Raw genomic sequence first — 144,179 nt, 5'->3', positions numbered from 1 at the left:
CAGTCTTACTATAGCGGGATTCCGCTGTAACGAGAGGATCCTGCTGTAGCGAGATTATAAAGAAATCAGGATACAATTCTCTCTGATATTTTTACTACAGTAAGAAAAGGCCTCGCTGTAACGAGAGTGTTGCAAATTCTAGGGTATTTGAGGAGTTTAGAGTTTAGAAAATTTATTTCTCACTTTTTTTCTCATTCTTTCTTCGATTCTCCAAACTAGGAGTGTTCATGGATTGGATTTTCAAAAATCCAATCTAAATCCATTTATAATCCAATTATATAGATTGGATTATAAACCAATCCATTTTAATTTTTCTAAAATCGGTTTAAATTTGGTTTTAAAATTTGGATTTGGTTTAAAATTAGTTTTAAACCATTTTTGCTATATAGTAAAAATATACTATAATTTTTTTATATTATTATTAAATTATTATATTAAAACATATTTAAATTTTATAATAAATAAAATAACATTATGTTTGCATATATATATATATATATATATATATATTACTTTAACCCATTAAATCTCTAAAAAGAGTTAATAATACATGTCAAAAAAATATTCGCGTATATTTTAATTTATTAATAATATTTTTAATATTTTATTAAAGTAATAAATATTTAAATACATTTTAATTTTTATCATCTATTCATCATATAAATTAATTATATGAGTTAAATTTTAAACTATTTTATTTTATTTTATTTTTTAATCAGTTCAAAAATAGTTTTAAAATTTAAATTAATTTTAAATTTAATTTTTGTTGAAACTAGTTTTAAATTTAATTTTTAACGTAAAATTAATTTTCAATACATTTATAAATTTTGTTTTTAAGGTAAAACTAATTTATTATATAAAACGTTGTATTAAATCAGTGCATTTCAAAAAGATTTGAATAATATTTATTAATATATTATATTTTATAGAAGTGTATAAAATATTTATTATTATTTTAAACTTATTTTTAATGAATAAAGTTTATAGTGAAAGTTAAAATTAAAACTTATAAAAATAAAAATTAATAATGTAAATAATAATAAAATTATTATAATATTTTAAAAGTTAAAAAGTAAACATAAATATAAAAAAATAGTAGTCATTAATTTAAAAATATTTTTTATATTTTAATATCTTTAATTATTTTGAATATTTTAATTTTAATTATAAGAATTAATAAAAAAATATTAGTGGTAAAATATAGTTATAATATAACACAAAAATTTAATAAGTAAATATATAAGATAATGGCTTCATACATATACATATAGATTTGGATAACTAAAAAAAAATCTAGTTTTAGAAAATGAATTTGGACACTAAACCGGTTTAATATAAATCTAGATTTTTAAAACTAGTTTAATATTAGTTATGGATTAGATTTGTAAAATCAGATTTTTTGAACACCCATATTCCAAACCCTTAACCCTATTTCACCGATTAAACTACCTTTAAAGCTATTTAGGTGCAAGATTGAAGGTTGTGGTTGTGTTTTAGACGTTTGAAGGTAAGTTTATTTCCCACTTATTTTTTTGCTGATGATATAATTTTAATAGCCAAATATGATATGCATCAGGCTAGGATTATTAAAGAAACACTTGCCACTTTCTACTTTGCCTCTGGACTAAAGATTAAATTTAGCAAATCCTCTATCCTCATTTTTAAAAATATCGATCTAGCCCTCTCTTAGGATATTCGCAGTTTTTTGGATATTAACATTTCCACCCAATTTGGTAGTTATTTGTGTATTCCTATTAGTAGCCAAAAACCAAACAATATTGATAAACTGGGAAGAAATTAGAACTTTGGAAAATGAACTCATTTTCCATGGCTGGTAGGATTACCTTGACCCAGTCTTGCCTCATAAGTATTCCTGCTTATACAATGCAGTCCCTACTTCTCCCTGTTTCAATTTGTGATGAAATTAATAAAATTTGTAGAGACTTTATTTAGGGATCTCTAGGGAGGAAAATATGTCATTTGATAGGGCGGAATAAAACCTGCAAACCTAAAAAAGAAGGAGATCTAGGATTCAGGTATATCACAATCTTAAATAAGGCTTATCTTTTGAAACTCTGATGGAGACTTGTTAGTTCTTCCAATAGTCTCTGGGCCCATATTGTTAGGAATAAATATAAAATTGTGCTTGGGAGAAACTCCTGTATAAAAAGCTTTTAAAAGGCTTCCCATCTTTGGAAAGACATTATTTCAGTTTGGCCCTTTTTTTCCTAGGGTTTAAGGTGGGTGGTAGGGGATGGCTCAACCATTAAATTTTGGACTGGCAAATGAATCCCTCAGCACCATCCCCTTGTAAATTGTTGTAAGGTTCCCATTTTTGAGGTTGATCTAGACACCCTTGTGGCCCTATTCTCTACACAAGGATCTTGGAATTTGAATAAAATTTATACTTTCCTGCTTGCTCATTTCCATAATATAATCGGTAAGATTTTTTGTTTTGGAACCTGTTCAGTAATGGTTGTTTTTCCCTTAAGTCTACTTATTCTCTCTTAAATAAACATTTAGCTCAACCTAACCCCTATTCTAAAAATTTCTATGTTCCTTTAAAAATTAGGGCATGACAAATTTCTTACTAACCACGAAAGATATGGGAGAAGTATGACAGACTCTCCTTCTTGTCCTAGGTGTGGGAATGTCTCAGAATCCATCATTCATGTTCTTCGTGACTATTGCTATGCTAAACAAGTTTGGGAGCACTTCATTTTGCCTGACCAATAGCCTCGCTTTTTTAGTAGTGATTTGCATAATTGGATTAATAAAAATTTATCTAATTATTGTCATAATGACTTTCCTAATTGGGATAGACTGTTTGGATATGCAGTCTGGTATTTATGACTAGATAGAAACAATTTCATATTCCAGCAATCCTTTGTAATGCCCAGTTCTCTGGTCCATAAAATTTTATATGATCTGAATTATTTTCATTGTGTTTTCAGGGCCAATAGAAAGTTTGTTTCTAGCCTGCTGCATCAACAAAGTCGAGTCAAGTGAATTCCTCCTAGCCTTGGTCATCTCAAGCTCAATGTTGATGGCTCAGTCCCCTTTCATCATCAAATTGCTGGTTATGATGGCCTTACTAGGGATGATAAGGGGAATTTTGTTGTTGGTTTTCATGGCTGCACTAGTACTTGCTCCCTTTTAGTTTCTGTGCTTTGGACTTTTTTTTGGGGCTTTAATTTAGTTGTCCAAAAGCAGATTCAATGTATTTAGATAGAAGGGGATTCAAAGGAGGCTATCTCTCTCATTTTGAGTCTCCAGCCAAGCTCTCATCTTTGTGCATCTATTTGCATGATATTGGAGCTTTGTTAAAACATATTAATTTTATTAGATTTAGCTACATTTGTAGAGAAGCTAATTAATGTGCTGATTAGCTGACTAAGCTTACGATTGATAGTTGTATTGTTATGCTCTATTTTGATGATTCCCTTCCTCCTTGTATCCCTTTCTTCGTCTAAATACCAGTGATATTTGATCTTTTATGTGTGAATCTTAGTTCTATTTGTTTGAGCTTTTAAACCCTTCTTATTAGCAAAAATAAAATAAAATGTAACACTACTTGAAGATTAATAAGCATTAAAAATTTAAATTATAAAATATAATAAATTGAAATACATATTTACTCTTTATAATTAACATTTATTTATAATATATTTTAATATTTTAAAAAAAATTACGTTTGAATTCTTATAGGATTGTTTTGCTATATTTTAATTAACTTCTACCGTTATAATAATATTTTGAAAAAAAGACAAACTAAGAATAAACAATAACTTTTACTAATAACGTTAAAATATTAGAAATTAAAATATAATAAAAATATTTATATATAAATTCAAATATAATTTTTTCAAATATAAAAAATAATATATAAATAAATATAAATTATAGAAACTATATATATATATATATATATTTTAACCAATATAATACAACAAAAAGATACTATTTTACGTTAACATTTATATATCTCGACGTACTATTGTTAGTTTTTATTTAAATTAATCTTGATTTAATTACGAAATACTTAGGGGAAAATGTGATATTTTAAAAAATAAAAAACAAAAATAAACTGAAGAAGTTATTTAATAATAAAAACTATTTTAAAGTAATTCATCATAAAAATATATTAAAAAAATCAAAATGCTAACTAAACTTTGAGAATCTTATAGAATTTCCCTTTTACAGCGGTCTATATTTTGCAGGCAAAAGTAACTATTATCTTTTTAAAAGCACGAGGAGATGAGAAGGTCAGATCTTTACCCCATATTTTTTATCTTCTTGTTTTCGTAATTATAATAAGAAATTTTAACTTTTAAGGAGAGAAAAAAAAAATGAAAGCCAATCAGACTGAGGATAAAGTAACAAGGGTATGGTGTCTTAACAGAGTTGCAAACATTTTACAATTGTGATTGTTACAGTGTAGCTCATATCGTATAATAGTACAACTCCATGAAAACCACTACCTTTATATATTTATATTTACAATGACAATGTCACTTGCAATACAGAATGTTCATGAGATTGTAGAGCAATCCAAGCCGACATGCTGTGCTTGCAAGGTAAGACTAAAATATAACTTATCAAATGACATCAAGCATTCAAGTCTGTGCTGTAAAGGGGTTCAGAAAGAGGGAACAATGATACTTAATGATACGTGATTGTATAAATTTTATATATGAAATTTCTATATTTTATAAATTGGTTTACAGTTTTAGCACCAACACTACATATACTTCTACATGCTTGGCAGTGAAGCGAGCTAAACGGATAGACAACTGATTATACAGTATATGGAACTCTACTCAAGGGGAGATGTTAAAATTACAAAATTGACCCTGTTGCAGCATAAGTGAAAAGAAACTCAAACCGACTTACTTTATTATCTGTATTGATTATTCGTAACTTTATTTGAATGCTTTATTTGGATGATAAATAAAAATATAAATAATTAAAGAACATATAAATGATATAGATACATAATTTTTTAAAAAAAAAATTAGATTAGATATAGTATTATTTAAGTTTGTTTGTACAATTTACTTGTATTTTAGTGATAAGAAATTTTTCTGGTATCTAAGTCTCTTGTATGTCTTAATTAAGTAGTCATTTTTCATATTATAATTGTTTTTACTAATATTATTTTTTTATTAAAGATATGTTTCGTTGAGACCAGTTTTATTCAAACTTGAAGATAGTAACAGACAAAGATCTTCAAAATAGATACTTTTGAAGTCACATTAGAGTACTTAAAAGGACAACAAATCTGTTACATCACATAATTTGGATATTCAAAGTCTACCATGGATGTTAAACTCATTATTATGCAATTACTTACTCAATAATTTACATTATGATAATGAAAAAAATTTCTCGCAAAAAATAACGTAATGTCTATATAAGAGAAAAGAAACTCCAAACCTCAAGTATATTATTGATTATTCTTGTTTTATATACTAAACTTGAATATAAACCCTTTTTCACTTGAGTGTTTGAATGTTTCTTTACAAGAACTCTCCTAGTTCACCAAAAATCCACCAATCGCACCTATTGTATTGGAACAGTGATAGCTCTCTCATGTTGAATAAGTTCAAAATTAAGAGATTTGCTTGTTAATCATAGTTCTAAAGTTAAAAAATGTTAGTTTAAGTCACTTGACACCTTAGAGCATTTCCTTGCGTCATGGAGAAGAGGGGTGCTTTAGAGTAGGAGGAAAATCTTATGTGAAGGAGTACACAAGGCCTACAATTTGAAAAAGTGACCACAGTAAAAGAAGATTACCACAAGAATACTCTTATCCTGTATGTGTAGGGAAGATAATTGGATTCATATTGTGTAGATAAACAAAAAATTATCCGCGGTAACAGAACTTTTCTCTGAATATTTAACTTGTATCACATTTTAAGTTAAAACAATTCTTGTCAACAAAAATAGAAAAAATATATATAAAATTTGATTGATGTTATAACTTTAAGAAACAAAAAAAGTTATAATTTTTTAAAATTTAAGAAAATATTTAAACTATAATAAAAAATAGTTTATAAAAGTAAAATCATCTCAAGTAATTGCAGAGAGCAAAGTCCCTTTCATATACGTCAGCTTGTCTACTGTTTTTAGGTTCCAAATCCATGTTCTCAAGTCAATAACAGTAATAAAAAAGAAGACTGACGTAGAAATGAAAGCACAACGTTTTCGAGAGTAAACCCCCCCCCCACAAATGATTATGGTTATAGAATTACGGGACACACATGAAATAATAATAAGTTTGACTATTTCTATCCCCTTCTTCCCAGACGCAATCAAAGGAAGGCTACTTTACTGGGGTTCAACGATATATGGAAGCAAAGCAATAATGAGTCCAGTGTCAAACTCCGAAAGTGAAGAAGCCTTTGTAGCTGTTTCTGCGGATAATGATCACGAGTACTTTCAGTTTCAGAAAAGCACTTTAGCATAACTCCATCTTTTATTAGACGCAATTATGAGTGTGATTGAGTACTGTAACCAACAATAATAATCACACAAACTTCGAAGAAATTTCCATTACCTATTCGCTGTCTCCACCATGCCACCCACCATCATTCGTCCCCTATAATTTCATGTCTTGTGCTTCTCGGCATATCACCATCACCTCAAAAGTCGCTCACCTCAAAAATTTAAACCCGATACTCCCTCAATAATTGGCGCACAGGAGCGAGAAAGCATTGAGAAAAATGAAACATCTTAAAAAGGAATTGTCTGTAAAGTAATGTTATTTTGAAAATAATAAGGTTAAAATAAAATGTATTCACTTTTAAATTTTAATAAATTGAATAATATTTTCTAAAAATAAAATCATCTCAATTTCATATCCCAAGAAAAATTGAAGTATATGATAAAGAAAAATTATTATATTAATCAATTAAAATTAAAGAAAAAATGAACAATTACAAGTGGGACCCGTATCAAATTTACTCCAATAATGACTCTCACGTGACTGGAGGAAGAATAGCATGGTGGCTATTCATGATGAGGATGATGCTGCGGCTGTTGCTGATGGCGTCCCTTGCGGGTATCAACAGCCGTTGACTCATGCGAATCACAAACCTGAGTTTTAAACTTGCAACCGAACTTCCGCCCCAGTGACGCCCTCCAACCGCCGCCCCCGCTGCCGTGGGAGCCAGCCTTGTCAAACTTCGAGATCACTCTCTTCATCGATGAACACTCGCGTTCCAGTTGATGCACGCGCGTCCTCATGCTATCCATGTCCAAGCGCAGCACCTGATTCTCCCTCACCGCCACACGCCACGTGCTACTCCCTTCCTGCACGTGCTCTAACGCTAAGCCCTCTCCGCCCTCTTCCGCCTCTCGTTCCAGCGTCGCCGATTGACGCGCCGGTTCCGCGGCCGCCTCCGCCGCCATCAGCGTTCCGGCGATTGCGTGTCGCAGCTGAAGCTGCTCGAAGAAAAGTACTTGCACCACCGCGCGCAGCGGAAGCCTCTCGTTTTGCGCCGCGTGTGTGCACGCCTCTAGCGTCAGCTTCTGACAGTCCAACAATCCGCAAATCTTGTCTCTTTCCGCTTCCGAAACCCATGGATGTGCCTGTAAATGAAATGAATAGTCAATTTCACTATCAAATGAGAAAACAGAGATTCGTAACGGAATCGGTACCTTGAGATACACGTCGACGGCGCGGTAGAGACCGTCGTCGAAGAGTCTGGCCTCATCGGGAAGGGAGATAGCGAAACTGTAGAATTTCTCCGGCTTAAGATTCGCGTCGGAAGCTATCTCGGAGAGGTACCCGTCGATGAGTTTCCCGACGAGCATCAACGCTGGCGACCTCGCTGAGGCGTCACCTCCTTCCGTGGCCACGGCGTTTCTCGCTTCTAAACCATCCAGAAAGTGACTCAAAATCCTCTCCACGCAATCCACGTCGTATAGTGTTTCGTTCAAGTACGAATAACTCGGCACGAGAAGGTCGTCGAGCGTGGCTTCTTCGAGTTGCAACCCTATCTTCTTCTCCAACGCGTCTCTGCAGGCTTCGGAAGCATTCAGTATGTTCGCTGTTCGCAACAGTCCGAAAAGAAACCTCGTCGCCGTCGCTGATTTCGAACTCTTCTCCAATGGAAGGTTCGAAACCACGGTCTCCAGAAGCTCCTTCTGCTCCGCCTCCAACGCAACGGATGACGACGGCAACGGCTTCCGATTCGATCTCGAAACTCCAGGAATGTACTTTTTAGCATAATACATCACGCAAGTCTCGATAATCTCAGGACTGAGCTCCGCGCCTCTCATCGCAAGAATCAATCGCTTGAACAGAGGCAAACGCAGAAGCGCTAGATCTTCAAACCAGGAGTCTCCGGAGCCGGCACCGGCCTTTCTTCTTCCAGTGGCGTCAATCCCGTTCCAGAGGACCTGTTTGGACGCCGAAGTAGCGTCGCTGACCGGCCAGCCAAACAATGCGGGATCCGCGGAGGAAGCTCTGGCAACTACAGAATCGATGCACCTCTGCGTGATTCCGAGAGTCTCCGCCATAGGCATCAAATGGTCGCAGGATTTTAGCGTTTTGATGGAGTCCTTGAGGCTCTTGAGCACGTGCTGTGAGAGGAACCTCTCCGTCTTGGAGACGAGGTTGTCTTCGGAGTAGTCTTCGGTCATCTCGAGAAACTCCCCGGCGCAGCGGAGAGCCGCCACATTGGAAGGAGACAGGTCGATCTTGACGCCATAACAGAATTTGGCCGCCATCTCAAACGCCTCGGAGCCTCCGGGGAATCCCGTGAACGTCACGTGACAGTGCACCTCCACGATTTCGTCTTCGTCTTCGATTTGTTCTTGTTGCTGTGGCTGCTGTGGGACAGTGGAATGAGATGCTGCCTCTTGCTGGGTTATCAGGTGGTGGAGCTTTTGGCTTTTTGACATCAGAGGAAACTGAAACGGGTATCAGAGACAGGTTTCAGAGAAGGGGTACGGAGTGTTGTCGCTACTGGAAGTGGAAATAGAACCAAGTTTGGCTCTGTGTGTGTGTGTGCGCGCGCGTGAGAAATTTGTTACTTCTTGTTGTGAGGCTTACCTTGTGGAGATGGAAGGTCATGTCATCCACTTCCACCACAATGTCACTTGGCAATCCAGTTGTGCAGAACCTGCAGAGTGCAATTGTGAGAAAATAAAAAACAAAAAAATGGAAGAAAAAGGGATGTGTAAGAAGCATGAACTTCAAAGAGAGGAAGCTATTATTATAACCATGCTTGCCCTTTCGAGCTGGGCTTTTCTGCTGATGACATTTTTCTCTGTAAATTAAATGTATGAAATGATTCTTTCTCCAGAAACTTCAGTCTAGGTTAATGGGCAGTCAGATCCATGAATATTAGAAGGATGCAAATTATTTCGGGAGGTTGGAGACACTGAAAATTTTGTGAGTGTGAAAGATTGGACGGATACAAAATGTGAGGAGATAATACCCAGAATTGTGGTAGTGTTGCAGAGTGAAATGGACTTGACTCGCAGTGCCAATTGGAAAAAAGAAATACAAGACGAGAATGAAAGGAATTGTTTGTTTGTGCTTTCTTTTGAGGTTTTATTGACAGAAAACAACAAATGAAACTTTAACAAAAGAAAATAAAAATAAAATAAAAAGAAGTGAACAGAATGGAATCCACAAACTCAAAGCGGACAAATGGACCTTGAGCAAATTCCTAAAAAGGGGATCATATTGGATCGTTTTTCCTTCCTTTACCAAACCTTCATTTCTTTTTCTTTTTTATGAATCAGATCAGAATCTCATTCCCACCTACTGTTCTCTCTCTCATGACTTAAGAGGGCAAATAGACTCAACAAAAAGGAAATCCCGTTGATGAGTTTTCTTCTTAAAACCCTTGAAAAGGCAATAATCACCTATTTGCCCACATCTCACTGCTTGCCAACTAGGTTTGCGCATTTGCGCAAATGATGGAATATTATATAAATGAAATTCTCACTTCGTGACCTGTTGACTTGGTTCGCCTAGTTTAATAAATCAATTAGCGTTATATTTCACTGAACGGATGAGATACTCTCTGTTCCAATGCAGTTATTAATGCTTAAGAAGAGCATGAAATTCATCATGTCTTTCTATTATAATAGTACTAACCCCGAAAAATAAAATCAATTTAAACCACTGTGAATAGCAATTTACGTTACTTTTTTTTCTGTCATTGTCATTAGCAACGAACAAATCACAGGAGCATTGTTCAAAAATCAAATATTAGAGGCGAGCTGCAACTAAGAGCACACATCTATTTCAATTGTTAAATGTAGTAATTGTGTATTAATGGAATAGAGATTTGTGACCACCACCAGGCACCAGCTCATAAATCTCACACCGCCTTAATTGGTCCAAGATTTTGCTACTTTATCAAGTGGTTGGGATACATATAAATAGTCTTATGTAGCACATGGTATATAAAAAGGAAGTTGCTTGATATGAATCTCTAAATCATTACTGTTAAGATTTTCTAGCTTCGAAACTTTTGAAGTTTTCTGCTCTGGTCCCCTTAGTCTATCTTCTTGACATGCTCCTCCCCCTTCCCTTGGAACAAAAGAGATTTTTCTTAGGGAAAAAAAAAGGAAGGAAAGGAGCTATCCCTTCATTAATGTTAGTATATCTACCCTTTGATCCCTCCTTCCTTAGAATTTATGACTGCCTTTAATAAATAGACAGTGTCATTGTAAGGTACATTATTCGAATCACAAGTCCAAAGTGAATGGAAGGTAATTTCAAATTTTCAAATTGAGACAGTCGAAAATGTGGACAAAATATCAAAATGTTGGGAGGATAGTACAAGAAGAACGACGATGGGTGCAATATCTTCAACAAGGGTGAAGAAAAAAACTTGAGGAAAAGGTCAAATAAGCCCCACTTACCCTACTAGGGTTTCAAGTGCCTTTGAATGAACGAAATTACTGAAAGATAGAGCAATGATTTGAGAATGGGGATTAATAATAGGTAATAGGCAAGTCTTTGTTACTGTTTTTCACGTGTTTGGTGGCTCATCACCATACGATTTTCACAAAAGAACTCGTGTCACACTGAATAATATAGCCTACTAGTCTGGCCATGTATTTGGGCGTTCTTAAAAGGACAATATAAAGACAAACCACCAAAACCAAAATAACAAAGAGATAGTTGCAAGATTGTCCGGGCACATAGCTCTTTGATTAGGCAACGTGAGTTTCCTTTCTCCCATGTCCTAAACAATGCTAACTAACTGCTAGTTATTTCAATTTCACTAACCCCATTGTTATTTTTTCACATTCTTATTGAAATATATATTGTAAGATTTAATTACTATTTCTTATTAATCTTTTTTTGTATTGAATTCAAATCAAACTATTTTATCATGTCTAAAATTTCAAATGTCCCTCTCTCTCTCTCTCTCTCTCTCTCTCTCCCAATTCCCGCCCCTCCCTCTTTCTTTCGCTCGAGGACATACACAGACTACAAAGAATAGGTTAAAAAAGGGAGCACAAAACCATGGTAAATGATAAAATAATAATAACTAAATCCAGAACTTAGTTGCCAAGCTGAATCATTTTACACTCGGCACAAGGACAGAGGAAACTATTCTTTATCCATTGAACCATAAACATAGAAAAGCATGCATGTTAATGTGAGTTAACTAGTTTAACTTGACCATCCTTACCTTACTAATAATAAAATAATAATATGCTAAAAGAAAAAACTAGTTGCTGTCTTGTTTTTATTAGTATATATCAGATCTAATAGTATAAATATAATAATTTAATATAAAATTAAATTTTATTTTGTATATATTATATTCTTATATCAAAAAGATTATTCGTTAGTATAAAATACTACTCGTCCTTTTATAAGGTATTTTATAGTTTTTATGAATTTTTTTTTCTCATTTTCTTTTAATAAATGAAGTTGGTGAGAAGTTAAATTAAAACTAAGAAAAATAAAAGTTAACAGTAATTAAGTGAATGCAATTAACTATGTCTTATAAAAGAATCTGATAGAGTATATCGCTAGTTATTGGTCCCAAGGATCACCCTTCTATTTGACTTGGGTAATATTCCTACAAGTGAATGCAACAAACTAGCTCCTACGCTACTCTGTAGCTCAAAACCTGAGGGCTTGTGATCAATCTGAGTATTATCCTTCTAATTAATACCCTTCCCACCAGCGAATGCTTGGAGTTTTCACCCCACCGACCTTTGTTGAGTTTTGAACACTTAAAAGTAGCATAGATTGGGAGACGTATTGTATAGCGAAATATCAATGTACTTGGACAAAATAGCTTGAAACATCTCACGTGTTTGGTTCTTTAGTATTGCAAATTGCAATTAAGTGATGTCTTTTTGCAAACCTCGTCCAATCCGTCTCGTTAATCCAAAAGACAAACTATCCGCAATAGAACCGAGTAATTCACAAAAAGATCTCCGCTCCTAGGACATCAACTTGGCATAATGCACCTACTCTAAGTTGTTTCCCAATGTTTCGCTAATATAACAACAGATAAACAGGAAAGCAAATAGAAGAATAAGCATTTAACAAATGGACAAAAAAAAGGTACAATTCCTTCGGTATTATTGTTACTGTTGTTTATTAAAATAAAATTTTAATTTTAATTGGTAAAAAACATTAACAACACATATCAAACACCATATAAGTTTTGTCTTTAACAGTATAGTTTGCATTTACCCAAAATGAAGACGTTTAATTTGCAGAGAAATTAAATTAAAATAATTTCCGTAAAAAAATTGAGAGAGTATTGTATATCAATTCCATATCAAGACAATTTGGTAGCCAAATTCAAGAAATGTCGACCATAACTTTGTCAAAGAAAAAAATTATAATATTATATTTATGTAAGACTACCACGGAAATTCCCACCAAAGCCCAGCAACACTTTCATCCATATTTCTACAGATGGAAAAAGTTGCGGAGTTTTAGCGTGTTTCATACTGTATCAGTTGCTAAAGGTAAAGAAAATAAGGCATCAGCTAATAAACAGCTGGAAAATAAACATTAAAAGAATCAGCTTGTATGACTAAGATTAAATTGGGGTAAAGTTTCAAATAAGTACTTAGTAGGAAAAACAATTAAAACTTCTTTTATAAATTAAAAAATATTATGGCAATTCATGAGCAATTATAAAAGTAATTTAATGATTTTAAAAATATCATTGTAGCATAATATGATTATAGAAATTATTATAAGAAGATGGTATTTAAAATTTAGGAAAATTATTTTACCTTTATTTATTATAAAATATGACAAGGAAAGAATGCAAATTTATTTTTACCATCAAACACAAATTAAAAAAATGCTATAGTAATTCATGATAAATTATTAAAGATGATTTAATAATTTTAAATAATATCATTATAATTTAATAGAGTTACAAAATTATATGAGAATGGTGTTGGAGCTCCATTCATTATGAAATATTATAAGAAGAATTGTGAATTAATTTTCAAATGTAAAATTTCTTCATTTAAGAAAGCAGTGATAGTCTCTTCTTCATTTTTATTCCTTCATCTAATAAGTTAAATTTTATAATTAAATTTATTCATACTTCTAACTACAATTATAGTGAATTACTTATTTTATAAATAAAACTTAAATATAGTCCTTTTAAGTGTTGGACTAATTAAAAGTAAAAGTTTACCTCGATCACCAACATAATAAATGTCATTATTAAAGGATAATACTAATTTCAAAGATAAATCTCTAATTTTAGTGGGAGACAATTATAAAAAAAAAATTAAGATACTGCATGTAAGTTTCATCCTTAAACAATCTCTTGGATAATATCTCAAATGTACTAAGGTATAATACTAAAATATTTTTTTCCTAACTCAAGCATAAACTTTTCATAACAATTTCCATAACCACATTAATCTATAGTTATATTATTTTAAGTTAAGAAATTATCTTTTGTAACCATTTATGGATGATTGTAACATCTTTCAACTTTTTTTGACGATGAGTTTCAATTTTACTTCTTTACATTAATATTTATTTTATGTTAGTTCGAATACATACACTTTTTTTTATTTGATTCATGTAGTTTTCTTTTATAAAAACTAAAATTAAAAATGTATTATGTATGAAGATCAAAATATAAAATATTGAAATACGAGATAACATCGTTATATGAAAGCTAATAGCAAAGACTATTTTAAAAATAAATTTTTTAATTTGTTCATGAACTTGTTTATAACTTTTTTGTTTAGGGACTAAATTTTTTTAAAAAAAGGTTTCTTATAACGACCAAAATATTATTTAAATCTAAAATATATTTATTAAAAAATAGAAAATAAAAATAAATTTTTAATATTTACTTTCTTAAATAGTTAACTATAATATTTAATAATGTATATTAAGAGTCTGATTGAAAGAGTTTATACCTTATTAAAGTAAGTTATTTGCAATTTATTTTAATAAATTTCATCGTTAAATTATATTAATTCATTGTTTAAAAAGATCACATTGAATACATACTTAAATAAACAATGTATTTAAATGCACCATAAATGTGTTTTAACCAATATCATTATTACATTTATTAGTAAGATACATAAAAGTTATATATTCGAACCAACTTTGTTAGGTTATACTGTTTGTATGTTTTTAAGAGGATGAGAAGGAGATAAAATAAAGGTGAGTATTTATCTATTTTAAATATATAAAAAGTAAGTTTTATTTATCTATTTATTTTAAGGTAGGTTGATAAGTTAATAAGCTAACTTGTTTAAAATTAAGAATTCAATTTGACTTACCTCATGAACAATCAATTAAATAAATTAAATAGGTTAACAAATTTTAAAACCTAATCCAACATGCTAACATAGGTGAGTCAAGCGATTAAATTGAACTTAATTTACCATAAAAAAATAGAAAAGATCTTGAAATTGATTTTAAATTTTTTTATATAGGTATCAAAATAATAACTTTAGACAAATGAATATTTTAAAAATATATTTATTCTATCTTCCTTTCAACTGGTTAGAGGCATTAACGAGTGATTTAATTTTACTTGTTTATTTGTGTTATGACCCAAAATAAGGATAAGGGTTTGACTTAGAAGACTGCAATGATGATAGTCCAATTTCTTAAACCAGGCTCAAGCATAAGAGAATTAAGCCTAAATACCTCAAGGACTATGTGGTTTCTTAGTTGAGAAAAGGGTGTGCTCTAAGCTAGTGTAAACCTAGATGCAAGGAACATTGTCTAGAGTTAGTTAGGATTTTTAGATAAATTTGTTAGCTGTGCTGTGTTGTTAATATGATTGACTAGTCTATGTAAATATTCTCAATTCAATAAAAAAGAATGTGAGAAATCTATTTTTCTCTCTTTTAGGTTGTGAAGGAAGCCTTCCCTCGAAGAAATGCCTTAACATTTTACTGCTTTCATTGCGAGAGTACTGGAAAAATTATGTCTGGAACAAAAAAAAATGGGAATAAATTTAAATTGGTCATTAAATAATTGTTGGAAAATCAACCTACCTTTCAGGAAAAGATGAACAATCAAATAGCTACCTAAGAGACACGAGTAATTTCTCAGTAAGATAATGGATCAAGATTGCCTCATGGCTTGAACCATGTTGCCCAACCATTCTTGTGAACCACCATGAAGCTTGTTGTTCCACATTTTGACATATCTGACCCTTAGGTTGGATTTTCAAAATTAATTAGTTTTTCAATTTCCATAATACACTAGAGGATTAATGACTTAATCACTTCTTTTTTCATGGAGAGTGAAGCTTTTAGCTGGTTCCAATGGATGCATGCCAACAATCAAATCACTGCTTGGACAATCTCCATCCATGCTCTAGAAATTAGGTTCGCCCTGTCATATTATGAGGATCCCAAGGGTACTCTATTCAAGCTGTGCCAAACCACCATAGTTAGGAATTATCAAGCACAGTTCGAAAGCATTGTGAATCACATCATACGTATATCCCACCCATTCTTTTTGAGTTGCTTCGTCTATGGACTGAAACCAGAGATTAGACGATAGGTGCAAGCTTTTCAACCTATCTTGTTGTCTTATGCTATCATTCTTGCTACTTTGTAAGAGAAGAAATTTGTAGAAATCTTGTTGGATCACAAACGGACACTCTTATAGAAACACATGAAATTATGAGAAGGAGAAGAAGAAAAACTGCATAGACTAAAAATTTTATATTCTGAATTATGTACTTGTATTTATAGTTCATTAGACACATTTGAATTAACCACCATCTAACAGAATTAACGAAATTGAATTAGTCCCTTAACACACCCCTTTAATTCAAAGTATCTAAGGACACCATATTCAGCATGCTTCTCAGATCTTTGAATCTCTCAATCTTCATGGATTTTGTCATGATATCTACTATCTGCAATTCTGATTCACAGTATACTAACTCAAGTCTCCCTTTATTCACTTGATCGTGCAAAAAATGGTACTTAGTCTCAATATGCTTGCTCATTCCATGTGCCATCGGATTCTGTGCTAAATTGATGACTGACTTGTTATCAATCAAGTGTTGCATTGGACTCTACAATTTCACTTGTAGTTCCTTGAGTAGGGATATCAACCAAAGTGCTTGACAGGATGCATGTGATGCAGCAATGTACTTTGCCTCATAGCTAGATAAAGCCACCACTATTTGCTTCTTGGAACATCAGGAAATATGTGCTCCATGGAGCTTAAATACATATCCCATAGTGCTCTTTCTATCCACTTTGTCACCACATCAATTTGAATTAAAAAATCCAATTAAGCCATCAAACAGTTGTTCAGACAACTTATTAGGAAACAACACACCATAGCAGGGACTCCCCTTTAAGTATCTTAGTATTCTCTTTTTGCTGCCACTAGATTAGATTGCCTAGGATCCTCCATAAATCTACTTATAAGGCCAACTACGTATGAAATGTTTGGTCTGCTGTTGCAAATGTACCTCAGTGAGCCAACAATCTGTTTATATAGAGTGTTGTCCACTAGTTTCTCCCTTTCATCTTTCAACAGTTTGATGTTTGCATCAGCTAAAGTTAATGCCTCATTGCACTGTGACATATTAAACCTCTTCAATATTTCATATATGTACTTCTTCTGATGCAGAAGGATTCCCTGATCAGTTCTTGTAAAGTCCATGCCCAGAAAATAGGTGAGGACTCCTAGGTTTGTCATTTCAAACTCAGTCTTCATATTCAGCTTGAAGGACTCAATATTCTCTTGGTTGCTGTCTATAATCAATAGATCATCCACATACAGACATACTATAAGTATATCAGTTTCAGATTGACATTCACATATATGCCATGTTTCACTGAACATTTAGAAGGCCCAGTTGTATGAGGAAGGAATCAATTCTCTCATTCCAGACTCTGGGGGCTTGTTTTAACCCATAAAGAGCCTTTCTGAGCATGTACACTCTTTCTTCTACCTCTTATGCTTCAAATCCAATAGGTTGAGACACATAAACCTCTTCTCCCAGTGGACCATTTAAGAAGGCAAACTTCACATCTAATTGAAATAACTGTTAGCCTCTAAAGTTGGTCAGAGTCACCACTAATCTAATTGTCTCAAGTCTGGCCACAAGTGTAAAAACTTCAGAATAGTCCAAGTCAGATTTTTGTAGAAAACCTTTAGCCACCAATCTTGCTTTGTGTTTGGCAATTGATCCATCAGGTTTCTGCTTTACTTTAAACACCCATTTGAGAGGTATGGGTCGTTTGTTTAATGGCAACTCCACCAATTTTCAGGTCTATTTTCTCTGAATAGCTCTCAATTCTTCTTCCATAGCCTCCTTCCACTCACTTCTTTTGATTGCTTCTTCAAAGGTGATAGGCTTAGAATCAGCTAGAAAAGCCTTATAGACCAAATCTCCATCTGTTGTAATCACATCATCAGAGAACACCTCACAATCATTAAACTGAGTTGGTAGGTGCTTAGACCTTTGGGATCTGATGTTATGTGTCTGTATAGCCTCATTCTTCTTACCATGATCTTCTCCGCAGTCAAACTCTTCAAGTGCTAAAGGCACTTCTGAAGTTGCAGTGATGAGCCTGGACCATTCCCATACTTCTGCTTCATCGATGTGAACATCCCTGCTCAACATAATCTTCTTGGTAGCTGGATCATACAGTTTGTAGGCACTTACAGAGTGGTATCCAACAAGAATTGTTAGTTAACAATTGTCATCTAACTTCCTTCTTCTCTCATCAGGAATGTGTCTGAAACATAGAGAGCCAAATATTCTCAAGTGTTTGACACTTGGTTTCTTCCCTGACCACACTTCCTCAGGTACAAGGGAACCAAGCCTCTTACTGGGTCACTTGTTCAGCACATACACAACTGTAGTGATAGCCTTTCCCCAGAATCTGTGAGGTAAACCTTTTGTCTTCATTATATTCCTTGCCATATCAAGAACAATTCTATTTCTCCTTTTTGTCAGGTCATTATGCTGAGGAGTATATGGGACAGTTACCTCATGCTGGATGCCATGTTCTTCACAGAAAGATTCAAACTCTCTAGATGTATACTCACCCCCTCCATCTATTCTGAGCACCTTAATGCTTTTTTTAACCTCCCTTTCAATTTTAGTTTTAAACTTTTGGAAGATGGAAAACACTTCAAACTTAGACTTTACCAAATAAATCTGCATCATTCTATTGAATTCATCCACGAAGGAGACAAAATATATGTTTCCTCCCAAAGATGAAACTTCAAAAGGTCCACAAACATTAGAATGAACTACTCCCAGTACACCAGTGGCTCTTATTGGAATATGGGATGTGAATGAATTCATTGATTGTTTTCCAAGCAGGCAATCTTTGCACATCTTGTCTTGTACACTGATCACAGGAAATTTAGTTATCATGTCTTTAGAACTTAGCATACTCAGGCTTTTAAAATTTAAATGTCCAAGTCAAAAATGCCATAGCCAAGACTGATCTTCAATGGTTGCAGCTATAAAACACTGGGCTTCTGTAGTATGAAGGTCAACCTGAAAGGTTCTATTCTTGGAGATAGGAACCTTCAGGATTCTCTTCTTTTGGGGATCAAACAGCTCCATACACTGTTACTGCATGTGCATTGTGAATCCTTTCTTCGGCAATTGTCCTAGGCTCAGCAAATTGTTCTTCATCTCAAGCACATGCAGTACATTAGAGATAAAGGCACTCTTTCCACTTCTTCCTTTGATTGTTACATTCCCCACACCTTCTGCTAACAGTGTTCTATTATCAACAAATCTAACCTTTCCTTTCTTGCTTTCATCAAGATCAGCAAGCCACTCTTTATGGTTGGTCATATGATTGGAACAACCTATATCAAGATACCAGATTTCAGTGTTGCCTGACTCAATAGCAGTTGTTACCATAAGGAATACTCGATCAGAATCTGAATCACCATCTTGAGCCATGTAAGCTTCATCATCATCCCTTTTCTGGTGCGATTTATTGAATCTGCAGTTATCAGCAAAGTGACCATACTTCTAACAGTTATAGCATTGTACCCTCCTCTTGTCAAAAGTCTTCTTGCTTCCCCTACCGCAATTATGACCACCTCTACCTCTTCTATTTGAGATTTCACCCTGATAATAATCAACACCATTCTGATCACTACTTCTGTAACTTCCATTTCTAGATCCTCTCCCTCTTTTACTTCTTCCTCTGTTAGCTCTATTTTTCTTGGTGACTTGGACTTGTAACGCCTGATCTAGTGCTTTTTCATTACTTCTCTCATTCATGTGTTGTTCATGAGCTTTCAGGAAACTTGTAATTCTGTAATCTTCATTATTTCAAGATTTTTGGACTCCTCAATAGCAATCACTATGTAATCAAATTGTGGGGACATTGTACGCATCACTTTCTCTATGACCATCAAGTCTATTATCTTTTCACCATAAGTCTTCATCTGATTAACAAGACTTATCACCCTTAAGAAGTAATCAAACATCTTGTCAAGATTCTTGATAAGTCTATAATTAGGCCCTCTTTTACAGCCCATATATTCATATTTGACTTTTATTTTATTTAGGTTTTACACTAATTTATATATTAATTGTGCAGTTTGGTATAAAGAGGCCGCAAGTGGATTTTAAGTGCATTATGAGCTCAAATTGATGGAAGATTAAAGTTTCACAGCAGTCAGCACGCCCAGACCCATTCAATAAGCACGAGGGTGCTTCGAGCCCATGCACGGTTGTGCTTAAGGCCTTGCACGACTGTGCTCATCTGCAGGAAGCCCAATTATGAAGAGTTTTAAGGGTTTTCAAATCATATAAAAGGGAAGATCTCAGGCATCGTAAAGAGACTGTTTATACATCTAGTCTTTGGCTTTCGAATACACTTCTGATCTCGTCTCTCTTGCATGGGATCCTTGGCACATACTTGGCAAGACTTGGAGTTTCAAGTGATCGTACTTGAAGATCGGGAACACATCTCACACTCTAGTTTGCTATTTCTTTTGATTATGGCTTTGTTTATGATTGTTTTAGTTCTTTTCTTTAGCATAAGTAACTAAGTCCATAACTAGGGCTATGAAAACTATTGTTCATGAATTTATGAAATTTTGATATTTGAATTTAAATTTGATATCCGTTTTGTGATTAGATTTTATCCTATTACGCTTCTTTCTTAATCCTAATTAATTATATCGTCAGGCGACTGTCCCTTGGTTAATTAATAGATCTATAGGGTAAAACGAGACAAAGGTTTAGATGGATAAAACCAATCTCTCTTTTAATCGTTATTAAATTAACAAATTCGTAAGCTCCTAAAGCTTTCTTAAATTAATGTTTTGCATGACCATTAGGGATGTTAATTTAGAGAAAAAAAATATTAATATTGCATGACCATTGAGTATTAATAATATTCGTATGAATGATTGCTAATCACAAGGAAATCAAATTTAGAATTAAACAGAAGAATAAAATAAAGGATTGAATGAGAAAACACAAATACGCTAGGTTCCTCTCCGATAAGTTTAACCAACACATGCATTGTATTCCTTGCTTGTAGTTTTATAATTGATTTTATAAATTCTTATTTTTAATTAATCTCGTATCTTTGAAGCTTAAACAATTGAATTAGAAAATTCTTAGTAATTGAAAATCAATCCTTGTGGGACGATATTTCGGGAACTTAATTTAAGAACCCTTTATTACTTCTCGATGGGTACACTTGTCCTCCGAACAAGTTTTTGGTGCCGTTGCCGGGGATTTCTTTTTCAATATTAAGAAAATCTCAAATTTAATTGATTTAAGCAATTTGTGTTTTATTTTATTTTATTTTTTTGTTTATTGTTAAAAAAAATTTTAATAATTTTCGTATTTATTTTATTTTAATTTTTTTATTTCACAATTTCTTTTAATGTATGCTCACTCGTTCTAAGTGCTCTACAACTTGTTTATTTGATCTGGAGATTGAGAGAACAACGCGTAAACAAAGAAAAGAAGTGAGAGAGCAAAGAATGGCAGAGGGAAAGAGATCAATTCAAAATTATATGACACCCACTGCTAGAGGCACCCCTAGAAGCATTGCAGCACCAAATGTGGAGGCCAACAATTTTGAATTGAAACCAGCACTTATAACAATGGTCCAGAACTTGATACAGTTTGGAGGCATGCCTAACGAAAACTCCAATCTTCATCTGACAAAGTTCCTTCGATTGACGGACACCATAAAGTACAATGAAGTCTCCAACGAAGCTATTCGACTCCGACTTTTCCCCTTCTCAGTACCTGAAAGGGTGAATGCATGGTTTTCTCACTCTCAGCCAACTCCATCAGAACTTGGGAGGATCTTAGTCAACAATTCTTGGGAAAGTACTTTCCCACATCAAGGCCCTCTAAGCTTATGACGAAGATATGTTGTTTCCAACAATATGAAGCAGAATCTTTATTCGAAGCATGAGAGCGATTTGGAGAACTTTTGAGGAGATGTCCTCATCATGATTTTTCGACGTGGAGACAGGTACAAATTTTTTACAGTATCCTATAAATCACTACTAGGGCTACAATTGATGTCGTAGTAGGAGGGTCCCTCATAAGAAAAGATCCAGATGATGCATACAAGCTGATAGATAAGATGACATCTTCTAGCTTTGAGTGACACACTGTTGACTCTTATGACATCAAGGGAAAAAAGACTGCCCTAGTTTACCAAACAGAGAGCAGCAACTCACTAATGAACCAAATGGCAGCCCTTACAAAGCAACTAGAATCTTTAATGAAGGCTCAAGTCCAACCTATAAGAGCTCCTGCAAGCCCAGAATCTAAGCAAGAGGAGGAAAATTTCATGGGCAATCACAGTTCAGGGTGGAGGAGTAATCCTCCTAACTCTCGGGGGAATGGCTTTGGAAGTCAAAATTCAAGTGTTTATCGCCTTCCTCATATGCAAAGTCAGGGAGCAAGACCTGAAGGAAAAGAAGCTCCTAGATCTCAGTCTAACTTTCAAGAACAGATGATGCAGTATGTGCATTACTTTGATAAGAGGATGATGAGCTTGAATCCAAGTTGGACCAACATATTGAGAGAACAGATAACAGGTTCGCAAAGGTTAAATATGAAATACAAGCCAATTCTTCTAAGATGAGTGTACAATTAGAGCAAATTACGAACCTTCTAAGTCAAAGAGTGATGGGAACACTGCCATCTCAGCCTGAACCTAATCCAAGGGAGCAATGCAATGCCATCACCCTTAGAAGTGGGAAGAAAATACAAGAATCGCAGAACAGAGGCACATACACGTCCATGCTTGTTGAGAAGCACGCCTATGCTGATTCTACATGCACGCTCGTGCTTACTGATGAGCACGCCCTTCCTACAATAGAAGCACGACCGTGCTTATACAAGCACGCCCATGACAGTAATCAAAGCACGGCTGTGCATCACTATGAGTAAGACTGTGCTTCAAGTGAGGAGCCTGAAAAAGAAAAGAAGGAAGAGTCTCTTGTTCAACCAAGGCCCTATGAGTTTAAGATACCTTTCGCACAGCGGCTGCAAGGTCACCTTCCTTATGATGAAGAGTTCCACAAGTTCTTAGACTTATTGGGTAAAGTGCATATCAATATGCCATTCATTGATGCTATCTCCAAAATGCCCAAATGTGCTAAATTTTTAAAGGAGATTTTGACCAATAAAAGAAAGCTGAAAACACATGAAACTGTGAAGCTCACCCAGGAGTGCTCAGCTATAGTCCTTAAAAAGCTTCGACTTAAGCTTAAGGACCCAGAGAGTTTTACTATTCCTTGCACAATTGAAAAAACTCATATTGATAAGGCTTTATGTAATTTATGAGCAAGTATTAATCTTATGCCTTATTCTGTTTTCAGGAAGCTTGGAATACATAAACCTAAGTTGACCTCCATGTCACTTCAGCTGACAGATAGGTCGATCACATACTCCAAAGGCATAATAGATAACGTACTTGTAAAAGTTTGGGAGTTTATATTTCCTGCTGACTTTGTGGTACTTGACATGGAGGAAGATGATGATATCCCCATCATACTAGAGAGATCGTTCTTGGCCACTGCTAGGGCCGTCATAGATGTACAAGAAAGGAAGCTCACACTGAGGCTAGATGATAAGGAAGTTGTATTTCAAGTTTTCAGTTCTTTCAAGTACCCTTCTAGCCAAGAGTCTTGTCACTTTGTGAGCATTGTAGATGTTGCTTCTCCTCCTCCAATTTATGTGAAGCATGGAACCACAAGAAGAAGGCTAAGGAGGAAGCAATATAAGAAGAAGAAAAGACAAAAACTTAAACTATCCATGAATAAGCCTCTTAATTCGAAGCTTAAGTTTTCTTCTCTTTATTCTAATCCCCATTTTATGAATAATTTTTCTGATTTAATAGGTGTTGGGGAGGCAAAGCTGCTAGGGAGACAATTTCATATCAAGGGAGTCACCTCTGAGACTCATACTTTCTTCACACCATGATTTAATAGGAACGTCAGGCTCATAACGTTAAATAAGCGCTCCCAAGAGACAACCTGTGTCTTTTATTTTATTTAAATTTTATTTCTTTTTGTTTATTTTAATTTTGCTATTGTTATTTTATTTTTAGAATAAAGAATAAGCATATTGAAAGATTGCAAGAATGAAGTTGATTGTTCTTGCACACACTTTTGAGCTCTGAGCTGAAAGCACGCCCATGCTCATCCTATACACGGCCGTGCATTTAGTCGCAGCTATGAGAGAAAGTTTTACAGCATAAGCATGGGCGTGTTCAAGATTTCAGCATGGACGTACTCTTTTACCCGAAGTCGTCGCGCCAAGAATTATCACGGAACCTCTTTCCTTTTTATTCAATTGCCCTCTTTGCATGCTTTTAATTTGATTGCTTTTAAACATTGAGGATAATGTTTCGCTTTAAGTATGGGGGAGTAGTTCCTAATTATATGATTGTTATTGCATGTTATTGAGTAAAGTGCTTATGCTATTTTTTATGATAATTTAAAATTTTTTCCCTCATGGAACCCAATTTTTCCAGATAGAAGAGCATGTTGAGTGATTATTATTGGCATTATACTTTCATTTGGAAACTAATAATTAGCTATGTTCCTTACTTTTATGCTCTACATTAAACTTTAACCCACAGATGTGAGTTTTGAGCCTTAAAGGAGATTTCTATTTTAATTTAATTAATTGTACCCTTTTCCTCATTGTTTTATGTGACTCTCCTTAGGATTTGTGCTCTAGAACTTTACTTGAAACCAACTTAAGACTTATCTTTTTAATTGCATGTTTTTAATGTGATTGAGGCATAATATGATTTTTATTCTTGGCCATCAGCATGTTTGAGATACAACTAGTTGCCCACTTTGAGCTTTATTAATTTTCTTGATTCCTTACATTAAATTTATAAAATAGTTTGATAACCTTGAGTTTATGAATGGAGCAATTGAGTTGTTGAATTATTTGATTAATTCTCCTCTATATCTCTCATGTGCAAAAAGAAAGAAAGAAAGTATGAAAAAGAAAATGAAAAATAGAAAAAAAAAAGGTTATATATGTTTGAAAGGAGAGAGGAGTAAAGATACTATTCATATACAAAAATATAAAAATTACTCCAAGAGCTTCATTTGTAAACTTAGGGGATGTTTATAATTTTTATAATTTATTACCCCTTTGTATATCCCCTTTCTTTCATTTATCTCACCTCAAATTATTATAACCCCTTGGCCACATTATAACCTGAGAAAAAACCTCATAATTTTTACTTGCATTTAATTTATTTAGTGGAGAGTCGGTTCATAATCAAACCTATGGTAGTACACTCTTCTTTAGGAGAACTGAGTGATATCTTGTTTTGTCCCTTAGTGAGAGAAGAAAGTAGAGTACCTCAGTTTGATGTTTGAGTGAAAAGTATGGAAATATAAGATTCTAATTAGGAATCCTTTTGATTGCTTATGCTCAGTAATATTACTCTTGTTGCTCTCTTTATCTCCCCATCTCGGGTTCCTTGTATGATATTATGTTTTAAGTTATCATGTTACTCTTAACCAGTACTTTGCTTAGGGACAAGCAAACAGATAAGTATTGGGAAGTTGATAAGTTTGTAATTAGCCCTCTTTTACAACCCATATATTCATATTTGACCTTTATTTTATTTGAGTTTTACACTAATTTATATATTAATTGTACAGTTTGGTATAAAGAGGTCGCAAGTAGATTTTGAGTGTATTCTGGACCCAAATTGATGGAAGATTAGAGCTTCGCAGCAGTCAGCAAGCCCAGACCCATTTAATAAGCACGGGGTGCTTTAAGCCCATGCACGGTCGTGCTTAAGGCCTTGCACGACTATGCTCATCTACGGGAGGCCTAATTATGAAGTGTTTTAAGGGTTTTCAAATCTTATAAAAGGGAAGATCTCATGCATCATAAAGGGACCGTTTTTACATCTAGTCTTTGGCTTTTCGATACACTTCTGATCTCGTCTCTCTTGCATGAGATCCTTGGCACATGCTTGGCGAGACTTAGAGCTTCAAGCGATCGTACTTGAAGACCGAGAACACATATCACACTCTAGTTTGTTATTTCTTTTGATTATGGCTTTGTTTATGATTGTTTTAGTTCTTTTCTTTAGCATGAGTAACTAAGTCCATAGCTAGGGCTATGGGAATTATCGTTCATGAATTTATGAAATTTTGATATTTGAATTTAAATTTGATTTCCGTTTTGTGATTAGATTTTATCCTATTGTGCTTCTTTCTTAATCCTAATTAATTATATCGTCAGGCGACCATACCTTGGTTAATTAATAGATCTATAAGGTAAAATGAGACAAAAGATTACATGGACAAAACCAATCTTTCTCTTCTAATTGTTATTAAATTAACAAATTCGTAGGCTCCTAAAGCTTTCTTAAATTAATGTCTTGCATGACCATTAGGGATGTTAATTTAGAGAAAAGAATATTAATATTACATGACCATTGGGTATTAATAGTATTCGTATAAATGATTAGTAATCACAAGGAAATCAAATTTAGATTTAAACAGAAGAATAACATAAATGATTGAATGAGAAAATTCATATGACTTAGGTTCCTCTCCGATAAGTTTAACCAAGACGTGTATTATATTCCTTGTTCGTAGTTTTATAATTGATTTTATAAATTCTTGTTTTTAATTAATCTCGTATCTTTAAAGCTTAAACAATTGAATTAGGAAATTCTTAGTAATTAAAAATCAATCCTTGTGGGACGATATTTAAGAAACTTAATTTAAGAACCCTTTATTACTTCTCGATGGGTACACTTGCCCTTAACTTAATTTAAGTCTTCTTCTAATTAACAAGACTCATTACCCTTATGAAGTAATCAAACATCTTGTCAAGATTCTCCATCTGCAGCAACTCAAACTGTCTTCTAAGAGAATGGGGTTTCACTTTCTTGATCTTGTCATCACCTTCGCATGATTTGACAAGAATCTTCCATGCTTCTTTTGCTGACACTGCTGAGGTTATCTTGTCAAAGTGCATAGGATCCACGCAGTGATGTAGGAAGAATAGAGCTTTGCAGTCTTTCTTCTTGTTCTCCCTATATGCGGCTTGTTGGATATCAGTTGGGTTTTCACTCAACTCCACGTACCCAAGTTGCACAATTTCCAGAACTTCTTGAAATCCAAAGATCACGTTCATCTTTACACACCATTGATCCCAATTCATCCCATCAAGAATTGGGAGGTTACCAGCAAAGTTTCCGTTTGACATTGCCATGATACACTAGCACTGTTACGCAAAAGTTCAATCACCACAGGTCCAAGATCATTGAGGCTCTCGATATCAATTTGTTGGATCACAAACACACACTCTTAGAGAAGAAGAAAAACTGCATAGACTAAAAAATTTATATTCTAAATCATGTACTTGTATTTATAGTACATTAGACACATTTGAATTAACCACCATTTAACAAAATTAACGAAATTGAATTAATCTCTTAACAAATCTTAGCTTCAACGTACTTGCAACGAATCGGTACTATGGGTCCTTAATCGACTGTTTCCGCAGCTATTGCACTACTACTTCAACAATCCTTGCCTTTCTTTCCACCTCAACCAATCTTTCACTTTACAAGCCCAAAATGAATTCTAACCCACCACCCTTCAAACGCATCACCGCTGAAGAGTTACCAGCAAAAAGGTGAAGAATTGTGTTACTATTGTAACGAGCGTTATAGGCTAGTGTATTTTAGGCTAATATAAACTTGGATGTAAGAAAACATTGTCTAGAGTAAGTTAGGATCTTTGGGTAAATTTGTTAGCTATGTTGTGTTATAAATATTGTTGGTTAGTCTTACTGTATATATGTAAATTTTCTCAATTCAATAAAAATAATAATAAATATATTTTTCTCTCTTTTAAGTTGTAGAGGAAACCTTCCTTCAAAGAGCCTTAATAGTTTGCAACTAAATTATCAAATTTAAAGTATAAATTTTTGTAGTTTGTACATCCTAATTTGACACAAAAGTAAAAAATTTGAATATAAAAGCTCATTAATTCATTTGTAAAATAACATAGTTGAGAAATACACGTAGCCTTCTAGCAATTGCTGCCAATAAGCTAGTTGTTACTTCTTAGCCTTCAAACATGCACGTAAGAAAATTTCTTTATTCACGTATTAAGGTTGATTAATAATGAAAATGGATATAATTGGTAATCCAAAATTTAAATAGAGTTTAATGACTGATTAATTCAGTAGTATTTACCATAACTTGATTATTTTCACTGCTTTTCAATTTGGTAGTCTCAACATTTGTAGTATCGTTAGGATCAATAATATAGCCTAAAAAATGTCCAAATTTTATAAATGATCAGTTAGGATCAATAATCAACTAAGTTAATGAAGTTTTACAGTGCACCACCTACTGAGCATGTATTTGGAATCACGTCCAAAAGGCAAGCAACACAAGTTTATGTGTATCTCACAAATTGTAGCTTTTACTTCTGTGCTACACTAACTGTAATTTTGAGCACATGTTAACTCAATTATCAACTTGGACATGAGGATCCTAAATAGCATAGTGTTAAATTCCTTCACTTTCCTGTCCAAATTCTTAACCCTAGACGATTTACTATGCAATCCAACATTTTTTTAATTCCACTTTCAATTCTTTAATCGGTACCTCATGGCAAGACCCCTTACATAAATATGATTTTAACACCACCGTCGTGTATACCCGAACAGATTAGAGACACGTATATGTAAGAGGAATGCAGGGGAAGGAGGAAATAGACGCTGATACAAAAAGGCCAATAGAAAGACAACACGTGGAAGGTGGCACGGGAAGTATTTTCAAAAGAAGAAGCATGCGAAGCAAAATGAAAAATGTTCGTTTTAACGACTTTGTAAGGGATTAGCGGGAAATATAAATAGAAAAAGGAAAGAAGAAAAAAAGGGTCTGGAAGTTTTGTTTCTTTCTCTCTCTGCTTGCATCTTCTATCCAAATTGTTGTTGAATTTGTTTCTGTATTCATTGTTGATATTCTTCAGATTCTTTTTGCTATTTAGGATCGTAATTGGATTGATTCCCTTCTCCAATTGTTATAATAAACCTTAAGCTGTGTTTCGGTGTACCATTGGTTATAACTCTTTCATTGGTGCTTTCATCACTTCTCATGGCGGAGAATACTCGTATGAAGGAAATACAAGCCGAACTTTCACGTATGAAGGAATCTACCTCCGACGTCAAGCAATTGGCCAATTCGATTGCTGCTACGGATCGCGACTTGAAGAATTTGATTGCAGCGCTTAATGATAAACAGAGAGATGATTCTACTCGATTTGAAACAATAGAGACATCCATGGACGCTATGCTCACATCACTTCACAATTTGGAAACAGGTTCACGTAACCCGCAACATCCTGCATCATTTCAGGTCCGTAATGTCAAGCTTGATTTCCCTAAGTTCGATGGCTCCGATGTGTTACAATGGATTTTTAAAGCGGAGCAGTTTTTTGATTATTACAATACTCCTGATGCACAACGTTTATTGATTGCTTCCATGCATTTAGAAAAGGATGTAGTTCCATGGTTCCAAATGCAGTCCAGAAACAATGCTTTTTCGTCGTGGTTAGCATTCACTCGCGCTTTGGAATTGGAATTTGGACCCTCACCCTATGAATGCCCTCGCTCGGAATTGTTTAAACTCACAGGTTGATTCTGTTCAAGACTATTACGTCAAATTTGTTGGGGAAAACCAAACACAAGAACACAATTATCTAAAGTAAGCAGCGGAAACAATTCCTCAAACTTGCAAGAACCTGTGAGGAGGAACAACAATAACAAATGGCAGCAACAAATACAAGGACACAGAGAATTATTTACGTGAGAAAACCCTCTCAATGTGAGAAGTAAAAACCCACGGGCTCAAGCCAGTCAATCAAGCTCCACTATAATCAAATAAGGAGTACAGGAGTGTTCAATCAAGTGCACAAATTCGTGCAAACAGCCAGCCAAAATCAACAGAGCAATAAAGCCTACAATGAAGGATCAAAGAGAGAATATCTCACAAAATAAGACTACTGTTCAGATACAATTTCTCTCATCCAAAACTTCCAATCGACGATCCCAGCGGTCAGAATGAAGAAATATACGTCTGGGAACTACTGTCAAAGTTTCAGCTCAATCCAACGGTTAACTAAGGAGAAATAATGATTTCTCAGCAGCTGGTCTGTGCAGAGTCACCAAAAACAGGGCTTCTGTGCGAAGACAATATCTCCAACTTCAGACCTCCAATCGACCATCCGAACGGTTATAACGAAAAGCACCGTGTTATAAACCTGCTGTAAAATTTCCCGATCCAACGGTGAACGAATCGGATATCAAAGAAATGGAGTAACTGGTCTGGAGCTTCTTTTCTTCCCTCACTTCCCTTCTCTCTTTTTGATGCCTCTCACCGAATATACTTACACTAGGCTGCGAAAAAATGGACTTCCCTCACCCACTCCACTGACTTCTCACTTCCCTCAATTAAGTGTAGAAAATGAGCTTGAAAATTTGGACTTTTTCGACACATCGTTGGGAGTCCAACCCAACAAAATTTACGGCTCTGGCCAATCGTGTACAGGGAGTTACCACTGAGGCACTATTGGATTGCTTCGTAGGAAGATTGCAGCATGACATTTGTCGGGATGTATTGGTTCAAGCGCCGACGACATTGATGAGATGTGTATCATTGGCAAAACTATTTGAGGAGAAATATCATATGAAAGGCAAACCAAATGCGTTCAATTACTCTACCAAAACGCAATCATCGGTTACAAATGGCCCCGCGCAATCACTTAAGTCCACTGCGTTGCCACCATTATTACCTAAACCCAATCCAAATGCATTACAAAGATCTGTTGCTATAAAGAAAATGTCTCCGGCAGAGGTTCAATTGAGGCAGGAGAAAGGTTTATGTTTCACCTGTGATGATAAGTACACCCTTTCCCACAAGTGTCCAAATAAACAATATCTCTGGTTGCATCTAGACGAGGAAGGCAATGATCCACCACCTGCTCCAGATTCAGGGACAGACAATGAGCATACAAAACAACAATTCCCAGCTGAATCACATCTATCCTTTAACGCCCTTAAAGGCTCAGCGGGCTTGGGCACCATGAGGTTTACAGGGGCTATAAATGGGTTACCAATCCAAATTCTCTTGGACAGTGGGAGTTCTGACAATTTCTTACAACCAAGGATTGCTACTTGCCTTAAATTGCCAATAGAACCAATTGACAATTTCAATGTCATGGTGGGTAACAGCAGTGCCTTGGTAGTGGAAGGATTCATCAAGAAACTAGAGGTCACAGTCCAGGACCATATAATTCAGCTGCCAGTGTATCTTCTTCCTATCTCCGGGGCGGATTTGGTGTTGGGAGCTTCCTGGTTAGCCACTTTAGGAGCTCACATTGCTGACTACAGCACCTTAACTCTGAAATTCATGTTGAAAGATGACTTTGTTACATTGACGGGTGCACAATCTAAGCTTCTGGCTCAGGCACAATTTCATCACATACGCAGAATGTTTCATACCAAAGCCATTGATGAACTGTATTCCCTCCATTTTCAACCCTCTCAGAATGTCCAGGATCAATTTCTTAAATTACCTGTAGATACTGAACTTGAGATTTCTCTACTGCTGCACACATACAAATTCGTTTTTGACATGCTTTGTGGGTTACCTCCACCCCGGTCTCACAATCATGCCATTCCTTTCAAGCATGGTTTGGATCCAGTGAAGGTGAAACCGTACAGATATCCTTTTAGCCAAAAGCAACAGATTGAAAAAATGGTGCAAGAGATGCTGCAAGATGGAATCATTGTCCCTAGCAATAGCCCTTTTTCATTCCCAATTATCTTGGTGAAAAAGAAGGATGGTACTTAGAGATTTTGCACGAATTATAGAGCTTTGAATGCAATTACAGTGCAAGATAGTTTTCCAATCCCCACTGTTGATGAACTCATTGATGAGTTACATGGAGCCCAATTTTTTTCCAAACTGGATCTCAGATCAGGCTATCACCAGATTCTTGTTAAGGAAGAGGACAGACATAAAACAGTCTTTAGGACACACCAAGGCCTGTATGAATGGCTGGTTATGCCTTTTGGGCTAACCAATGCTCCAGCCACCTTCCAAGGCCTAATGAATGAAGTTTTCCAGAAATTGTTGAGGAAATGTGTCCTTGTGTTTTTTGATGATATCTTGGTGTATAGTTCCTCTTGGGTCAATCATCTTCAACACTTAGAAAGGGTGTTACAATTGCTACAAGAACATAAGCTCTTTGCCAAACTTTCTAAATGTTCCTTTGCTAAGCAGCAGATAGAATATTAGGGGCACAAGGTTTCAGGCAGTGGAATTGCTATGGAGGACAGCAAAGTCCAAGCTATTTTGGCTTGGCCTTTACCTGCTAATCTCAAACAGTTAAGAGGCTTTCTTGGTATTACAGGTTATTATAGACGCTTCATCCAGGGGTACGCTACACTGGCTGGCCCACTCACTGACTTACTCAAAAAAGACAAGTATCAATGGTCTAATGCAGCCACCTTGGCATTCAATACACTGAAAACTGCACTCACTGAGGCGCCTGTCCTGACATTGCCCAATTTTTCCCTACCTTTTCAATTGGAAACAAATGCTGAGCAGTATTAAGCCAGAATAAGCATCCTATTGCTTATTTCTCCAAGAAAATGTCTCCTTCTATGCAGAAACAGTCGGCATATGTGAGGGAGCTATATGCTGTAACTGAAGCAGTAGCTAAATTCCGTCATTATTTGTTAGGCCACCAATTTGTGACAATGAAATTCCTCCTCTCATTCAGCCCTTGACAGTGCTGCAGAAGCGAGTTATCATTAGGGGCGATCAACAAATTCCACAAGTGTTAATGCAATGGGAAAAAGGGTCAGAAGATGAAGCAACATGGGAAGACGTGGAAATAATAGAGAGGGTTTATCCACAGTTCAACCTTGAGGACAAGGTTGGTTTCGTTGAGGGGAGTATTGTAAGAGGAATGCAGAGGAAGGAGGAAATAGACGCTGATACAAAAAAGGCCAATAGAAAGACAACACGTGGAAGGTGGCACGGGAAGCATTTTCAAAAGAAGAAGCATGCGAAGCAAAACGGAAAATGTTCGTTTTAACAACTTTGTAAGGGATTAGCGGGAAATATAAATAGAATAAGAAAAGAAGAAAAAAAGAGTCTGGAAGTTTTGTTTCTTTCTCTCTCTGCTTGCATCTTCTGTCCAAATTGTTGTTGAATTTGTTTCTGTATTCATTGTTGATATTTTTCATATTCTTTTTGTTATTCAGGATCGTAATTGGATTGATTCCCTTCTCCAATTGTTATAATAAACCTTAAGCTGTGTTTCGGTGTACCATTGGTTATAACTCTTTCAGTATATGAGATAGTGAACACTCAAATGCTTATGTTGTTAATGCAGGAAAAATCAAGTTAATAATTTATAATTATTGTTCAACTGCGTTCCCCTCCAAAATGAAAGGGATAGAAGGGAAAGGATCTAACTAGCAGTTGCAATCAAATTCACCGTACAAGTTACTACCAGCAGTTCCGTGCTGGTTGCTACTACTCGGTACTCTCAACAAAAACGTAAGCAGAGGAATATTTATTTCGTTCTTGCATTCTCTCTCAATGGCTTGCTTGTCTTTAAACACCCTTGGCCTCCACAGATTCCCACCATGCTTACAAATCCCTCAACCTCTTCAATTCATTGCAAATCCATTGCAGCGTCACAAGACTCACAAAATCAAGACCTTCGCTTGCCAAACAAATCCCAACCTTGATGAGTCCTCAACAAGGGTATTTTTGTAATTTATAGTGCATTCATATATGTATATTCAGCATTTAATTATAATATTCAATTAAAATGAAATGGAATTATTTTTCACTTATATATTAAGACTGATCCTGTTAGGCACTTCTACGATTAATTTCGATAATTCATATTGATGTATCAAACTTGTTAACATTACTTTCTCAAATACATATACAATTTTTAAGCCTCCACTAATTCATTGGTCATCAGGTACAATTGCATCTATTATTTAAATTAAACAATATTATGCTCTTCTGGTCCTAGTCATAAAAAAGAAGTGTGACTATTTTTTTTTTATCTAAAATATACAAAATAAAGAGTCATTTTTAGATGCATTAATTACTAATTTTTTTATATTTTAATTTATTATAAGATTTATGTTAATAAAACACTTGTTTATTACCACAATTGAGACGTTCATTTAACGTACTAGTCATCAATTATTACTTAGATAATTTTAAAATACAGTATAAATTTATAGCATATAATTATTTTTTATTAATATTGATAAATTAGTTAATTATTTCTTCTAAAAAAATTGAATGTATTTAGCATTTTGTTTAGTACAAACTCAAGTCTAATTATTTAAGTATTATTAATATTGTTTATTAATCAAAATTAAAATTTCATCTTAACAGTACACAATAATGTTAAATACTAACTTTTTATTAACATAAAGCTTTAATTTTAATTCATAAACAGTACTTTTATCTTCTAACATTGACTAGTATAATTGAAATTGGATGCCTAATCTGCTCTAATATTTAAAACCCAGCGTCAGGAAAAATCCGTTGCTGAACCTAGCAGCATCAGGGGAACGAGTCCTCCAAAATTCCCAAGCAAAGACATCAAGAAGAAAATCGCCGTTGTTTCCATTTTAGCAGCTCTGGGACTTTTCTTTTCTACAAGGTTGAACTTTGATGTTTCTATGAAGGATCACTGTGTCCTTGCATTACCGTTCGAAGAGGTTTGTTTTCATGGACTCCCCATTTCTAAATTTCTCATTCTGTCTTGTATGTCACACTCAGAAACATAATTTGTTCTATGCCCAACTCCAATTTCATCAGCATACAAATAGTTCTGTTCCCAATTAGGAACCTTGTTTTGTTTTTCCGTGTGGCATGCGAATAAGGAAAAACTATTTCGTTGAAGTCCAGATTGACTTGAACCTTTTTTAAGACGTTTGGTAAAGAATATGGTAAAAATACTTCTTATAATGGACAACTTTTTTCTTTGACTTAATTAAAAGTAAATTATGTTCAAATTTGTAATATAATATTAAAGTCTATTCATTTTGATGGTTGAGCCATTAACAAATCTATGGTCCTACAAAAAGTTAGTGTTGGATATAAAGGAGCGTGTCAAGATGTGAGCAAGAGTATAATCAAAATACTTTTTATCAAGTTTAGATAATTCTTCTCTTATGAATTACCAAGCTTTTGATAATGAATTAAACTCAATTTCCTAATAAATTTAAAAAAAATTTAAGTCATTTGAATGACTTAATACTGTTTTATGTAATATTCTATATAGTTTTTTATTTTCATTTATTTTTTTATTTTCTACTATACACGTCTCAAAAATATATTTACAAAATCAAGGTTGTCTGGATCCAAAAACATTTTCGTTTAATTTTGGTCTTCATTCAGCGTTCAGTCAAACTTTTCTTTCCATATGCATTTGTTACATCATATCTGCTATTGATTCATTGGATTTGTACTTTGTTGTTGAGTGTTCCAGGCTCTGTCCAGTGGTAAGCCCATTGTAGTGGAGTTTTATGCAGATTGGTCTGAAGTATGTGGGGAATCAGCTCCTGATGTGTACAAAGTAGAGCAGCAGTACAAGTGATGGCTACTATTGCTGTTGATGCCTTCTGCAAAACTTAAAATTATTGTTCTTCTTGTGCCTTTTCATGTTCACTAATTTACTATCTTGACATTGCTGACATCTGAAAACAGGGACTGGGTGAAAACTTTGTGATGTTATTTGTCAATTCACATCAATAATGTTAGAAAACTCTGATAGTAGTACAAGAAGTTTTATTCAAATGGGTATCAAAATTAGTTGAAAATAGTGAATTTCTGAATTACAAGTGGATAGAATGGAAGATGTGCGGTACTTCATTTTCCAACTTCCAATTTTTTTTTTGTATTACTTTTCTATAACCTGACTGAGGACTTATCTCAGTGAACGCTTTTGTCAGCAAAAGATCAAGCAGTTTTTGTTAAAAAAGGGTAAAGTAAAAGTAGTGTGCTGCAGGTAGGACCTTCAGGAACTAAAAATTGAAATCGACATATATCCTAGTTTCCCTGGCTGATTGCTCGAACTGATACTATTTATTGTATAGCGGCACCTCAGCGATGTTTTTTATTGGACAAGATAACCTCTTGATGGAACTCTAATAATATAAATTTTAGTTTTCCTACAACTGAATGCTAGACATCAATGTGCCTCATGTCATACCAAATTTCGCTGAGTCAACTCTATTCGTTTCCCTCGCCCCCTCTTAACATAATTTTCAACCTTTTATTCTTTCTTTCAGTATTTGCCACAAAAATTGGCAGTTATGGGACTACGACAAACAATAAGAAAAACCATGAAGGTTACTTCTGCATTCTAATGGCGAGCCTTAATTTGAACGAAAGAACCGTAAAGCATTTCTGTCAATTTTTATTAATTCCTTGCACAACCGGTAAATGTAAAGTTAGGCCTACTGATAACATCAAGACTTTGGGAAGGGAGAGTTGTTGGATTCTTATTGACAAAAGTCCTCTCATGTATTCAATTTGCGTCAATATAGTCCCTTATAAGTTGAATTTGAAGTAAATCTTTATTACAAAAGAACTGGATTGGTGTATATTTATTGATTTGTATTTTGATTGGTGATGGGATAGACTGCCAAAATTGATAAATGAGAGACCAATTAATGATTGTAGTTTTTTTTATTTTTTTATCGTAGTTGCAATTGCTAATTAACTTTGAGCCTTTCCCTTAGACTAAAACTTTTATGGCTTACACGGAAACGGGGATAGGGAAGGAAAAGGAACATGGTAAGAATTTTAGCCATGACATAAAACAGAAAAGAAAAATGATTGGTGTAGTGTCACTTATTAGCTCATTGGGCTGGTTAACTTCTATATTTGAAACACATACAGCAAATAGCATTGTGATAGTTATAGATGCGTTCTTGCAGTCAATTCACCTAGCAACCTTCCCTAACTAACTTTACAGCCATAATTTTACACAGTATCTCTGCACGGTTCATTTCCTGTATGAATAGGGAATAGTGAAGTCTGTATATTGATTACTTAGGATTGATCGAACATATTGCCTTGGGCATTGTTTGTACGATTCAGAGAGGAGAATGAAACAAGAATCCTGATGCAAATCATACATCAAAATAGCTATTGACAACAACTGCAAAAGATAAAAAGAAAAATGCTAAATGCCTTGCCATTCAAATAACAGGTTTTCCACCCAAACTAAGTATACATGTCACTGAACTACATTTTCCAACAAGCTATTTGTTGAATGTGAGCTAGTTCCACTTAGCCAAGTATCATGCACGGATACAGGGGAGCTATCCTTCACCTCCTCTATTGATTGCAAAAATTTATCAGTCTTCCGAGAAATAATCAACGTGGGGTTCTCTTGTCCTGCAACTCTCTCAAAACTAACACAACTTAGTGAATTCTCACTTCCATTACGAGGCGATGAACACGCGGACCCAACAGATGAAGCCATGCATATAGTTTCCTCCATAGTTGCCCATCCACTGCGTCTTATGTGTTCTAGCTCCTCAGCTACTTCAGTCATAGTAGGCCTCATGTCACTATGAAAAGCAAGGCATCTAAATGCAAGCTCAGCCACCTTGTGAACAGAATAGAGGGTCCAAGCATCCCTATGTGGTTCAAGGAAGGGATCTATGATGTCATCTACACAACCCCTCCTAATCCTATCAACAGCAAGTGCAGCCAAATTAATCTCACTTTGAGGCCGACCGAAATCAACCACTTTCATTGCTGTTATTATCTCTATCAAAACCACCCCAAAACTGTAGACATCACTTTTATCAGAAAGGTGGAAGTTTTGGTGGTATTGGGGATCAACATAGCCTGGGGTCCCTTGTGGAGCAGTTGAGATATGTGATGTTTCTGTCATGCCAAGCCTAGAAAGTCCAAAATCAGCTACTTTTGATTGAAAACTATAGTCCAAGAGTATGTTACTGGATTTTATGTCTCTGTGATAAATTGGAGGGTCAATTGCAGAATGGAGATATGCTATAGCATTAGCAGTCTCGGTAGCAATGGTGAGTCTTATTGTCCACGGAAGCACTCCACCTCTCTCTCTTTGCAAATGTTGAGATAGGGTTCCATTTGGCATGTACTCATAAACAAGTATCTGCTCTCCCCCTTCTATGCAGCACCCTAAGAGGCGCACTAAATTTGGATGACTCACTGAAGATAGGAGTTTGATCTCGTTCATGACTTGGTCAACACTGTTGGTGTCTCTATACTTGATCTTTTTTATAGCAACACACTCATTATTGTGAAGGTTTCCAGCATAGACTGTGCCAAAAGCACCAGTTCCCAGCCTATGTTTTTCAGAGAAAAAATTTGTGGCTTTTTCTATTTCTCTGTAGGGATATAGAGGAACACTAGAGTTTCCTGCAGCTTCTTGTAATAGGCGCTTTACTGTCACTTGTTTTCTAAGCAAAGAGGAACGACGCTTGGCAAAGTAACATGGAAGAGATAGAATAGCAACCACGATAGCTGCAACAATGATCCCTGAAAACAATCATGCAGCTTTTGTTAAGATGAGTACAACTAAATCAATGATGTATGCAGATAATGGGAATAGAGAAATGATTAAATAAAGAAAACCCAAAAACTAGTTAGTGCCATGTCCTTCTTATAATTTGAAATTAGTGACATACATTTTATTCAATTTTCTCCAATTGTTGTTTATTTTGATATTTTTATTAAAGGTATGTATGCATTCAATTTTACACTATCTAATGATTTGCGTATGAAATGCATTTATCAGGTAATGATTGAATAAGAAATATTGAAACTATACTAGAAGTTGGTGAGGTTCTACCTCCAACAAGGACGCCAATTTTGATCGCTTTTCGGCATCCGTGAGACCATAGTTTTGAGGCAGTGCATTGAGAAACTGACAAGACAAAAACAGAAGGGATTAGAAAAGTGACTACAATAAAAAATAAAAGCTCACTTCTCCATTTTTTTACACCGCCTATAATTTTAATCCAGGCACCAAAATAATATATATTAACATCATTACATTATTCATATCTGAACCACAAAGTCGGTGAATACACATCCTATATCTGCTAACCCATTTGCAACAGCATCTGCCGTGTCTTCAATAATTTTCCTTGTTGATTGCTTCAAAGCAGATGTTTACTTGATTTAGTTTTCCAAGAACTCTCATCACACTCAATTTCTAGTGTCAGCAAAACGTAAAATGAGAAGCAACATGTGTCGGTGATATCCTGATCTCAGAAGTTACCGGTTAATGTTAGGTTCATTTCCTAATTCCTCACATGATAAATGTATTTGTCACTAATATAACCCTTTGACCACCAATAAATAAAATAGATTGAATAAATTCAAATACATCCGACCAGACATGTGCTTTACCTAATTTTGATCTATAAAAAAAATCCAAAGGGACTACCAGAACATGTTGACTTTTGAAGGACCCTCCAAAACAAGAACATACCAAGCAATGAACAGTTCTCATGCTTCCACATTCTCTTCAAAATCATGGGGTACCCAATCCCCCGTTAAGTTCAAAACTTTCTCAATAACCAATTACCAGAGAGAGAGAGAGAGAGATAGAAAAGAGAATCAATGCCACATGCATGATCTATATTGGTCCACAAGAATAAAAATAATGAACCTTAAGCTTAAATCGACGTACCATCCATGCCCCTAACAAATCAAATCTCGCCATTATGGACCTTGATAAAGCACACACCGATCTTCGAAAGATTCGCCAACTTAAAAAACACAACCCCAAAATTCCTCATACATACCCCTCCTACACCAGTATTACACTCAACCTGGTTGGCCAGAGCATAAAGCCGCACCCAGATGTCAAACACCACTCGGTCATCATTCAACAACTATAATTACCATCTACTGTTACTGTCATTATTATCATTAGGGAATTGCTAACGATTGATCTCAAGACTCAGTAAGGAGCATTACATGTACTCTTTTAAATACTTCTAATTATTTAAACGGGTAGGAATTAAATAATTTTTATATTTATAACATAATAAATACCTTTCTATCGATACAAGATTTATAATTGTTTCCTTAAATAATATCCTTAAAACATGGATTATAATTAACTTTTATCATTATTATTCCGCGAACAGTATGATAGTGCAATTAAGCAAATATAATAAAAATAAACGATGAGCTTTGTGGACTTTCTTTACATATCGGACAAAATTATAAGTACCTAGTGTTTGATTAATATTGAAATTTTATCCTATTGAACTTTATTATATGGATTACTCCAGTATTAATTGGGGAACAATACTCAATAACTCTAGTTTAGTACACAGGTATTGTTTTAATATATTGTTTTTACTAATTTATAAAATAAATTTTAAATTAAAAAAGTGCGTAGATAATGTTGAACTTTAATATATTTTACTAATTTAATAATCAAGAGTTTCTTTTTCAAGAATAAGAGGAGGTAGAATTAGAATTATTCTTGTTCTGTAGATTATACGGAGAGCAGAACTCACCTCTCCGGCAACCGTTGCCCTTGACGAATCCATCTCCAACGAAACCATCATCGCACCGGCACCGGAAACCTTGTTTTCCGCTACCAAGATGAACCTTTGCACAATTTGCATTATGGGAGCATTGACACGGCCCTTGAAGCCACCACCCCAACTCAACCACCTGAAACTGAAGCAAAATCTCTTTCACTTTACTCTCATGACGTGCAATAGCAGAGAACAAGAACTTGCACCCAATCTTCTCCCAGTCTAGGCGCGTGATAACATCTTCCCGCCATCTTCGACGCTGCAACACCGAGAAGCAACTAATATTCTCACTTCTTCTGTCACACCCCTCCAACTGATTGTTGCTGCCAACGAAACTCGACGTGGGAATAACGCACCCACCCAGCGTGGACCCACAACTCTGCACCAGAAAGGTATTGTTCCACGTGGGAGCAAAGTTGTGGCCGAAAAGAGGCTCTATGAAACTCACACTACGGTTACATTTTGCTGGAACACTAACGAATATGCTATCAGAGGTTACGTTCTCTACCTCTAACTCGCCAATTTTGACTTGGTTGTTGTTGATGCAGTCTAGTTTGACTTCACAACCAGAAGAGAACCCAAAAGGGTACTGCAGAGAACGTTCACCGCAACTGCGCTGGCAGTTAAGGCTGCTTTTGGCTTTTGTTGAATAGAAAATGAAGATTGTGAGGGCAATAGCAAACTTTGTATGGTATTGAAACATTTCTTGTTAATTGAAACGGGGATTTGACGGAACAGTGTAATCATCACCCTTCTGCAAATTATTAAAATAAGAATTAGTTTTTCTTATCCATTTTTAAGGAATTGGAAAAGGTGTAATATAAATAAGACGTTGACCATATGGTGTTGGATTGAATGAGAAATTAAGAGTTGTGATCGATGCCGTTGAGGAGCCATCTATCTCAATAAATGCTTATAGAGGCAGGAAACAGTAAAAGATTCAATTTTGTAGCAGTGAACAAAAAATAAAATATAAGGAAAAATATGGGATTCAGTATGCATACAATTAACTTGGAGGCTCTGCAAGCGTTGGAGTTATTAACCAAACAAGCGGAAGATGGAGCTTGAGATATTAATGGAAGTGTCATGTAAGAAAGAGAAGGGAGGGGTCTAAGTTAACTTTGTTTGCACTCCATACTTTAGAGAAGGATGGAATGAGAATAGGGAGCATCCCTTTGAGGGACATTTCTGAGAAGTTTCTTACACACGCTTGGACTCTGGCGTCTGAGACCTGTTCTGGGACTCCAACGTAAAGTACCTGCCTTCATTTCACAAATTTTTCCTCAATGACCAATATAGCCTTTGTTGAAATTTTCCTCTGCCCAAAAACGCCCCTACTCAGCACTGTAGCAAATTATGATTAAATTCTTTTCTAATTTCCACATAATATCACATAATAAAAGTTTATATTTAGTAACTCTTTATTAAAAATTTAATAAAATTTAATGCATTAATATTATTAGATACTATAATTTTTAGTAAAATACTATTTAAGAATATATATTTGCACAAGTTAAGAAAATATTATCAAATACTTGATCAATTACAAATAATAAAAAATTATATTTAGTAGATTTTTTATTAAAAATTAAAACTTAATACAATAATATTCTTAAAGAGTATATTTTTTAATAAAATAATAATAATATTATTATTATTATTATTTTCTTATATATACAAATATGCACAAATTAAGAAAATGATTATCAAATACTTGATTAATTAAAAAATATATATCTAATTTGTACAGAATTCCAAATAGTAAAAAATTATATTTATTAAATTTTTATTAAAAATTAAATAATTTAAGACATTAATATTATTAAATATTATAATTTTTAATAAAATGTTATTATTATTATTAATTTTTTAAATATACAATTTTTATCAAGTTAAGAAAATGATTATCAAATACTTGACCAACTAGTGAGAACTTATCTAAGATGAAAGGGGGGTAATCCAATTTAATATACAAAGTGTTCGCATTGAAATTTTGTCGTGCTCCTTCTAAATTCACTTAGGAGTCTCTAATTTGAAATTTTTTTTTAATGAATAACATTATAAAAATGCTTTTTAGGATGGTAGTCGTTGTTGTCTTCATCTATCAACAACGATGAGAGTGATTAAAATTTTAATAATCAATATCACTATAGGAACTAAAAGTGACAGTAACAAATAGTAATCGGTAGTGATGTCAATAATAATGCATTAGTGACTGAGCAACAACATAATAATCAAAATTTAGAATTTCATGAGAAATATTCTCAAGCCTTTAAAATGGAGCCAATCCACCTCTCTATCAGTCTATTGAAATAAGAATATAAAAATATTTGGGCATAAATCATTGTCAAAATTAATTTTGTGTGAAAATAATTGTTAATCAATATTTTAAGAAAGACACTCATTAGAAAATTTAAAGTAAAATTTGTTATCTAAAAGTTTAATATGCTTTTTTCTCATAATTTTTAATAAAAAACTATTTAATTAATTTCTTAATTCAATACCCTAAAAGTATTAATTAACAATACTCTTTGTTATCTTATCAAAATAATAATAATAATAATAATAATAATATAGTTAGAATGCTATATTTTTCTTTGAGAATAAAAAAAATTGAGCTAAGATCTTGATGGAGCATAATAATGACGATGAAAAGGTATAACTAAGGTTTTAGTCTTTAAAATATTTATAATTTTTTATTTACTCTTTCTTTTTTATTTTTAAACAAATTTTATATAATATTTTTTTCATTATCAAGTAATTTTAATTCATTTAAATACCATAATTTTTTTATTTAATCTTTTTAAATATTATGTGGTTTTTATTTGATCTTCATAAATAGTATGAATTTCTTAGTTAATTTGTGTAAAATAAGATATGTTTGGATATGCAATTTAATTAAATATTTACTTAATAAATTTATTTTTACTGAGAGTTTATTTCATAAATTTGACTATTAAATTTATTAAATAAGTTTTAGAAACTACTTATAAGAATCATGATATTTAGAGACAACATGAAGAAAAAAACTAACAAAAGGGACTATTTTATAATAAAAAATATTTTATGAAAACCTTATTTTAAAAAATAAATTAAATGATAAAAATATGATTAAAAAAAACTAAATTAAGGTAATGAGAAAAAAGTAACTTCGCAGTGATGGGAAGGGTTGACCCTGGTTGCCCTAACCTTTATAGGTGAAGTTGGATAGTGTTTATTACATTAGAAAGTAAAATATCATTCAATGTCGCCCTAATTTGTCTCTATCAAATTAAGGGTAATTAATAGACAATAGTAATGCAATTGCAATGATATGAATGAAACCGTGTGAGGATAATGGAAATCTGCAAACAATTTCAGTGACTCAGAAAACTAAAATTTCCTTTACATTTAAAAAATTGCAAGAGAAAGAAAAAGGTGAGACAATGACATGGACACGTTTTGGATTGCAACAGCCTGTGATCAATAGAAATGAAGGAAGAGGGGAATAAAGAGATATATGTGAAATTTATGCGTTACTTAGATTTTTTTTTCTAAATTATAGATATTTTTAGAAAAAAATTATTAAAGTTCAGAATATTAATAATACGGTAAAGTTAATTTTTTTATAGAAAATTATTTAATATATAATGTTTTAATTTAAAATTTTATATAGAAAAAATATACGTGCAATTTAAATCTATTATCCGATAGTATGTACTATGTAGATTGATAAAAAATATAAAAAATGTTAATTTTTTTTTAACATATTTGATTTAATATAAGAGTGAAAAGAAAGGGATAAAAATAGTTATTCAAAGAATGCTTAATTCTTAATATATATATATAGCCTCCCACCTTTATACCTTTATTGCACAAGGAACGAGGAGAGTGAGAGAAATTAGTGGGACTTTACTATTATTTTTTCATTTATTTTAAGCTAAGCACATTTAATCAAAAAATTAAAAGGTGATTAATGCTAAATTTTTTATAATTCAAATATTTATAGATATATAATTTAAGAATAAATGTGGACATTTTTAAATAAAAGATTGTTTTAAAATAAAATAATATGATATGATATTATTATTATTTATTTATAAATATTTTTATAAACTTATTTTATTTTATGAAAATTTGTTAACTTAACAATTATATTAACAAGATTTATTATCATAAAATATTATGAAAAATTTTAAGTTTTTTAAGACACTATATTTAATGTTAATCAATTCTATCTTAAATATGAGTAGTCAATAAAAGAGGGTGTATTTCATATAAAAGTAATCAGAGCTTATGATTTAACTCAAAACAAATGTATTTACTAAAAAGATTAAGCTAAAGTTTTTATTTTTTTTGCAAGTCTATTGAATCATTTAAAGAATATTTTTAGCATAAAAAGTTATATTATATTAAAAATTTAAGTTTGTTAATTTTTATATAAATTTATACTCATTAACTTATTTAGTAGGCTTGGACATCACTCGAATTTTGGCTAAAATCATCAAATTTGATAGGAATTGATTATGTTTATTTGTAAACTTATTCCATTCAATTAAAAACTGGAGTTAATCAGGTAACAAGTTTAGTGAGTTGTAGGTGGGTTGAAACGGATAACCACCTACGCCATTGTTCACCATCTACACTATCATTTATCAAAATAAAATAAAATTCAAATTATTTTTTGAGAGTTTTTGTAACCACCTCAGCTTAAGTTTCTAATTTAGGTAGAAAACTTTTTTTTATACAAGTTTCATCCCATCAAAAGACAACTCTAACAAAATAACACTTGTGAGGAAGTGAAAAAGTTTCATCTCCTACTGTGATAAAATATAAGTAATCCACATGGTATAAAGAAAATAACTTGTATGATTTATATACGTGGCATAATTTTACAAGTTTTATTTTTCGCAAAAATGAAATTTGTACAATTTTAACACATGGTGTGATACTATGATCCTATAAATTTTTATTTTTGACAAAGACGGTCAAAATGAGATTTTGACACGTACAAATTTCATATCTTATATGAATGAAATTTATTGATACTCATTTTTAACTCTAGTTAAAGTGATATAACTATATTTTATTATCTAAAAAGAAAATTCAGTATAAATAGTGAATTTGTAGAAAATTGAGAAAAATTATCAAGTTACTAATAATTTGTACTAATCGTTATAAATTTTGTTAGTTTAATATTGTGATTAAGATGAATTTTATATGTTGTTAATTTTGTTAGTTTATTTTATTTAAACAAGTTTAATTATTTTATGCATGTAAAATAAATTGTATTTTTTTTAATAAGCTAATATAAAAGATTGTGAATAATAATATTTTAAGTAAATTTGTATTAATATTTTTAGTTCAATTTTGTTAAATTGAAAATATGAATTGAAATGTTATTATATTGTTAGTTATTGTTAAATTAATTTATCTTTGAAATAATTTAGTAAAAAGTGAATAAAGTGTATTTTGTATTGGTTAAATTAGACAAAGTTAATTAATTTATTGAATTTGTATTATATTAGTTAAATGAATTGGAAATTATGAATATTATTTTTTATAAATGTAGGATGAGTGATATCATTGTTTTTGTAAATTGAAATGAAAGAATATTTAAAAGAAATAAATGTGTGACATTTGAAAAAAAGAAAAAAAAAAGATAAGAAGAGGGATAGTTTCAAGTTTTGAAAAGAAAAATTTATAAAGAGTTGAATCTTTGTCATAATCACATTATATCTAAATTAATTCATATATTTTTATTAATTCAAGTAATAGATATTAGATATATGTGACAATAAAGACATTAATTACATGATTAATGCCTATGAACAACAAAATATTACACATGTTATAAAATTACATTATGGTAGGTGAGAGTTTAAAAGTTGCCTCTCATACGTTAGAGTTAAATTTATCAATATCATCACCAAATAATGTAAAATGGTGAATATAGAAGTTATAGGAAATACAAATACATTTACTATAAGAATTTAAATTTAAATTTTTTGTTATGAGAGCATATATTTACTAAGTTATTGTAATTTAAAAGAAGTGAAGATCAATACAAATATGAAGATGAACAGATCAATACAGACAATGAAGATGTTGATAAAGGATAGATTCCATTAAACAGTTCGTCTGATACTAACTTAAATGGTGATTGATTCAAACTTAAATTTACTACAACAAAGTATTATTAATTATGAATAATGAATATTGAGATATGTGGGGATAAAATTCCTTTTTGGAATGTAAATTCATACTATAAGTATATTAATTGAGAACACAAAGATCAAGAAATAGAAGTAAGAGAATCAAATGAGTGAATTTCTTGAGTTCAAAGAGATCCATTATATGTTGATTTATCGTTTGACTCTAAAGAAAGTTAAAAATGCATTAAAATAACATGCTATAAAAATACATCAAAGTTATTTTGTAGTTGAATCAAAACTAACAAAGTTACATATGAAGTATTTGAAACATAATAATGATTGTTTGTGGAGAGTAAGAGTGTCATTGCCTAAAAATAATACTAATAGGAAAATATCGAAGTGAAGTGGTACACATACATGTGTGAATCCTAAAATATCTCAAGACCATAAAAAATTTGATTCAATTTGATTTATTCATGCATTATTGATAAGTACATATACAAATACAACACACATTTGTTTTTAAATATTTCAAATCTTAGTTTATGTGATCTTATATGTTGGTTTGTTGTTTTTGGTAAATGCATGGTGAATCTTGAATCATTAGTACCTATAACTCTAATTCAAGTTCAAGAAAGGATGATTGCTTAATTTAGATATAAAATTTCTTACAAAAAAGTTTAAAAGGAAAAACAGAAGGCAATTGTAAGTATTTTTGGTGATTAGGATGTATCATATGTTATATTGTCAAGATGATTAAAGTACGTGCAATTACAAGTTGTTGTTTTTGTTTATAACATTGAAACGAAAGACTATATTGTTGGGTATCAAGTGGACAATAAATTTAGAGTTTTCGAACGATTATTTTGGTGTTGCAATCAATGTAAGGAAGCTTTCAACTTTTACAAACTAGTCATTCAAGTAGATGCTACGTTCTTGTATGGCAAGTATTGTTTTACATTATTGATTGCAAGAATACAAGATAGGAATAATTGTACCCTTCCACTTGCTTTTGTCATTGTTGAAGGAGAAATCCTATTAGTATTAGAATAGTTTTTGGCAATGATTTGTATGCACATTACTACAAAGACAAGAATATGTTTAATATCCAATTGACATCAAAGATTTAAAAGTGTTTTATCAAATTCACACATTAAATGACAACCTCAAAATGCCTATCATGTTTAATGCATTTTTTATATTACAAGCAATTTCAATCATAGGTTCAAGAACATTAACTTGAAGAAAGATCTTATAACATTAGGTAATTATTTTTACAAATGTCTTCCTTTCATTTAATGCTTATTTTTACCATTAACATGGTACAAATTTTTATTGCAGCATATACACTTTTGAAGGTTGTTTTTTAGGATAAGTTGAAAAGATTTCGCAATGAATTACCAGAAATACAAAAATGGATTTATAACACATCAAAGGAAAAATGGGCATTGAGTTACAATGAAGAAAGGATTATGATGGACATATGGATGGATGGTTGATTATTTTGTTGAGCATGGAGAAGAAGTAATGAGCAACCTTAACATTGGAAAAATGTTTTATCATAAATTGATGGTACAAATGCAAACAAATTAAGAGGAAACCTTTTCACATCAAGTTCATAGATGTGACATACAAAAAATAAGATTTTGAGGTTGAAGAGACATTTAATCCAATAATACAAAGGAATAGTAACAAATGGACAATAATATTGTGTAGAAGATATTGTGAATGTTGAAGATTTCAAGCATACTGATTTTCATACTTGCATGTTATAACTGTTTGTGCAACTGTAACCATTGATTTTTGGCAATATGTTGATAATATTTATTCAGTGCAATATGTGATAAATGCATATTTATCACATTGGTATCTCCTAAAAAATGAAAGTAACATTTTTACAATATGTGAGTGAAAGTTAGTGCCCGATGAGAAAAAAATAAGAGGTAATTAAAAACCAAAATAAACTTGTATTAAGAATAAAATGATTTGGGTTGACTCGCACTCTTGGCAAGGTGTAAGAATTGTCAACATAATGGTCATGATGTACATCAATGTCCTCAATAGAACCCAAATGAGTAATGTATACATATTTTATAAGGTTGTCATGTGTTTAAGTTGGATAATGTAATTTTTAAATATCGATAATGAAAATTGTATACTGTCACTAATAAAGGTACAATCAACATATATGTACCACATTTAAATTAAAAAAAAAATAGACCAATATAGTCAACAAAAGTACATAGTCAATAGAAATTATAAAATAAGATATAATGTAAATACATAGTTAACATAAAGTATCAAATATAACATTACAAAATAGACCTCGATGATGTTCCTCCTGATGCACTTGATCTTTCTCTCCACAATGTGGGTTCTACTACACATCTAAAGGTGAAACATTGACAACCGCACCAAAGTTAACATTCAAATCAATAACAGACATGAATGTTGTATCATATGATGTTTCACCCCTAAATTTGGTCCAGGTGCGTAAGGTGTAAATATATATGCATCATATGATGTCAGGGTCATCAAGAAAGTTGGATGCTAAATATACTTCTTTGTGTTGCTAAATGGTGACATAGGGGTCTGGTAGGGATGCTGGATGGCCTAAGATGAATGGAAAAAGGTAAGTGGCTTGCCATGTGATGAGTGGAAATGAAACTATGACGGTACATAATAGACTCCATTTGTACACTCAAAAAGCAAAGGAAGAGATCATTACGTCGTTTGTACCTTGTGCGTTGACACTATAATCCCCTCCATTTCCTACACAAATAGGCTAAGCTACATTAATAATTGGATCTATAGTATTCTCACTTTACAATGGAAGCTTAAATGAAGAAATAGGTTCCATAATATGGTCGAAGTCATTCTTCAATAATAACACAATAAATAATAAATCATTTCATATAGTAATAATAATAATAATACCAAAATAATATTCATTTTTAACCTCCAAATGAATGGATTCGGATCCTCTCATGTTCTGCCAGGAACATGACCCTCATGTTCAAATTCGCTTAAGCGAATATTGAACGGCTTAAGCGAATTCAAAACGGCTTAAGCGAATTATGCAAAAAAAAAAGATAAATTATGTAAAAACTAACAGCATGTTATCAAAAGATAAAATTTTACAAAATTTATTATCAAAGTTAATTCTACTCAACCAAAAACATTTAACTGTAACAGCAAAACATGAATAAAAACTCCATTTTATTCCATTCCATTAATAGTACTCAATTATTCACAACGAAATTTATTAAAAAAATCCATTAATACATAGACAAGTCAAAAATAAAAGAAGCTCAGACATTCTATTCCATTTCATTCATATCAAATATCATCTGGGAATAAATGAGAGAAGATGAGGATAACGCTGCAGCATGTTATCACACATTTTAATAATTTTATTTTAGTAATTAATTTAAAAAAACAAAATCAATAAGCCCTATTACTTAAAAGTTTTTTTTAATCTATTTAAAAGACTTTGCTATAAAACAGACTTAAATAGACATGTAGGTGAGGGCAACTTTTAACTTCAAGGTATGATTTAAAAAGTAGATAGGTTATTAATTTAATTTTTGTTAGATAAATTTATATTAATATAACCAAATTTAATTTCTAACCATAAATATGTAACTTTTTAGTGAAAATTATTTAAACTTATTTTATCATATACACTTGAAGTCAAACAATGGACAAAAGTTATTTATGATTTTTTTTAAAAATAATGTATTAAAAAAATTCATACAACTTTTGTAGGCTTAACTTATTAAAATATACTTCATTACAAAAACATTTATAAAAATAAGCTCTCTCACAATAAACTTTTGTTTTTTAAATATATTATATATTATTTTTTAATTAAAGTTATATTTTTCTTAATATAAAATTAACAACTATCATTTAGTACCTTCATCAACGAGTTGAGAGTTATTTTAACATTTAATAGTATGGCAAAATGCTAAAATAAAAGTTTAATTTTAATTAAAAATAATATGAAAATATAAAAAAAAAAATTCCCTTAAAATATTGTCCTTTGAAACACAAAAAGCATGCGGTAACTAGAACAACTAAAGAGCTACTCAACTGCTATTTCAATTTTTTGATCTTTTAAAAATGAATGAATAGGTGCTTTGTGAGGAAAACTCCCCGTAGCAGACGCCAAACTACATAATAAATTTTTCTTTGAAAAGTAAAAAGGAAAAGCAGGAACATGTTGGTGATGGTGATGGCGATGGTCACCCAATAAATTATAAAATGGTATGACCCGAGAGCACACGACATGGAAGGAGTGGATTCTGTGCTGTGTGAGGACAGAAACTCGCCACCATTGGCTGTGCTTCGTTCACAAATTCAACATATAATCATACATTTTTATTGTTTTAAAAAATAGAAAATATTTAACTTTTAATGATTAAAAAATTAAAAAATAAAAGCAAAGATATAATAATATACTCTGATTTGTTGAATGCAATTTGGAAGGTATATCCTGCCCAGATCAATTCACTCAAAGTACATATATACCAACCTGCATAATTACACGAAACACTGTTGTTTTGGTAACCAAACATAAATATAAGATGGCAGTTAACCAAACATCTATGTACTGTTGGTTGTGTTAACACCCCCCTTCAGTTATTTTTTTTCTATTTTTTATTTAAACAAAGCATAAAACTCACCCCACTTCAGTTATTTTTTCTTAAACTATTCATGTAGTAAATTCATGTGTTTTCCAATAAAAGCTAAGATCTTGAAATTCAGAGTGATTAACTTGATCATGTTGCAACCAATAAAAGCTCTTCAACTAATATTCTTAAACCTTAACTGAAATTCAAAAGTTAAAGCAATGGAGTGAGAAACTAAAGGTGATTTCCAATTTGTATGTCATTTTCTTGTTTCCATTGGCTGGTCCACCAAAATCAAACCTTTACTCAGTCTTACGCAGAAAGCCATGCATCCTTCACAAAATTCTTAGCCATTTCCATGTGCACTTGTTGACTTGCGTTGGCTTTCTGAGTCCTTTTTCTTAATTTCTCTCACTTTTCTTTTCTTTTTGGCACCGTTTGAATAGACAGATGCGTGTATATCTACTCAACAATCACTGCGTGTTCGTACTGCAAATTCATATCATGGATAATAAGCCAATGGCCGTTAAACAGATACCCCGTGTTTCCGTTTTTTAATATATAAAGAACGCATTTTAGAAAATTTTAATTATCGTTTTTATAAAACATTTCATAGTTTTTGTAAATTATTTAATATTTTTTTTATTTGTTCTTAATAAATAGGGTCAATAAAAACTTAACGTTAAATTACTAACATAAATATTAATAGTTATAAGTTAGGTACATTGCTATTGAATAAGAGTAAAAGTGTCATTATAATAATTTTTAAAAGATTAAAAAGAAAGCAACTTCAACTATTTGTAATAATCTGTGTAAGTTAATTTAAAATGTTTCGTAAAAGAGACTAAAGGGTATTATTAGGCTTCTCATATTTTCTTGTGGTGACGTTTGGATTTAGACCAATTGGATATTCTTCAATGATGTGTGTATTTATTTATACATTTGCCCTCAAAATGGTTTAGCAGAAAATTTTCCAATGGCCATAACGACTTGGAGTCCACCCTTGTGGAAAAGACCAAAGTAGCCTGCAGTAGGCTATGTCTTCCTTTTTTTGCCATACTTTTGAATCTTTTCATATTTAAGGTGTTGATTCTATTATAATTGAATAACAAATGATGATGTCTCCCCTAGTTTTTATGTAAACATGTAGCTATTTGAAATTTTAATTTGTTATCCCATTATAAAATAAGTCAATATTAAACCTTCTCGGACTGATGTTAATATTTGGTGACATCTTTTAACTCTAATTGGTAATAGCTAGTGATGCAGTTTATATTCTATATAAACTAGTTGTTTAAACAATTTTGTTATGCATATTTGATTTTATTTTTTTAATGTAGATTCCGGTTCTGTTACTTGACATAATTTTTAAGTATATTATTAATGCTTATTTTTTTCTCCATTTTTAAATATTTATTAAATTTTATCTCTTTTTTTTATCATATCACTCATTAAATTTATTCTTCTTTTCTCTTTACTTAACTTGTTCTTCTCTCTAAAAAATATATACTTTAAAACATATAAAGCCTATCTTTGTTAAAGTTATTTAGAATTACATTTTGTTTCAAAAATCTGATAATTACATATTGATCGTATAATAATAGCAGTATTAGTAAATTCATTTTTAAATAGTTCAAAAAATAATTTAAGAATTTAATAATATGATTATCTTAAATTAAAATAAATATTGATAACTTAGAAATGTATTATTATTTTTATTATTATATAAATTGAATATATTAGTTTTTTTCTAACTATTATCAAAAATGATTCTAACTTATCCATGAAAAATCATTTAGTAAACTCAGCAGATAAATAGCTGAGTCATAACATGAAAATAATAGTTTATTTTATTGTCGTAACATTTGATTTAACTTGTTTTATTTAATATGCATTCAACACTATTTGTTTTTCAAACAAGTAAATTTTTCACTCAAATTTTCATTGTGAAAGGTTTCAACATTATGCTTTATGTATTTATAAAACATATCTATGACGATAGTTCATTGGGTTCCCTTTTGTCAATGACAGCTGTCAAACTGAACTAAACACACTTATTTTGCTGTCATTTTATTTATTTATTTTTTTGGTCTGAACATTTTTTTTATCAAACTCTTTTTGCTCTTTAAATGATTCTTTTTTAATGGGCAACTGTGCTTTTTCAATAGCCCAATAATGTCATCTAGGCTTAAACAAGTAACGCAATCTTTATTTTTCACATATTTAATTTGTTGTGGGCCGTGAAAGAAAAATATATTTTTTCCCATTCAGCTGTCTATGGTTGACAAGAAAACATAAAACTCTGTATAAAATAATTAAGTCCACACTTAAATTAATTCTCATGCTTAAAAATTTACATTTGAGTTTATATGCAAGTGTGTTACAAAGAAAAAGAAAAATATTTATATAAGCATTTTAATTTTTATAATTATAACACCTTTAGAAAAACTAAAATATAATTTTTATAAAATACAAAACTAATTTATAAATAATTTTTATTATAAAAATAAATATATATTTAAATTAATTGTATTTTTTAAACATAAAGCATTAATTAAAAAAACCTCAATTTTATTTTTAAAACACATTTTACTTTTTAAATTATAAAAAATTATTTTATTTTATATTTTTGCTTTTTATTCTACTCACAAAAGAATAAATGAAGTATTAAATTTTATATAAAATATTTGGTGATGTATGAACTTTTATATAATCTTTAAAAAAACTAAAAAAAATTATTATCTTTAAAATACAAACCTTTATTGTTACTCAAAATTTAGTATCAATCAAAACATCATTAATTACTATATTTTCTCTAATGATAAAAATTCATTGTTATATGTAATGCTTTTAATATTTTATTTATTATAACATAAAATTTTACTATTAATCTTCATATTCATGAAATCAATAAAATTTTTATAATATTTAACTTAAATCTAAAAAAATTTTAAGTCCTACAAATTCATCATTTTTTTAACACTTCATTTTAAATTTTTTTAAACTAAGTCCACCAATTTTCTTAATTTTTTATTAAAATAGATAGTTAATATTTATTATTAATACTTCATAAATTAATTTCTATACTTAAAACTTATATATTTTTTTTAAAAATTATATGTATGATAACATACTCAGAAATTTTTTGTCATATACCGATTATTAAACATTGTAATATGTGTTGTATTTATTATTTTGAATATGATTATGTTATTAGGTATAAGGTTACCATGGATTTAAGTCTATCTAGTTTGGCTAGGACTGGAAGAGAAAAATAACCTGACACATTTTCGTAGTTACTTTAGAAGTAACAACTAATATATTTATTTATTGTGCACAAATTTGCACAATTAAGCCTTATTAATTATACACTTAATTATTAATTAAAAATAGATTACATACTTCTATCTATCTTATTATTTTCATATTATAATTAATGAAGCTTGCACAGGATAAATAAACAGATAAATAATAAATAACAACAATCAAACATGTTTACACCCTATTGAAACTTATCTGCAGTTTTCGGCGAATTAAAAGACACACAACTAAAACTACATACAACATGCAGAATTCATTGCAAGAGAAGCAGATGCTGCTTAAGATTTGAGGCAATTATTTTAGTGACAAAACATAAAAACTAATTCTCCGAATCAAAGGAGTACAGCAGGTGTCCAAGGACTGCCAATGATAGATGATGATACAGTTGCTAAGTTTAGTACCTTCCATTATATTCACAAAAGCACAGCTAAAATAGCATGATAGTAATCTGGGGTCATACTTATAGGTGGGTGGATGGATGGAGGTGATTGTAATTACAATTAAGGAGACGAGAAAGCGTCACCGAGTTGTAACCACTTGGGTTCTTGGGTAGTGGCTGTGTTGGTTTCTGAACTGCCCATGAAAGCTTCAAAAGCGCTTTTAGCTTTGTTATAGGACTTGCGTTGCCGGATGCGTCGGAGGACTGCATGTTTGTCCAAGGTTTGAGAGGAAGCTTTGGACGACAGTGAAGACTTCTTCAAGTAAAGTTGGCTGGATATGGTACCTTCTGTTGCACACTCCTTGTCCCCTAGGCGATCACGAGTCTCCTTCTCGCTCTCTGTCAGAGCTGATTGAGATCTAGAAATTGTGAAAGCCATTGCTCTCGCTCTCTATGTTGAGAATCAGAAAGTTGGTATAGGAAAGGATTCATGACAAATGAAGTTCACATTTATAATGACACATACAAAGATGGTTTAATATCTTTTCTGTGTGTGAAATTTTTTGTTGTGTTTCAATTGGAAATGGTTTTACTTTCTTTCAGCCTGCTGTTTTACTAAAAAAAAGGTTACAGCCGAAAAAATGGCGGAAGAGACAAAGAGCGCGTGGCATAAGGATTGAGACCGTCAAGATTCAGTTGGCTCTCTTAAGCAGCATGGTGTCATACGTTCTTGATGCCACATTTTTACTTTTCCTACGTGGCTAGTTATGGTGAAGAGATATTTCATTTCATCACTTGATGCAAAACTGATACATCTGCATTGGGTTTGGAGCGATTCTAAAATATTATATGCTATAATCAATTATTAAAAGAAGAGGCGGTGAGTAATGAATCAATTTTCATATAGCGTAGGAAAGGGCGCAAGTAACTTTTTATAATCTGTAACATGTATAAGAAACATATGATAAGTGGCAGAGAAAAGAGCATATGCATAAAACTACCCCTAATTGAGCTCATATCCTAAAATACAAACGAAAACAATAGAGGATTAGCACCCTAATTACTGCAACTGTCAAGAAAAAAAAAAGCCATTCGATATCAAACAGTAATAGAAGTGTCAGTAAATACTCGAGCTAAAATTGGTTACTTGAATGGATGGTTCAGATCTCTTTATGAGAAAAACCACGGGCAGGCAAGCTGTTTTCGAGTAAACCAAGCGCTGCGCCCGGCTTTTTATGCTTTTCTCATCCGTCTTTTTATGCTTTTCTCACTTTACGCTTGAACATCAGCACAAGCAATTAGTTATACTAACTACACCTTATGATTAACTTAATATTAGATTTCAAATTCTACTGTCATTTAAGAAATTAAAATTTTGAAATGTTTTCTATCCGTGACAAATGCAAACATCGACTGGCAAAATATATAATTAGAAGTTATACTATTTTAATGAGGCTATCGGGTCATAACCAGAACTCAAAATCAAGATGCTCCTGTGCGGCAACTCCCAATAACCCAATTGTGATACTACTCGTACTGATGGTGTTAGAGTGACCATATTTGGGAACAGTTTCAATTGCGTAATAGGGACAAGCAAGATATCCGGTTGATCAGATGTAGATCCCTTGTACTAGACAAATAAGGTATTGAAAACGGGCATTTTGCATATTCACATGCCCATGATGGGACTTCATCCACACATCCTACTTTTGAACATGAATAATGACAATCGTATAATTTATTCATCATCATTTTGGTCAATATAACTCAATAAAAAGCCACTAACTACTCTCCGTGCTACAGGATTGGGAATCCCACGGCATAGACGTCCATCAATATATGCCAACAAGCCAGACAACACAAATTTTCCAATGCCCCATTTTCGAATGAAACTCACCTTCTGCACTTTTTGACTAGAGTTAGCTGGCACATCTTCACTGCCAACCTCTGACTTCTTTTCCCATTTTATGCTGAATATAAATTTGTTAGCCTGCCTTCGCAGTATGCGTATTGCAAAGCTGACAAAAAGATGCTCGCACAATGTCAAGACTGTTGGTCCTATTCTCCATTCCTGACAAATGTATGTCCCAGAATTAGTATCTTCATATATATTCAGGGAAAACTAACTATGCTTTTAGTTATTATATATGTTGAAGTATACATATTTCCGTTTGAGAAACGAGTCAACCATTGGATATGAATTAAACTTGATATTTGCTATAACCTCCTACTTATACTCCTGATAATCTTCCTATTTGTAAAATAAGTATTACATGAAAAAATTTATGCATTTATTATTTTCAGAAAATAAAATGTATAAAACATTTTCTTCATTTGGTAATTAGGATGATTTGTATGAATAAAGAGTAGGAGAATTTAGAATTATTCATTAAACCTACAATGTTAACATCATATGTGACATTGGAGGAGCCTCTAAACTAAACTAATGCATTCCAGGCATGCAGAGAAGTATTAGTTTAGGAGAGAACATAGGTGAGCCATCATCATAATCATGGAAAATCATTGCAGTGAAAAAATATAATAAGAAGATTGAAATATCAAATAGAGGAAAAAGATGAAATGGATAAATGAAATACGCTCTCCAGAATAGAACATACACTTTCTCCACGAAGACGGCTTAAAGGGCGCGACATAGTTGAGGGATCTCCTTTTAGCAAGGCCTTGCTCACAAGGAACTCCTTAACACGATCCATGATCTCATTGATAAGAGAATGATTTGGAGGTAGGTTTTTCAAGATAACCTAAACATGTATAAGACTCCATCATAACCATACAGTAAAGGGCAAAATTTAATATTTTTTCTACACAGTAAAAAACTCAAGAAAGCAAATGATTATAACAATGGGAGGATAAGAGGAGGTCCACCAGAAAACTAAAAAAGAAAATTACAAAGAAGCAAAATAAAATTCAAGAGTAATGATGCACAATGGCAGCCCAATCACTGCACATAACTCGCCAAGTACACACAACTGAACTATTACCTGATTGTCAATAACTCTAACTCTAAGGTATTCTTGTCTATAAACTGTATCCAGCATGGCTTGGATATATCCTTCAATGTATAACTGCACCAGGCCACATACCTAATTAGTAACTGACAATCAAGTCAAGATTTTCCAAAATCAAGATGGAAGAACTGAAAAGATAAATATTTCTTATCTTAAGCATAAATGCATTATAGATGCCTCTTCACAGATTTTTTAGAATACCTAAAATATATCTCATATCTTTATTATATCTTAAAGGATATCCAAGAAGTGGTTTCCATATTTCATTATATTTTTGTTAGGTAAGCCCTGAATGGGTTTGTATCTGTTAGTTGAGAACTTATAGTTAGTGATTGTCAGTCATTATTTTCTAACAGAATTGATAGATTTATGCCAATAAAGAACACGCCTGGGATTGAGATCAGGGCCAGACTGCCTCTGAAACAAAAACCAATGCCAGATCACTTGATATGATGTGATGCATTACAATAAAATGCAAAATATGAAGCATTAGCCCTAATTTATACTAATTATAGACTCTTAATCCTAAAGAACAAATAACTTCTTACAGATAAGATCCCAAAGATTAATATAAAGATCCTAAAAGGATAAGATATTCTAAGATATATTCAAGATATATTCAATATTTTTCATATATCATAATAAGACTTTATCCTCCATAACTAATTTCTTCAATAAATTTGTTATTAATATTCTAAAGGTCAGTTATATATTGTGTGGTAACAGTCCCACATTGATTGCATGTGTAATTATTGTAGTAATTACTTTTCCTTTTAGGACAAAACATTAGTAACCGTAGATACTATGGATGCAACAAAGATATTATTTAATACCTCATCAACTCCTGGACTTCGATCAAGCAATATCTTTCTGTCGGGGCCACCTTCCATCAATGCAGTTCCAAGAACTGATGGCTCCATAGCCAATTTTAGAATTCCTTGGTGAAAGCCACTCATCTTGAAAATTAAATTTGCCAAAAAATGCAAATGTCAGACACATAATAATACAATAGAGGATAAGTCCATACTATAAACGATAGTAACCAAATTTATACCAATCCATTAAAGCCATTTGCCTCTGCACCTTTCAGAACAGAGTCTGATATTTCAGCTACAGCTGCAAAAGCTATATTGGAACCTGCTGACCTCAACTGCTGAGCAGTCACAAATTGATTAATATGCTGATAGTCCATAATCACATTTGGAATTCAATAAAAAATTAATAGACAACAAAGAGCTAAGAACTTACAGTTTTCCCTAAATCACCAAAGTAGCGTTTTGTCCCTGAAAAACCTTTACCTTTGATATATTTACTTATTAATTTGAAAGTACCTGATCAAGCATGGCAGAATAAAAGAGTAATACAAATAGTTAGCAGAAATAACATAGAAATGCTTGTCCTAATGTAATAATTTGAAACAGTAGACAGACTAGTTGTTGGCACTTTTATTCTAATGAGAAATGAGCGGGCCTTCCTTCCTACTTATCTATCTGTTTATCCAAATATACAAGAACTTTGTTCAAGGAATATCATTGAGAAGAACACAACTCTTTGTTCAAAGTTCATACTGAATCTTCTAAAGATGGGGAATGGCCAAAAGGTAGTGCATAATTCGCATGCCATCATCATTGCCACCTTATCCATGAATTCAACTCTACTGTAAATAACCTGCTATTGCTGGGTAAAACTATTTACTGCAAAGCCACTACTCACTAAATCTCTTACGCCTATTGAAGTGCAAAGAAGATTATATCTTTGGTCCTGAAGTTCTCAGTCAAAAATCAAACTGGAAGGAAGATAAGATATGATAACACCATTATACTGCCATGTGAAGCTCTTATAAACATTGAATCTGTAAGTGACCAAATGGGTAAATTTTAGCCAAAGAACCACACTATTTGAAAAACCTATGAAACCAGTATAAATAAGACGTGCCATTTGGTTTCAGACTTTGACTTTTAACTAGTATAGGAGCCTATGCAATGCACAGGTATTTTGTTTTAAAATAAATTTACATATAATTTAATAGTTAAAGAACAAAATTTTGTAAACATGAAACATTAGAATATATTATAAAGATCAAAAGACATTCAAAATTGATAATTTTATATCATTATAAAATCAATAAAATATAATACACTAATAAAGATTAGATCAATAATGAAGTATATCTCAACATAAGAGTAATTTACATATATATTGTGATAAAAAAATGTAAATGTTAAAATGTACACACATTTTATATTTGTGATACTGTGGTAACTAGAGATGAGTAAAAGATACTTTAATGTTAAAAACAAATTTGTTAGAATTAACTAAAGAAAGGATTGTGAGATATAGCATTTGAGAACAATACAAATTTTGAGAAAAAAATAAATGAAAGTGATGAACTCTACAATTTCTAACAAAGAAAACATGTTTTCTGCACAAAACTAAAAATATATAATTACTAAGAATTTTGACTAACAGTACTACAAATAATAGATTAAGTATTATGAATTTTATAAACGTAAACACAAATATTTATGAGAAATTTGAAGTTTATTTAAAGGTAATAAGAAAACTTTTATAAATGTAAAAATAGATATTTTCAGAAAATCTAAAATTTTATATAAGATAATAAAGAAAAGTTAAGAAACAACTTTGATTTTCAAAATTTAAAGCTTAATTAACAAAGAGGTGGATAAAAAATAAATCATTGCAGTCAATTTTAATACTAAAATACACGTGACAAATTGTGAAAGAGAATAGCTCTACTAAATGTTTCACTCCCAACCAGTAAACCCTTATTTATAATATAGAGATTGATTATAAAACTGTCACCATACTTTTATTTTGATTTCTGTTTTTAAAGTGTTGAATTTGGGCTTTAAGCCTAAATCAACCCCAAAAGTTAGTTCCCAAGGTAAAGATTGTTTTAGCCTTTATAAGCTCTTATTTAGCTATATCCATAGTCGATGTGAAACCTTAACACACTTCCTCATGCATAAGATTGAATAGTGTGGAAATTGTAGGAATTTTTTTTTTTTAATGCAACACTAGATAAGCCACGAGACTAGGAAAACCACGAGACCAAATAAGTTGCACTGGAAAATCCATGGGACAAGGTTGATTACATAGGGAGGCCAAATTTTACTCTTTTTTTTTTTCAATCAAGGGTGGCCCAATATAAAAGATATCATGTTGAATTTGGACTTTAAGTCTAACTCAACTCCAAAAGCTAGCTTATAAAATGAGAATTGTTTCAACTTTTATAAGTTCTTATTTAATCATATCTGTTAAAAAATTTGGGTTTAACTTACTCCCAAAAGTTAGCTTATAAGAGGAAGACTATCCTATCCCTTATAAAGAGTATTTTGGTTCTACTCCTAACAAATATAAAACATCTTAATACACCCCCTCACGCCCAGGACTGGACATATGGTATATGAAATTTGCAGGATTGAATATTTGCACGGGTGGACCCAATAGGACTGGACATTTATGGGCAACCCAACATTTAAACTAAAACAAGAAATATAGGATGAATTCGTGTGTTTTGACTACACACCGAAACATATATTTATAATAAGAACTGTCAATAAAAAATAAGAAGTTACTACAATTACAAAGATACTAATTTTCTATTTATAATATTATTATAATTACATTATTTCAATACTTTCCCTCAAGTAGGAGCATATAAATCATATGCACCAAACTTGTTGTATATATAACTAATTCAAGGACTTCTTAAAAACTTAGTATAGACATCTGTCAGTTGATCACGAGAATTTATAAAACTAATAATGATGTCTCCAGATAAAATCTTCTATCTAATGAAGTTATAGTCTATCTCAATGTGTTTAGTCCTCTCATAGAAAACTGAATTTGGCACAATATGTAAAGTTCTCTAATTATCACAAATAAGTGTCATCTCTCTAACTTATCCAAATCTTGAGTAGTTGTTTAAGCTATATAAGTTCACAAGTAGCTAAAGTCATAGTTTGATGCTTTGCTTTTGTCCTAGACTTTGCAACTACACTTTACCTCTTGCTTTTTTAGGAAACTAGATTTTCACCAATAAGGATACAATAGCCAGATGTAGACCTCCTATCACTAGGTGATCCTCCCCAATTTGCATTTGAATACCCTACAACCTGAGTATGTTCTTTGTCTTCATATAAGAGACCTTTTCCTTGAGCTCCTTTAATATATTTCAAAATGCAGATTACTGCATCTCATTGTCTATCACAAGGATAGTTAAGGAACTAACTACACTGACTGCGAAAGAGATACCTAGGCAAGTAACTGTTAGATAATTTAATTTTTCAACAAGTCTCCTATATCTTTCTGGATCTGAAAATGACTTCCCTTGACTTGGCAAAAGTTTGGTATTAGGATTCATAGGAGTATCAACAAGTTTGGCCCCCGTCAATCCTGTTTTCTCTAGAAAATCCATTGCATACTTCCTTTGAGAAATCACAACACCATTCTGGGGTTGTGTCACCTCAATCCCTACAAAGTATCGAAGGTGTTGCTTTATTTATTCAATGTCATGATGATCACTTCCTATAATGATAATGTCATCTACATACACAATTAAGTAAATACAACTTGAGGTTGAATGACGATAAAAAATGGAGTGATCTGTTTCACTTTGAGTCCTGCCAAATTGTTGAACTACCATGCTAAATTTGCCAAACCATGCCCTTCGAGATTGTTTAAAACCATAAAGAGATTTTCGGAGACGACAAACAAATCCTAAAGACTTCCCCCTAAGTAACAAATTTAGGAGATTGCTCCATATAGACTTCTTCTTCAAGATCACCATGAAGGAAAACATTTTTTATATCAAGCTGAAAAAGTGGCTAGTGACAAGTAGCAGCCATAGATATTAGTAACTAGACAGATGTCACTTTGGCTATTGGGGAGAAAGTGTCACTGTAGTCTAGACCAAATATTTGCGTATAACCTTTGGCCACCAAACCGGCCTTAAGGCGATCAATCTTACCATCAAGATCAACCTTGACCATATATATCCACCTGTAACCAACAAGAGACTTCCTAGGAGGAAGAGGAACAAGGTCCTAAATACCACTATTCTAAAGAGCACACATTTTAGCAATCATTGCTTGTTTTCAATTGGGATGTGAAAGAGCAGTACCTGTGGATTGAGCAATAGAAATAGAGGACAAGTAAGACAAACAATTATAATGGGAAGAGGACAACCGATGATAACTTAGAAACATAATGAAAAGAGAGATTACAAGTAGAATATATACCTTTACAAAGAGTATTGGAAAGTTTAGTCTTAGGAGGTAAGCCCAGAGGAGAGATGGTGAGTGGCACCAGAAGCGAGTCAGAAGTCAGATCATCAGACATTGGCAGTATAGAGAGGGGCCGGCAATGGTGATATACCTGTAAAGAGCATGAAGGAGGTGGTGCAGCAAAAGCATGAGATGGTTCTGATGGAACATAATAGAAAGTCACAAAAGCTAGAGGAGGGGAAGGAGATTTAGGGTGAGATATAGATCTGCATCAAATTTCCTCAAAAACAGATTGATTTCCGACAATATCTAGTTAGAATGAAAGGAGTATCCTGTCTGGCCTGGCCGGTGTTTTTTTCCTCGAGCATCTCCGAACCTGACTCTGCTTATTATCTAGGCGTGAGCAAACTATTTAGGTCTTGTCGATCCGATCCATGCTGTCTTTCAAATCCCTATTCCTTCATCCGACCGTACTAGATAAGACGCGTTGCCCCTATGTCAGCAAAGAATGATGAATTTGTTTGTACAATACGTTTCAACCTTCGCTTCGAGACCCTCTGTATACCTTACTGCTGATGTTGATTCAGCTTATGATTCTGCTGATGATTGTGTGCCATTAACTCAGAGGGGAAATCAAACGAGACCCCACCCTGTTAGTTATAGTTAGTAGCGCCGAGCGAGAAACGTCTGTTGACCTGAGGCTAGCAAGGTTTAGGTCGGAGAATCTTCTGCTTTGGTAGCTGATTCTACAGCTTTGGGGATTCCGCTGATGAAGGATTTGGCCCGAACTGAACAGAAAGGCCTTATACGCGCTATTTCTTAAATTCATTTTTGGCTTTCGCGCCGAAGGCGCAGTAGTTCATAGAATCTGATCTGTGCTTAGTTCCATCGGTCCTTACTTTAGTCGGTCCGGGGAGCCTATTTTGATTATTTCACCAGGGGAGGGGATAGGGACGGGAAGCCTTAAACAGTATATGGGGGGTCAGAAAGGGACGACGGATTCCCCCCAACCCAAGATTCATCAAGGGGTTTAGGGGCAAGTACAGAAAGTCATAGCCCAAGTTTCAGTTCAGCCACTTCCTTCGCTAGTGATGGGACATCTAAGTCAGCAGCCGCATCTGTTCTTGTGAAGCACAAGCAGAGCCAAGGCCAATTCTACTAGTTAATTTAAACTAATAATCATCAACAGAAGAAGCTGAAGAAACTGTCTTATCTTAGTGGGACCATACTAAAACAAGAGGACTGGGTGTAAAGAAAGGAATAGATTCAAAGAAGGTGACATCAATCAAAACTAAATATCAACAAAGAGCTGAAGAGTAACACTTATAACCTTTTTGAGACTTAGTGTAACCTAAAAAAACACATTTGTGAGAGCATGGTGAGAGTTTATCAAGCCTAGGACTAAAGTTATGAACAAAGCAAGTGAACCCAAAGACACAAGGGAATAAAGGGTGAAGGGACTGGTGAGGGTATAAGACTTAGTGAGAGCATGGTGAGGGTATAACCTTTTTGAGACTTAGTGTAACTTAAAAAAACACATTTGTGAGAGCGTGGTAAGAGCTTATCAAGCCTGGGACTAAAGTTATGATCAAAGCAGGTGAACCCAAAGACACAAGGGGATAAAGGGTGAAGGGACTGGTGAGGGTATAAGATAGAGTGAGGGAGACTTGGTTTTGAAGAACTGAGAATGACTAATAAAGTAACACGCAGTAAGAACAACATCACTCCAAAAACGATGAGGAACCTGACTATGACGCAACAGAGTACAAGCAGTTTCAATAAAATGTCTATTTTTTCGTTCAGCAACCTCATTTTGTTGTGGAGTATGGGCACAAGATGCCTATAGTCGATGGGAGACTTCAACGTAAAGATTTGTACAAGAAACAATGAAAACAGAAAAATTGTTTGTTTTCGATGTTTTTTGTACAAGTATTTGAAAACGAGAAATGGAATGAAAATAAAGTGGTAATTTTGTGATTAAAAGTGAGAACATGAAATGATAATAGAAAATGTTTTTTGAAACCAAACACCCCCTTGGATTTTCAATCCCCCTAGTAAGAAATCACTATAGAAATAGAGTAAGCCAAACAATCATGCAAGACATGTAAACTTGGGCTATTCATGATTAGGATAACAATTGCTAGAATATTAGGATACATACTGTATTAAGAGTTTTATTAGATGTGCAGGAGATAAGGTTAGTATTTCATAAAAGGCATATCATCCTATTAGCAGTTATGTTGAAATAAAAAATACTAAAGAATGTTGAAGTAAATCCAAAATGGATATATGTATTAATATTTATAAATATTAAGACTATTCAAAAAAATAAAAGCAAAGGAGCAATATGCACAATCTAATATATTAGGAAAATAGAAAAGCAAGGAATCTAAGATAGTTAACTAGTTACGTTCAAGGTGTTAAACTGAAGTTGTTAAAGGTAGGGAATCAGCTTAAGCAGTAGCAGTGGGGGATTCGGATTGGTTACGCATTTGGGAATTGAGCCTTAGTTCAGTTGTAGAAAGGCGAAACCCTTCGATGGAGAATTCTCTAATTCAGTTTGTTTTGTAATTTTAATTTAATAAAACATTAAATAAATATTCTTCCTTTTTTTCCCTTTTTGGTTGTTTTATCTCTTTTATTTTAATTTGAAAATAAAAGTGAGAGCAAACAGGTAACTAACAGAGCATGTCATATACCTAAGGTGAATCCTGGAAGATTTGCCAACCCACGGGATGGATCAAAGAATACATCAAGAGATGATGAAGCCAGATCATCAAAAATAGAAACAAAATCTGGGGGAAGCAAGGGGCTTCCTTTAGCAATATATATGGCCCTCATTGTGTACCTGGAGAAGCTCTTCAATTTTCAGTCATTACATTCAATACAAATTTGAAAAGAAAGTATATTGTAAGCTTACCATGAATAATGTTGAGCACATTTAATAAATAATTCACGCATTGTTATCAGAGCATGGGTAATCAAGACCCCATTCAACTCTACAACCATATTTTTTATGGGAGGCACCTGGGAAGAGAAAAATAAGAATTTGACCAAGTAAATAAGTATAGATCATGGTTTAGAGAAGATAAAAAATTCAATGCAGAATGTTAAACAACCTTAATCACACTATGAATTAAGGACCTCAGAGCCTCCTGGGTTGAGCTATAACTTGAATGTGACTCCCCAGGGATAAAATTTGCAATGATCTAAAAAATACAGGATATATTCTGAAATATAAATTAAGTCAAAATATTTAAACTAATGGAAAGATGGCCATTAAAGAAGAAGGAAACCTTTATCGGATGGATTTCAAAATGGTCAAAGTAAAATCGCTGGCTCTCTGAGTCATTAAGAGATGTTCTCCAAAATGACACAATTTTCATTAATGTCTCCTCGTCAAGGTTCAAATCAATTGGCTACACAAAACAATGTCAAATCATGTATAGTATTGTCTTCTGACAGTCTAAAAAAACTTGAAAGCAAACAGAACCCAGAAAGAAGGGGAAAATAAGGAAAAAAAAGCTAGTGTTCAGCTTTACCTGAAGAAAAATTGATGAGTATCTAAATTGCTTAACATTGGAACTGGATGTAAGTAGAACAAAAACAATCTTCAGTACACTATCGTTTGAGTCACTGTAATCTAATTGATGTCTGCGAAGCATTGATGCAAAAGGAGCTCCATTCCACTTAAGCTCCAAATTCATGTACTGGATCAATAATAATGAGATATGAATATGATCAATATAGTCCTTAACTGCAATAATTTCCTGAGACTTTAAATAAATTAAAGGTGAATTTAATAGTATAAGTCAGTCATGCAGTTCAATTAAGCATTTTAATTATATTACCTGTAAACTGAACTGGTTATATGACTGGTGATTGTTAGAAACAGTAATCATGTGCAAATTGCCAAGCTTTGCAATTACAATTGGTGTGAAATCTTTGCATTCATTGACGTCTTCCTCCTTCAGAATAGAAGATTAGTAATATCAGTAGCAATTAACACGTGTGCAAATGTTTCAAAACAGAAAAGTGAGGTTAAAACTTAGGGAAAAAAGGCATAACCATGCCTGCTATGCTTTCATGACACTACAACTTCACACACACTTCTTTTTGTCAATTTTTGAAAATGAACCACTGATGTATTATCCATGTAAAATCCTTAATTACAGATATATGTGAAATGGCCCTCTCAATTTGTATTACTCTATTTGGATAGACAGACCTAAGAGCTTGTACAAACTATAAACTGAGAAATGCTCAGTGTGATCCGATACAGCAGGAGGCAATATGTGCCTTTTGTTCCAAAACTAAATTAGTTTATTTATATTTATGCAGTACACACATATTACTCTTAAATTTGGGCTTAAGCATAACTCAACCCAAAAAATTAGTTCGTAACTTCTTTTAAGTTCTACTTTGGCCATATCATTAGTTAATGTAAGATTTCAAAACACCCCTTCATGCTCAAAATTAGACATTTAGAGTGTGAAAATTGTAGAAATGGTTTTCCTTTTTTTAATTGCACTGAGAAAGTTGTGGGACCAGGTAACCTACACTAGAAAAGCCGTGAGACCAAGTAAATTGCACTGGGAAATCCACATGACCAAGTTAATTACACTAGGAAAACCTATGAGATCAAGTTTTTTTCAATTTTATAATCAAGGATGACTCTATGTTGGATTTATAATAGGCTTTGATACCATCTTATTTTAGGCTTGAGCTTAACTCAACCTTAAAAGCTGACTCGTAAAATAAGAATGTTTATGTCTTTATAAGTTATATTTTAGCCATATTTGTAATTGATGTAGGATCTCAACAATTACCAACCATAAATATTGCTGAGAAGAAAGAAGAAATGAGAGACATAGAATGAATCCATGTGTCTAAACTACACAGTGAAACGTATTTATATTAGAAATCGTTAATACACGAATTAAATAATGAAATATACAATTATCTAATTATTGTAATTACAAGGATATTAACTTCCCTATTTCCAACATTCCTATAGTTATATATATGCCACATTGCCCCTAAAGCTAGAGGATATAAATCATGTGTACCAAGCTTGTCATATATATAACTAATCCAAGGACTTCTTAATGATTTGGTGTAGACATTTGCTAGTTGATCATTAGAATTCACAAAGATAATGATGATGTCTCCGTAAAAGATTTTTTCTCTATTGACATGATAGTCTAAGGTGACTAAAAAACGATTGAAGACCGATAGTTTGGTCATGTGCAAAGAAAACTTTTGAAGGCGCCAATAATGATTGCATGACTCTTAGTCCAATAAAGAGAGGTCGATGGAGACCCAAAAGAAACACAGATGAAGTTATTAAAAGAGACCTTTTGATTAACCAAATTTCTGAAAATTTGGTTTTTGATCGAGTTCAATGATGTCGTGTGATCCATGAGCCGGCCTCACCTAATGATATAAGGCTTAGTTGTTTTTGTTGACGTGATAATCTATCTCAATATGTTTAGTCTTCTCATGAAAAACAGGATTTGAGGCAATATGCAAGGCTGTTTGATTATCGTAGATAAGTGACATTTGTGCAACCACCCCAAATCTTAATTATTTGAGCAATTCTTTAAGCTAAATAAGTTTACTAGACTTTGCAGCCACATTTTTCTTTTTACTTTCCAAGAAATCAAATTACCACTAATAAAGATGCAGTAACCAAATGTAGACCTCCTATTACTAGGTGATACGGCCTAATATGCCTTTGAATACCTCACTACCTCAGTATGTCCTTTATCTTTATATAAGAGACATTTTCTTGGAGCTCCTTTAATAGACAAGTATAATGAAAGGAGAACAGGCGATTATAAGTTAAAGAAACATAATGAGGAGACAAATTACGAAGAGTGTATATCTTTTGAAGAGCAATAGGGAGTTCAATCTCAGGAAATAAGTCTGAAGGGAGAGAGTGAGTGACATCAAAGGCAAGTCTAAAAGAGGCCTCCCAGGCTGGAGGTAGCACAGATGGTGACTGATGTCAACAATGATATACAAATAATGGACGCAGCAAATGAGGTTGATCTTCAAGAGTAGGAAATAAAGCTGGTGGAAGATAGTGGTAAAGAATAAAAGCAGGAGAATGTAAAGAAATAGACACAGCAGCAGAAGTCAGAGGACTAGGGATAAAGAAAGTGACATCAATTGAGACCAAATAACAACAAAGGTTGGAGAATAACACTTATAACTTTTCAAAGACCTAGTGTAACCAAGAAAGATGCATTTGTGAGAGCAATATGAGAGTTTATCATGCCAGGACAAAGGTTATGAATAAAGCAAGTAGGTCCAAAGAGACGTGAAAGTAAAGGGTGGAGAGATTGGTGAGCATACAAGATCGAGTGAAGTATTTGATTTTAAAGAATAGATTATGGCATTTTGTTAATAAGGTAACAAGCAATAAGAATATCACTGCAAAAGTAAAGAACATGACTATAACACAATAAAGTACAAGCAATTTCAATTAAATGTTTATTTTTCTGTTTAGTAACCCCATTCTATTTGGGGGTATGAGTACAAGAGGTGTGATGAAAAATTCCATTAAAAGTCCTAAAATTTTGAAAGAAAGGAGATAAATATTCACATCCTGCTGCAATCATCTTCCCCGACCTTCAGTTTTGTAGGAAAACAAAATCTTTGGTGAAAGAAATGATACAACCAAGGGAGTGAATTAGACGACCGATGGATAGTAAGTTAAAAGGAGAACCAAGGAGATAAGAGACATGATCAATGGAAAGAAACGGAAGGTAGACAGTATAAGACCTTAAGATTGTGTTTGAGACCCATTATCATAGTGATGAAGGTACCTAGATGTAAAAATAGAAAAGAAAAGAAACTTATTACGAGTAATATGATCAATGGCCCTAGAATCAAGGACCCATGAACCAAAAAAAGAAGATTGAGATGCAACAACAAAAAAATTACTCGTGCAACAGAAATAGTGGAACCACAAGCCTGATGCTTAACATACTACCGAAAGAAGTCGTTGTAAGAGGGTGGTGTAGCGACATAGTTGCTAAAATTGGAGGTATGTATCTACAGAGGGGTAATAGCAGCCATAGGTCAGTCCCAAACAGCAGTGAATAGTACTGAAAAGTGTGGAACAGTACCAACACTGCCAAATATCTGAAAACGAGTGTCATGCAATTTGAAACAAACAAACAAGGATAGATCCAAGTCGAGCAGGTCTTGGCAAGTCAGAAAGACCAAAAAATGGTAAAAAATGGCGCCAAACGCACCGCCATGTGCGGACGATAACACAGCTAGGAGAGTGAAATGTGAAATAGAGATGACACGAGTGCATGTGAGGGCCCTATTTTCTGTGATTATGTGGGGATAGGCTGATTTGGGGGTGGCGCACTCACCGGAAAAGTTTTCAGAAAAGTTGTCAGAATAGTAACCAGCAGTGGCAAACATTGACTAGAGAGGAGGAAATCTGAAAACTCGAGGAAGAGCCCAGTTTTCTAGGAAAAAAAATGCAATAGGGAGAGTGGGCCCACAAGGTAATCACAGAATAGGATTTCCTCTCATCAAGCTCTAGATACCATGTTGAGAAGAAAGAAGAACAAGAAACAGAATGAATTTGTGTCTAAACTACATAGAAAAACATGTATATATAATAAAAATCATTAATACACGAATTAAATAATGAAATATACAATTACCTAAGTACCGAAATTACAAAGATATTATTTTTCCTATTTACAACATTACTATAATTACATATTTCTTACAAATATTAAACATGGAACCACTAACTTTAATGACAATCAACAAATATTAGATGTAGATAGATTCAAACACTTAATAGAGCCCAGAATACCTGTTTAACATGTTCAAGTAGGTGAACCGCAAACTGAGAAACTCTAAATTGAATTTTTGCACACATATCAAGAACTGTATCTCTCTTGAAATTATCAGAAATCTCACAAATTCGCAAAACTCGGGTTGGACCATCTGCATATATTTCATACCCCACTTTTTCAATTTCTAGGCCAGTATGCTCACTGGAATCCTTCATCTGATCTCTTGATCTTTTGTCTAAAAGCAAATGTGTAGCCAAAACCCTCTGTTGCCCAAGTTTGTAAAAAGGTTTCCATGCTTGCACCTTATCCAACTTAATATCTCGTAATTGAAGGCTACCTACAACAAAAATGAAAAGTGCATTAGATTATAACTAACTCTTGTATCACTACGTGCTTCTGACTTCAGATGCACCAACACACTAAAACAATAGAGGACTTAACAATACAACGAAACAATGCAATCAAAGTATGCCTTCTATAAAATATTGGTAAAAGAGAAGTGCAACTAAAGGTCACGGTCACAGAAACCTTTCTCAGTGTACTTTCTGTCAAAAAGTGGAAGCACATGAATGGTTTTATGTCAAACAATCCCCCCCGCCCCCCTCTGTTCCCCAACAAAGCTGTCCTTTGGACTGGGAAATGTGGACAATGCACAGTCCCATCCTACCTTGTGCAAAAATTTAACTCTTCTTAAAAGAACAGGGACAACAACAAGGATCATAGTCTAGACTGCATGGCCACAGAAGTTGTGTGTCATGTCATGAACCATCTATCACAAAAATTTAATTCATTGGGTGAAAACACATGAATGGTAACTAACATTTTCTTATTGAATTCATAACAAGAAATTTAAGATTAGATCACTCACTTTAAGTTGCACATGTGATATTTTTTGTTTGGGAAAGCACAAAACAAGAATCACAATTTAGGTAATCATGGCCAAAAATAAAATAAAAAATTCAATTTAGGAACATTAAACACTTTAGTGGTTAATGTATTTATTAAGATAAGAAAAAACGAGAAGGCATGTGACACGGGTTGTGTATTTATATTAATAAAGATAATCACAATCTTAGTTACGTAATTAAGAAAAAATATACGGTTACCTAATTACTATAGTTACATGGATCCTCTTTTCCTAAATAACATATTCACATATATTTAACACTCCCCCTCAAGCTGGAGCATATAAATCATATGTACCGAGTTTGTCATATATGTGCTTAATACCAGGACCCCTTACAAACTTTCTACAGTTGATCATTTGAATTGACAAAGCTTACAGCGATAACTCCAGATAAGATTTTTTCATGAAAGAAATGACAATCAATCTCAATGTTCTCCGTTCATGAAAGACTAGATTCGAGGCAATGTGTAAGGTTGTCTGGTTATCGCAAATGAGTGTCATTTAAGTATCTTCTCCAAATCTTAATTCTTTAAGTAGTTGTTTTAACCATTTAAGTTCATATGTGGCCAAAGTCATGGCTAGATATTCTACTTTTGCACTAGAAAGAGAAACAACATTTTACTTCTTGGTCTTCTAAGAAATCAGATTACCTCCAATCAAAACACTATAGTCAGAAATTGACCTTTTATCATGAGAGCTTGCATAACCTGCATTAGAATATCTAACAATCTTATCATGACTCTTGTCCTTGTACAAGAGATCTTTTGCTTGAAGCTCTTTTGATATGCTTCAAGATACAAATCAATGCATCTCAATATTCTTCACAGGAAGTATTAAGGAATTGACTTACCACACTAACAACAAAAGATATGTTAGATCGAGTAATCGTGAGATAATTTAGTTTACCAACCAATCTCATCTACTTTTCTAGGTTAGCAAGGACTCCCTTTGTTTTGGTAGAAGTTTAGAATTATAATCCATAAAAGTATCCATAGATGTAGCCCCCATTAAACCTATTTTTCTAATATATCCAATACATACTTCTTCTGAGAAATTACAATATCATGCTTAGATTGTGTCACTTCTATTCTCAAGAAATATCGAAGTTTACCAAAGTCTTTTATCTGAAAATGGTAACATAAATGGTTCTTCAACTATGTAATGCTATGAAGGTCACTGCTAGTGATAACAATATCATCCATATATACAACTAGGTAAATGCATCCTTTGGCTGAGTGGTGATAAAAGACTAAGTGATTAGCTTTACTCCGAAACAACCCAAACTGTTGAACAACAATATTGAATCTACCAAACCAAGCTCTTGGAAACTGTTTAAGACTATACACGGATTTTTGAAGACAACAAACTAATCCAAAAGACTCCCCTTGAGCAACAAATTCAGGAGGATGTTGTATATAAACTTCCTCATTAAGGTCGCAATGAGGGAATGCATTCTTAATGTCAAGTTGATGAAGGTTCTAATGGCAGATGGTAGCCATGGACAAGATCAAGCAAACAGAAGTCATTTGAGCTACTGGAGAGAATGTGTCACCATAATCTAGGTCAAAGATCTTGAGTATAACCTTTTGCACACAAGATGAGCTTTAAAGCAACCATTTGACAATCAGGACCAACTTTGACAGTGTATATCTGCCTATAACCCACAACAGATTTACCTAAAGGAAGAGGAACGATATCTCAAGTGCTATTGCTATGAAGCGCACACATTTTATCAAGCATTGTTTGACGCTAAGCAGGATGTAAGAGATCTTTTGTTGTATTTTTAGAAATAGAAACCAAGAACAAAGAAAAAAGACACATATTGGGAAGAGCCGAAGATATGATCAAACAGCTTAATGAAGAGGTATTACGAGTGAAACGCATACCTTTCTAAAGTGCAATAGGAAAATCAATGTCAAATGATATGGCCAGAAGACGCACATGCATTGAAGTCAGTAGAGAGTGACATGGTATGTCAACGGTGGTCGAAGGAGGAGCTGCGGCCATCAATGGTACACCTATAACGGATGCAAAGGAAGGTCATCTAGAAGAGGTGGGAACTTCGGTGGGTGCAAAACAACAAGAACTAGTGCAGAAGGCATGACAAACTCTAGTCCTGACTCAGACATTGCAAAATAACTAAAGGAAGGAACAGACTCAAAGAAAACAACAAAGATAAAATAACACTTAAGAATCATAGAGTAACACTTATAACCTTTTTGAGAACAACTATAATCAAGAAAAAATACATTTGTGAGCATAAGCAGAAAGCTTGTCATTACCTGAACTAAGATTATGGAAAAAGCATGTGGACACAAACACACGGAGAGGTAAAAGATGCAAAGACTATTTAGGAAACAAGATAGAGTTGTAATGGATAACAGAAGAAGGCAACCGATTGATAAGATAACATGTTGTCAATATGACATCTTCCCAACAATGATGTGGGATACGACTATGTAAAAGTAGACTGCAAGTAGTTTCAATTAGTTGTCTATTTTTTCTTTCAGCAACCTCATTTTATTGAGTATAAACACAAGAAGTTTTATGATATTCATAAATTGGAAATTATTTCACCAAGATTAACTAAACCATAACTTTACCATACACAAGCACTAGTGATACTGAGAATAAATTGAAGAAAAAGAGTGTGTAACAAGGTTCAAATGAGCACCATTGATGCGGACAACCAGTCTGCGAGGACAAGTTAAATCATCCCAGACATAGTCAACACTGCATGCAGGTCCAAGAACCTCTGGCTCTAAAAAACCCTGGAAATTTCTCAAATGATGTGATGGGAAGGGAAAATTAGCCCAATGATTAAGTGAAAATACAAAACAGATGGAATTGTTATACAACCTTTTGATAGTAAGTTATTGATAGTCTATGCAAACAATTCTCAATTCGATAAGGCAGACTCCTATTTGGTGGCTTGTAGAACCTTGAAACAAGAGAAGAACCTTCTTCTACCACATGCACTGCTGCAAATTGTGTCATTTTGTTGTCTGATATCGTAACTTCATCAGTCTGTTTTCTGAATTTCAGGAAAAAGTGTCCTAATGAGGCTATACAGACTGGTCCAGACCATCCCAATCCAGGCTCATTTGTTTTAATCTGAATATATAACAAGGAATTGTCACTGGAGCTTCTGTGCTTTCTGATAAAATGCTCAAATACACTGAACTCGCTTGTCTTTCTAAATCCTTCCTTCAGCTGTAGTGGCATTCGCTGTTTGCTGTTAATGGAGATAACACCTGCCACCTCATCCTTCACAGACAGTTAAATTACTTACTGAAGGAAGATACTTACACATTTAAACCAGTATGTACTTAATACATACCTGAAAATAGCATTGGCGAACAGTAATGCATTCTTCAGATTCATTGCAAATAACATATCTTGGAACCAAAGTAACCATTTGTGATGGCACGACAATTTCTCCTGAAGAAGGACCGATAGAAACTCCAAGCTTTGTTACAGATTTAATCCCAGATCCCTCTGCTTTCTCAAAGCTTATTTCTGTGAGGCCTGATAAAGAACCCAATTCTAGCAGTGCATCAGATGTATGGTCCTCTAGCAATTTCAGTTGCACTCTTTCAGGTCTGGAAACACATAGTAAGATAAGACACGGGAAAAGTAAAGAACACAAAAACTCGAACAAATCTAGGTTACATTTTTGACATATTAAACCAATAAGTCACAGACAATAACTCATCTTACTTCAAGAACCATGAACTAGTTGATTTTGGAGGCAAACATACGCCTAGCTCCGAAGGAATGCTCAAATTTAAATTCTCTAATTCAATTCTGCATATGGAGAGCCAAACAATATGTTAAGAATGGATAAAGATGTGATTACTGTTTCTATTAACTGTCGAAAGTTTGGGAATCACCTGGATAGGGGCCACCTTTTAGTTGCAAGAACATAAATTGGAAAATCTGTATCATTCTTCATGGAATAGGATGTAAAAACAACAACCTGCAGGCAGCTCCACAGATTCAAAAGATACTAGAGTAACTGAACCAATGCATGATATAGAATTTCACACCTAGATATCAATTGCACTCAATGAAAAGAAAGGCTAGCTTAATAACCTCCAGCATTCCCCTGTTTCCACGGTACAATCTCAAGGTTGCAAAAAATTTTCCACCATCGAAGTCCAAATTTATATCCAGATATTGGACATCATTGTCCTGCTTCAGCAACTTCTTCACACAGTCCCCACTATTTACCACCCTGGAAGTTGAATTGGAAGAAGTTAGAGTAACCGTGAAGTATATAACTGCTGGATTGGCATAAAAATCAACCGTTGAACCACATGATATGATCGCCTGCTTCCCAATTTTGTCATATCCAACCAGATTTGACTGACCTTCATCATAATTAACATTTGAAGTTAATTCACAGTTAAAAGAAATACGTCATTTATATTATTTACTATATGCATTTCTTTACCTGTTTCACTTAGAATTACATCTATCTCAGAATGCAATAAATTGGTCATCCGTACAGTAGGAAGAAGATATATCTCTTTCTGCTCTAGCAACGAAACTGTTGAATTCTCATTTTTAAACGCAGTAGCAGACTTTTCAGATGCAACAGGGATATCTCTAGCAACAGTCTGAATGAGAAAATGCATATTGGCAACACACACCCCCTCAAACTTGAGGGTGCAATGTGCTGTGCTAAAGGAACACCTCACTGATTTTACAGATAATGCCTTGCGAACTCTGTAGTTTAATTTATTAAATATTCCAGATAGATGGACAGCTTTTCCACCTTTAATATAATCCGACCATTCCAAAGAAACAGAACTTTCAGAATTAATCAATTCCTCAGTTACTTTGGGTCTAAATGAAAATAAGAAGTTACCTGAAAAGTAATCATGAAACTATATCAACTCAGGAGAAAGGTTAAATGGTATAACAGAGTCTAAGAAAAGATAATGATAGATCCTTCAGAAGAAAATATATTTATCCAGAACAAACTATATATGAAAAAAATTAAACCAAAAAAATGCCTTTACCATTTTGGCCCTTAAATGTATCTTTGTAATAAAATGCTTCACCACAGACTTTTGCATTTGATCAACCATAGTAAACTGTGTATTATATAAACTGCTATTTCTTAGATATATAATAAAGTCATTCTATGAGTCTTTACCAAGAAGCTTAAGCTTATAGGAGAGTTGGTCCTACCAAGAACCTTAAGCTTTTAGGAGACTTTATCCATAACTGTTGGATATCGAGCCAAGAATAGCAATTCCCATATCAGGCTGATTCTGGAATTAGAGGAGCAGATTTTTTTGGTTAATTGTACAGCTAGAATCAAGGGATTAATATCCCTGATTATGCATAGCAGTTTCTTATTTCTTTCCTTTCCTGTATATTAGATTCTTTGTAATCCTTGATTAGGATCCTAATTTGTTGTACCCAAAAAAGGCTATTTATGCCTTTTGTATCACATATTTTTGGCAAGCAGAATAAACACTATTACAGTAACATTTACCAGAGAGATAATCAATCATCCACCGTCACTATGCTTGTGCAACTTCTGTATTGAGTTTTGATAGGAACTAATTATATTTGGGGACTTGATTGTACAAAGCAAAACTTTCAAGGATCAAATCTTATATTCACTCTTATTACTATAAATAAGAGTATCAGATTAGAAAATTGTACCACACTCTCATACCAATAATAGTACCAGTGTTATCCGCCATTCCTCTTTTCCACCACTAATCCTAAATTTATAATTCCAATTGATACCAAAGCTGATGGTTGGAGGATCGTTGTGGGATTCTTTGCGCTGAAAATTCTCATAAATACCCATTGGTTAGTTCCATAGACAGTCAGTTTAGTCAAGTTTGTTGATTGAAAAAATAAGACATGCCTGCCTATAAATAACAGAGAAAGTTAAGCAAGTGATATATTTTCATTTGAGAGAATTGGACATTTGGGCATTGGGAGGTGCAGACCCTTGAAATTCAGATGTGTGTCTATTCTGTAAATTGGGGAATAAAGATACCAGATTTTTATCAAATTCTTCACTCTTTCCAACATTTATTAATATCTGAATGGCCAAATTGAGAGAGAATACAGCATTATTACCAAGGAAAGAAGAGCCACCAATACAAACAACAGCCATTACACTATCATATTCATAATTCATATAGTAAAAAACAATGCATCAGAATAGCGAACAAATAGAAAAAGAATTGAAAAATAATACTATAATTTGTAAGTGTGAATGTATAGAATATCAGAAAGGAGAGCAGTTGTGCAAAAATGAAAGGAATAACAGTAAATAAAGTACATGTAGATGAGAGAATATACCAACACTTAAAGAAACTAAAGCCCTCTTTTCTCCCCCAGAAAAATTTACTGCATCAAACATAGCCATAGAATCATCAATAGAATCCCCTGATCTTAAAAACACAGATGCAAACTCATCTTCCTTTGGCTCAAGTAGCTGGAATTGGAGTTCCATTAAAAATCCAGTTTCGTTATGTATTCTAATCAAAGGTGAAACCACAACTGACAGACCAACCTAATAAAACAATAGCATCATTAAAGCTTATAGATGTAGATGAGACAATCTATCTCTATCACTTGGACTATAACAACAGACACATACACAGACAGGCACACAATTATTTTTACTTATATTAATTTTTTGCATACAGCATGAAATGTATTGTATTATATATAAACCTTATAATTTCATTTTAAAAAATATATATTTGTACTAATTTTATTGAATTAGTAAATTTAATATGAAAATATAATATATACACTATTTAAATAGTGTATATATTATATCATTTATTATAATATTTTAATTTTCATGCTATTTATTTAATTCTATATATTCCTTTTGAAAATTTATGTTAGCCCATTTTCTTATAAATGGAAGAAATTATCTGCATACAGACAATGAATGACATTTGCAGATACCTCTGAATTTCTAGAAATGTTAACTACAAACATTGGCCCGGGGAAAGTTCTTGAACCTGTTCATTGAATAAAGAAAACAATGAGGACAGCCTCCACAAATGTTGCATGATCTCAAATATGCGCACCAATAAATAAGCCACAATTCAACCATGGTTAGGAAATTACATTGTAATGGATGAATATAAAAGTATACCGTTTACCAATAATTCTCCATCATCAGATAATTGCATTTATATTGCATGTCACACACGATTGAAGAAAATACTGTAAGAAAATTAATATTGTTTTTTATGCCTCAAAAATTTGTGATTTTCCTATTTAATATCTCATTTTTTATTTTTTCCAAGTGAGTCTTTCATAATACATTTTTACCAAATAGTCACCTTATAATATTTATTTCCCATTAGATCCCTCTAAATATTATAAGTTTTTTTATTCCTTGGAATATCACAACTTTCTCATTTTGTCCAAATAAATATAATGAATTCTCCATTTTGTCCCCCTAAAATGAGGGGCTAAATGAAAAACTCATCATATTTAAATGAATCAAATGAGAAAAATAAAAGAAAGGGACTATTTTGTAATAAAAAAATTGAGAGACTAATTTGAAAAAATATAAGGGGTCAAATGAGAAAATCACAAATATTTTAGGAACTAAAAACTTATTTAAGCAATTAATATTTCACTGAAGGCAATGCACTGCATAAGAAATGTGATTCATATACATAGGTGGTTAGAAACCACAATGCAACGAAGAAAAAGAAAACGATTTGTTATTTATTTTCACAGGTAGCCCTAGTAACAAAAAGTGCCTCTGAATAATTCTACCGTAGACCATTTTAGGTAATCTAAGTTTAACAATGATGCATGGGAAAGAAAGTAGTTAAGAAAGACCTTCTCTAGACATAATTTGGGTTCTCCAAGCAAGAGTGTGTGTTTGTGAAAGTTGGAGATGAATAGAAGAAGTTGCAAAAGAACCAAAATCAGTAACTTGAATGGAAATGGTAGTTGCAGCTTCTGAATCTTGATTTTTGAAATCAGAGATCCTCCTGTCAGATAAAAATCACAAATTCACAACAATAAAAAATACAGGTATTCAACAACAAACATTAAAATTTTTATCTTCAATCACAAACATGCATAAGCAATAACTTAATCACACGGCACAAATCATATGCTCAGGAAAGGAGAGGAGGACAAAACAGAAAGGAAGGATGGGATCATTCGAAAATATAATCATTACATCAGATAAGCACATATGAACACAATTTTATTAAGGCCTACCATCCAATAAAATATCAACCTCAATGAAGAAAAAATAAAGATCTTGGATCAAGATCAAATTGTCAAATTTTCAATCAAATGATAGTGAAATATTACTGACTATAAAATTGAATCAGGAATATGTATGCTATGCAAAAAAATAGCAATTAGATTGTCTGGGAATAAAACTTATTTTCTTTGTCAGAAAGCCTACACTCTCCAGCACAAGAACAAGGACTGTTTGATATTTGTAATATGCCATATACATGGCAATAAACAACTATTGCATACCTCAATAAAATGGAAGCCGACTGTTTTCTGAGTATTGTTACACTTTGCTGATCAAAGTGAACAAGAAGATTCAAACTTGACTGGTTCTCCACCTGCCATCTAGCAATTATTGTTAGTTGATCATAATGATACCAATGGCACCATTAATTCGGTAGAGCTTAAAACATTAGCATATTCAACTGAAGGTAAACAAGATATAGACAAAGAGAAGCTCAAACAAAGAATTATGAGCTAAAGCAAAAAAGGAAAATGAGAGAAGGAATGTCAATTAGGTCCTCTGTTTCTTTCTACTGGTAAAAAACACATTGATGCATTATGTCTAGAACCTTGCAGCAGTTAGCCAGAATCATGGAGCTCTGCAGTGAATAAGGACCAGACAGGTTCAATTTGCCAATCACAAAGAGAAGCACGTCCAATGAATTCTCACATAGGGATATGTTCAGCTGTCCAGACGATAAATAAATTTTAGAAAATAATGATACAATGTCTAAATGAACGTAAAGAACTAAAAAATCGGATATAACTCTAACAACCTCTTGAATTCTGCAGAAGAAATTAACAGGCACAGCATGAGATGTACATTCTGAAAGCTGGGCTTGAATATTAGATCGGTAAAAAAGGCAAATTTCAACAGGATGGAGAAATTCTCCCCTAAAATTAAAAAAAAAAAAAAAACAATAGTAATATCATGAATGCAGTTAAATTGAAACGTGTAAAAAGGTGTAAAATTCAAATGGGATTTAGACTAACCATAAGTTTCTTTGAGCATCAAAATAATGTACTACCGCACTTGATGTGCTTATGACCCTGGACTTTGTTGCTAAACGTTGTATAATAAGTTGCATATTGTTTATGAACAAGGAAATCAGAGGGAAGTGTTCTTCTGTATCTGAAAGTTCATGAACAATATTTACAGAAATTTTCTCAATTTTAATATCAATATGAGGAAGTTTTCCACCCTGCCATGAAGTACTTTCTTCATAGGTGTGCAGACTAGTTTCTGGAGCCATTCTAGGGTAGCTAGCTGTCTCTGGTACACCATAAGCAGCAATAATATCATTGAAAATTTTGAACTTGATTGGATTTCCAGGCTTACTGACAAACTCTAGAGCACCATCAACGAAAGCAATAGCAGAGTCATTCTTTTTGTTTACAAGGTAGAAAGTTCTCTTTATTGATTGATTGCTGGCCTCTGAGTCAATAACTCCTACATCACCCTGAGGAGAATAGACTTTCCAAAGTGCACATCCTCCATCATTAGTATAAGAGATGTCAACAAAACATGATCCTGGTCGACAATTTAATCTCAACGGCACACCCATATCATTCTTAGCAAACAATGATATAAAGGAAAACCAAAAAACTGTAGACTTCCACCTCCTTTGGGTACAGTGTTTGACCTGCAGAAAAGCTTTCATTGTTACATTTGCTACATACATATTATGATAACAGAAAAACTAAGAACAACCAATATTTCTGATGTGTGTATAACATGCACACAATTTTTGCTTGGCTTGAAATATAAATTGCATGTAATCGTGAATATTTGGCTAATTTTATCCCGCATTGTGTTTGCTCTAGTATAAGTTACTGCATTTGCATGGTTTAATAGTAGGTAACTGGATTTGGGAAGTGGAACTTCAAAGAATTGAAGGTCCAGACGTAGAAACAAAAGCTTGGAAGCATTTTAGAGCCAAGTAAGTGATGATTGGTCCATAGTTATCAATAGCAGGCAATAGCAGCACAATTGCGGTGCAGCCATGGGCTTTGAATAGTGGTGCATTTTCAAATAGCAGCTGTGGCAGCTACAATAGCAGTCATAGCAGCAGCACTAAACTTCTCAAAGAAACTCATTTTTGCCCTCAAAAAAATATTGTTATGGAGGAATTTTATAGAGGTGATATTGATATTTCCCCCACTTCCCTTTTTAGAATTTAAAAATTCCTAAGTGGACATAGTTTCCCCCACTTCTATTATATCTACCATGCAATACCCACACTCCAACCAGCAACATCATTTTGTTGGTTTCCTTGACTTCTATTATTTACTTGTATGTTTTGCTTGAGACCTATGGCTTTCTATTTTTAATTATGAATATGTCATGGATTTTGAGTATTTTAAAATTTCTGGGCATTTGTATTTATAGCATAAATTAATTAATCTGTCAATAAAATTTCTAAATAGCAATCATCTCACTATGCACTCTCTTGCCATAGCATTTTTGGAGCTGGCCACCACTACACAACACCATCCAATAATGATAACTATGGATTGATCAAATCAGCAAGAAACACTGTCTGCTAGTCTTAAGGAACATGGTTGTATTCCATTCTGACAAGAATTTTGGAGAACAGCAAAGCAGAAAGAAACACAACCTGGTTGTGTTCTTAAAGAATGGTCATGTTGAGTTTTGTCATTCAGAATTTTGCAAAATTGCATGGCAGAGAGAAATACAGCCTGAGGAGACAATATCTTTTAACTACTTGACAAAGCAATGCCCGTGCACCAACATCAATTTCCAATCAAAGAGAATTGAGATGACGTATAATTTTAGCTCAAAAACAAAGCAGTGAAATACAGAAGATAACTAAACTGTAATTCACAAGCAAAAGCCTAAGCATCCCACCGTTGAAGTTTGTTACAGAATCCTCTCAATTGAACTTAGATGGTTTCATAGAACAAAAACTTCAAACCATATCCACATCCAGAATTCATGCATAAAAATCACACCCAGTGCAACAACTAGAAAGCATTACTAATTTGATAAGTAAGAAATGAAGATATTTTAAATTAAAGTCCTATTGAACTATGAGGGGTTTGACTCCACTAGAGTGAGAAAGTAAGGGTGTACCCACTCTGGATTTGAAGTGTGTTAAGTTTCCAAGATATTTCAATTCAAATCAAGGGTGGATACACCCTTTCTCACTTTATACATTCTCATTTTAGAAGAGTTAAATCTGAACTATAAACCCCAGTGCACTGTTAAGAACCTAAAATTATTTTAAAAAAAAAAAAAACAGATAATCAAGAGTTTGACAACATCAACAATTTTCTATTGAAAGCAGAGAGAGATCTGCAACATTAGCAGCAATTGACAGATAGAGCCAATGGTTGAACATGGATTAAAATACATACATGTATTTTAAAAAGGAAGATATGCTGGATGTATTTCATACCCTGAAAAGAGCCCTCTCTCCCACAAGAGAATAATGAATGACACCACCTATACTGAAAATCTTCTCCTCGCCTTCAACTGTGAGATACATGTGCTGGTTGACATCTTGAATAGAAACAATTGCCCCTACACAGGACCGTCGTTAATTACAACTTAAATTTTGCAAAAGATTACAAACTGATAACATATAGCTTGAGTCTGAGTACCATCAGGAATCACTGCTTCCAAACTATCATCAACTTCATGGCTAGTAGAACAATGATTTTGCTCCAATTCTTTTATTGTATCCTGACTTGATATCCCAGAGAGTGAGGAGGACATTGACAAAACCATCTGCTATGTTGGCATGACTAAACATTAGTAGAACTTAGAACTAATGCAACATAACTTTAGTAGAACTGTATGCAGGAAAAGAAAAATCAGTAACATAAACTGCCAAATTTGATTGGAAAAAAAAAATAATGATAATAAATTACATCTTCAGGGACAAGTACAACTATTGACTAAACAATATAATAAATTATCATACTATAGTATTACAGAAGTTCACCTGAATTTCAGAAACAGAAAGTGTCATATCGAAACCTGAAAGAGAACCAATGCCAAACCAATACCGAGCCAAATGCAAACTACCTCTATGTGGTCTCTCCAGTGACAAAAAAGCTCTTAAATGTTTCAAAATTTGGTTCTGACGACTTAACTGAACAGTAACAGGACCAGTGTCTTGTGAACTGTTTGCTTTACTAACTGAGATCAATTCACCAAAATTCTGAAATCCTGAAAGAGGATCTGCTGATGCAATCTGAGATGACAAATCTTTTGAAGTGACAGAAGAAAAATGAGGAATTGCTGTTTCATCTTCAACTCTCACATGAATAATTTGAGATAGGATTGATAAACGGGAAAGGTCAACTGATAACTTCCTCCCAGCAGTTAACAATTCCAAATTCAGATGAATGTCAACCTCGAGTACAAGTTCTCGGATACCACCTGCATTAGTGAACTGTATATTTGAAAAACAAATTCCAAGGATTACTAAAAACATAGAGAAGAATTTCTTACCTGATTCATTTTCAAGAGCTAAAACCAAAGAAAAGTGAGACAAAGATAAGTCACATGCATCCAGCAATCTCCTTGCAGCTTGTAGAAATGTGCTAACAGTCTCTTGATCAATTTCATCATCAAGAGAATAGTTCTCTTTGCCATGCTCTTCCTTCTTCATGCCTTTATTAGGTTGCTGCTCATCAGAAGTGAGATTGCCAATAAAATGAAGATATGAAGAATAGTTATCAATGGCCATTGGCAAAGATGATGTTTCAAGAAAAATGAGTCCACCCTGCTCAATAACATTTACAATTTAGTAGGAGATGTAAAGTTTAAATCTGTTAGAAAACAGCTTCATCTGTAAAATAGATAAACTTATTGAGATTCAATTTGTAATAGAAGACTTAAAAAAGATGCAAGAACATGCCCGAGAGATTATTATGCCCTTTCTAGCTCCTTAAATTATTACCTGGATCTCCCAGGATATTGTGTGAAACTCTCCACCAATTGAAAGCAAAGACAGAAGCTTATTCAATTTATGCGCTTGAACCAGATCACTCTTCAGTGAGCATTTCCCTATGTAGATACTAGTTACTGCAACATTTATTAGTAACTGGTGACTTGCTGAAGCTGGCATGCTAATATTTGCAGGAGACCACATTTTTGTAACTGAGTGAGAAGATTGATTACTTAACCTTTCAAATACTGTCAAATTGGTTTCTTGTACCAAGTAAGATGTATTATCATCAGTTTTAGGACTACTTAATGTTTTGCTTTCATTTCTTGAAGATGAGGTATTTTGAACAAGACCCAAGCATAAAGTAAACGTGCAACCAGAAAGAGATATTTCATGTAAACAATTCACAGATCGCAATAGTAAATTTTCAAGTACAATGTGATCAATGTTGCTTCCAACTGAGTTCTTGTATTCAAAAACAAAAGACGTCATTCCTGGTAAATCAGTGAGTAGATCCATTTTCCCTTCCTCACAAGATATTACAATAGCTGTCTGCTGAATAGAAATCCAAATTCCACAGCCAGGCAACTGTTGCACAGCCATTTTGTTGCCAGTTAAGGAGTGAAACATTCTGTCACAACTCTCCAAATTATCACTTGTCCTGGAATTATGAAGAACAATTTCCATAGACTTGAATCTGCTGGTCACGTCAATAAAAAAAGGGCAGACATTCCTTGTCAGTAAAGCTCCTTGTGTAGTTTCCTCAGAGATATCAGGTTCTGCAAACAATGCTTCTTGCTTCATAATTTCACAATGTTTGAAATCAGCATTGCCAAAGGTATTAAACAGATAAGATACCACAGAAGACAAATTTGCAACTGCCTGTCAGAAGGGAAAAAGATCTGTTAATCACAACTCTATACATACATAAATTAGCATTGAACTGAATTTATTAAATATCCCATTGCACAAAAAGCAAAATTAAAATATAGTTTTTAAAAAATCACTAGTGTTGTAACAGTCTCACACTAGCTGTATCATTATTATGGTGATGTAGGGCTGATTGTTAGTTACCATATTTTAGTCTAGTTAAAGGAAAGAAATCATATTGCTTAGCATATATAATGTAATGCCTAGTACCATTTTAATATCAAGAAATAATATTAAGAAATTCTCATCATTCAAGTTTCTATCATTGCTCTCTATCTAGGAGTACTATCCACTGTTCTCATCCTTCATGGCTGACCAATTTTGGGTATCCATCCTCCATAGTAGGTCCCTTAGCGCCTAACCATCATTGCAGGCAACTTACTGAGGGTTCAAAACGGGTATCACTTTCAATTTCACATTCATCCTGTTCACATCCAGCCTTAATTGAACAACCAGTGTATTGCATCTCTCCAGCAACCAGAGGGAAACTTCTGCCCACACCCTCTCCTAGATAACATATGAGCACAACGATCAACCTTTCCTGTCCACCATCCAACCTCTCATTGGTCCCATTCTATTCACCAGTGTCTCGTGTATTTGTTTCCATGGCTCCTAGGCCATACCACAGTTGTACCAACAAGCTCTAAGTCTGACTCTCTCTTCCTTTGTTCAACTTCAACCATGTCCAACTCAGACACCACCCGTCACCCCATTACAGCCCAATCAAACCTCCTCATTACAGATTCACTCTCAATGATCTACCAACTCTATGTCCACTTATAGCCTTACCAGCAAGATCTATCTACAATGGGCTCAAGTAATTGGTACCACCTTCAAAGGTTGGCATAACTTGAACCATATTAAAGGAAATGCCCCTGATAAGACAGACCCAAAGTTTGATGACTGGTGTTGAGATCAAGCAAGATATTTGTTCAGATTTAGTTTGATTGATTCCTATTATTACTTGGTTATAACATACTGTAATCTTGTATTCCTTCCCAAAATTAAGAGATTTTCATGTACATATTAATTCCATAAATCAAAGAAGATGAGAGGCATCTCTCAAGCAATTTCCTACATATTTTGAGTAGTCTCAAGTTGGTATTAGAACGATTCAAAGGGCCTGATTAAAAAGTTCATAAACCCAAGAAGTTCTGTCATCCAGCAACCATCAAGGCTGGTTAACCAGCCCTAGGTGTTCCAACAACCCTCCCAGTCATCTCAGCACTGTCCAATTGGCCAACATACAACACACTACTGCTGTCCACCTGTTCATGGGCAATCCCATGTGTTGCTGCCAGAGAAGATTTTTAATATGGGTCCATTAGTGAATCAAAGGAGTGCGCCTAAGGTGTGGCTTATGTATGCTAAAAGGTGAAGGGGAAAAGGGTGTGAGTGATTCTATAAGGTAGACAAAGAAAGAGTTAGTTACACACGAAAATAATTAGTAGAGGCATTTTGTTGTGTAGAGTGAGAGGCTCTCAGTTTTGGGAATTGAGAGAGTGGTTTTTCCATTATTCCTCATATATCTATATTCATGTATCATACCTACATTCTCCATTAATACCATATATACTTTCCCTATTTCAATTATAAGTTTCCAGCGCTTTATATCCATTTCTGCCATTTTCTTCTGCACTTAACACCTTTTCAATGCATGTAATTGTAAGCCATGCACCACTGTCAAGGTCACCTTTTAAATTTATAACCCAATCTCTAACTTGGAAAATTAATTTACACCTCCTTTTTAATTGATTCACCTCTACCTTAGAAGGAAATGTAGTATCCTTGAAATGCAAGGGTGGATCTCTCCCATATAACGCCAAGCGCACCATCATCCTCGTGGAGCTATTGTAGTTAGTGTCAAATCAAAATTCAACCCAACCTAACCATTGTGGCCACTTGAAAAACAACAAAGATAAGTCTCTAAACACCTGTTAACTACTTTTATTTGTCCAATTGTTTGAGGTATCTATAGGTTGTGCTGTACTTAAGGCTACTACCTGATTGCTTGAGCAACTTAAACCAGAATTGGCTGAGAAATATTTGATCTTTGTCAGACAATAAATGGAGGGAATCCATGGAGTTTGAGCACTTCTGAGATAAATAAAACATTAGGCCACCTCCTTAGCTGTAAATAATGGCACGAGGGCAGAAAATGCACATAATGAAATACATAGAAACATCACTCCACAGTTGAGCAGGTACACGTAAAGGTAAAGGCTGTATGAGTCCAGCTAGGGCTGAGGTATTGTAATTATAATTGACAAATACCACAATCCCCTATGTATATCTCTGAACATTCATCTTCACACCTTCCCAAAAGACAAACTCTAACAGCAATGCTAACAGAAGTTTAAAATTCTGAATAGGCCTAAATGTCCCCCAACTGTAGACTCATGGAATTCATAAAGTAGCTTGCTTCAGAATTCTAGAGGGGGCTCTGGGCATGATTAATTTTTCATTAGAGTAACCGACCTTTCTTCAGTGCATACCCAGGTGAGATAGCGAACCAGATTAGGTCCTGTACTATTTTCTGCAACCTAGTCAGCTTGAATCTCATTTTTCAATTGTTCTCTTTCATTGCATAAAACGTGGGAAATTGTAATTCCAGGATAAGGCATCTAGAACCTTGATAAGGACTCAGATGCATGCAGTGCCCTTAGCTCATCCTTGAGCACATTCAAATAAATCCCTTTAAGATACTTTGGCTTTGTTATGCAAAAAGGCCTTGTGTACAATTCAAATTGTTCTCAATATTCTTGCACCGTTCCTCCTTGTTTCAAGCCCAAGGGTATCTTGTAGGGATTCTGAATCATAGACAGTTGAAAATACCAAATCACCACGTTACAAAACTTCACCTACATCGGATTAAGAGCATCAAACTCACTGCTAGAACCATGATAAAGCTTGACCATCTATGGCTATCATGATGGCCGACAGCCATTCCTCCTGTGCTACCTCCAACACCAAAATTATTTCTCAATCCTATTGACCTAACCATAAGTGTCCTCCCCCGAAAAAAAGGGTAGATCAATCTTCCTCAGCTTTTCATCATTACCATCCCCAAAATTCTCCTCCTTGTCGTGGCCTATTCCAGACTCAGCGTGTCAATAGTCCAGGAATGAATGCAGGCCTTAGGCACAAAGAATAGGCAATGACAGCTAAGCAACAGGAGCAGAGACCCACCACAGACCACAAACCTCCAACAGGTGACACCAACTAGAAAGAAGGATGTCAAATCATTTTTCAGTCAGTACTGTGCAAAGGGGATTGACAGTATGTAGACTTACGCTCATAATTATTTGCCTAGAATAGAGCCATATTAAAGGCAATAAAACTGTCCTAATAGAAGAAAATAGAGTAACAAAACTGTAGAATACATAGACAGCACAAAGGTCCTTTCATCCAAAACCTAAGTCAAATGTTTCATGCGTAGAATCCGTAAATCTAGTTAATAACATCACATTTATTTTTACATTAACCCAAGAAAACCCTGAACCTAAACAATAGATCCCAACCTCTCTTCTGTCCTAAGTCAAATAATAGGGTAATCTTAAAAGAAATTGAAATAAAATATTTTGACATCAGCACTAACTGCTGCTTTTCTGAAGGGTTCAATACGGATTACTTATGACTAGATAAATAAGAAGCAGTGGTGTATACATTACATTAGAGATGTCTAATTCCTCTTTGACAATGAATTTATTCATGTATGCTACATGACAAAACAATAGATATCATTTGACTTAAATTGGGAGGAAAAAATCACCTTATAGATCATATACACCTCATCCAAAAATGACAAAACAGTGAATCCTTCAGTAGTTATGTCAGAAGCGGCTGAAAAGGTAGACATTGTAGTGCTCAAGGAATAAATGTAATCCCTGCCATATAAAATTAATCATAAAAATTCACAATCACAGCAAGCATAAGCTTATGAAATAACACATTTATAAAATATGGACAGGAAACAAATGAGAGCCCCATTTTTTCTTTCTTACAATAACGGTAGCAAAGCAACTAGTCACGACACTTTTCACACTATTCCTGTACTTCACCTTGAGGAAAAGGTGAAATATTTGATGGGGAGTATTTTTAGCAGCTCTCCAATAAGGAGAGTCTGTTAGGAAGAATAAGAGTGAGTACAGGGAAGTAGAGCCATAATTTGTCATTCTGCCATTAATAGAAATAACAGATAACAGTAGCAACAGTTAGCTAGTTAATTAGTTAGTTACAGTGCAGCTAGAAATGGTTATAAGGCAGTCACAGATAGATCGGGGGAGGGGAGTATCAATTGTTTTGGAGAGAGAAGAGGAGAGGAGAACCTGGTTCTCTCAAATACCCAAAGTGAAAGTGTGTGTATTCTAGGTTCTATGTTGTCCTTGATCTCTGTTCAGCATTGCCTTGATATTGATTTAGAGAATGGGAGTTCTATCAACAGATTCCATCCTTTTACTTCTATTCTAGTACATATCTATAACACACACTAGCGGAAATAGGACCAATGAATCTTCAACACACTATCTGCATTAATCTTATTAATTGTCACCATCCAAACAAAACATTTGACCTTAGGAGGGTGTTTGGTAAGAAGACACTTTCAAGTTTCCCAAGAATCTTAAGTTAGATATATTAAATTCCTATGTTTAGTATGAATATTTTGAAAAGATTTACCAAGAAATTAACATTCCTAGAAAAAAATTTAACTATATTTCCCAACAAAAGATTCCCATGGGAGGGGTGATATCTAAATACCCCATGAAGGTAGAAAAGTTTTATTGATAATAAAAATATTCTCAAGAATCCTTTAGGCATACCAAACACTTTTCTAACATTCTTAGTAGTCATTATTTCCATAAAACATGATTCCTAGGAAACATAATTCCTAGGGGGAAATGACAAGGGAGAAAAATAAGACAACCTCCTAAAAGATGAAGTAAAATAAAATGTAAGCCCAGTAGATTCTTTAGACGGGTAACAAAGCTGTCCAATGTTTTAGCATATCAGAAACTCCCTTAAAAGAACACCAAAGAGAGGCCATAAACACTAACTATCCCAAACCAATGTAACAACAAACAAACGCCCTTAAAAAATGTGCATAAGCATTACTAAAGAAAAGTCTAGATGGCTTACAATCACAAATTCAAGCCTTGTCATTTTTTTCTGAAATACTTAAAACCCATCAATAGAAACCAGGTCAGAAGGACACAACCAATATTCACCAAGAACTACATACAGATTACTCCAAAACAAATGACCTATTTTTTTCTTACACCTTATATGTCAGACACATACTAGACGAAACAGCTGTGCAATGTCATTGAATCTGTAACATACCATTGCCAGTGATCTTAAAAATCACCACTATCCAAACAAAAGATTTGACTTCAAGAGTTTTAAATTTTCAAATTGACTCTTTGATTTTAAAATCCGCAACTTATTATTTATTTGATTAAATAAATTTTAGGCCCCTATAATTAAATAGATTTAACTCCGCCTAGGGCCCCATAGCCAATCCCAAGTCCAAGTAAATGAGGAGAGTTGTGGAGGCCTTCGACAGTCAACGTAAAACTTGTCGAAACCTTTTATATGGATTACACACGACGATATTATGCTACGGCTAGATCGTTACCCAGAAATAATGCGTTGTATGGCTTGAATACAATGTCAAATGAACTAGAGCCACTACATCAGCGCCCAAATATAATGGTAGATGAGCAAGGATCCTCATATTTGGCTGAACGAATGTGGGTAAAGAAGTTAGTCCAAGAACACGTGTTTCAATTTGGTTCATGGTATATTAGGACATTAATAGGAAAGTCATTGGAAGTAGTAGACACTATGATTCGTAGAAAGATTAACATCATATGTGTTTAAGCTCCAAATGGGTTGAAAATAAGGCAAGAGCTCGATTATTATAAGTTTCAATAGAAAAGTCAAGGGAAAGAACAGAATAGGCATAGTTGTGGATAATAATTAAAAAAAAGAACATGGTAGAGATTAAAAGAATTGGAGATAGGATCATGTCCAAAAAGTTATTGGTTGCACAAACACTATTAATTTTATCAATATCTATGCTCCACAAGTTGGCTCGAAAGCCCTTTTGAAAGCAAAGTTTTGGGAGGATTTAGAAGGGTTAGTCCAAGATATTTCACAAACTGAAAAGATTTTCATAAGTAGACTTTTATGGACATGTTGGTTGTGAAACAAGACAATTTACAAGGGTTCGTGGTGGTTTTGGTTTTAAAAAGTTAAATGAGGAAGAACAATCTATCATTGGTTTCTTAATATCCTACAACTTTAAGATTATGAACACTTGTTTTAAGAAAAGGGAGGAACATTGTATCACTTTTAAGAGTTGAGTTTCAAGGTTGCAAATCAAGTTTTTCTTGGTGAAGAATCTAGACAAAGGAATTTGCAAGGATTGTAAAATGATTCAAAGAGAAAACCTTACTACACAACATAGGGTCTTGGTCCTTAATACTCGTTTTAAAATTGGTAAATAAAGAATTCAACAAGTTATTGTTCCAAGAATTAAGTGGTGGCTACTTAAAGGTGATAAATTGTTGGACTTTTAGAAGCAACTAGTAGAAGAAGACAGCTGGACGACACAAGATAGTGCTAACATCATTTGGGACAAAATGGCTACGAAGGTCAAGAAAGTTGCTAAGTAAATTTTAGGTGAATCTAAAGGTTTTAGACTAAAAGACAAGAAATCATGGTAGTGGAATGAAAGTGTGCAAGAAAATATTAGAGAAGAGGATGTGTTTTAAAACTTTGCATCATGCAACAATGTTTAAAATTGGAGAAGATATCAGAATGCAAAAAATGAGATAAGAAAAGCAGTAAGTGAAGCACGTTCCAAGGCTTTTAAAGGATTCTATAAAGATCTTGGCACAAAGTATGGTGAAAGAAAGATTTATAAGCTTGTCAAAGGTAGAAAGAAAATCTAGAGATTTATATCAAGTTAGATGTATTAAAGTTGAAGAAAGAAAAGTTTTGGTTTTAAATCAACACATCAAAGACAGATAGGAGAAATATTTCTATAAATTTTTTCAATAATAGACGTGGAGCAAATGGAAATATACAGGATTAGGAGTGCAAGTGAATGATCTAGATTTTTGGCACATTACATTAAAATTCGAGTTGAAGAAGTGAAAAAAACTCTTAAAAGAATGGACAATGGCAAAGTAGTTGGCCCTAATAATATCCTTATAAAAGTTTACAAAAATTTGAAAAAACAAGGACTTAAGCGGCTCACTTAACTCTCTAATAAGATTTTGAAATCCAAAATTTTGTCAAATAAATAAAGGAAGAGCACTTTGGTTCCTATATACAAAAATAAGGGTAATATCCAAAATTGTGCAAATTATAAAAGGATTAAACTTATGAGTCACACTATGAAATTATAGAAAAAGATTATTAAATATAAACTACGAGAAAAACTGAGATTGTAGAAAATCAATTTGGTTTTATGTCAGGAAGATTTACATCAGAAGCTATATATCTTTTAGAAAAGATGATAGAAAAGTACCGTAACAGACTTGCACATGGTTTTTATTGATTTGGAAAAAGTATATGATCAAGTACCAAAAGAAGTGTTATGGAAGGCTTTAGAAAAAAAAAGGAATTTGTGTAGCATATAGTCGGACTATACAAGACATGTATGAAGGGATAACTTTATATGTGAGAACTTCTGCAGATGTATCTAAAGATTTCCCAATAGACATAGATTTATATTAAGGCTTTGTTTTACCTTTGTTTAATCTAGTCTTGAATGTGCTTACAAGTGACATACAAAAATTTATTCTTGTGTTCATGCTTTTGCGGATGATATAGTGTTGGTTGAGAAAACGAAAGAAAATGTTAATGATAAACTTCAATTATTGAAGGAAACTTTAGAATCTAAAAGTTTTCGCTTCAATAGAAGTAAGATAAAATATGTCCTGTAAGTATAGCAAAAAAAAATGAGGAACATGCATTAGAAGTTAAAATTAGAGATGATATTATACTATGAGTTTTCATATTTATGTACTTGAGAGTGATTATACAGAATAATAGGGATTAATAAGATGGTAAAGGAAAAGCATGAAAAGAAAGTAGAAGTAGCAAAAATAAGAATGTTGATATGGATGAGTGGACACACGAAAAAGGACAGGTTACAAAATGATAATATACTCGAAAATATTGAAATAGTACCTATAGTGAAAAAAATGTCTAAAATAGTTTGGTCATATGCAAATAAGACCTTTGAAGGAACCAATAAAGAAAGTGGATTGCATGATTCTTAGTCCAATAAAAAAGAGTCGAAAAAAACCCAAAATAACCTTAAACAAAGTTAATAAAAGAAATCTTTTGATTAACTAGATTTCTGAAAATTTAGTTTTTGATCAAACTCAACAGCGTCATATGATCTATGTAACTAACTTCACCTAGTGGAATAAAGCTTGTCATTGTTGTTGTCCTTGGCCTCTATACTTTAAAAGTTTAGGGTCCTTATAATTTTATAAGTTTAGGTTTTAGTCCTTTTAGTTTATTTTTGTTTTAGTCTTTACCATTCTATTCTATTTAAGTTTTGGTCGTACTAGTATACTAGACATTGGTCCAAATGATTATACTTTGAAAGGCATGTGTTTTATCATATTGTTGGTAATGAAGCAAAAACCAAAATTTTTAAAACTAAAAGAACCAAAAGCTAAGGCCATGTTCAATGTGATTGTTAGTTTTAAGCTTAGAAAATATTTTTGTTTTGAATTTAGTTTCAAACTTTTGTTTTTTTCATTTTTTAAATTTTAAAACTAAATCTAAAATTTAAACCGCAAAAATTACTTATTACTTCTCAAACCAAACTTGTTTGGTGATGGAGTTATGATGATAGAGCAATCAAATTTTCATTATTACCAATTTCATTTATTTTTATCTCTAACTACAAGCTTTTAAACATTACTATCTCTGAGTTTCTTGAAAGAAATGAACAGAAGAGATTGAATAGAAAATAAAGAAGTTGGAAGCGAGTGAAAAGGAATAAAAATAGCGATGCGGACAAGGATGAATAGTCTAAAAAATAGAGTAAGTCAATATTTATAGAGAGAGAAAGAGAAAACATGAGCGACAGAGCAATGTCAGCTCATAGAAGATTTTTTAAAATCTTACTCTTTTAGTAAAATTTCCAATTCTTCATTTTAGTTTATTAAAGTTCTTAGTTAAATTTCTTAATATTTTAAATTCCTTAAAATTGAATATCCAAAAAAAGTATTTTAACACACCGAATTTTAAACTCTCACAAAAATTGAATTCCTCACTTTGAAGTCTCTATCCAAACAGGTATAGGGATCAAAACCAAAATTGATGAATATTATAAGGACTTAAAACGTATTTAAAATTTAGGTAATTTCTAAAGTAACTTGTACATCAAGAGGGCATTTTATGCCCTCTGACAAGTGAAATAATTATCACCGTTAATTTTATATTAATAGATAATGGGATTAGTAGTTTATTTGAAAAATACATAATATCCTTTATTCTTTAAGAAATTAGAAAAATCACAATTGTCAATTTAGAGAGGAAATACAATGTCCTCTCAAGTTTATGCACACCGTAACAAGCACCTAAAATTATTTCTTGTAATTCAATTTGTGATTTGAAGGACATCTTAATTATGCTATTTATTAGCCTTCTCTTTACACAAGAGAACTTTTGTCTATCAAAATAAAAATGTATTTATTCCTCAAAAATTACATTGACCACACAAAGCAGATCTCCCAAAGTAACTAAATGTTTCCTGTGACATACTTTGTGTAGAACATACAGCAATTGTAACTCTAATGAATCACAAAACCAAACCTACTTAAAAGGAATAAAGAGAGGAGAGACAAGGTCAAGCAATAAGGTTCACAGGCATCCTGCCGCCTCATTCATATCAAACAAGAACCAAAAAATACCAAGGACTAAAGTTCCCAAACATACAATATCATAGAAAAACACCAAAACATTCCCAAGTTATCTATAGTTACAGGAACAGCTAAAGCAAACAAAGAAAAAATAATCTATAGAAAATAAGTACAGCTAAGGTTGTCAAACTCTCAAATTAACTCTTAGATTCTAACAAGTTAATGATTTTAGGAGGACAAATAGCGTTAACTCATTACCAAACTCTTCTCTAAATAAACTCGAGTAGACTCGGTAAACTCATGCAAAGTTGCAACATTTATGAAGTCAGCGCAAACGCAACACTTTCCTAGGGCTCAAATCAAACTACACAAATTGATCAAACCCTCACCATTGTCTATTTTCTATAAACCAACTAATGCTTTATCATAGCATGAAGTTTTGTTGCTATCAAAATCAAACTTAGCATGATCAACTTGTCATTCTTCTTCTATTGCGACAATGCCTATGAACCTAGCATCCATTCTGAACCCAACATTGTAAGAACCAAATGTTGCCAACCCATCATTAAGAAGCATACACCTGTTTAAAATAGAGGGCTTTACCCAAAAAAAAAAAGAACTAAGCTGTGCACTTTGATGTGGAATACTTTCTAGCCAAATCAAAATGTCATTATATCCATCTAACGTACCATGTTGCAAAATCTAATGTAGCCATAGTTTGTGACATTTTAATAACGTTGTGAATGGGCCCTGTTCTGGAGCCAAATTAAATGATAACTCATCCTATGTACACGTATACAAGTCCATGTATATATGTTTCTATAATAACTTGTGATGGATTTTTACTATATATTTGAATATTAGGATAGTTGTTTACTTGTTTTAAATATCTTTATATTGGGTGAAGTGAACTCTTATTAGTTTACCAGTCAAGTATATCAAAACATCATGAATTTACATAAAATCTCAAGTTTGACAATCTTTAGTACGGTCTCATTCAAATTGCTTTTAGAAAAAAAGATAAAGAGACAAAAAGCACAATATAGGAGGATCTTCCTAAAATAAAGAAAACAAAGAAGTTCAAAATAAAATTTTAAAAATGAAGAAGAACTAGCCATTTACATTAGCATAAGTTCAATTGTAATGTACCTAAACACAAAATACAAATTCAAGATGACAGAAGTTGATATCAGATAGAGCTACCATGCAGGAGGCCAAAACCAGACCTAACCAAATTAAGACACCATTGGGACCAATATGCTAGTCACCTCACATGCCAACTTATCACAGTTGACAACATACATACGCACAAAAACAAAAAGCCTCGACATTATTTAAAACTTAAATGATAAATTAAAATGTCAAACAGAACAACTAAACTTAATTCAAACCACAACATGCCACGGAACAGTTAAACCAGGGACAAAAGAAATAAAATTCGTCAACATAAGAATGCTTGTGAGAAACTGTCATCAAAAAATGGAGGAAAATGGATAATGAAAACAAAATCTGTCACCAAGATTCTACCTGAAGGACAATATCTGGACAGCAACTGGCTTCAATATAAAAAGTTGACTCTGATGGTTTTCTTCTGACTTCTCTAAACAAGCATTTACGCCATTTAGATGACTGTAGTAACCAAGTGAAATCTTCCCTGAGGATGCATATTTATGATTATTGGGTTTTGGAATTTCAATCACCCGAGCTTCCAATTTAAAACACTCTGCCTTGGCATTGCCTAGCCCTAATTGACCTGTATATGGTGCCATAGCAAATGAAGAAGGTGAACCAACAACCACTTCAATCTCATGGAAATCAAAAGTGAGGTCAAAATTATCGTGACTGACATTATCACCAATGTCTTGACCACCAAGATTGGCTTCATTTCTGTGTGAAAATCTAAGAGAAAGACCATCAACACATAATCCAAAATGAATGTGTTTCTCTGGAAGCTTTTGAAGCAAGGCCGTAATCAATCCTTTGGAATAACAGTCATATTTGTTAACCCAAGCATTTTTTGTTTTCTCCACAAATTTTGAAGCTATGCACGCTTCCCTCCGGTTCTCCCAGTAAATAGCATGTTGTATCTGACTAAGAATTAGAGTCACTGATGATACTGAAGAATGAGTCAAAACTAAATTTAATTTCCCTAGCATTAAACTACATTCAAAAAACCCAAAATCTGGATTCTTTTGGCCTGGGTGTGTGGAAGATAGCTCTACCTTACAAAGAAAGCATGGATTTTCAGAATACTCAGTTTCATTTTCATTCAATTTTCTGCAAATTCCTTTCCAACTCATAGACAACTTTCCCATAAAGCTTTCAATGTGAGAATCACAAGGATCTTCAGCCTGGCCCGCATCAGTATCTGAAAGGAGAAACATTTTGGCAGGTTCAACCCACATAGCTGGTTCCATATGATCAATATCTTCTTTTCCATTTCCTTTAGCTGAACTAAGTGTATTTAGTGTACATGCTTCAGCTGACATTGTCAAAGGTGTATATTCAACCCTCATTTGCCCGCATGATAGAAAGACTCTCTGTTCAAAAATATCTTTTACAGATACTAATAACAAAGTGTCAACTCTAAAACGTACCAAATGGAAATCTGAGCATGCAATTCCAGCAAGTGACTGTAACTTTTCATACACAGATGGATGAATTTCACTGATTTGGGAAACTGTCATTATGATTTTCCCAAAGCTCAGCACAAAACAACAACAATGACAAGGATCATCAATAAGACTTGCCAAACAACATCCATGAATATCTGGATCTTGCACTATTTTTTCACCAAAAAAGATGTTCGCTAGACTATGGAAAATTGTAGAGATCACTTTCCACATAAATGTCAGTATAAAATGAAAAGTGCGAAAGAATTTATTGGTAGTGACAAATTCCTCATTACAATTAAATGGAACTTCCAATGCTGCTCTGTGACGAGCAATTCGCCTTGCCAGTGATATGCCTTCAGCAGGCAACTTTTTTTCCATGTCAGAGATCAACTCCCAATGGCGTCTAGCAGAACTTAAAATCAGTTTGTCGTGAGACATCTTAGAAATGGACTTTTTCCAGATGTGTCTAGTAGAATATCCAATTAGCAGCAAAATATTTTCATAAGCATTGACATAGTGTATCCATTGACGTACAACACCTACTAATCTATGCAATGACAACATCGGAGTTAGAGTTACAAGGCCAATTCTGCTGGCAGCTATCCTCCATAATTCCCTAGCACTTCTAGCATGATTGTACTTATTAGACAGCAATTTGTGTAAAAGTAGACATGCAGAAATGTCATCTGGAGAGAATGAAAAAGCTAATTCTGGAAAACACAGGGTGCAATGTGCCAGCTTAAGATCTTTGAATTTAATGGAAGTTTGCATATCAGAAGAAAGCAAAACATGGTCTGCCATATTTTTTCCAATTAATCTGACCCTGAATCCAATTCCTTTTAACACAAGAGTGCTCTCTTTCATCGGCATAAAAATTGTACTAAGTAAACCTCTGAGAATACATTTTTTATCAAGATACTTAGGGCTTGCACTAAATTCCTTTATTTCCCCAAAACACATAAACTCGTCATTTAAGACTGGGAATTGAACCTCCACGTGAATGCAGTGTGCCACTAGATGACAGTTTTTCAGAATAAGATTCCAAAAAGCTGTTGTAAAATCTTTTCTCTCAGGAACAGCAAATAAGATCCTCTCCAAAATGTGATGCAATGAACAGCCCTACAATTCATACAAATTACAGAAGGTAACTGGAAACAGTAATCACCAGAATGACATTATATTTAACATATTGATTCTGCACACGAAAGCAAAAAGTCAGCAGCTTGTGTATGTCGCTCTCTTAGGATCTCTGAAGCATGGGTACTTCATTTTGTCAATCGTATCTACACCCAATATTTACCAAGTACCAATACACATTGGGTACACTTGAGTAGTTCTCAAACTTAACTTTAAAAGAAATGTGGCTTAAGTATGACCCCAATGAGACTAGTAGTATTCCCTCATTATAAAGACATATAAAAACTGTTGAAGGTTAAAACAAGAAATTGAGACAGCCACAATCTTCCATGCTCAATAAACCTAACTACTTTCTTTCATTATTTTCCATTATATTAAATATATCTTGTACAATTTCATTCTAACTTCTACGGAATAAAAGGTTCAAATTCATTTGATTCTAAAGCATAGTATCCACACTACCATGCAAATCAGCACAGGGCTGTCTGATTGATTTATTTAAAAGCAGTTTTTTGTTTTCAAAAACTAAAACTCAGTAAAAAATTGTTTGGAAGTCTATTTTTCATCTCTTTATTTTAATCACTTGTTTGTAACAGTCTGTTTAACTTGTGTTAATTTGTTCTCTCACACTTACTTCAAACAACTACTATCACGCTATCGCCAAGCATCCTGAGGCTTTAAAAAAACCCCAGAACGAAACTTATCAAACACGTAATTCTGAGAAATAACGTAATAATAGACTCAAACAAGTCAATGAACCAGCCCATCATGTAAAGTAACTGATACGAAAACATCAACTATTTTAAATCTCAGTCAATTCGTAGAAAATCCGTCATTAGATTAATGAAGAACCTCACCAAGTAACGAGACTCATCATCTACCTCAGTGTGAATGGCAAATTCAAATTTAAATAAGCACGTCCATTACCTCAGGATCAAGCGCCGAAAGCTTCTCTCTGAGATAATCCGAATAATCAAACTTCGAAGTTCGCAACCGCCTCACGCATCCCTCCGCTTCCGGCTTCCTTCAAAACCAAACAGTTACGTCAGTTACAGAAATTAAAAAAAAACAACAAAAACAAAAGGAGGAACAAAGCTTGTTAGAGATTCTGCTTGTGTCAATTTGATTACTCGAACGATTGCACGATGCGCACGCCGTGAACTTCGATCGTGAAGGCCGGGACGTGCCAGGTCGAGAAGCGAACGGCGATGCGTTCGACGGTGATGTCCTTGAGGAAGAAGAGCGTGGGAGCGTAGAAGAGTTGGTTGAGAACAGAAACGTCGAAGCGAATGTTGGTGAGAACGGCGAGAGAGTGGAGGAACCCTAATTGGAGATGGAGTTGTGGCTCTTCTTGAAGCCATGGCTGGAGCAGAGACAGTAGTCTCCGCCGGATGAAGTTTTTCAGGGGCATTGAAATAGTGAGAGTGATGTCATGGATTTGTTGTGAATTTGTTGAAGGAAGGATTCAACAGAATTTTAAGTGTCGTAGTGGAATGGCTGTGTGACTCGGCGGGAAAGAGAAATTGTTGGCCCACATATCTCTGGGATTGGACGGAACCGTACGCGTGTTGAGTGGCCAACTTGGCAAGCCCTTTGATGAGCCTCGTGTCAGACATGACCAAATTGTCTTCATTCTTCCTATCGTTCAGCAAGTATCTTTCTTTCTTTTCTAGGAAGCTTGGAATTTTCCTGAAAAACAAATAATTAATCGTCAGTTTAATCTTGTTTGTTTTGTTTTAGCTATTTTAAACGAGATGTATTGAGGATAAAATTTTATTGTAGCTCTTAATCTTAAGATTTTTTTATTTAAATATATATTATTTATTAAAAGCAATCATTATAGTTTTAAGATATTTTAAAATAATTATAGAAGCTTTTCTTTAAGTTTAAAAGTAATTAATAACAAATACAAATGTATAAAATAATAAATAAAGATGTATCTTTTAAATCAAATGAAGATATACGATTTTTTTAATTATTGATATATATATATAGTAAATTGCCAATAATACAAATGAGTTATACTTGAGTATTAGATGTAAGAAGAAAGAGATAAACAGTCTAAAAAAAGGCAAAGTAAAAGTGTATACAGTTTACTCATTACATAAAAAAAAAAGTTTCTTTATTTAGAAAAATACTTAATTATTAATTAATGGAAGAGAAAACGAATTTTATCTTCTAACTACTTGACTCACCAAATTAATCACTCAAATATCTAAATTGTTACTATTTTAGTTTTTTAAATTTATTTTTGTCAAATTAATCATTTTGACATCACTTTTATTTAAATATTTTTAAAAATTTAATTCATCACCAAGTTAAACTTTGTCATTTCAATCATTTTTAAAGACCAACATTTTATATATTTATTAACTTATTTAACCGAAAAAACTTAAACTTTTAATAGAGTAATTAAGTGACAAAATTTTTAAAAGAATAAAGGCTTGTTTGTTTTCCGTTTCCAAAACAATTTTTTTAAGTTAAAAAAAATAAAACTTATTTGTTAAGATGATTTTTCAAAAACTATTTTAAAAATAATTTTTTATTTTCAATTTTTAAAAATAAAAATAGCTTTAAGGTGTTTTGATTTCTTTTATTTTCTTATTTTAAAAACTAAACTAACAAACGGGTTTTTTTTTTATTTTTTCCTAAAAGCTATTTCTTAAAATTATTTTAAAATATAAAATTTAAAAATTTAAAACAAAAACAAATAAGCCTTAACATAATAACAATTTAATTTTTTTTTAATAACAAAAATCTTTAAAAAATTATAAAAAATTTCTTCATATCCGGTGGCCTAAATCTTTAAAAGATCTCCTTAGGATACTTTTACCTTTAATTATTTAATTTGACATTTTTTGAAGAATAAAATTATGAGTATCACATTTATTTGATAAATTTCACACTAGATAAATTATTGTGTGTGAATGTAAAATTATAGAGAGGCAAATAAATGAATTTGAGGATAACTTAATCATCTAAGTCAACAATAATAAAATAAATTTACTTTCTCTCTACATTTCAGTTTTTAAAAAAAACAAAAATAAGAGAAAAAAATAACCCCTTATATTTTTTTTTCTTTCCTCTGAGTTTTTAAACAATGAATATATTTACTTTATATTAAAAGAAGGTTGCCTTTTAATACATATCACTTTCTTGCCATTTATATTTATCATTTTGATAGTATTAATTTTTTTAAGTCACGTACTTACAAATAAGTTTAAAGATATGTTAAAAACTGCTAAAAATCTAAAATTTGAGGCATTTTTTCTATAGTTTCTAAATACATTTTAGACATTGTATCTTCCTAATTATTAAATCAAATTTAAAATTTGACACTTCAATCATGTTAAAAAAATCTAGACCAATTTAAACGAATTAACTGTCATAGGACTAAAAACTCATGTCATTGAAGTATAAATTATATTGGAAAAAAGTATAAATTATATGTGAAAATTGAAAAAAACATTAGAAATCAAATATTCATTCCTTGAAAGTGTGCATATTTTTCATATTTATAAGAAGACAGTATCATTTAATTGTCTCATGTTAATAATATCAGTAAGTCTCAAAGTTAATCATTAACTAATGTGGGACAACATCTATATAAAGCTACTTTTAACTATATTCAATTATATGCGACATTTTCTAAAGTTCAAAGCAAACGAGGATTGGAGATTTTAATATATGATAAAAAATAAAAAGTATTAAATAAGATTATCAATATTGTCTATGAAAACTTTCAAGATTTATAAGAGAAATATTAACAACACATTATTTAATACTTTTTATGTGATTAGTTAATTTTTTAAAAAAATAAAATAATTTAAAAAAATCAATTATTAAGATAAGTGGTTCAATATTTTTTAAAAATAACTAATTATAAATAGTATGTTCAAAAAGAATATATTACTTAGCAATTTTAGAAATTTATAATAAGTAAATATCAATAAACACATTTAACTACAGGAAAATTAATTTAAATATGGTAATTGAGTCATAAATGTTTTAAAATATGGTATTTTTTGCTAAATGATGCGCATAGCGTGTTTAAAAAAACGTCAATGGTCAATTTTTCCATAAACAAACCTAGAACAAAATGCACTAACCTCCATTAACATCTTCTTGAGTTCCGAAAAAAAATGTCGATGACAATTTTTACCTATAAAATCTCTGCAAGCAATTAACTCAATATTTTTGAACTCTTTAAAATCGTCAATTGTGATTTCTGGTTGAGGGAATCTCTGCTCCACATCTCCATCAGTGTATAGTGTTTTGTCATGTAAATCTATATTGTGAAAAATTGCTAAATACAATTTATAAACTTATAAATATGAATTGAAAAAGACTAGGTACCCATGAATGTGATGGGAGAAGGAGATTTAAAAATGAGAGAAAATGGTTTAAAATTTTATGAAAAAAAAAATAGAGAGAGAACATAAATTAAAATTTTAATTAGGAAGAGAAAATTAGATGAAAAACAAAAATATTAGGAATTCAACTTTTAGAAACATATCTTTAAAAATGTTACGAAATTTCAATATAAGTTATTTTGGTTTATATTATAATTTTGAAGTTATTTTTTATTTATAGTTTAATTTTCATAAAAATAATTAATGTTATTAATATATAGTAATTTTCATGAAGTAAAAATATAAAAAAATAGTTATAATGTGTCGTTTATAGTTAAAAAATAATTTATATAATAAAATTTTTTAAAATATATTAATTTTAACATCTTGATTGGTATTTTTGAATTATTTATCAATGATTATTTAAAAAATTTATCACTTAATATGGCATGATAATGTTAATTTATTTAAAAATTGATATATAGTAATATTGAATTTTAAATGTTAAAAACTATTTATTACTTAAAAATATAAAATCAATCATATGCTGTGATATGATTAATAATAAATTTTTCATGCCTTAATTATTTTAGTCGATTCAAAATAAATTTTATAGATTATAACAAAGTATAAATGTTGAAGTAATTATTATTAAGCTCTTTTCTTGAGTTAGTAAACATGTTTATAATATAAAAGGTAAAATATTTTTTTTTTAAACTTTGTAATTAGTATTTTTGAAATTTATCAACATTTATCTTTAAAAAATAATTTTGAAAATATAACCTAAATGTATTTGTTGTGATATAATTAGTTAAAATTTTAATATACTATAATTATTTTAATGAATTTAAATTAATTTTCATAATAATTATGATAAAGTATAAATATTATAGTAATTATTACGAATATTTTTTTTTTGAGTTATTAAGTATGTTTATAATTCAAAAATTAAAATTTATAGGTTTCTTAAATTTTTTAATCAGCGTTTTGGAGATTTATTAACATTTCTTTTAAAAATTTATTACTTATTATAACTTAAATGTATATGGTCTGATATAATTAGTTAAAAATTTATATGTCATAATTATTTTAATTTTTTTAGTAAGTATAATAAAAAGTATAAATGTTATAGTAATTATTTTTTAGTTATTAATTATATTTATAATATAAAAAGTAAAATTTATATTATTATTAATTTTTAATTAGTCTTTAGTAAATCTTTATTAGAATTAGTCTTATACAGTGCTCTTGAATTATTTATTAACATTAGTGTTAATTATTTTATAATTTCCTAGTTAATAATTTTTTTAATTTTTTTATTGTAACATGTGATGAGATAATTATACCTCCGTTGCTTATTAATAATGTCACCTATACAATATAAAATAGTTTATGACATGTTGATTTTGATCGGTTGTTCAAATTTACAAAATGTAACTAAATAATTCTCTGATTAATGCACTTGTAGAATAGTGGAAGTTTGAAATACATATTTTATTTACTTTGTGAAAAATGCATAATTAAATTAGAAGATATTTTTGTGTTATTTGGACTTCATATCAATGGTGTGCCTCCTAGTGTTATATGTAAAGAGCTATTAGGTAATTGACCTAGATCTAACAATGTTGAAAGATAAAAAAATTAGATTAAAGTGACCAACATAACATCTTGCTTGGCTTCATGCTAATTTGATATCGTGATAACACAATATACTTATTGACATATACTTTATTTGTTGGGACATGTTCTAAAAATAATGAATAAAAGCAATGCAATAGTATATGAAAAATTATTATAGCTGGAGTTTACCATGTCTTGCCTTTCTTTATAGAAAGTTAAATCATAGTTCAATAAAATTTGTGGTTCCCTAATTGTTTGGAGGTAAATGTACCTATCAAAAAGTAATAAAAGATTTTAAGAATAAGTTTTTAAATTATCATCTCATAAGGATTGTTTCAAATTATTAAGAAATTTTTAGTTTAGTTATTTGAGCCTAAAAGATGCGAAATTAAAGAAAAACAAGAATTCCATTATAAAATCAATTATTAATAAAAAAAAGTAACTCAATGCACATTTTGGTTAAACTTGTGAGAGAAGAACCTATGATATATGAGTTTTCTCATTCAATCCTTTATGTTATTTTTTTGTTTAACTCTAAATTTAATTTCCTTGTGATTACCAATCAGTCATACAAATACTATCAATATCCAATAGTCCTCTAATATTAATATTCTTTTATCTAAACTAACATCCACAATGGTCATACAAGATATCAATTCAAGAAAGCATAAAACACTTATGAATTTGTTAATTTAATAATGATTAAAAGAGAAAGATTTGTTTGGTCCACCTAATCCTTTGTTTTGTTTTATCCTATAGATCTATTAATTAATTGATGTACGATCGTCTGATGATATAATTAATTTGAGTTATGTTACGTGTGGTTAATTTATAACGTACAATTATGCACAATAGGATAAACACTAATCATGAACAAAAATCAAACTTAGATTTAAACATCCAAATTCCATAAACTCATGAACAAAAATTCTCATAACCTTAATTATAGATTTAGTTGCTCATGCTAAATGAAAAGACTATAACAATCATAAACAAAGTCATAGAGAAAAGTAAACTAGATTATCCCTAAAGATTGATGATGATAAAAGTTCTCGATCTTCAAATATGATCTCTTGAAACTCTCAGTTCCACCAAAAATGTGTTAGAGATCAAATGAGGAAGGATGTGCAAAGTATGGGATGAAAAGGTATATTCAAATATGTTTCAGCCAATGCCTTCAAGGCTTCTTTAATAGAGTTTAAAAATCCTAAAAATAGAGGATTACCCAGGTATGCATAGGCTCAAAGTACCTTCATGCTTGCTTCTAAGATCTGGGTGTGCTTACTCCTACAAAACTTAATTTTCTAGTCAATTTGGACCTAAAATGTCAAAATATCCAATTGTGGCATTTTTATGCTAAATTGCACAGTATATATATTATGAATTAGTGCAAAACTCAAATAAAATAAAGATAAAACATAAAAATATGGGCTATAAAAGAGAGTCAAAATACAAACTTATCACTAATACTATTATAAGTGTGGGAGTGACACTAGTTCTTATGGTTGGCTCCAATCTTTGCTGAACCAATAATATTTTCACTTGCTTTTAGGGATCTTAGAAATATTATACTGACATTAAATTGAATGAGTATTCATGAGGTCAAGATTAAAATATCCTTAAATTTGTTAAATTTGTCTATATGTTTATATATCTAATATATTTTATTAACTGTAATTTGTGGCACGACCATACGAAGATAATGGTATTGATGCCCTTATTCCAAATGACATTAAAGGTGAACGATTATTGGATCAACTATTAGCTCTTTGATTTGTTTTAAAGTCATAGTTTAACATGTAATTAATCATATAAGATATTAATTTGAGTATATTCAGCATATTCTTCTCACACTCTAAAGTTTGGAGTCTATAATAGAAATAAAAACTTACAGAGATTAAGATAACCAAAGAACTATAGGCTCATACATGATGACTGATTGGCAATGTATAAGCATTAATATCAATGCATTTTAGAAGGAATGCCAATTCACAACTATTATCCTTATGAATATTGAGTATGATACACGTTATATGCAATAAATTGACTACGATTGTCTTCACAAATAGAGTAACGAGCTCCCCAACAACAACAATTTTCTATGGAACTATTTTCTCCTTAGCACGAGAAAAATTCCATGTAGCCACCACTATCTTAGCATAAAAATTTTCCTATTGAGGCACCACCCACCCAACAACAAGATATTCCATCACTTTTAGTACAAGCAAACGAGGAGTTTTATTAGTCATTGCATGAACTAGTGGTAGTCATTTCAATGTGATGAACAATTCTCACAACATGAACAAGCACGAATATATGTTGATAGAAGAAATATTTTCCGTGGTTCAAGAAGTAAGAAATCACAAGATATAAAGTTTTTTTTATTACAATAGAAACAACAATAGGATATCTTGTAGATTACTGTGCACCTATAATTTTATCATTAATGATGCTCAAACTTTTCAAAATAATCTCCAATATAACTCTGACTTAAATAAAGAAGTAAACATGGAAAAAGTGCTCAGTAGAAAGATGTGTATTGACCATAGCTTGTGACACTAAGATTACTTCTCAGTCGATATTTTCAACGAGTAATTAATAATTCGTGTCAATTATATTGTGAGAGATAATACATCATGATAGCATAATTAATAGTTTTGGTCATGGAGTGAAGTCTTGTAAAACATGAGGGTGCAACAGATTAAAAATCTAAAATATTAGGATGTGGTAGATAATGAAGGTAAAGAAAGAAGAAGAAATAAATTTCTTGAATTATGATTTTGATAGCTATAACTCCTCATTAATTAAGAAAAAAATAGATATATTTAAAGGTTTTAATTACATAAAATACTCTTCATAAATATAACTAATAACAATTTTAGTGTAAAAAAATGTTTGTATATATATTAATGTTTTAAAATTGTTCAGTAACGAGTTTTTCTTGTAATTAATTTTTTGACATTAAAAAACGTCATTGGAAATTGTATAAAAATACCTGTTCATGTAATTTTTCTCAAAAGCCACAGACTATATAAATATTTTTAATATCGTGGTATAGGAAAATAGTAAAAGTGGATGCAGTTTGAGAAAGGAAGGAACCATTGTTTTCAGCTTGATAACCACTGCACTGAATATTTAGTATGAGTGGGATAATGGGGTAGAGAGTCTGCGTTTCTGTTTTGCCACGCAAACCATTCGTTAAAAGCTTCACGCGGAGCCCGTGCATCGATTCAGCCACCCCGCTCTTCAGTCACATCCTTCCATCTTGTGTAAATGGTGGTGGTCCTTCCGCACTTCATATCCGTATCCCAGCCACCAGAAACCAAAACTTGGATACTGATTGCACTGTGCTGAAAGACAAAGTTGTCGCCAGCTCCGACCCCACATGCTCTTCGCAGCCCACACCCACAAAACCAAAAAAATATAAATAAATAAAAAAATAGAAAGAAAACTAGAAAAGATTCCACGCTTACGACCATCGTTTTTCTTTTCCCTGTCTTTTTCGTTTTTTCTTTCTTTCTTTGCTTTCCTCAGTACACAGTACACACACTGCTTCCGATTGTTGATTCTCCGTGATTTTCTCTCTCTCATCTTCCTATTTCACCTTCTGTTTTATTTTCACTAGTTTGAAATTTGAACGTCTCAGGGTCACTGATGCATGCTGCATTCTCGAGAAAAAATATCACCCTCCCTTACCTTTCTTCTTCAGAGTTAAAATTAGGTTTCCTTTTTCTTTCTTCTCTGTCTCTATTAGTCTGCAAGGCATCTTTATTCTTTCTAGAGAAAATTCAAAAAAAAAATTATTATATAAATGTCATTCGTTCCTTTCCTTTATTTTGAAAATTCAATTTCTGTTGTTTTGGTGCGAAGCTTGAGCTTAGCTTTCACCTTTTGATACTTTTATACTTCAATGTTGGCTCGCCGTGGAAACTAGAGCAACCATGTCACCGGCGAGGACAATGACGGTGGCCGCCGAAGATGACTACGAGGAGGTCGAGTACTCATTTGCCGTGGAGTACAACGGACCGCCACCGTGCTACGATCTTCCCCGTGCGGTGCCGATCAGCGTCGACGTGATTCCGGTGGCGGCGGCGGTCGCGCATGTTCCTTTCTCCGACGCTATGTCTTTGCCGGTTGTGCAACCGCTCTCGGCGCCGGAGCTTCCCGGTGCGAAATTCTCCAAGGATCTCGAAACGCCGATTCCCGAGGTCGCGGTTTCTCCCACTTCGGTGATTGCCTTTGACCGGAGCAACGACGGCGGCGGTTCCGGTAGAACAACGGTGTCTCGGACGTCGGTGATCGTGTTCGAAGACGAGGCTGCGGAAACAAACGAACCGTGTGAGTTGAGCAGAGAAAATTCGTGCGAGTTTTCAGAGCTTTTAGGGAGAAGAAGCTCGAGCGCGTTGTTGAGGAACTCGAACGGCGAGAAAGAGAGTTTGAGTTTGGATTTCAACGATTCGAGCCAACGAGATTGGGCTTCCACGTTGAGTTCAGATTATCCATCGTCTCGTGTTTCTCCATTGAAAAACAAGGAACCTGATCCTGAACCAGAACCTGATGTTAAACATATAGTGACTTTCGAGGTGGATTCGGATGAGGAAGAACGCGAAGTGAAAGAGAGGGTTAAGAGAGAGGGTATGAGGAAAGGGAAAAAAGGGTCGTGCTATCGTTGCTTAAAGGGGAATTGGTTCAATGAGAAGGAAGCATGTCTTGTTTGTGATGCCAAGTATTGTTTGAATTGTGTGTTGAGAGCAATGGGTTCCATGCCGGAAGGTCGCAAATGCGTTGGTTGCATTGGGTATCCAATTGATGAATCTAAGAGGGGGAGTTTGGGGAAATGCTCTCGTATGCTGAAGAGATTGCTTAATCATTTGGAGGTTCGACAAGTAATGAAGGCGGAGAGGTTTTGTGAAGTGAATCAGCTTCCACCTGAGTATGTTTGTGTGAATGGGAACCCTCTTTCTTTTGAGGAACTCTTGGCTTTGCAGAATTGTTCTAACCCTCCGAAGAATCTGAAGCCGGGGAACTATTGGTACGACAAGGTGTCTGGGTTTTGGGGGAAGGTATGTTCCTTTTTTTTTTTTTAATAATTTTCTCCGTGAATTTTTTAAAGGGTTTAACTTCAACCTTAATGTCTGTATTTTTTAAATAATAATTTTTGGTATTTCTATTATGCTGATTTTTGTTGTGAATTTCACAGGAAGGACAAAAGCCTTGTAGGATTATTAGTCCCCATTTGAATGTTGGAGGTCCCATCAAGCCGGACGCTAGCAATGGAAACACGCAGGTTTTCATTAATGGCCGGGAAATAACAAAAGTTGAACTTCGGATGTTGCAGGTTGAAATTTTAATATATTAAAACAAATGAAAGATTTTATGCTAGTTAATAAATAATTTTTGTTGTTAAAAATAATAAAAGTTGTTGAAAGGATCTTGTTTTGGTTGGGCAGTTGGCGGGAGTTCAGTGTGCTGGTAACCCACATTTTTGGGTCAATGAGGATGGTTCTTATCAAGAAGAAGGACAAAAAAATACAAAAGGGTGTATATGGGGAAAGGTATTATTTTCTTCCTGTTTTTGGTTTATTTGTATCTTATTTTATTTATTGGGCGACAATGTTCATTTGCATTATTACACTTTTATTTCGCTTGTTAGGCTGGAACGAAGCTTGTGTGTGCTTTGCTGTCCCTGCCCGTTCCTTCTAAATCTTCAAATTCGTGTGGGTTTCTGTCCTCCAATCTGGTTACTAGAACAGTTCCTGAGCACTTCGAACATGGAATAGTTCATAAGCTCCTCTTACTTGGTTATAGTGGGTCTGGAACAAGCACTATTTTTAAGCAGGTTATTTATCATTTCACAATTGAGTTTGACAATTTTTATGCTGCTACACACATCGCAAAAATAATTCCACCCCCCCGCCCAAACAAAATGGAAATATATAATTGGGCTGCTTTCAGTAGTTTGCTACTTCGGTCTGTTATTTGTCAACATGAATGTTGTTGCTAAAAACCAATTTTTATTTATTGAGTTGTAAATGCTTATCACAGACCAAGATTCTTTACAAAAGCACTCCCTTCTCAGAAGATGAACGGGAAAATATAAAGTTTACCATTCAGACCAATGTCTATGCGTATCTTGGCATACTCCTTGAGGGCCGTGAGCGTTTTGAAGAAGAAAGCCTGGGAAATTTAAAGAAAAGTCAATCTTCTGTGCTTGACACTACAGGTATGAGTTCTATTTTCTGCCTCCTTTCCACTGCTCCTCTGAAATGTGTTCATTTCTAATGACTTTCGCATCAGTAGCCAAGCTTTCTTCCTTTTAAAGCATCACAATGTTAGGCATCAACTGTGCACCAGCTAGTTGTTGGTCCAAAAGGTATTCCATGAGCTTATACATGCGCTTGTGCATCATTATGTTTCATACTTCATATGTTTTAGTTTTAAAGTCTCTTCCCCTAACTCATTCATACATCATTTATGTTCACAAGGACGAAAGTGTTTGTTCTTGTAGACTTAAAATACTTTGATACATATTCGACCAAAGGATCACAAATGTTGATAAGCAACTAAATGATAGGGACTGAAATAATAAATGACTACAAATTCCTGTATACTAATAGATTTGACATTTATCTTACCCATTTGAATTAAAGATTTGCTGGTATCATTATGATTCAGGAACCAGTCCAAAACTTGGTGACAAGACAATTTATTCCATTGGCACAAGACTGAAAGCATTCTCTGATTGGCTACTGAAAACTATGGTTTTGGGCAAGCTTGATGCCATCTTTCCAGCCGCTACTCGTGAATATGCTCCATTGATTGAGGAGTTATGGAATGATGCAGCCATTAAAGCCACCTATGAAAGAAGAAACGAAATAGAATTGTTACCCAGTGTTGCCAGTTATTTCTTAGAGCGGGTATGGGATCAGTCTTTTGTTTTGATTTATTTTTATCAACAGTTTAATCCGTGCATGCAGGTTTGTATTGCATAAGATCTTTGGACTGAACATTCGTTAACATGCTTGCATATAATAAAAGAAAATATTAAGAGCAGGTTTATCTTCCCCAGTGCTGGGAGAAATGAGGATATATGATTAGTTTTTTTTATTATTATTATTGAAGATAATGGGATCCTCCATTAAGTAGTATAAATAAATCTTTATTTAAATTCATGATATATGAAATACACGAATTAGAAGTTTGATATATTTAATGTAAATGAGTTTTTTTTACTCTCTTAGCTTGTTTGTTTGGCCAGACTTCAATTTGATTTTTAGGCTTCTGGTTAATGTTAACTATTCTATCTGTTAACTAACCAAACTCAGCCTGCTTTACATCCATCTGTTGAGCATTATAATGCTTCATTGGCAATTTTTTTTTTTTTGGTGCAAAATTTGCACTATGGAAACATGTTCTTCATGCTTCTCTTCTATTTGTTTCCTCTTGAAAACAGATTGTTGGGTTAGTGGTTTGAGAATCTAACAATTCAATCCTGTGATTAGGCTGTTGAGATATTGAGGACTGATTATGAACCCTCGGATTTAGATATCCTCTATGCTGAAGGAGTTACATCATCCAATGGGATGGCTAGTGTAGAGTTTTCATTTCCTCAATCAGCACCTGAAGAAACTGTTGACACTGCCGACATACATGATTCTTTGGTTAGGTAGGTGAAAATATTTGCACCTATTGTTCCATGTGAGAAATATTCTGGGTAACCCTGATTGATTAAATTAATGTATAATTATTGTTGCACTTGGGAAAATAATTACTTTGTGGATAATGGCATGGTTGTAAGGCAAGTACACCACAACCTGGAAGAAAACCAACACAAGGACTAAACAGAGAATAAGTACGGTACCTTCTTTAGGGATTGTAATAAGGTGCCTCCGTAGTTGGTTAAAGTTTATTTCCTCCAGATGTTATATATACAAAGATAGAGAGGATAAGACATCCTCACCAAAAAACAAAAACAAAAGAAACATCTAGAAACTCAGACATGGAGTAATAATGTAATGAAGCATGCCAATCTCTTTGCATGTCTAATCTAACACAAACAACTCTAAACAGTTAATGAGCAGAACACCACGTACAAGCCAAGAAAGTAACTCTATCCCAAATGTTGTCCAGGGATGGCAAAGTGACCTTGAAATTTCTAGCATCCTTTCCAGCCAAACACATCAAAACAGCAAAAACACTGCAATAGAATTTTAGCTTCTCACAAAAGCCGAAAACCTATATATTTAATTTGGAGAAACTGATCCAAGTTCTTAGAGCACACCCAATTCTTATTAAAAATTATTTTCTCTGTTCTGGCCGTATAGATGTTTAGCAAACATAGGGTTCGGGTTCCTTCAACTGGCACGGATGTGATTTAGCAGTCATATCCACTGTAAATACATAACTTTTGCGTTCTTTGCAGATAATTCTTTCTAATTAAGACAATCTGATGGATAAGATATATGGTGTAAAATTAGGAGTGAAAGAGATGGATGGACATTGCTAAGACTATTGCACATTTGAGTCTCTGCATTCCCTTGACCAGCTTTGGCTTTTACATCATGTGAAGTTTTAGATTCATTTTTATGGTCATCAGGGGTGGTACCAAAATGCAATTTTAATCAGGTTTACTGTGTAAAAGATTACATCTGTTTCGTGTAACATAAATGTATTATCAAATTCCCACGTTTGTTTAAAAAATGCTTGCAATGCTTATTTCCAAATGCAAATCTCGACAACGTAGAAACGTGTGATGCTGTTGCCGATTTTCGTATATATGATTGGGATATTGAGTCAAACCAGAAAATGTACAAACTTAGAAACCGACCAGTGTTTAAATACAATCTTTTTTGGGGGGTGGCGGATCGATTACCTGAGCTGCTATAAAATGTTGCTGATTTATACCCTGCTCTGTTCTCCTTGGTTACAGGTATCAACTAATTACAGTACATGCAAGAGGGCTAGGAGAAAATTGCAAGTGGCTAGAAATGTTTGAGGATGTTGGATTGGTTATTTTGTGTGTTGCCTTGAGCGACTATGATCAGTTTTCAGTTGACGGAAATGGTTGTCTCACAAACAAGATGATATTGAGCAGGAAGTTTTTTGAAGCCATTGTTACTCATCCTACTTTTGAGCATATGGACTTCCTTTTGATATTAAACAAATTAGATGAGTTTGAGAAGAAAATAGAACAAGTTCCACTAACTCAGTGTGACTGGTTCTCTGATTTTCATCCAGTAATTAGCCAACATCGCTGCAGCAGCAGCAACATTAACAGCATTAATAATAACGCCTCTCTTGGTCAGCTGGCTTCCCATTACATAGCAGTTAAGTTTAAGAGGCTTTATTCATCTCTTACAGGGCGAAACTTGCATGTGTCCCTGGTGAAGGGGCTAGAGCCTGATAGTGTTGATGCAGCACTTAAATATGCAAGGGAGATTTTGAAGTGGAGCGAAGAGAGACCAAACTTTAGCTTGAGTGATAATTCGATGTATAGCATTGAGGCGAGTTCATTCTCTCCTTGATTATTGCTGGTTCAGACAAGGGTGCTAGTTAAGTCATATCATCTATGACTTGGATTCAGTTCATGTACATACATTGCTGACTAGGAGCTAGGGCACGAAACGGGCTATCGAGTTGTAATTTGCACTACAGCTGTAGGCTAGTAGGCTAGTAGGCTTCCGCTGCTAGGGTATGTTGTGTGTTCGCACGTGCCGCATAGATCAAGATGTAATGGTCAAATTCATTTTTTCATATGGTAAAGTAATATGTTGAAGCTTGTATTTCTCGTAGGATCCTGAAATTCTTTGTCTATCTTTTTTTTTTTTACCTCTCTTACATTCTTATTTTTTTTAGTCACATCCCTCTTTATATCCTTTTTGTTTTCACTCTAATTTCTCTCATTTTTTAAAAGGTGTATAAGCTTCATTCTAGTGTGAAAACATCATTTTTAATTTCTTGTCTTTCAGGCCTTCAACTTCTAGTAGGTTGCGAACCGGCTTTTAACGATACCTAATAATGAATTAAGTGTTCTAAAGTGGCTCAAATCCAATTATCTGTAAACTGAAATATTTACGGCTTTTTAAAAAAACTGTTTTCTTAGCTTTTGCAAAGCTTATATTTAAATTTGAACATGACACTATGTCGAAAGAACATGAAAAATTGGTTGCCAATCAGCATTGCTGAAACAATAGATCAAAAAACATTTTATTATTTCTACTATAAATAAAATTAAATATATTTCTATTATATGTATTTGGGAGAAGAAAACCTTTTCTAAGTTATGAAATATTGTCAATTGAGTTTGTAATAGATGAATGAATTATACTTTGTTGAAGTTCATCTTGAAGATTGGTTTAAGAATATATATTTTAACTGAAATTCTAGTAATTTAAGTTTCAACTAAGAAGAAAAATCTCGAAACTTAAGTTGTATCAAAAGGATTATACTTTTACATATTTTCATGAAAATGGATAGAAAAGAAAGCTTCATTTTAAGACAAAATGAGGATAACATATTTAAGAGGTTTTAAGACTTTTATGAATCTAAAATTAGAATAACTCAAATTAGTTGAAAGACGATACTTTGAGATATTTATTGATTAGAATTGTTAAAATGACTAAAGTGATTTTTTTACAAATTCAAGCAACAAAAAGATATACAAAAGGTAAATAAATGTGTCGAAAAGTAGTAAGTTTTAGAACAGTTGGCAAAAGTTACTAACAGTTATCACCGGTTGAAAAGCAGTTAGCAAAGGTTACTAACAGTTATCACGGTTGAAAAACAAGATGTGTGGAGCATATCTATGCAACAAAGTAGGAGCAGTTATAAAAAAATATGTGAAAAGCAGTTGCGAAAGACACTCCATAAGAAGAAAAGCATTAAGTCTAATTTATGTATAAATAAGACTAAATCTTATATTTTAGGGGACGACTTTTGCAATAGACACTAGCACTCAAATTCAGTCCATACCAAAGTTTTACATTAAGTTAGGCCCAGTTACCAGAAGATTCAACAGTTCTCAATGTTCGTCATGAAAGTTATATGTTTACAATTCCACAATTTGCTTTAATTCAAGTTTGTTTATGTAATTCCTTACATTTATTTTAATATTATTTCATTGTATTTCTAATCTCTTTTCATTTTTGTTTTACGATATTGACTTAATTGTTACAATAAAAAACACATTAAAAAAAATCAAAGAAGATATAAAATTCAATCTTTAAATTGTTTATGAATTTATTTATTTGCATATTACAAATTTCACCATTATATGCACAATACTACTTATTGACATGATAAAGATCCTTTCAAACATGTAAATTATTTTTTATAATTAATTTTAAAAAATATTCCTTTTTGTCAAACAGCCAATATTAACCATATTAAAATTTTTTTTTAGTTGACATGTTCGTACTAATTATCATCTTATCTTCTACAGTTTTTTTTTTGGTCTTTAAGAACTTATGCAAAAAATAATGAAAACATTGTAGTTTAAAGTGTATTTGATTGTTTAGTTTTATTTCAATTAATATGTTTTCTTTTTAGAAGAACAGCATGTTTCAATAATAAAGTTTAAAAAATGGGATATTCGACTAAAATCGGGTTAGTTTACAATGGGCAGTTTTGTCAGATTGAGTAAAAATTTACCTTATCTCTAGACGTTAAATGAAAGTCTAAGGGATATTTGTTTTTCCTTTTAAAATTAGATTAGTCCACAAATTTTTATTATATTATATTTTTAAAAATAGAAAACTATTTTTAAAAGAAAAATAAACATTCTTTTAATTTGACTTGAATTTACAATTTGCACTTAAATAAATCCACCACACCAAAATTCATAAAAATGTTTTGAAATTTAAAATTAAATCAGATTTGAAATTTAAAGCTCAAGTACTTAGCAGGTTTAAATGAATTGAATTAAAATGTACATACCCAGCTAAAGTAACTCGGTGGCAGACAAACGTGGAATAACTTCAGACAAAATTAACCTTTCAGCTTTAGATTATAATTCTTAGTTTCGTTTCTTTCTGTCCAAAAGAAAAAGTATGTGCTACCATAGGGTTTTAGAAAAAAATTTAAGAAAAGAGATTTATAAACTTAAAGAAGTATTAAAAGAAAAAATGAACAAGATAAACGGACAAAAAAATGAATAAAGAGCATTATTTTTTTGAAAAAAAAATTTATTTATAATTAAAATTGTTAATATAGATAAACTTCACATTTGTTATGTAAATACAAAATAAAAATAATTTTAGTTAGGTAAGAGCGATATTTTTTATGTTTTAATTAAAATATATTATTCTACGAGACAAGTAAACATTCCTTCTTTTTAAGTGGCTAATACATTTATTTTGCTTTATATTGTTGGAGATGATACTTTGATCTTTGTAGAAAGTAACACACTCTTATTAGCTTTGAAAGTCTTGAGGTTTGTGTCTTTGACATACACCATTGATCATGTCTTACTTTTTTTAGATTTACATTGTTGTCCACATAGCCTTTTTGTTACTAAGGAGTTCATGCACTTTGTATTTTTTATTACTTTTTGTTTACGCTCTATGCTTTTGTCTTGAAATGAGGCTCTAATAATTATTTTGTGATTGAGTTGGATCTTAATTTTGATCAAAAAAACTATTTAGATTGTCATTTCAAACAAATAATATCTTCAATAATATACAAATTCACTTTTCTAGACCTTCATAGTAAGGTAGAAATCTTTTTAGTAATTTTTAATTATTAAAAAGATTTATAAATATAAAAAGTATGAAAATTTAAAATTTATATTATTAAAAAAAATTCTGCCTTGCATAAATTTGCTCGTAAATACTCACATTAGTTGTCATATGAAACTAACAAAATAAGTTATTTGAGGCAATTCATTACAAGTACTGTGTTTAGGTAAATTTAAAGAAAAAGTAAACTTATAAAAATGATAATTGAAATGAGTAAAGCTTAATTTTTTTATAAACTTAATTTACATTAAGCTCTATCATATGAATAAACTTATTTAATTTTACTTTTATCATACTTCTTTCAATCAATCTATAATTAATATACCTTGTTATAAACTCAAGTGCATTAAAGTTATGTTGATAATTTTATGATTCTACTCTTGAGCTAAGTTATGTTCGATTATCTTTTAGCATAATCAACAAGATATAACAGTAAATTTAATAGTATTATGTTTAACTTAAACTTGTAGTTTTTTAATTTAATTTCTCTTTTAGTTTCACTTTTGCTTTGTGCCTACTTGTGAATTGCAAAAGTACACCACTCTTATTCTTTTTTTAATCTTTTAAATGTTCTAAATTTAAATAATAATAAAAATAAATAAAAGTATAGAATAAATGTAAGGTAATCATACAATTATTGTATTTTTTAAGTAAAAAAAATACAAATAAGATAAAATAAAATAAATCATATTTTTATGTAAAAATGGCGACGAAGCTAATGAGTAAAACCAAAACAAAGGATAAAAATGTTAGATATTAACTTACTATAACGCATAAAAAATATTAATTTTAAATTTGATCAAAAGTGTATAAATATACAACACATGTCATTGTTTATTGAATGATATTATACTTGTTAAATATTTAACAAATCTCAATTTTAAAAATAACTATGATTCAAGCTAACATAAGTTAGCAAGTAAATAATGCATGAGTGAGTCAGTCTTTTAAAACTGTTTTATGTACTTTTTACAAAAATATACTATTCAAATTTGTTATATGTAACTTAATAATATCAATTTTCAAGTATTCATGATTTAATCTTCTTTAAAAATTTGTAAAATTGCTCTTTAAACCTTTAAAATTTGTTATTTTATATCTTTATATAACTATATTGGTAGCCATTTTTATCTTTTCCAAACAAATCTTATATATATCTCATATTTAAATGGTGATTTTAAGAAAGTTTGTATTCATATGCATTTATACAATTTCAATTTATATTTAAAAATAACATTTGAATTAATAGAACATTGAATGTCATTTTAGTTTTTCAGGGACTTGCAAACTTTATTTATAAAGTTAATGATTTTCATAATTAAAACTTTTACAATCATTCTCAAAATCTCAATTCATTATAAAATTAATTTTGTTATTAATAAATTGTTCAATGTTATTTTAGATATTCTCCATGCTCTCCTTACACACTGGTCATATTACTTTGCTTAATTTTTGTAATTTTTACTTAAGTTATATATTACTCGCTTAAGTAAAAGTTACAAGGAAAAAAATGGCCCAGTAGATGAATTTCACTTAAGCAATTATTAATTAACTTAAGTCACGCAAGATATTTTAATATTTGCTTAAGCCAATAAAGTCTAACTTAAATGAAAATTAATAATCATATTTTTACTTAGCCTAAATTATTATAGCTTAAACGAAATTGGCTTGACTTAAACTAATAATAATGACTTAAGTATATATTAACGAAATTTATATATTTATTATTGTATAAAATTAATTTAAACGAATGTGATATAACTTAAAGTAAAATCATAAAAAATGATTTTTATGTGATTTTTAGGATGTTTACAAATTTAATTGATTCCATCGCATGACAATGCAATGAGATTGTTAAATTGAAAAATATATTTACACGCTATTTGGGAAGGAAGAATTAATGTAGAACAAGAAGAATTATAAAAAAAATTTATAATACTTTAAAAAAAAAAATTACAAAATCATCTTTTGTCTTAAATATCTCTCTCATACTTTTATTACTTAAATTCTATTATAATCTATCTAAAAAATTGTTAAAAACATAAAAAAATATATCTGAACTAACTTAAAAAATAAAGAAGGAAAGAAGTAAGTTTAAGAGAATAAAGTTAATTTCTATGTGAAATTTTTTTTATTTTCTTAATTGTTACAATTGCATTTTATATATATTTTCTTTTAAAAAATATTTTTAATAAATTTATTTTAAATATTTAACATTTAAAATTCTTAACTTACAAAAGTTATTAAAATTAAATTAAAAATATTTTAACTTTTTAAGATATGTTATAACATATAATCTTATTAACGAGTTATATGATATAAATTATTTTTCTCAATATTACTTCGACGTCTTCTTTTAACATGCCTATTTTGGTTAATAATTTTAAAATAACGTTATTATAATTAATTTTTAAAATTAGATTTATTGCGGTAAGAGAGCCAAAAGCCCATAAGAAAAAGTGCTTGGCAACCGACATAGGGGTTTATGTTATGGTTATGGGGGGAGCTAAAACCCTTTCCCTCCTTACCGAAACCCCAACGATGCGCCATTGGTTTCGTTTCGCTGGCCTCGCCCGGCGCCTCGACCGCCACTACAAGGCGGCGAGGGCGCCATCTCCGGCAAACCCTCCAAAGGCTCCAAAGAAACCACAGAAATTCAGCTTCCACGGAATAACATGGGAGGATCCATACAGTTGGATGTCTCAGATTAACGACAAGGTAGCGATGCGTCACATGGACGTGTACATGGAGCAAGAGGAGAAGTACACTGAGGCCATCATGTCCGATTCGGAGCGCCTCCTCAACAAGCTTCACTTGGAAATGGCCTCTCGCACGCCCTTCGACCTTTCCACCCCTCCCCTTCGCTGGGGCCCTTGGCTCTATTACCGTCGCGTCGAAGAGGGGAAACCTTACCCTGTGCTTTGCCGAAGATTGTCGAGCTTGAACGACGATTTCGTTTCTCATAAGTATCCTCCTGCTGGATTCGATTTTACCACGGGCAAGACCATTGAGCAGAAGCTCGTGGACTATAATCTAGAAGCTGAGAGGTTTGGAGGTATGTTATGGAATCTCATTGTATGCTTGAATTGATGGAATTGAATGATTTTAGTTGATGCTGTTTGGATTGTTTAAAGAGGAATGCTACTACACTTCATGTGATTCGTTAGCTTTTTAAAACGTTGGTTAAAAGTGATCAATTTATGAGATAACTGCTTTGACTTTTTAGAAACTGACCAACTACAAGGAGTGTGTTCAAAAGAGCATGTTGTTTAGAATTTCCGTTGTTTAAAATGGTGGAATGGAATGAGTTTCATTGCATTTCTCCAATACTTTTCTTTTTCCTTTCTTTTCGATTTGTGAGTATGATATGGAATCGGTATTTTGTTTTTATAGTTGTAGAGTTCTCTAAATGAACCTGCTTATAGTGCACCAAATTCACTGTACCAGGTACTGTGTATCGGGTTATCTTTAAAGGAAATCTTTCAATAATAATGTAAAAAGTGATGAACTGCATACCTACACAAACTGCTTACCTGTTCCGTATATGTGGTTTCTCTGTTTTTTCCTTCCTGTTAAACTAAGCAACGCAATCGTAGCTTTATTTCTTTCTACTCCATTCCATTCTATTCCTTTTCATTCCATTCCGGTCATTATAAGATGTCTAGAGTTTTAAATGTTTTGGTTACATGTGTTCTTAATATTATCATTGATTGGTTGGTTGTAGTAAATGAGTAAAATGATATCGAAGAGGTTGAAGTTAGATGCTAGTAAAATGGAGAAACAGGGAGGTGTTTGGGTATTCTAATGATTTTTTTATCTAACTTTTTATAGGCTATGCTTATGAGGAGCTGTCTGAGGTTTCACCGAATCATCAGTTTCTTGCATACACAATGTATGATAAAGACAATGACTACTTTAAGTTATCTGTTAGAAATTTGAATTCAGGTTCGTTGTGTAGTAAGCCACAGGCAGATCGAGTTTCAAACTTGGCATGGTTGAAAGATGGGCAGGCTCTGCTTTATGTTGTTACAGATCAGAAAATGCGGCCTTACCGGTAGGTAAATTGTTATTGATTTATTGGTGCCTTGGTGCTTCTATATAATTGAAAGAAGCCTTTAAATTGCTTTTTGCTTATGATTATTAGCACTGAAGTACATATAACGTTCCTCAATCTCATTCTTCCACTTATTGCTGCAGTATCTACTACAGTCTGATTGGATCAACTGATCAAGATGTTTTACTTTTGGAGGAATCAGATGAAAATGTTCACGTTAATATTAGGCACACAAAAGACTTTCACTTTGTGACTGTAAATACATTTTCTACCACATCGTCAAAGGTAAAAGATCTATAGTTTAAAACTCAGTCAAATTAAGATTCTTCATATTGTATAAGTGTCATAACCATCTCTTAGGTCTTTCTAATAAATGCAGCTGATCCATTGTCTGGCTTGAAACTAGTTTGGGAGTGTGATGCTCTGTCTCACTGCATAATTGAACATCACCAAGGTTACCTTTATTTATTTACAGATGCTCCCAAAGCAGGGAAATCAGTTGATTATCATTATCTTCTTTGTAGTCCAGTGGATACTCCTTCAAGTCCAAGAAAATGGGAGGTAGTTTGGAGCATCGCTATTCCCCTCCTATAATTGGCTTGTTTCATTTTAGTCCTCTTGTATATCTCACAAAAAGATGCGTTTATCTGAGACTCTGAGATATGTTGTTTTTTATATATCTCTTTGATTTTATTCCTCTTATATATTGCCCGACTGCAGGAGGTATTTGTCAATGATCCAGATTTAATTGTTGAGGATATTGATTTTAGTGATAAATACTTGGCACTGATTGTGAGGGAAGGTAAAAAATTTCAACTTTGTTCAGTTGGACTACCATTGCCCTTTGGGAAGGTAATGAAAGAGAATTTGTGATATCATTCTATCACTAATAAACTCTTGATGTAATTATAGTTTATCATCTTATGGAATTATTGCTGTAGACCATCTTATTTTTGTGATAGGGGGCAGTTAAACTGAGGAAGCTGTACCTACAGTTCTTGTCACTTCCGCAACATGTTTGCCAAATTTCGCCTGGACCAAACTATGACTTCTTCTCCTCGGTCATGCGCTTTATAATATCATCACCTGTGGTATGTGAACGATTGATTCCCCTTTGTTTTTTGTTAATTTCTGAAGATGGCTTCTCTTCATGTTTCTGTCAACATTTGTTTACCTTCATATTGTATCATCTATGAATGACCATTCACTGGCCTGGTTAAATGTGGATCCAAGGAAATTTAGAGAAGATGGAAAGGAAACAGTGTTTTGCAAAAAAAAAATTGTTTTCGATGATTTGTTTGATATAACTAAAGCTGCAAGATGGAATTCAAATAGAATTTTAGTGAATATTTTGCTATAACGAATCATGATGATCTTTATCTTTAGTTCCAGACCAATTTGAGTTTCCATTAAATACTTTATAATGTATTTTGCCAGTATGCCTGGTATAATTGATTTTGGCTTTCCAAATTCTCTTTTTGTTACTTTCCTCCTTGTTAGGTTTTTCTTGCTTAATATTCCAATTTGTTGTATGTTCACTATTGACACACACCTGGGGTCTTGGGAGGTCATTTTTGTTCAGTCTTATAGCAATGGTAGGTTAGGAGTGTAGTGCAATGCAGTACGAAGCACATTTGCATCTCAACCTGGATGAATGAACTGGTCATCAAATTCTGATATGTTCACCATGAGATTCTTGCAGATGCCTGATGCTGTCGTTGATTATGACCTGGCCACAGGTAGGTGGAGCATCATCCAACAGCAAAATATACTTCATGACAGAACAAGAATACTATATGGTAAAAATTCTGCAAGTATTAGCGTGGACTCCTCAAATTCCAAACACTCTAGTACTGTGAATGCCAACTTGGAAGATGATCACTTATGGAATGACCTGTCTGAGTTTTATGCCTGTGAACAATATGAGGTTCCTTCAGTTGATGGAGTTTTGATTCCTTTGACTATTGTTTTTGCACGTAACCATAAGCCAGAGGATAAAAACCCTGGAATATTGCATGGACATGGAGCTTATGGTGAATTACTTGACAAAAGGTGGCACAGTGAAATGAAAAGCCTCCTAGATCGAGGTTGGGTTGTTGCCTACGCTGATGTAAGGTAGGCTTGTCATTATTAAGCAGCCATGTACCCAACCTAATGCATAGTCATATGGATATTCTTCTGTTGCATTTATAAATATGATTTATTATATATTTCTAAGTTATTGAAAATTGTCCAAACAAATTTATTTTCTCTGTAGTCTTATCTCTTACATATGATAGTTTGGGGGGCTTGTTTCAGAGGTGGAGGTGGTTTTGGAAAGAAATGGCATCACGATGGGAGATGTACCAAGAAAAATAATTCTATCAATGATTATATCTCTTGTGCCAAGTTCCTCATTGAAAAAGATATTGTGCATGAAAACAAATTGGCTGGTTGGGGATATAGTGCCGGAGGACTTTTGGTTGCTTCTGCCATTAATCGTTCTCCAGATTTATTTCGTGCTGCAGTCTTGAAGGTGTTGAAGTCTTTAAGAATGCTTGCTTGCTTTTGGGTTTTATTTTGCTTAGGCTTCATTAAATGTGTTTTCTTAAATATACAATTACTATTTTGTATGATTTCTGCTGTAGGTTCCATTTTTAGATGCCACCAATACTCTTTTGTATCCCATCTTGCCACTTTTAGCTGTTGATTATGAAGAGTTTGGCTACCCTGGGGACCTTGATGATTTTATTGCAATTCGAGAATATTCTCCATATGACAATATACAAAAGGATGTTCTTTATCCAGCTGTATTAGTAACCTCATCTTTCAATACACGGTAAGTCACTGATGTCCTTGTTTATCTTCCTGCCATGGTATCCATGGTTTCTTTGTGGTTAATTTGTGTAGTAGTAGTAAGAATGAAGGCACTTATGATAAAAGTGGCAACCAAAATATGGACGCTTCAAAATGGCTGCTGAACAGGTTTTGGAACTTGGATGCATGTGTGTTAGATACTTCCCTCAGACAATATTATATTTCTATTCTTTGAATTTCTATGCCAATCTGAGTGCGATATGTTCAGAACTGGACAAGTTTCAGTCTTTTATTTTGTCTACATTACAATGATTAATGATGACTCTTGAAACATTGATATCTGTTGTATTTGTTTTCAGATTTGTGCTAAGACTGATTCTGTAGTGTTGCATACGTTTTAAACACCAAGTGCTTATGTTAGGAGTTACATTCATATAAAAAATATATCTTTAGAATTTGTTTCTATGTTTGCATTAAATTGTATTTTAAATCATAACTGTATTATGTCCTAATATTTTAGAATTTTCTGATTGCTGTATCTTAATTCTAATTCTTAATATCCATGCTTCCCACCTAGGTGGCATTGGCAACAAAGTTACTTAATTATTTTCCTTATTTCATAGCTTCCTTCTGCCTAGAATTTAATCATGCTTGTTTAAAAATGAATTAATTTAGGAATCAGTGCTCATTTTTAAGATTTCTGTGTGGGTTTGTATTATCAAATGCAAAGTTTCCTTTCTTTTTCTGAATACCTGATTTATTGCCTGTGGATTTGTTGTCATTTATTCATATGGAAAATGCTGTATGAATCAAGAACATTGTGCTTTCTGGTTGCTAGTATGTGGATATGTATTGTCCTATGAAGCATGGCACCTCTCTTGTTTGAAGTGTTGCAGTGTGGGACATGGTTCGGACACTCCTAATTAGGTGTTCAATTAAAATTTGTTTTTGAGCTCAGACACTTGAGCTTACACTTCAATATAGGTGACTTTATTTTGTTTTGAGATCTTTTTGTAAAGAGACTAAATACTTACACTGTAAAATAATATCACTTAATAGTTTTTTGAACATACATATATATGTGTGTGTGTGTATGTATATATGTATGTATGTGTGTGTATGCAGCATCCTATATTTTAGAAGTTAGTCATGTTGGAGTGTTCGAATCATGTCTGTCAGAGTCTGTGCGTTTCATAGGTATTGTCAGCTATAAACAAAATGGGCTGGTCCAAATATACCTGTCAAAATGTAGGACTTGGAACATTAAATTGAAGGCTGAAATAAATTTGCTTTTTTAGCCTGGCTGAGAAAGGTCACATGAAAGTGGATCTGATGCCCCACGAAAGCTTGTTACTTGCTATACTATTATTATTGTACTTTTCTTTTTCAGAATTTAGTCCTTTATAATTTTTTTTAAGTTATTTGTGTTTGATTTACTTATATTATTATTATTTTATTTTATTATATTATAAATTATAATTATGTGGCTGGCTTGGGCTTGGGCTACCATTTAAGAAACCTGAATAACTCTGGGCTTTTTTAGCTCAGCCCTCCCTCTACCTGCATCAGGTTGCCTTGGGTAGACCAAATCGATAGGTCTAGATTTTATCAATGGCATATGGTGTAAATACTGAACATGTCTGGCTTTCTATGGAGGTAAATTTTAGTGGCTGTGGAATGTGCCCAAGTTGTCTGTGACTTGCTTTCCGCCCAAATATGAGAAGAAAATATTTTTTTTAAAGTTATTTTAAGTCTTTGAAAAACAATATCTTGAGATTGAATTCGAGCCTGAGGTGTGATTAAATGCCTCTATCAACCTTTAATTTTACACTGCAGACTTTTAAGCCTCTTTACATGCTAACAAAGACGTGCATCATTAACTAACGGCATTTTGCCATGTGGGAGGGAGAGGGATGGGAAAAGAATTAAAGGAAGAGGACATAGAGTTAAATACATGGGGATAACGTGAAAATAACATGTTCCTAACCTCTGTTATCGACCATCCAAATGTACCCTAAGTTGTCTATTGCCTTCCAAAGACTTATCTGTACATTAGTTGTTTTTACGTGAATAGCAAAAGAATCAAACAGGTTATACTGTACTAATGGACCTTTTCATTTTCATGTCTCAGATTTGGTGTATGGGAAGCAGCAAAATGGGTCGCACGAGTACGTGATCTTTCAATTTATGATCCAAAGCGGCCAATATTGCTGAATCTGACCTCAGATATAGTGGAGGAAAACCGTTATTTGCAGTCCAAGGAATCAGCATTAGAGGCTGCATTTCTCATTAAGACGATGGAATCTTAGATATCCAAGTAATCGTTTGCTTAATCTCTGAAATACAGTTTGCGTGTGTGAGATGCATGCCTCCATATGGCAATCTAATATAAAAATGAAATTGTACTTTGGTTGAACCAATATCCAGTCAGGAGCTCTACATGGGAAACACTTAGCATTCAATATTCTTTTCCAGCTGGTGCTAGGCTTATAGCCTTCGATCATACTTGGGGCATGTATGATCCTTGGATGATCTTATTACCAAACTGAAACTGTGGTAAAACAATCAACACAATTGACACGATGGCGTTTACTTGCTTTATCATGCACCTATAGGACCATAGTTGCTTTCTGTTTCTTGTAAGGAATTTGAAGTTCATTATAAGAATAACAACAAATTCTCTTAACACATTATTATTTAATAAAGAGTATAATACAATTATGGTCTTAATAGTAATGACACATCTTATGAAGGATTTTTCATATTAGGTATCGTACAGCACCACGATAATATTGTCCCCACGTTTGACGAATTATCCATCAATTAAGTTTCGACAGTTTTCTTATAATCCACTTTAGTAGTGACATTCCGGTACACTCGAAATGTCCCAGAAATCATCCTATCGCTATCCCACACATAGGAGATACGTATTTATCGTCAAGTGAAAAGTTGTAATTTCGATAACGCAACCATTCATCACTGGTAGTGGTGGCACACTCCTGATACAGGAAATAATCAATTAAGAAAATCTTCAAAAGCTTTATTCATAAAAAAAAAGCTTAAAATTTTTTGAGAAGTTACGATTCATTTAAAATATGATTCAAATATGCACAAACTTCTATCTCTATTATTTCTTTCCTTTTAAAAAATTATTTTTCCTTAATCCACTTTTATCACTTAAATCACAACATAATTTCATTCTTCATTATATTTCACAAGTTGCCGTCTCAATACATCAATGATTAAAAAAAAAAAAAACTAACCAAGTGACCAATCTAAATAACTCAAAAGTAGGAGCAATAACTTAGTGAAGAGCTAGTTGAAGTTATCCAAAATCGATGACAGAAAATTGATTTAAACAGAACTTTTTAATGTCATTTTTTAAATTTATTAAAAAAAATTGGCATATAAATGTCTATGTAAAGCTTGTACGTAGAATGTTATTAGCTTTTTGTCATTAATTTTTTCTCTTATAAATATTAACTTTTACGACATTTGTTAGTAGATAAAGCTTTAATTAAAAATTATAGTAAGAATGTATTGGTAAAACTTCTTATATTTTTTTATGATTTTATAATAATTTATTATTTAATTATTAAATTATATATATGTATATGTGCCCGTGCATGCGTTTGATTCGACCATATTTAATAAATTCTTTCACGTATTTTATGAATGATCCCATCTTCAAAAGCCAAATCCAACAATTTGTTTCTTTCCGACGCCAAAGTGGAGTTCAGTGATTTGTCAACTGCCGGATGGTAAACCTGCATCATAAAATCCACTGTAATAGTACCTTTGGTGAAACAAAACTTAGTGGGTGAGTCCCAACTATGATTATTAGCCCTTTTAAAAAGACATATAATTTAGAACAAAAGTCGAGCGAAAAAAAAAAATTGAAAAAGAAGATATTCTTCATTCAACATATATATATATATATCGCGTTGATTGAGGTGCCAAACATTGGTTGCATTATCCTGCCCTTATGGGTAGTAGGGTAACGATATTATTAATTAATTATTAAACAGAATCATTTATTTATGTTATAAATCATTTATTGATTAATTAACTACTTTTTTTACGTCAGATAAACTACTTCAGAAATAATGTATTTAATTATTTGCATCGAAATGTGGACACCGGATTAATTGACAACATAATGTTTGGTGCAAGACTACAGTGCAAATACAACTAGTAGATGAAAAAAAAAAAAAAGTAAAACCCCAGGTTTCAGAACAGTACGAGTGCTGATCAATTTGTCGTTTCTTGTTCTTACACTTTGGGAAAAAAAAAAATAGGACCAATCCTTATCGACAGACTTCATCACCACACTTTCAATTGGTAGAAAAAATTGAAAAATCCAAATGTTAAGGATTGAGGTGTCTGAAAAAAAATCCTGAGGGAATAAAAACAAGAGAAAAAAACAATGATCCTGAGGTATCAATGATTGTTATCTTCGGGGACCAAGGGAAAAGCACATTCATCCACTTTGCCTGATTCCATTCTCACCTCGGTCAAATACTCAAATTCAAGTTACACTAACATTTAGGAACAAATTTATGTCAACAAAGAAAGCACCAATTGGATGTTATCATAAACTATAGCATGAAAATGGACACTACCTTTTTACAAAAATTGGAAATCCTTTCGTATGCAATAGAAGCAAAGTATTTATCAGTAGAAGTTCTACCCATACAATCTTGCTTCAAAGTACACCATGGCTTCCCAATATGCAACAAATCTCTAAAGCCAACTCTATAAGCAGCTCAAAAAACAAAAGAGGAAAATTAAAAATGTAAGCAACAAGAAACATGAATTAACAAATCCACCCCGCTAGCTTTATCTTGGTTTGATGCATAAAAATAGGTTTCTGTCTACCTTAGGAGCTTACAACTGATCACCAATCCATTCTTCATGCAGCTTTTGCTGCTGTCCCTATTGGCAACTTCTCACAAATAATATTTCATCTTCAGTTTCCAAAATTGAATAAAGTCACTGGCGACTTTGCATCTCATGACTCAGATCCTTCTTGGACAGTAGGAAGACCCCCTTCTCTGATAAATGTTGGATTAAGAAACTTTGCCACAAAAGCCCACAATTTATACACATCCTCAAAATTAGTCAGAAAGCCCAGTGAAGCTGTGACAACTTCAAGCCTTACAAAGCTACCTTTCCCATCACGCCGACCGTTCTCCATTGGCCTGCAAAGAGTAGTGTCTTCAAGATTTGGAGCTCCTCGGTGCTGTCTTGAGGTATCAAGAATCTGTATGTGACTAAGGAAACCAATTCCAAGAGAGATTCCTTCTTTTTCAGCCAGCTTTTGAACAATCTCTGGATTGATTAGCCCCCTACTTCTGTCCCTCACATTGAAAGCCACAGCTGCACCTCTTTCATATTTTATTTTCGGGCCATAGATGTGGACAAGATTTGCTCTTTCACCCCCATCAGAAGCAGGTAACTTCAGTTGCAACAACGAGGTAACAAGCCAATTTATCAAAAACCGAAGTCTCAGTGTAGTTTTATTGAGACCGAGCATATTGACATGAGCAATATGTCGACATATTATCTCTGGTTCCCTCCTGCCCCAATCTTGTCCATCACCATATTCTCCATCACTTGTGACCTCTTCATCATCGACGCTGGTTGCAGATATGTCCCCTGGCTCCAGGGTCTGGCTCAAGTACTCTTTACGATTATCTTCCATGCTAAATGACACTCTTCTTCCCCTGCTGTTGGCTTCATTCTCTTCCAAACCAAAAAACCTGCCACCCCCATATCGATTCCCTTCTCTTCTCCCCAACAACCTGAATTCACCTTCAGTTTCCCTTCTTATGGCGCTCTCTTTGACATCAGGACATATTTCAGAGGTAGAACCATTCTCTAAGTTTTGATGCCTAGCAAGAGAAGTTGAATTGTTGAGCCAAGATCCTTGCAGAGCAACAGATCCATTTTTGGCAGCTTCACTGGTTCCAGGTTCTTCCAGGATCTCATTGACATGCAGATGGTCTGACCCGTTACCATTTCTTGAATAATGATTGACTTCCTCAACATGCTCTTCTTCAGGTACCTCTTTGACCCGGTCTAATTCCTGTGACATCAGGACTGCAGCATCAAATGAAAGCACACGGTGGTCTTCATGAGCACCAAGGTTTACCTCTCTGTCATCATACATAGGGCTGCCATACATCTTGGAAGTTGGTTTCGGAGAATGTTGCTTCTGGTTCCTCTTTCCATTGAACCAAAAAGGTGGTAGGGGAGAAGCTATCTTCTGTTTATTAGATTGACCTACATTGTCAGATCCTAATGGACTCTGACCCAAATCAATCCAAAATGAGTTGTCTGAAGACTCATCCTCACTGAAGACAGGACTCTTTATTACCTCTCCAACAGATATACTCTCAGTCTCTTCAAATATAGTGCTAGTCCCATCTCTTTCAGAGCTGTCTTGATCCATTTCAGTCTCAAATACATCTCTGACCTGTGCAGACGTGAATGCACCAGAGAAGGCAGGCAACTGTGATCCTGGACGAGTATCAGAAGTCTTATCACCAGTCCCAGTGATTTCATCGTCTTCAATCCCAACCAATCTATCCAAACCATCCACAGAATCACTCAAATACATTGGAAACTCAGGGGTAATCTTCACCATTCCAGACCCAGTGCTCCCAGACTGATTTTGAAGGCTTGGCATCACGGATTTCTTGATCAGAAGACAACCAAAACCAGTGGGATCATACCCAAAGACCCTGTAAAATGAAGTAATAATAAAATCTGGCCGAAATAGGGACAAGCCCAGCGAATCCATGTCCTTGGGGCCCAACGATCCAGCATCAAGTAAGACATGCCAGTTGTTCTGCTGTGCCAAGGCCATCCACTGGTATGAATACTTGGCCCCAGTTACTCTAGACTGAACTGGGAACACAAAAAGACCAGTGGCCGAATCCTTCTTCCGCTTCTTCTTGTTGGAAATCTGTTTTCTCAAATCAGTGGAGCAGAGTTTGAGGGTTGGCCATTTAAACCATGCACTGTACACTTTGGCACCTTTCTCCCTGGCACTCTGAGCCATCCAAGCAACAGACTGGCTCTCGTGGTCAAACATGGTCAACAACTTTTTGTTTGTATGGAAAGGGTACGATTCAGCCAGCAATTTAAAAGCTGATCCTCTACTAACAGTAAAAACAAGGCCATATTCATTCTCAGGTATATTCAAATAGTCCATAATTCGAGCCTTTATATCATGCTCAACAGTTCCTTTCTCAGCACCACCATAAAGTGCATGGTTACTCAAATTTGCAGTTATCTCAGACAAACTAAACGTAGAAGACTCCCAATAGTGAATTGTCTGAACAAAAGAGAAGAGTCCAAATCCACAGTAATCAAGGCATACCTTAGGTGACAAATGTGAATACTCATCAGACCTCAATTGATCAACCTTATCCGATGACTGGTACTTGGGGTACATAGTGAGGAACTTGGAAAATGCTTCTTCGAGGCTGGGAATTTCCTCCTCAGACTCGTATATTCGCTCGGCTGCAAGCGCCGTGGCCCGAAGGAACTCGCGTTGCGCGTGCAGCCTGGCTAGTGACCGAGATCTCCCAAGGCCCTCATCCTGGTTGCCAACAGAGTCAGGCTCCATGTCTTGAGATTTGGAGAGTGACCCATCTTCAGAAGCTTCTTCAAGAGCTTCCCTGAGCTTGTTCTCTTGCAGCTTTCGGAGCATTGATGGGTTTCTCCTCATGTCAACCATGGAATCATCTTTCCTCCTACCCTTCTTATCCATGATCAGTGCAGCACAGTGAGAAATGGGTTTCCATAGTGAGAGATGCATGATCGCTTCCTCCTCTCCTCACACAAAGCAATCTGAGATGATAACCAAAAAGGAAGCTTTATTGAGACACTTGAAACAACACAAACATGACGTTTAGTTTAGCTCATCAATCTATAACAAATTGAACTTCAACAACTTCCTCACTAAAAAGACAACAAAATCTAACAAGATAAGGAATCTGGAATCTTAAAGACCACACCTCTTGATTTCCCCAACAATCCAATTCATGAAAGAAGATATTTTTCTTTGAGAGCAAAACAAAATAACTCAGCTCACCATTTCAAGCTAAAACCAACAAGGACAAAAAAAGAAAGTTTTTTTAAATCCTCCAGAACCCAGAATAGGTTTCAATATCCAATTTCTCAGAAAAGGAGGCGGGTAACAAATGGGAAAAAAACCCGAGGAGAGAGAAAATCAAAAGCTCAAACCCTAGAACCCAGATCCCAAAATTTGCAAGGTAACTCACAGCAACAAGAAACTCCAGAATTTTATTTTATTTTTGAAGAAATGGGTTTCAAGGAGAATCAAACGACAACTAATAGAATCCCTGAACTGCAATCAGTAGCTATTGACACTCCACAAAACACCTGAATAGCCATCAAAGGTGAAGAAAGACCCTCCTCTCTCTCTCTCTCCCCAGTTCACTGCAGCATAATTAAAGCAAAGCGCCCCACATCAAATTCGCTTTTACCAGGAGAGAAGTAAAACCAAACAAACAGGTATGATATCTTCACTGTACGATTTTCCCCTTAAATTGAAAATAAAAAAAAGGAAAAAAAAAAAAAGAGAAAAGAAAATGGAGAGAAATTTCAATTCAATTGAAGACCTCCCATTTTGCCTTTCTCTCTCTACGATCTTTCTATTTCTCAACTCTAGAAAAACCCTGCTTAACAATTACATCCAGCGAGAAGGGACATTTGACTCTCGCAAAAACCAAATTTGTTAAGATATTAAAATCAATTTTTGATTATTTAAGAATTGAGGTTCCCTTGTCTATGTTGGGTGTGGGACCCACAAGCTGAAGTCATGGCAAAAAGTCAAATAATCAGCTGGCTTGTAAAAGCTGTTATCTGTCCAACTGGGCAATCCACAAAGTCCAAAGTCCAAACCCCCCAATTCCTCTATGGCTTGGATTTGTGACTGTAAATCTCAAACGGAATCACCACCATTACATTAAAAACAATTATCATTTTAAGGTTTTATATACATTCATTAAAAATTTATTGAATGATGAAAATTATAAAAAAAAATTAGAAAATAATTTTAAAATAAATTAAAATGTAAAAATGGGAATTAATTTTAAAATATTCTTCATTCTATTCAATTTTAAAAAAAAATGAAATAATTTTTTCTTTCATATCTCGCTGGAAAGCTTATGATGTATTTAATATTTGACATCGTTTGCTTCACCGTTCATTTTCAAATTTTGATTCTTCTTTGACAAATTACTACAAAAGTTTCAAAGAGTATGAAGAAGGCTCGTTTTTGTGTGATTTTTGCTTTTGTTTTTGGCAAAGGAATTGCTTTAAGTTTCAAATTCAATTTAGTATTGAAATTGGAAAGAATATATTCCGCAGCCCCCTAAAGCTAAAAAGAGAGAAAAATTAAAAAAGCGAATCTTTGATCCAGATGGTTAGAAGCTTATTGTTAGATTCAATATTCTAAACCTTAAGTGATGTAACAATTTGTAAAAAGCTTTAACATAGATAGGCATTACATTCAAACAAATGAACAATGATCAACTAATTAACTTAACCTCCAATAATTACAACGTATTTGAGTTTGGTAGGAAAAGCGTTGATCATTTTTGTTAGATTTTAAAATTAGCAAACTTCATTGTGTCAGTGTCTTGTGCTTGAGGATTTTGTTTATCGAGCCAGATCAACAACATCGATCTCTTTCCTTCATTATTTAATTTTTTGGATGGGACAAACGAGAAATCAGAAATGCAGCCCCAAAAACTGAAAAATAATATTATCAAGTTGATTGAGTATTGCTCTATTTTAATTTGCACTATGAAACAATTTCATTGTATTGCTTTAATAACTGACATCTGGGTCAACCCTTGCAAGCGGAGGATCAATCAAAACAATAAAATTAACAAATTTTCAAAGACATCCCTGCCTGTGCCTAGTTTACCATCAATCAGTGATAGGCACCTTGTTTATGACGTTTATGTGATGTTAACCGCATATTATTATAATTAGTACTACTATTATTATCATTATTCTAACTAAGTGATCAAGGCATAACTTCTCAGTTTCTTGTCCACCCACGTTTTCGCCATATCCATGCTCCTTCATCAAGGTAGGTAAACGGCAAAGTCACGTTAATGTTGAGTATAACTTGTAAATAATTTGTATGTTTAACAGAAATTAAGGGTTGAGCTGAATCTTTATTTTTATTTTATTTTACAAATTACCAATATCAGAAATTTAAAAGAATTATAGTGGGGTTTACAGTTAAGTTTGCTAACAGTGCAGCACCTAACATACTAAGCATGAGAGTTTAATTTACATATACATGGAACTATTAACTCATGGGATTCCATATGCAGCGTAACGTGGGTACTTATGATGATGAGTCGATTACTTAACGCTAAAGATAGTCAAGGTTTCTCGCTTATTTAATGCAATTGCAGGTTTTCCTTTCTAGAATCATCGCGTTTGGTTTTGTACATCTAAGATACTTAAATACAAGATATAAAAATTAAATTAATATGGTAAGATGTCTGAATATTTAAGATTTTCATATTTAATATGATCTATTAAATGTTTAGACATATTTAATGTGTTTAATTGGTTTCATACGGTAATCTTAAATATTTCATTTTTTTTAAATATAATTTTATTTTGTAAATATAATAATAAATAAATAATCTAGTTATGAATTTTTATATCTTACAAATTTTTTTTTCTATTTTAAAGGGTTAAAAGCCCAAACAAATAAATACAAAATTAGGGACTAATTCTAAGAGTTTAAATACCTAAAGAATCAAAGCAAAGAAAAGAAAAGAGGAAAGATGAGGTTGAATTAATACAAGAAGAAGACAATGAATCATCTAAGCTTAGTTTGACTAAGTGTGAGCATATTGATTGACTTTCCTTATAAGCATGACTAAATCTAACAAAATGAATAAGTTTAACAACATTCCTAATTCTAGCAATTAGGTCATATAAAGGGTGAGCATAATCACATACATTGAAGATAAGTGACAAGGCTTCTCTAGCATCACTCTCTATCCAAATGATGTGGATTTCTTTTTGGACAATAAGCTTCAGCCCTAAGAGAATACTCCACAATTCAGCTACCACATGAGGGCAAAGATCTAATTTCTTGCAGAAATCAAAGATAAAATACCCTTGAGCATTCTTGATTAATCCACCATAAGTAGCAACACCATTTGTTAGGAAAATAGCCCCATCAACATTAAGCTTCCATTGGTAATCAGGGAGAAAAACCCATTTAATTTGAGCCTGATCCTTCACCTGCTTCAAAAAGGACCTAGTTAGGTTACCATGGCAGCCACCAAAAGCTTGAAATTTTTTTTTGAATGAGAACCAAGGATTAGACATAATAGTTATTAAAAATGAAGTTATTTTCTCCTTCCATAGGTGTTATACAACAATTTCAAATAAGCTTTTTCAATTAAAAAATTTACTAAGATTCTCATTTGAAATATTAAGCATTAACCAATTTGAAATGCTTTTCCTAAAGAAAGTAACCCACTGCTCAAGAAAAATAAAAGACTCTCGGACATCCTTAGCATAAACATAGTCCTTAACAACATGAATGAAAATTCTCATCTTCATTACATCTAATACAGAGAGAAGAAGTTAACATACCTTGATTACATCTTTCAACATTAGTGAGCATTTTATTGTGAGCTATATTTAGGCTTGTAGGCTTGTTTAAGGAGAACAAGTGTTAGTTTTTCCCTATCCCAGACCCCATTTCTAGAGAATAAAGCAACATGAGTTTCCTGATCCAAGATAGTAAAGGAAATAGTGCTATATTTAGACAAAAGACCAGCATCATGACAGCAATTATGAGGCCAAAATTTAACATTCATCCCATTCTAATATTCCAATCAGTTCCCTGAGAAATATGCCAAATAAAGGATAAACTACTCCACAAGTGAGAGGCTTTAGAGCCAATCTTAGTCTCAGGATTTTGACCAATAGTAAACTTGTATTTATTACAAAGAACCTCAACCCACAATGCAAAATGGGAAGTTAGGAGCCTCTACCAAAGTTTCATCAAGTAAGCCTTATTCAGAAAGTGCAAGTCTTTTAAAGTTAGACCCCTTCAAATTTAGGTTTACAAATTGTCTTCCAGCCTACAAGGTGACACTTTCTATCTCCTAAAGATCCCCAAATAAAATACCTACAAATTCTATTAATTTCCTGACAAATAGAGGAGGGAATTAATAATGTTTGCATTTCTTAAGTTGGGATGCTCATGAGGTAAGACTGAAAAAGGGTCACTCTACTTGACATGAAGAGGGAATTCATTTTCTAGAAGGAGAGTTTTTTCCTGATTTTATCTAAGAGGTAGGAGTAATGGCTCTTAAGGGGTTTGAGATGATAGATAAGGATACCTAGGTACCTATCAATCTCATTGGTTAGAGGGGTACCTAGATAGTTACTAATAGATTAAGAGATTATATGGTCATTATTAGCTGAAAAAATAAGAAGGATTTATTAATATTAATTTTAAGGCCAGAGGATATACAAAATTCATTTAGCATAGACTTAATGATATTAGTTTAATCAATAGTGGCTTTAGCAACAAGAAGAATATCATCAACAAAAAATAAATAGGAGACTTTAGGGCCTTGCCTACTGAAAGGGAAAAGGAGTTATTCCTTACTATCAATTTTATCATTGATGAGATAAGCTAATCTTTCAATACAAAGGATAAAGATATAAGGGGAAAGATGATTCACTTGCCTAATATGCTTAGAAGGTTTAAAAGGGGATGTCACATTATTATTTTAGTTAATAGTCATAGATGAAGAGAAAATACATTGCTTAATTACTTCAACTAGACTGGAACCTAAGCTAATTTTTTTGTAAGGTATCGATTATAAAGGACCATCTAAGGTTGTCATAAGCTTTCTCATGTTCCAATTTAATTATCATATAACTAGTTCTACTTCTAAGCTTATGAAAAGAATGAGTCAATTCTTATAAGACTAGCACATTGTCAATGCCTTGCCTCCTAAGAACCAAGCTGGTTTGGTTACTAGAAATTAAGTGAGGAAAAGCCTTTCTAATCCTATTTGCAATAAGCTTAGTGATTATCCTATAGCTAACATTACACAAGGAGATTGGTCTAAATTAGTTTATGAATTCATGGTTCTCAATTTTGGGTATTAGGATAATTCTAATGTCATTAACCTCAACTATCTTAGCAGAATTATTAAAAACTTCATTAACAAGTCTTAGCAAAAAAGGAGTAAGACTATTCCATTGATTTTTGAAAAAAAAAAAGAAAGCATGTAAACCATTAGAAACAGAAGATTTAAAGTTTTCAATAGTAAATAAAAAAGTCTTTATCTAATCAATAGATATAATAGCCTTTAACTTATTTATGTCAAAATCTCTTAAAGGAGAGAATGATGTTATTGCATACATGATAAGAAAATTCAGGCAAGGATCATAATACAAATTCCTAAAGTAATTAAGAGTCAAAGTTTTTAGATTTTCAATATTAAACTCTCGCTTATCAGAATCATTTTTAAAGGCTTCAATAATATTTTTTTTTACTAAAGACAATTCTATCCCCTAATTTAAGTCAAGTTGATCTATAGTGATAGTACTAATAAGTTTCTTTAAACTCCAACACCTTTTGATATTTTCGCTAGAAGGAATTCTATAGAGATGAGGATTGTTTTTTTAGATTAATTTTCTATAGATACTCTTTATTATGCTAAAAAAAACGTTTCTTTTAATTAAAAATATTTTTGAAAACATTTTTATTTCAAAAAGAATTATTATTTTTAAATTTAATAACATTCTCAATCCAAAAAAGAAAATCTAAAAATTATTGACTTAATTACTAATATCAAGATAAGAAATTTAAGGAATAAAAAATTTTAAAGTTATTGTTGAATCTCATTCTATTACCCTTAGCCTTAATTTGGATGAGTAACATACATATGCTATATATATATATATATATATATATTAAATACATAAGTTGTAACTAATTTATTTAGTTGAATATTTTTTCATAAATATTAAATTTTATTAATCCGATCATTGGTTTTATAGTTTCCAATAAGTAATTTAAGGTTACAAAATTTGCATATATTTATTTTAAAATTTCAAATATTTATTCATTATAAAACTTAAAATAAATATGTTATCACGGATAAAATTTATCTTTAAAACTAAATTTAATATCTATTTTCACGACGTTTGGCATGGAAGAATGTCATTGTCGACGATGCTGTAGGTAGCAAATTTGATCGCAATATTATCTACGCTGTATTTAATAATTATTAGATGGGTGCGCAGTTGTGTGATAAAAAATTATAAGCTATTCAAATGGCGAAGATGAAATCAATTGACAGTGACTAGGCTATTGAATCATGGGATGGATGTATCTCCATCCATTATTTTTTTATAATGATAACTTTTTGTATAACAAAGTACATAAATTAATTATTAATTTATTATTTAATTTTAAATTTTAATTATTTATACTTTAATCATAAATAAATTATATCTTTAATTTAATCTCATTTAATATTATCAATAACTAAAATATTTATTTTTACATATATAAAATTTATTAAATTTAAAAATAATTATATAATATAATTATTTTAAATTAAAAATTTTATTTTATTTTAATAAGACTGCATAAAAAATTACTAGTTATATTAAAATAACAAACTAGCTTTAAAGATATAAAAATTTTAAAATTGCACGCCGTGACACTAACACTTCTCCATTTGATTATTTTAATCACTACACGGCAATAAATAGTTAAACATTTAATACATTTGAGGATTATTGATATGCAACGTGGGTTGCATGTACTTGTAGAATGCAAGTAATTTGAAGTTGTTTTACCTTTCTCCAATTTCAGTGGCCACAATTTACAACTTTTTAATTTATTAATTTTAAAACATCAATCAAAATATTTTAGACACGTGGAAGAAGAATTTATAAATTTTATAATTTTTTAATAAATATTTTAATATATTTTTTAAATAAATAATTTAAAAACCTAATATTAATATGATTTAATTATGAGCACCCTATCACTTAACTTTTTGAAGCACGACATTATTTATTTTTAAAATGGAGGGAAAAATAGAAGCATTTATGTCGAGGCACAAGTGCACAACAAATTTTATTTATGCAGTCTTAGAGTTAGGGCAGCCTCATTTAAAAGGTTGGGTGGAGTACCTTTTTCTGCAAAGTGTAAAAATATAATATTTTGCAAATGTTTTTTATTTGAATTTTTTAGGTGATATCAACTAAAAAGATTAGGAACCATCTACAGTTTTTGACAAGTTTTATGTATTAATTAAAAATTGGTAAATAAACAGATTAAAAATTGCTATAAAAGCATATAATAAATTATGATAAAAATATAAAGTAGTTTTTAACAATAATGAATATTAAAATTTTAAAATATTAGTTAAACAATTAAAGATATTTTTAATTAAAAATAATATTGTAATAAAATGAGTTATTCGATAAAAATTATTATTTATTAAATTTTTAATAAATATCTTTGAGATATTATTATTTTTAAAAATAAAGCACTAATTAGTAAGGTATTATAATATTTTTAATTTTAATTAATGTCTTTAAAATATTAATGATCATTTATCTTTAATTTACAGTAAGTTCATTTCACTTTTTGGCTCGCGAGCGATAAGGAAAAAAAAGAAGAAAGTGATTTTTCGCTATGTAATTGTAAGCAGGAGATCTGCTAGTACGCATCAGAACCGAATGCTGTTATAATAAGCAATATAATTTTCTTGTTAAAAAGGAAATATATTAATGACAGAATGTAAAAGTTGAGTCACTTTGTGTTTGTGATCATTACCTTTTGTCGGTACAAAGTAGACACACCACAACAGGACATGCATGTCCTAAGAGAGGTTATTTACATTATGGCTGAATATTTGAAATGATTCTATGCTTTGGGTTGAGTCACAGTGAATGTTGATGAGATGTTGCTGGGATATATTCTTGAACTTCTTGAGTGCTTTCTAATAATTTATGAAGTTTTAAGGTTATTAATTTTAATTCTTAGAATTGATTTTAAATATTTAAAAGCAAATAACACTCAAATATTTTGAAGAGAATCTTTAGATAGATAAAAAAAAACTTCAAAAGTTGTGTTATTTTTAAAAAAATTAGAGTTCATTATTAATGATACGTTAGTTGATTCAGACTTTGCAAGTAACTTTAACAAGTGAAAATTCACTACATATTATGCGTTTAAGTTAAAATGCTTTGCACATTGCAAAAAATCAAATCTTTCACTCAAAAACAAAGTACATGAGTATCCTATATTCAAGTAGTGAAAGTAGAGAATGTGAACATTTAGAAGATTTTTACTAAAGATAACTTAGCAAATATTATGACAAAGCTAATAAATACTAACAAATTTAAATAGCGTAGATCCTCTTATAGTTTATTAAACAAATGTTTTTTTTTTAAAGCTGACTAAAATCAGTTTTAAGTTAAAGATTATAAAAATAATTACTTTTGTGATCAAAACTATTTAAGAAGACTAAAATAGACGAAAAATTTATCTATTTAATAGTTAGAAGAGATAAATAAACTTGTTATCTTATGTTATAGTTTATTTATGTAAGAGAAACATATTTATAAATTGATCTTTCTTAATTATTTTTTATAAAATAATCTAGATAGCATTTGAGAGTTTATATATTCTTTAAGAAATATTCTCTTGTATGTAGTATAAAATAAAAATGTGTTATTGTTATCTTCTTGTAACATAGGGAAGTTATAATTCTTAAAGATTTTTATTTAATTGTTTTCACTTATATAACTCAGATTATTGATTAATTATCTGTATTGATTTGGACATACTGAAGAGATTATGTTGAATTGGATATGCTTTGCCTTAAATGTCTTTGATATTTTGGTTGGCATTTCCTTTTTTTGGTGAATGGTTGGCTTTTTCTAGTAGTCTTGTGACTAATCATAATTTATCATGGTTTAATTAGCGGATGGTGATGTGTATGTGCTATGCCATATCTAACTAGTTTCAAAATAGCAAATACCCTTCTCCTTTTTCTTTTTATACGTTGCAAATATCCCTTCTTTGAATGCCTTGCAGCAATTCACACTTCATATACATTCTTTACTTTTTAGCCAAGAAACTCCGAATTATTTTTTATATTTGTTTACCATTTTGAATGGCTTAAGATTAAATGGAAAAATTATAACCTCATATAAGTGAGAGATGTTAGGCTTGTTTCTTTTTCTTTTTTCTTTTTAATTTTTAAAAATTATATTTTAAAAACCTTTTCTTAAAAGGAAAATGAAAATAAAAATTATGTTAACAAACAAATTTTATTATTTTTTTTATTTTTAAAAAAGCTATTTTTAAAAATAGAAAATCAACTCTTTGAAAATAATTGTTTATTAGGTTTTAATATATGATTCGACTTTCCAGAAAAAATTATTGATCAAAATTTGTTTATATTTTTAAAAATATATTATTTGTGTACATTTGATTGATAAAAAATTAATTACTTAAATTATATAAAATTTTATAGCTTAACCTAATTAATACAAAACTTTAATTCAATAATAATAATAATAATATTTAACATTCATAAGTAATTTTCACAATACATATTACATGGGAATTCATTATTTTATAAGTTTTGTACAACTTACTAAAAGAGTTATGTATACAAATTAAAAAGCATACAAAATTTTAAATAAATTAAATGTTTATAAATATATAAATTTGTGACCGATATGTATTTATATCTTTAAGATATGTTATAAGTTAGCCTAAATTATTTGATAAAATATTAAATAAATTATAAATTATATAGACTTTCGCCCAATTCTTAGATTAATAAAATTTAATATTTAATAGATGTTATTAATTACAGTGAGTTTAAAAAATTTATTTTTAGAAAATAAATATATGTGTGCATTTCATAACTTAGATAAGGTCATTCTTTTGCTTAGGTGAAAGAAATGATAATATAGTAATAACTTAAATATGTTTATCTATCTCTAAATAAAATTTATTTTAAATTATTATTTATTAATTTTTTTCATTTTAATACTTAACTAATTTTATTTTTTAATTTTGTATTTGACATTAATATTTATCAGTTAAATGATCACATCACTTTTAATCTCTCTCCTTCACTTTACTTTTAAATTTCTACATCACAAATTTATATCAGTATTTTATTTTTTAAAAAATAAAAAAATAAAAAAAATAAAATTTAAGTGTGCAATATTTTATAAATATATATTTTATATTAATTATATCAATAAAAAATTTTTTTTATAATAATTAATACAATGAATTCTAATTAATTATAAAAAATACACCACTGCAAATATAAAATACAACCTTAATTTACTTTCCGCAGGAGTAAAAAAACCTTAATCTTCATCTCTTGGATTCCATCATCAATAATCATGCGCAGAACCCTAGAAGCTAAACTGACAAAGAAAAAAGGGCTCTTAGTCTTGATTTTATATTTACTTTATATTTTATTGGATTTGAGGAACAATTGACCAATGGGTTAGCAGCTGTATATATCGTTCAAGAATAAAAGCGTTGTTCTTTTCTTTGTCAAATGAGTGACGAAAAAGGTTATAGGGTACATCAATTTTATAATAATTATCCTTCTTAACTATTCTTGAGCCAGGTTACTGCTTATATATGATA

General features: G+C 32.5%; 8 protein-coding genes and 1 non-coding gene across 22 annotated transcripts; 3 read left to right on the top strand and 6 right to left on the bottom strand.

Annotated features, from left to right (window-relative positions):
- Positions 1-6,773: 6,773 nt before the first annotated feature.
- On the bottom strand, positions 6,774-9,804 carry LOC113858040 (BTB/POZ domain-containing protein At5g66560). Of its 3 annotated transcripts, none has more exons than XM_027490449.1 (4): positions 9,204-9,804; positions 9,062-9,131; positions 7,663-8,919; positions 6,774-7,593 (listed from the first exon to the last, which is right to left on the bottom strand). In XM_027490449.1, the coding sequence occupies exons 2-4, from the start codon at positions 9,080-9,082 to the stop codon at positions 7,012-7,014; spliced, it is 1,860 nt and encodes a 619-aa protein (XP_027346250.1). In that variant the 5' UTR covers positions 9,083-9,131; positions 9,204-9,804; the 3' UTR covers positions 6,774-7,011. The 3 variants fall into 3 exon arrangements, with proteins under 3 accessions (XP_027346250.1, XP_027346249.1, XP_027346248.1); XM_027490448.1 differs by having other exon boundaries at positions 6,891-7,593; positions 9,232-9,804; XM_027490447.1 differs by having other exon boundaries at positions 6,955-8,919; positions 9,232-9,804.
- Positions 9,805-19,067: 9,263 nt separating this feature from the next.
- Positions 19,068-19,627, bottom strand: LOC113859329. The gene is made up of 2 exons (XM_027492135.1): positions 19,503-19,627; positions 19,068-19,452 (listed from the first exon to the last, which is right to left on the bottom strand). Exons 1-2 carry the CDS (start codon positions 19,625-19,627, stop codon positions 19,068-19,070), a joined length of 510 nt encoding a protein of 169 aa, XP_027347936.1.
- Positions 19,628-21,840: 2,213 nt separating this feature from the next.
- Positions 21,841-21,947, bottom strand: LOC113860260. Its single transcript, XR_003503716.1, has one exon. It is a non-coding gene; the product is annotated as a small nucleolar RNA R71 (small nucleolar RNA).
- An 11,680-nt stretch (positions 21,948-33,627) lies between these two features.
- Positions 33,628-35,659, top strand: LOC113859328 (thioredoxin-like protein HCF164, chloroplastic). The gene is made up of 3 exons (XM_027492134.1): positions 33,628-33,797; positions 34,583-34,778; positions 35,552-35,659. Exons 1-3 carry the CDS (start codon positions 33,628-33,630, stop codon positions 35,657-35,659), a joined length of 474 nt encoding a protein of 157 aa, XP_027347935.1.
- Positions 35,660-37,081: 1,422 nt separating this feature from the next.
- Positions 37,082-41,888, bottom strand: LOC113858536 (wall-associated receptor kinase-like 14). Of its 3 annotated transcripts, none has more exons than XM_027491227.1 (5): positions 41,627-41,888; positions 41,131-41,376; positions 40,599-41,001; positions 38,912-38,986; positions 37,082-38,598 (listed from the first exon to the last, which is right to left on the bottom strand). In XM_027491227.1, the coding sequence occupies exons 2-5, from the start codon at positions 41,323-41,325 to the stop codon at positions 37,307-37,309; spliced, it is 1,965 nt and encodes a 654-aa protein (XP_027347028.1). In that variant the 5' UTR covers positions 41,326-41,376; positions 41,627-41,888; the 3' UTR covers positions 37,082-37,306. The 3 variants fall into 3 exon arrangements, with proteins under 3 accessions (XP_027347028.1, XP_027347027.1, XP_027347029.1); XM_027491228.1 differs by having other exon boundaries at positions 37,087-37,260; positions 37,670-38,598; positions 40,599-41,376; positions 41,627-41,734; XM_027491226.1 differs by having other exon boundaries at positions 40,599-41,376; positions 41,627-41,860.
- A 14,902-nt stretch (positions 41,889-56,790) lies between these two features.
- Positions 56,791-98,497, bottom strand: LOC113857898. The gene is given in 35 exon segments (XM_027490173.1): positions 56,791-56,963; positions 56,966-57,161; positions 57,709-57,852; positions 58,093-58,176; positions 58,953-59,075; positions 59,174-59,269; positions 59,368-59,450; positions 66,068-66,216; positions 66,289-66,395; positions 66,488-66,577; positions 66,665-66,787; positions 66,911-67,078; positions 67,220-67,336; positions 71,218-71,537; positions 74,782-74,878; positions 74,967-75,374; positions 75,448-75,709; positions 75,828-75,914; positions 76,001-76,086; positions 76,203-76,480; positions 76,564-76,980; positions 78,444-78,657; positions 79,065-79,120; positions 79,959-80,113; positions 80,619-80,710; positions 80,945-81,061; positions 81,152-81,269; positions 81,369-82,018; positions 83,795-83,919; positions 84,000-84,126; positions 84,344-84,783; positions 84,856-85,129; positions 85,307-86,176; positions 89,997-90,111; positions 97,645-98,497. Coding segments are annotated over 35 exon segments (7,617 nt in total). The 5' UTR covers positions 98,433-98,497; the 3' UTR covers positions 56,791-56,922.
- A 10,803-nt stretch (positions 98,498-109,300) lies between these two features.
- LOC113858071 (extra-large guanine nucleotide-binding protein 1-like) lies at positions 109,301-115,724 on the top strand. Its single transcript, XM_027490517.1, has 9 exons — positions 109,301-109,562; positions 109,776-110,904; positions 111,042-111,179; positions 111,292-111,396; positions 111,495-111,680; positions 111,887-112,064; positions 112,517-112,758; positions 113,344-113,507; positions 114,771-115,724. Exons 2-9 carry the CDS (start codon positions 109,783-109,785, stop codon positions 115,363-115,365), a joined length of 2,730 nt encoding a protein of 909 aa, XP_027346318.1. The 5' UTR covers positions 109,301-109,562; positions 109,776-109,782; the 3' UTR covers positions 115,366-115,724.
- Positions 115,725-121,069: 5,345 nt separating this feature from the next.
- Positions 121,070-128,043, top strand: LOC113858419 (dipeptidyl aminopeptidase BI). 3 transcript variants are annotated; one of them, XM_027491083.1, is made up of 11 exons: positions 121,070-121,630; positions 122,407-122,467; positions 122,534-122,629; positions 122,773-122,914; positions 122,990-123,190; positions 123,350-123,481; positions 123,592-123,720; positions 124,332-124,744; positions 124,928-125,144; positions 125,257-125,447; positions 127,557-128,043. In XM_027491083.1, exons 1-11 carry the CDS (start codon positions 121,072-121,074, stop codon positions 127,732-127,734), a joined length of 2,319 nt encoding a protein of 772 aa, XP_027346884.1. In that variant the 5' UTR covers positions 121,070-121,071; the 3' UTR covers positions 127,735-128,043. The 3 variants fall into 3 exon arrangements, with proteins under 3 accessions (XP_027346884.1, XP_027346882.1, XP_027346883.1); XM_027491081.1 differs by having other exon boundaries at positions 122,407-122,629; XM_027491082.1 differs by having other exon boundaries at positions 122,407-122,629; positions 122,990-123,193; positions 123,353-123,481.
- Positions 128,044-129,532: 1,489 nt separating this feature from the next.
- Positions 129,533-134,170, bottom strand: LOC113857935. Of its 8 annotated transcripts, none has more exons than XM_027490261.1 (2): positions 133,530-134,170; positions 129,533-133,285 (listed from the first exon to the last, which is right to left on the bottom strand). In XM_027490261.1, the coding sequence occupies exon 2, from the start codon at positions 133,251-133,253 to the stop codon at positions 130,437-130,439; it is 2,817 nt and encodes a 938-aa protein (XP_027346062.1). In that variant the 5' UTR covers positions 133,254-133,285; positions 133,530-134,170; the 3' UTR covers positions 129,533-130,436. The 8 variants fall into 8 exon arrangements, with proteins under 8 accessions (XP_027346062.1, XP_027346064.1, XP_027346059.1 ...); XM_027490263.1 differs by having other exon boundaries at positions 133,720-134,170; XM_027490258.1 differs by having other exon boundaries at positions 129,743-129,963; positions 130,048-134,170.
- Positions 134,171-144,179: the final 10,009 nt, after the last annotated feature.

This window comes from Abrus precatorius, unplaced genomic scaffold (assembly GCF_003935025.1).
Source record: "Abrus precatorius isolate BTA unplaced genomic scaffold, Abrus_2018 Scaffold2, whole genome shotgun sequence".
Lineage (NCBI taxonomy): Eukaryota > Viridiplantae > Streptophyta > Magnoliopsida > Fabales > Fabaceae > Abrus > Abrus precatorius.
This window is presented reverse-complemented; position numbering and strand designations above follow the sequence as displayed.

What these genes read in the sequence shown, in the direction of transcription:
- LOC113858419 (XM_027491081.1), top strand. Translation starts at nt 121,072, where the DNA reads ATGGGGGGAGCTAAAACCCTTTCCCTCCTTACCGAAACCCCAACGATG. An exon ending in CAGAAAATGCGGCCTTACCG is followed by an intron (nt 122,630 to 122,772) that starts GTAGGTAAATTG and finishes TTATTGCTGCAG; the next exon opens with TATCTACTACAGTCTGATTG. An exon ending in TTTCTACCACATCGTCAAAG is followed by an intron (nt 122,915 to 122,989) that starts GTAAAAGATCTA and finishes ACCATCTCTTAG; the next exon opens with GTCTTTCTAATAAATGCAGC.
- LOC113859328 (XM_027492134.1), top strand. Translation starts at nt 33,628, where the DNA reads ATGGCTTGCTTGTCTTTAAACACCCTTGGCCTCCACAGATTCCCACCA. An exon ending in GATGAGTCCTCAACAAGGGT is followed by an intron (nt 33,798 to 34,582) that starts ATTTTTGTAATT and finishes AATATTTAAAAC; the next exon opens with CCAGCGTCAGGAAAAATCCG. An exon ending in TTGCATTACCGTTCGAAGAG is followed by an intron (nt 34,779 to 35,551) that starts GTTTGTTTTCAT and finishes TGAGTGTTCCAG; the next exon opens with GCTCTGTCCAGTGGTAAGCC.
- LOC113859329 (XM_027492135.1), bottom strand. Translation starts at nt 19,627, where the DNA reads ATGGAAGTTACAGAAGTAGTGATCAGAATGGTGTTGATTATTATCAGG. An exon ending in AGACTTTTGACAAGAGGAGG is followed by an intron (nt 19,453 to 19,502) that starts GTACAATGCTAT and finishes TGATAACTGCAG; the next exon opens with ATTCAATAAATCGCACCAGA.
- LOC113858536 (XM_027491226.1), bottom strand. Translation starts at nt 41,325, where the DNA reads ATGTTTCAATACCATACAAAGTTTGCTATTGCCCTCACAATCTTCATT. An exon ending in GGGCAACGGTTGCCGGAGAG is followed by an intron (nt 38,987 to 40,598) that starts GTGAGTTCTGCT and finishes TTGTCTTGTCAG; the next exon opens with TTTCTCAATGCACTGCCTCA. An exon ending in AATTGGCGTCCTTGTTGGAG is followed by an intron (nt 38,599 to 38,911) that starts GTAGAACCTCAC and finishes GATTGTTTTCAG; the next exon opens with GGATCATTGTTGCAGCTATC.
- LOC113858071 (XM_027490517.1), top strand. Translation starts at nt 109,783, where the DNA reads ATGTCACCGGCGAGGACAATGACGGTGGCCGCCGAAGATGACTACGAG. An exon ending in TGTCTGGGTTTTGGGGGAAG is followed by an intron (nt 110,905 to 111,041) that starts GTATGTTCCTTT and finishes TGAATTTCACAG; the next exon opens with GAAGGACAAAAGCCTTGTAG. An exon ending in AAGGGTGTATATGGGGAAAG is followed by an intron (nt 111,397 to 111,494) that starts GTATTATTTTCT and finishes TTCGCTTGTTAG; the next exon opens with GCTGGAACGAAGCTTGTGTG.
- LOC113858040 (XM_027490447.1), bottom strand. Translation starts at nt 9,272, where the DNA reads ATGTCATCAGCAGAAAAGCCCAGCTCGAAAGGGCAAGCATG. An exon ending in AGCTCGAAAGGGCAAGCATG is followed by an intron (nt 9,132 to 9,231) that starts GTTATAATAATA and finishes TGCACTCTGCAG; the next exon opens with GTTCTGCACAACTGGATTGC. An exon ending in TGACCTTCCATCTCCACAAG is followed by an intron (nt 8,920 to 9,061) that starts GTAAGCCTCACA and finishes TACCCGTTTCAG; the next exon opens with TTTCCTCTGATGTCAAAAAG.
- LOC113857935 (XM_027490261.1), bottom strand. Translation starts at nt 133,253, where the DNA reads ATGCATCTCTCACTATGGAAACCCATTTCTCACTGTGCTGCACTGATC.